The sequence below is a fragment of the Pseudorasbora parva genome, chromosome 13 (assembly GCF_024679245.1).
Source record: "Pseudorasbora parva isolate DD20220531a chromosome 13, ASM2467924v1, whole genome shotgun sequence".
Lineage (NCBI taxonomy): Eukaryota > Metazoa > Chordata > Actinopteri > Cypriniformes > Gobionidae > Pseudorasbora > Pseudorasbora parva.
In genome coordinates this window covers 16,436,692-16,579,197 of record NC_090184.1, presented here as the reverse complement: position 1 = coordinate 16,579,197, position 142,506 = coordinate 16,436,692, and the positions used below count along the sequence as shown (strand labels likewise).

General features: G+C 40.0%; 11 protein-coding genes across 11 annotated transcripts; 9 read left to right on the top strand and 2 right to left on the bottom strand.

Moving 5' to 3' along the window:
* Positions 1-19,540: 19,540 nt before the first annotated feature.
* slc7a4 (solute carrier family 7 member 4) lies at positions 19,541-34,516 on the top strand. The gene is made up of 5 exons (XM_067413304.1): positions 19,541-19,646; positions 21,935-23,013; positions 25,263-26,008; positions 27,742-27,850; positions 29,802-34,516. Exons 2-5 carry the CDS (start codon positions 22,032-22,034, stop codon positions 29,996-29,998), a joined length of 2,034 nt encoding a protein of 677 aa, XP_067269405.1. The 5' UTR covers positions 19,541-19,646; positions 21,935-22,031; the 3' UTR covers positions 29,999-34,516.
* A 23,339-nt stretch (positions 34,517-57,855) lies between these two features.
* Positions 57,856-65,162, bottom strand: LOC137038118 (uncharacterized). The gene is made up of 8 exons (XM_067412562.1): positions 65,029-65,162; positions 64,553-64,677; positions 62,182-62,244; positions 61,854-61,994; positions 61,705-61,754; positions 61,469-61,530; positions 59,037-59,163; positions 57,856-58,742 (listed from the first exon to the last, which is right to left on the bottom strand). The coding sequence occupies exons 2-8, from the start codon at positions 64,626-64,628 to the stop codon at positions 58,050-58,052; spliced, it is 1,212 nt and encodes a 403-aa protein (XP_067268663.1). The 5' UTR covers positions 64,629-64,677; positions 65,029-65,162; the 3' UTR covers positions 57,856-58,049.
* Positions 65,163-65,856: 694 nt separating this feature from the next.
* On the bottom strand, positions 65,857-77,181 carry ccdc157 (coiled-coil domain containing 157). The gene is made up of 9 exons (XM_067413303.1): positions 76,803-77,181; positions 76,019-76,181; positions 75,438-75,854; positions 74,860-75,073; positions 74,692-74,769; positions 71,859-72,031; positions 71,581-71,757; positions 71,318-71,480; positions 65,857-66,287 (listed from the first exon to the last, which is right to left on the bottom strand). Exons 1-9 carry the CDS (start codon positions 77,048-77,050, stop codon positions 65,935-65,937), a joined length of 1,986 nt encoding a protein of 661 aa, XP_067269404.1. The 5' UTR covers positions 77,051-77,181; the 3' UTR covers positions 65,857-65,934.
* On the top strand, positions 77,140-90,486 carry sf3a1 (splicing factor 3a, subunit 1). The gene is made up of 16 exons (XM_067413301.1): positions 77,140-77,274; positions 77,400-77,489; positions 78,552-78,661; positions 78,761-78,959; positions 79,113-79,370; positions 79,494-79,568; positions 80,390-80,540; positions 80,757-80,953; positions 85,245-85,362; positions 85,452-85,759; positions 86,987-87,226; positions 87,336-87,543; positions 89,343-89,503; positions 89,623-89,724; positions 89,850-89,921; positions 90,029-90,486. The coding sequence occupies exons 2-16, from the start codon at positions 77,442-77,444 to the stop codon at positions 90,128-90,130; spliced, it is 2,349 nt and encodes a 782-aa protein (XP_067269402.1). The 5' UTR covers positions 77,140-77,274; positions 77,400-77,441; the 3' UTR covers positions 90,131-90,486.
* A 494-nt stretch (positions 90,487-90,980) lies between these two features.
* Positions 90,981-100,328, top strand: pold2 (polymerase (DNA directed), delta 2, regulatory subunit). The gene is made up of 11 exons (XM_067412561.1): positions 90,981-91,145; positions 91,269-91,484; positions 91,566-91,687; positions 91,951-92,074; positions 92,155-92,269; positions 95,807-96,005; positions 97,589-97,669; positions 98,208-98,365; positions 98,450-98,577; positions 99,559-99,660; positions 99,760-100,328. Exons 2-11 carry the CDS (start codon positions 91,271-91,273, stop codon positions 99,918-99,920), a joined length of 1,404 nt encoding a protein of 467 aa, XP_067268662.1. The 5' UTR covers positions 90,981-91,145; positions 91,269-91,270; the 3' UTR covers positions 99,921-100,328.
* A 406-nt stretch (positions 100,329-100,734) lies between these two features.
* Positions 100,735-102,984, top strand: pqbp1 (polyglutamine binding protein 1). The gene is made up of 7 exons (XM_067412560.1): positions 100,735-100,825; positions 100,983-101,049; positions 101,147-101,258; positions 101,462-101,562; positions 101,648-101,881; positions 101,965-102,043; positions 102,621-102,984. Exons 2-7 carry the CDS (start codon positions 100,983-100,985, stop codon positions 102,793-102,795), a joined length of 768 nt encoding a protein of 255 aa, XP_067268661.1. The 5' UTR covers positions 100,735-100,825; the 3' UTR covers positions 102,796-102,984.
* Positions 102,985-105,925: 2,941 nt separating this feature from the next.
* Positions 105,926-108,596, top strand: LOC137039309 (protein FAM13A-like). The gene is made up of 8 exons (XM_067414662.1): positions 105,926-105,965; positions 106,842-106,964; positions 107,043-107,249; positions 107,356-107,533; positions 107,652-107,778; positions 107,947-108,005; positions 108,116-108,202; positions 108,372-108,596. The coding sequence occupies exons 1-8, from the start codon at positions 105,926-105,928 to the stop codon at positions 108,409-108,411; spliced, it is 861 nt and encodes a 286-aa protein (XP_067270763.1). The 3' UTR covers positions 108,412-108,596.
* A 3,677-nt stretch (positions 108,597-112,273) lies between these two features.
* LOC137039308 (protein FAM13A-like) lies at positions 112,274-115,168 on the top strand. Its single transcript, XM_067414661.1, has 8 exons — positions 112,274-112,279; positions 113,170-113,287; positions 113,366-113,572; positions 113,679-113,856; positions 113,975-114,101; positions 114,270-114,328; positions 114,439-114,525; positions 114,695-115,168. Exons 1-8 carry the CDS (start codon positions 112,274-112,276, stop codon positions 114,732-114,734), a joined length of 822 nt encoding a protein of 273 aa, XP_067270762.1. The 3' UTR covers positions 114,735-115,168.
* Positions 115,169-120,611: 5,443 nt separating this feature from the next.
* On the top strand, positions 120,612-122,782 carry LOC137039307 (protein FAM13A-like). Its single transcript, XM_067414660.1, has 8 exons — positions 120,612-120,671; positions 120,784-120,901; positions 120,980-121,186; positions 121,293-121,470; positions 121,589-121,715; positions 121,884-121,942; positions 122,053-122,139; positions 122,309-122,782. The coding sequence occupies exons 1-8, from the start codon at positions 120,612-120,614 to the stop codon at positions 122,346-122,348; spliced, it is 876 nt and encodes a 291-aa protein (XP_067270761.1). The 3' UTR covers positions 122,349-122,782.
* Positions 122,783-127,481: 4,699 nt separating this feature from the next.
* On the top strand, positions 127,482-128,863 carry LOC137038208 (protein FAM13A-like). Its single transcript, XM_067412669.1, has 6 exons — positions 127,482-127,516; positions 127,623-127,800; positions 127,919-128,045; positions 128,214-128,272; positions 128,383-128,469; positions 128,639-128,863. Exons 1-6 carry the CDS (start codon positions 127,489-127,491, stop codon positions 128,676-128,678), a joined length of 519 nt encoding a protein of 172 aa, XP_067268770.1. The 5' UTR covers positions 127,482-127,488; the 3' UTR covers positions 128,679-128,863.
* Positions 128,864-132,537: 3,674 nt separating this feature from the next.
* LOC137039306 (protein FAM13A-like) lies at positions 132,538-134,711 on the top strand. The gene is made up of 6 exons (XM_067414659.1): positions 132,538-132,543; positions 133,428-133,545; positions 133,624-133,830; positions 133,937-134,114; positions 134,233-134,359; positions 134,697-134,711. The coding sequence occupies exons 1-6, from the start codon at positions 132,538-132,540 to the stop codon at positions 134,709-134,711; spliced, it is 651 nt and encodes a 216-aa protein (XP_067270760.1).
* Positions 134,712-142,506: the final 7,795 nt, after the last annotated feature.

The window sequence follows — 142,506 nt, the reverse complement described above, 5'->3', positions numbered from 1 at the left end:
TGTCGTCGAAACGCTGTTATTTTCATCCCAGAGTCAAATCACCTTTGTTTGGCCTTTCCCACGGACGCTGTACTTAGAGATTAATGGTTACAATTTATGTTTAACTCGGTTCCCGAAAATTGTAATCAAAATTGACAAAATTTAGACTGTAAATGCATTTTTCACAGAGAGCAAGATTTAAATTTTAACCATTGATCCCTTACTCCCCCGTCCCTAGGAAGGCTGAACGAAGCGGACCTACAATCCGGATGAAAATTTCGTCGGCAATGCACGACCGGCACTCCAGCCTACTATTCCACAGCAATAAAAAATGGTCTCGCCCCCTTATTTAATACTTTTGGAGGAGGGGTTTATGTAAATATTGGGGCTAGTGATGTCAACAACCCTGGAGGAAAAGGCTGTCCCAAGGATTGTAACATTGACACAATGTTGAGTTTTGATCCAAGCCATCCTTTTGGTTGAGATTGACATTTCAATGTTTAAATTATGTTGGATCAGCATCGAAACTTTGATGAAAGTCAACAGCACATACGGTATGGATGGAGACAGTGACATTGAACTAACAGAGATTTGGCTTGGTTTAGGGATGGGCCTTCATGAGTTTGGCAAGTCTGTTGAAATGTTATAAGTAAAACATCTATTGTAGTTTGAAATTGTCCACTGATTGGTAAATGGCTATTTTGGTATAGCATGTATACTTCTCAGTATTTTAATTGATGCTTCTTCATTAGAGAAAACACTGGTGTTGAACCACCTGACATACATGGCTTCTCTTGTACAGTTTTTAAACAATGCTCCATCTACTTTATTATTTCTCTGTTTCTTTATTTTATCTGCTTGTTTTTTTGCATTTGATTTGTATTGTTACTGACTGTAATTTTAGAAATGTTTTCTACATTCTTAAAAATGCATCTTGCTTTATTAATGTTTATTGGGGAAATCCTGAATACAGTTATAACATAATTTAACAGATTTCTTGAAGTGCAAGAGACATGAACATGAGCAGGATTGTCACACTGCACCATAGACCGTAAAAAAACATGGACGACTCGACATCATCCGTTTCCGCTTGGCAGATTTGAAGCTTTCAGACGGCCTTGCACGGCGCTGACATCTTGGGACCGAGTCTGCGCAGTAGCGATTTCGGGACCGGAGTTGCGCAGTAGAGCGCAGGAAGTAGAGCAGGAAGTACAGTCGCGATATCAAAAGCCCGCCCACACTCTCGCAGATGCAGAACAATTAATAATGTTGGTGTGAAATAAACAGTTATGGAAATGTAGAAATAAAGCTAAAGCTCTAATCTGCTTCCAAAAATTTTGAAAATGGTCTGTTAGTGCCTCAGTGACAACTTCACTCAGAGAAGACGTCAGTCTCAGCTGTCAATCATGACGTCACACCCCCCGTTTTTATAGCATCAAATAACTAACTCAAACTAAACTTATTTTTAAAACGAACACCTGAAATGAAATCATCGTGATGATAACTGCCTTCAGTGACATAAACTAACTTTGGGGAAAAAATTTTGAAGTGTAATTTTATTATTTAGTTTGCCTCGCGTCCATTAGAAAACACAGAGGGGCGGCTATACTGGGACCGGTCACCGGGGGGCGATCGAGGCGCGAAAGCTTCAGTAAATGAGAGGGAGACTGCAGGCTTGCACTGCACACACAGCCCGTCGTCATCCATCGGTGCAATTACACATCCAGACCGCTAGTGGGTAGTGTCCACAGGCATGTTGATGGTAATCCCCAGTCTCAATTCAAGGCATAGCCGAAGAAGTGACTTGTTTACACCAAGGGGGTAATCTAGCGCTCGGAAAGCGTTCCACCCCTAGGGGCTGCCATTGCTAACCAAGCCATCACCTGCTGTTAGCATCCCATTGACTCCCATTCATTTTTGAGTCACTTTGACAGTGAATAACTTTACATCTGAGACGTTTAAAGACTCCATTTGTCCATTGTTTATTTCTAAAGAAACACGACAATGTATAAAAGGCTCCGTTACCTTGTATCTTACACTATCGCCCCGTAGAAGCTGTTTTTGTAAAAATAGGCTAACGATTGCGTCATAACCAACGCGACTGTGTCGCACAGTTGAGAAATCGTCAAGCTCAGTCTGAGCCTGCGCAGTTCGCTCAGCCATCAGGAAGTGAGTGCTCCTATACTGACATCACTTAACGCCGTAGAAGGCAATGGGATCCCTCCGTCCATTTCTTTTACTGTCTATGGTTTACACTGTGGCCATGTCCCAAACGCGTGATTTTTTCCCCCAAACCAGTTGAGCGCAAACCACGCCCCTTACGCCAAAAGCACGCCCCGCCGGAGTGACTCACGTCAATGACTCGATTTCATTGGTCAACTTTGTCACTTTGTCACCTGAGGAGAAAAGAAGTTTTGGCACGCTACTCCTCCGGCACCTCCTCACCCACAGATGAGGTGTCAAATCGACCAACTTATTGAGGAGAGGTGTGCTATGTCTTTTCTAAGCGATCGGACGAACGATCTTCGTTTTGGCGGGAAAAAAATCGTCCCCAAAAAGTCCCATAGACTTAACATTGGCAGTACTGTGTGAGATCATATATTCGGATCAGAAGGTCATAGAGACTCAAGGCTGGGCTCTTTTGACTCGGCCTATCAAGCAGACAATCAGTAGTGACATCACAACTTCATAGCCACACCCTAGCAACCATATTCAGCACCCCTAGCAACCGTTGTATATCAACATTAACAAGCCATATCTCATCACCAGTGCATTGTACACACACACACAGTTGGGCTCTTTTGACTCTGACAACTACTCTATGAATATCACCCCTTAAACTGTTTAAACACACCCTAACAACCATTTTGACCACCCTAGCAACCATACAAACACATGAATAAGCCATATCTCCGCTCCACAACATCGTACAGGCATGTTGCTTGGCTCTTTGCAGTCACTTGCAATTACCGGGCCCCGAGTTTTGTCACGGCAAGCACCACTCACAATTTCTTCAGGAATTGTACATTCACGCACATGCAGAGGCCATTAAGTCCACAAGACTGTGAAAAATATGAAACGGACATATATGTTTAAATATCTAAAGAAGGTATTTAAAAACAGTTTCAGGCAGGCCATGTGTGACAACCAATGCTACAAAGAAATAATAACCTTTGGTTATTTTCAGCAGCTCAGCCCTCATTTCAGCTGTTGTGGGCAGAAAGTTGATGGAGGTCATGTTGTAAGTTTGCACCACGGCTGCCTGGTGTTTGCATGGTTCACCACTATGACCAACTGGACATGTGCAGAGCTCCAACTCCATGTCCACTGTATAGGTATGCCCTGATGTGGAGGATTTCACCTGAAACTTCTTCTACTCAACCTAACGATGAAACAAAGATGTGACATTCAGGCAGCAAAAAGATCTTATAAATAATTTTATAATTATTTAAAACTTATACTTTACCTGAGAAATATCGGACGCTTTGATATTACTTTCTGTAGCAAGGAATCTTGATCGCTGGAATGCCTCCCAATGGCCAAGTGCAACGTCTGTCACACGTGCCTCATAGTACATCTCTAGTCAGGTAATAAAAATGTTGAATAATTGAGGGAGGTTGAACGCTTTTGTCTTTTGAAGTATTTTGTCTTTCAAAACACGCATTGCAGCCTCCACGTATTTGTTTGTTTGATTGCCACGTGTTGGCAAATCTCTCCTATGACTGAGAGCCCAACTCTCACGTCGACTATAAAGACCATGTAGATAGTTCAGGAACTTCTTGTATCTGTAGGGAGATAATAAATAAATAAATAAATAAATAAATAAATAAATAAATAAATAAATAAATAAATAAATAAATAAATAAATAAATAAATAAATAAAATAAATAAAATAAAAATCAATAAATACATCAAAATAAACCTCTGGGAGGGTGAACATACTAAAAGTACTAATAAAATCTAAGCTACCTCTTCTATTCTACTACTTCTAGTCTACTATTTCCTCTACCTGTTGGTCAAAGGGTTGTCCAGAGCTTGCTGGTAAAGCAATTCAACTGCACACATCTCCCTGGCATAACGCATGTCTTTTACTATGCTGAACAGTGTCTGCCTGTCCTTCATCTCAATGTTGTGTTCTTTGTTCCACAACCACCTCCACACAGCTTACAGAAGATGAAATATGCAGAGTAACTGTGTGGCTTCAGGAAATACCTTGGCTATTGCTCCCTTTTCTGCCTTGGAATCATCTGTTAGAAATACACAAGGGCCTGCCTCACCTCGCCCTCCAAAGGCATCCTTTGTCAGTAAGGACTTCAGGAGCTCCAATCCCTCACTTATTGTCCTCTCATCCTCCGACTGGGTTATAACTATTCCAAGAGGGAGTCCACCAGCACAAGTGTGTGTGAGAAGCAGAAACACCCAGCAGTTCTCCCGATCCATGTTTCCAGATGATTCCATATAACACATTTCTCCACTATTGGAAAGACTGTGTATTCGTTTCATCATCGGGGAACAAATAGCTACAAGTGGTGTTCTTGCTGAGGACATTTTAAGCTTGGAACAGCTGTCAGCATCCTGCATTGTAGGATTCTACCTGCCTTTCCAAAGCTTCTAGCATTCCTTCCCCACTTTGCTCTCCAAGCTCCTGCTTATTCACCTTCTGATACAATCTGCAAATTAAATTGATTGTTTTGACTACATACGACTGTCAAAGCTACTGATTTAGACCAAGTACATTTCACAAACCTGTAGCAAAGCTGAAGGTCTAGGCAAAGGGCACGGTTAGCTGAGACATATACATATTTGTTGCCATGCTCAGCCAACAGGTCACTTTTCAGTACTGCCAGAGCTGATGTAGTGCTGTGCCCAATCTCAAACAACTGAGTCAGGGTTTCAATTGCCTTGACCCCCACATCCCTTTGTGCCTTTGTGCCTCCGCAACAAAGATGTTATGGTTATGTACATTGTACAAACGCATAGAAGCTGGGTAGGTGGGTATATGGGGGATCATTTTGAGTTTATGTTTTATTTTATTCATTTTATAAATGATCATTTTCTGCACTTGAGTCCTCGCACCAGTTTTCCTTTGTGTTTGTGACGTGACACAACTTGTATGCATGTGTCTCTGACTGGTCTGTAACAAGACAGTCATTGAGGTAGAGTATCAGTGTTGGGCAGTAGCGTCGCTACAAGTACTGACGCTACTAGCTTAACTACATTTTTCAGTAGCGTGGTGGTGGCGTCGCTTTTTTCTCAATGAAATAGCTTTTCAGTAGCGAAGCTCTTCTGTTGATCAAGTAGTGCCGTAGCGTCCACACAAGCTAACGTTACATTTTCCCAAGCATTTCTGAGGATCAAGCTCAAATTGGAAACACAACTGATAAGAACGCGGATATACTTCAATTCCTACGTTCCTTTCTGCCTCACACAGACGCGCGTCTGCGCGAGCCTTTCAAAGTACTCCTTTGGCGGTGAGCGCGTAAAGACGTGATAGGCGCGTGCACATTCGCACTATCTAGTTGACGTTATTTTTTTCTCCCAGCGCTCACTTCGCTGTTGCACGCGCATCGTTCACGCGGTGACAAAAGAGAAACTGCAAAGTTTTAAAATCTATTGTGTCTCTTGAATAAACACCTCTTGTTAAAAGTATCGGGGTCCAGCCTGGCCACCTTTTGATATGAATGAATAAATGAATGAAACTTGTTTCATGTGTGTGGGAGATAGATCACACATATGGAGCTAGAAATATGACTAAATGATCTGAATTTGAATTGTATAAATCTGAATTATTGACAAGTGTAATCTAACAAAACTGAATATTATGTTGCATTTTACATAGTTCTGAATTTGAATTTTTTAAAATGTTGAATATAGAACCTTTGAAATTAAACACATCTGAAATGTTTTTATGTCGAAATTGTTTAGACATGTATTTTCAAACAGCAGATATTTTGTTCTGAATTAATCGACTGGAAATATTCAGTTTTTGAAAATACAGATTCAAGATTTCAGATGAAGAAGAAATTCAGATCATCAAATTCAATATTCTAAAATACAGATCATCAAATTCAATATTCTAAAATTCAGATCATCAAATTCAATATTCTAAAATTCAGATCATCAAATTCAATATTCTAAAATTCAGATCATCAAATTCAATGTTCTAAAATTCAGATCATCATATTCAATGTTCTAAAATTCAGATCGCAGAAATTCAGATCTTACAGAAAGTAGGCCAGAGGTCATCAGGGAAGAGTAAAGGATGTCAGAAAAATCCAACGGAGCACCATATCTGATCATTTCATTTACTATTTGTAATGGAATAAAGAGAAAAGATCAAACAACCCCTTTATACTTTTTTGTTTATTTTAGATTAATGCACAGAAAAAGAGATTTCGGCTAGATTTCTCATTTTTCGTGCGTGATTTACAAATCGCTGATTAGTGAAGAAAATCTAAGCGTTTGACGTCATCTGTCGTTCTCCAGAGTTGAATCCAAAATCGCCCCCATAAACCCTCACTATTCCCTACTTTAGTCCACTAATACAGTTAACTCGAACAAGTGAATGAATGTAGATGAATGAGTTTTCTTTTGGGGGTGGGGGGTGAAGTTGTTAACAATAATAATGGGAAATGCTCTAATGATGCGTGACCTATTTTTTAACAGTCTATGGCGTGACAGTCACAGATCACTGTAGCCCTCGGTTCAAACAAACGGCAGCGCTCATGACATGAACGAATCACCTCCGCTTTACAGCACGAGAGAAATCATGAATGAACACACAGGGCTGACTGTAAGGGCTCCACATTATCTTTGTCTGGGACAAATCAAAGAGGGTTTTACTTTCCCGACAGGACAAATAAAACATTAAAATAACCAGATAATATATTTATTATTATATTCAATGTAAACAGCGACTGATAATGGAGTGTATCTCTGGTAACAAAGTCGCGTTGAGGCTGGCGCTGCCTATCTCTTTGTGAGACATTCGTGGAGAAATCAAAACAAGTGAGCAAACGATTTCAAATAGCTACATTGCAATCGTGAATTGTGTAGCATAATTCACTATTAGGTACTTACATTTTAGACTCAAAAACCTTTTTTTTTCTATTTCAACGAATATAGTTCCAAAGGAACAACACTCAGCGCGGTGTTTTGAACTGAATGAATCAGCGTTTTGAACGAATCATTTGAATGAACGACTCAATGACTCACTCATTAAGACGATCACTTGCTGCCACCTATTGGCGGTTTAGTTTCATGTTTAAAAGTATCATTGCATTTTTTTATTTGTATATTCAAACATTTAGAACATCAATCTCATAACATTATTCATTGCTGTTTTATTTTTGCAGTTTAAATTAATTAATTTGATTGGTAAAAGCCCTAGTGTCTTACTAATATAACTGCATTTATTAATCAAATGTAAGAATTGAACATGAAATGCATACATTTAATAAGATTTAAAAAATGGCCTTTATAAAATGACATAACGCCCTGGGGTAAATATCACAAATATGCAGATTTAATTAGGCCTATGTAAAAGCTGATAGAACACTGATGAGAATATTACTACAAAATCAATATATTTATACCACCAAAAATCCCCCCCAATACACTGTACAGTACATACAATTGACTCTGTACTCTACCTGATAGGCAGGATTTTGAAACTTGTTTGCAGGTATTGAGGGTATAGGGGGCGATTTCAGATTCAGCCCAGGTCTGTTCAACAAAATAGTAGTCTTATAGCAGTAGAAGATACCGCTTCTTAAACTGTACTGGGCAGGTCCTAGATCAAGCAACTTTTCTGTGCAACTTAACCTGTTTCACAGAAAAAAATGTTTATCTGATATATAAAATATTAATCAGTACCCAACCTTATTTAATTGTGCGGTAAACCACACGAAAAATGAGAAATCTAGCCGAAATCTCTTTTTCTGTGCATTAATCTAAAATAAACAAAAAAGTATAAAGGGGTTGTTTGATCTTTTCTCTTTATTCCATTACAAATAGTAAATGAAATGATCAGATATGGTGCTCCGTTGGATTTTTCTGACATCCTTTACTCTTCCCTGATGACCTCTGGCCTACTTTCTGTAAGATCTGAATTTCTGCGATCTGAATTTTAGAACATTGAATTTGATGATCTGAATTTTAGAATATTGAATTTGATGATCTGAATTTTAGAATATTGAATTTGATGATCTGAATTTTAGAATATTGAATTTGATGATCTGAATTTTAGAATATTGAATTTGATGATCTGAATTTCTTCTTCATCTGAAATCTTGAATCTGTATTTTCAAAAACTGAATATTTCCAGTCGATTAATTCAGAACAAAATATCTGCTGTTTGAAAATACATGTCTAAACAATTTCGACACAAAAACATTTCAGATGTGTTTAATTTCAAAGGTTCTATATTCAACATTTTAAAAAATTCAAATTCAGAACTATGTAAAATGCAACATAATATTCAGTTTTGTTAGATTACACTTGTCAATAATTCAGATTTATACAATTCAAATTCAGATCATTTAGTCATATTTCTAGCTCCATACACACACACACACACACACACACACACACTCGATACCAGGGGCCTATTGCACAATACTAGGATAAGGGATTTCGCTGGGATATTTTGGTGATCCTGGCTCAATTTATCCGCTAATATACAGTTATCTTTCATTATCGTTATCGTTCTTGGCATGAGTTTGCCTGGAAAGGAGGATTATTAAAAAAAAATAATAATAATAATAAAAATAAAAACAGGCAAGCAGGTCGGCGGGAGGTCGGCGCCCCAGTGCCCTAAATAGTCGAGCCGCTGCTGATACTCAGCAAGAACCAATATTTTTTTTTTTTTTTTTTTTTTGAGGTGGCAAGAACAAGAACAAAGATCGTTCTGGACAGGACATCCCCTGCTTCACAAGAAAAGCAGGTGCCAAACATTTCCGTTTCTCCCAAGGGGGTAATCTAGCGCTCGGAAAGCGTTCCACCCCTAGGGGCTGCCATTGCTAACCAAGCCATCACCTGCTGTTAGCATCCCATTGACTCCCATTCATTTTTGAGTCACTTTGACAGTGAATAACTTTACATCTGAGACGTTTAAAGACTCCATTTGTCCATTGTTTATTTCTAAAGAAACACGACAATGCATAAAAGGCTCCGTTACCTTGTATCTTACACTATCGCCCCGTAGAAGCTGTTTTTGTAAAAATAGGCTAACGATTGCGTCATAACCAACGCGACTGTGTCGCACAGTTGAGAAATTACCGTATAGACCTGAGGAGACGCTCACAGGCAATCTTTTACTGTCTATGAGACAGTCGGGGGGACGTGGAGACATAAAGTCTGATAAAGTAAAGGGGGAAGAATGGGGAGAAGCCCATAGTGAGCCAAAAGCAACGGGAGAAAATATTTAAACAACGTGATTCAGATTTCCTTTTCCACAACTACTAGAAGACCTACAGCTGTCAGACAGGAGGCTCACGTCACATCTACGTCGTCAAGCTCAGTCTGAGCCTGCGGAGTTCGCTCAGCCATCAGGAAGTAAGTGCTCCTATACTGACATCACTTAACGCCGTAGAAGTCAATGGGATCGCTCGGTCCATTTCTTTTACTGTCTATGGTTTCTCCCAAGCCTGCAGTCTCCCTCTCATTTACTGAAGCTTTCGCGCCTCGATCGCCCCCCGGTGACCGGTCCCAGTATAGACGTCCCTCTGTGATTTCTAATGGACGCGAGGCAAACTAAATAATAAAATTACACTTCAAAAAATTTCCCCCAAAGTTAGTTTATGTCACTGAAGGCAGTTATCATCACGATGATTTCATTTCAGGTGTTCGTTTTAAAAATAAGTTTAGTTTGAGTTAGTTATTTGATGCTATAAAAACGGGGGGTGTGACGTCATGATTGATAGCTGAGACTGACGGCTTCTCTGAGTGAAGTTGTCACTGAGGCACTAACGGACTTTTTTCGAAATTTTTGGGAGCAGATTAGAGCTTTAGCTTTAATTTCTACATTTCCATAACTGTTTATTTCACACCAACATAATTAATTGTTCTGCATCTGCGAGAGTGTGGGCGGGCTTTTGATATCGCGACTGTACTTCCTGCTCTACTTCCTGCGCTCTACTGCGCAACTCCGGTCCCGAAATCGCTACTGCGCAGACTCGGTCCCAAGATGTCCGTGCCGTGCAAGGCAAGGGGGTAATCTAGCGCTCGGAAAGCGTTCCACCCCTAGGGGCTGCCATTGCTAACCAAGCCATCACCTGCTGTTAGCATCCCATTGACTCCCATTCATTTTTGAGTCACTTTGACAGTGAATAACTTTACATCTGAGGCGTTTAAAGACTCCATTTGTCCATTGTTTATTTCTAAAGAAACACGACAATGTATAAAAGGCTCCATTGCCTTGTATCTTACACTATCGCCCCGCAGAAGCTGTTTTTGTAAAAATAGGCTAACGATTGCGTCATAACCAACGCGACCCTGTCGCACAGTTGAGAAATTACCGTATAGACCTGAGGAGACGCTCACAGGCAATCTTTTACTGTCTATAAGGCAGTCGGGGGGACGTGGAGACATAAAGTCTGATAAAGTAAAGGGGGGAGAATGGAGCGAAGCCCATGAGCCAAAAGCAACGGGAGAATATATTTAAACAACGTGATTCAGCTTTCACTTTCCACATCTACTAGAAGACTCGCAGCTGTCAGACAGGAGGCTCACGTCACATCTACATCGTCAAGCTCAGTCTGAGCCTGCGCAGTTCGCTCAGCCATCAGGAAGTGAGTGCCCCTATGTTGACTTCATTCTTTCGCCGTAGACGTCAATGGGAACGCTCTGTCCATTTCTTTTACTGTCTATGGTGCAAGGCCGTCTGAAAGCTTCAAATATGGCAAGCGGAAACGGATGATGTCGAGTCGTCCATATTTTTTTTACGGTCTATGGTTTCTCCGCATTAACCCCACCTCCTTTAGTTTCTGTCCAGTCACACAATAGTTCTCGGACACTAACCCTCCAAAAAAAGTTCTGCTCAGATGATGTATCGAGAACAGGCTGCGAGAACTTCAAAACCAGGGCCAGCCCTGGGAGCGAGAACTTTTTTCTCTGTTCTTGCAGAGTATGTAATGGCCTTAACACATACATTTTGAGGACAAAATGTTCACTTGCTGCCTAAAATATTTTCCACCAACTAACAGGTGCCATGATGAAGAGATAATCAGTGTTATTCATATGAAGGTAAAATAATGCCATATAGAATTGCAAGTGTAGGGTAATATTTGTGAAAGTGTACATAAGATTGCAAGCGTAAATTAAATTGGCATGCGCAAGATACGTTTTGCAAAGGTGTAAATTGCCTCTCAAGAGTAAGAAAAAAACATTTGCAGCATTTTAGGAATTTTGGGTTTTCATGAGCTGTATGCCAAAATCATCAGTATTAAAACAATAAAAGACCTGAAATATTTCAGTTGGTGTGTAATGAATCTAAAATATATGAGTTTCATTTTTATCATTACATTATGGAAAATAATGAACTTTATCACAATTAAAGATAATTTTTTGAGAAGGACCTGTATATATATACAAATCAAATGCAAACTAACTAATTATGTCTGAATCAAAATCCAGCAAACAAGGAATATGCAGCCATGTTATGTTTATACGGTTTATATATAGGGATATACAGCCATCTAGAGGTTAAACGATGGTATTACAAATGATACATGGTGCATTATTTAGAGTTGCCCTTAAAATACATGTTAAAGGAAAACATATTTTTGTTATTATGAACTAATTTTAGCAAAATAATAATAATAATAATAATAATAATAATAATAATAATAATAATAATAATTTTGGAATCGCCCCTGATCAGTAGTCAGGTGATATTATGCATGCAGTGCAAACACTAGGTCTACTTTTAGCAGCATCAAGATTACAAACTTATATCTGGCAGGATGATAATGATGACGATGACGACGATGATGATGATACATGCACTTAATTCACATAAATTTTCTTTCTCAACACACCAGCTCAGAATTCAGGATGGAAACATATAAGTCTTAAAACTTAATGGTGCACAGATTATTAAGCAATTGTGCTTTATTTATTTATTTACATGTGTTTGTGCATTAAAAGTAAAATGAAGATAAAGATGTGTCCTGGCATTTGAGGTTTTTCTTGAACCAATCAGATAAGAGTAAATCCAGCAGCTCATTTGATTGGCTCCAGAAGAAGGTGGACCCGCCTTCCTCCTCCTCTGAATCTTGCCAAATCGCCAAATCCAGTAGTATATTCCCAAGGGGGTAATCTAGCGCTCGGAAAGCGTTCCACCCCTAGGGGCGGCCATTGCTAACCAAGCCATCACCTGCTGTTAGCATCCCATTGACTCCCATTCATTTTTGAGTCACTTTGACAGTGAATAACTTTACATCTGAGACGTTTAAAGACTCCATTTGTCCATTGTTTATTTCTAAAGAAACATGACAATGTATAAAAGGCTCCATTACCTTGTATCTTACACTATCGCCCCGCAGCAGCTGTTTTTGTAAAAATAGGCTAACGATTGCGTCATAACCAACGCGACCCTGTCGCACAGTTGAGAAATTACCGTATAGACCTGAAGAGACGCTCGCAGGCAATCTTTTACTGTCTATGAGACAATCGGGGGGACGTGGAGACATGTCCTGGAGACTAGTCTGATAAAGTCAAGGGGGAAGAATGGGGAGAAGCCCATAGTGAGCCAAAAGCAACGGGAGAAAATATTTAAACAACGTGATTCAGCTTTCGCTTTCCACATCTACTAGAAGACTCACAGCTGTCAGACAGGAGGCTCACGTCACATCTACGTCGTCAAGCTCAGTCTGAGCCTGCGCAGTTCGCTCAGCCATCAGGAAGTGAGTGCCCCTAGGTTGACTTCATTCTTTCGCCGTAGACGTCAATGGGAACGCTCCGTCCATTTCTTTTACTGTCTATGGTATATTCCTGCACAACCGGAGGCTGCAGTTTCCAGTTTCAGGACCGCAATTCTAGGACCCTCGTTTTTTGTGACAGCGCCACCTACAGAACTGGATGATATAGCGGTGTGCTGCAGTTTCAGGACCTCAGTTCCATGGTAGTTTAGTTAGTAGCCTACATAGTATCAAGATATTTAATCTCAGGAGTATATTTTATGTGATTTTTTTTATTCAAAATGCATCAGAGGTTAATTACAAAGTGTGTAATACCTGCTTTGAGTGACAATTTTAAATTTAAACACATTAATTTACACAAAATATAATTGAAAAATGTATATCAATCTTTAAAAAAAAGTTGAGTACCTTAAAAATCTTTTTTTCAAGTTTCTTGAATTATACTGTATATTGATTAACCTCCTTAAGTTTAACTAATTAGTTCATTATCAGGTAAAATAAAGATGGAATCAGTATATTTAGTCTCTAAATTACAGTCAGATATTTTTAAGGTTGTATAGAGGCAAGACAAGACTCAAGAATGATTGAAAATATATATATTTATGTCATTTTTGCAATAACAACAGCACCAAAAAGACCCCTTTTTTCATCAGATTCTTGGATTTCATCCAATTGAGACCATGGTGAGGCAAATATTGTAAACATTTCCTGAAAGTCATTATACTAATCCGGTGAACATGGTAATTTTGATATATGAGCCACGGCACAAAATGAACTGTAGATGATAACATAAATTTAATAAAAAACTGCACAATTTATTTAAAAAAAAAAAACAGCAAGTGTTACAGAGATGAATATACAAATTGTTATAATACCCTTCTATTTTGAAGCGCTCCATCAGAAGAAGACACCACCTCTTTCTAATGAAAGCCATGTCCATCTGAAAGATACTATATTAGCATATACTTGGCAAAAAAAAAAACACACAGAAAAAACAACAACAAAAAAACACTGAGGCTTTACCATTAACATGAAAATCCCGCTGTCATTTCCACAGTGATGGCGTGGCAATCCCTAAAAGCAACAAAAGGTAACATGCATGACAAAAGCCATTGCCATCTCGGTTACATTATGAAATCTACATGATAAGCAGAATGGAATATAATATTTGTTTGGAGTAGCTAAATATGCATTTATTAATCACTGCAATATTATGCCCAGTCTTTTCAGTCCAGCTCCAAGGATAACAAAAAAAATAATTGCAAGATTCATACAGAAATATTTTTTTTAATTAAAGGATTCATTTTAATCTTTTTAATCCTTCACAGCAAAAATATATCAGTACAGGCTATAAGAATGTAGCCAAAGTATAAATGGCTGAACTTGTCAAACATTATGCATCATTTAGACAGGCTAATATTGTAGTGCAACCAGGCAGTTAGAGCAGTTATGTAAGAATTTTATTCTTAACTATGGTAAAACAATGAGTATTCAGCAAGTTTCCCCACTAATACAGTAAGCTACAGGTAAATCACACACCCTTACACCAACATGCATTTGTCATCTTTTTAAGTTTAATAATGTGCTGGCTAGATGTATTATAGCCATTAAAAATCAAAAAGGATTTAATAAATCATGGCCACGCCACGATCAAGAACATCATAGTAATTAATAAAACTAGCACACAAATTCTTAATTTGTGTGAATTAATTCTTAATTCATAGTTAGCAGCTCACTCTAGTACATTTTGAATATAGGTACTTACAGTCTGATCAGTGTCCATCGTCCATCTTAAATTAGTGTTTTGGTGATTCAATTCGGTAGGTGGTGCTGTCACAAAAAACTAGGGTCCTAAAACTGGGGTCTTAGAACTGGGGTCCTAAAACTGCAGCCTCCAGTTGTGCAGGAATACCCTTCTCGCCAAATCTGTAAGCGCAGCTTAAAGAAAGATGGAACTGTACAAATTGGTTTATTTTCCACACATTTTCCACATTGGGTGTTTTACCACACACAGACATCAATCATCAGCATGTGAATCTCAACAATGGTGACATGCTTCATGCAGCAATGAGGCAACATAGTATTAAAAGGAGGGCTCCCAGTATGCATTGCAGCATGAAACATGTCACCATTGTGTGTCTAAGAACCATTTATAAAAAAAAATCACTTTGATCATAAATAAATCTAACTTTATTATGCTGTTCTCTAGTCTAGATCACCTGATCATTGGTTACAGCATTCTTTCCAACACATTATGTGTTTTGTTAAACACATGTACAAACCCCTACAATCCGCCAACACTCAGACTGCCCAACTAAAGGAAACACTCATAACCAAAATGGTAACCAAACATTTTCAATAAAAAAGTCTACATCTGCACCTTTTCATTCTTAATAAGAACTTCTGTTTCCAAAAGACACAAAATGTTGAATTGACTACAAAATATTTGTTACAGATTAGTTGCACCTCTCCAGAAAACAAATAATGTCACGTTGACTCCACTAAATATTTTTTTGTGTCACAGATAACTTATTTTCAGTTAACTGTTATTTACAAAAGTTGAGTCAACAAGAAAAAGCTAGTGGAAATTACTAAGAGTTTTTTTGTTGTACGATATTTTTACAGTGTGGACAACAAAACAAAATCAGTCTTCTCAACTTTTTTCAAGATGTGTTTTTTACAGTGCTCAGTCATTTAAAGAACTGCTGAAGAACTGAAGCACCAAGGTTTTGTGCTATATAGTGGTTGCCCTATGATCACGAGCCAAATAACTACTTTTAATGCTATATAGCACCATTCTTTTTAGAGTAATAGCAACAAACATCCTGAGCCAGGATACTGAGGTTTCTGTACACACCAACACTGTAAAAAAAAAAGAGGCTAATTTTGAATTTTTGCAGTACAATCGACATGGATGTTTAAGTTATTTCAACTTAAATTATGTTAAACTGACTTTAAAAAATGAGTTACATCTTGTTTAACTAATAAGAAAAAGTTTTAAATTTCTTATCTTATTCTGATGAGTTAAAACAATGTAAAAACATATGTTGTCATAACTTATTGAACATATCATTTTTTACAGTGAATAATCAAAATATGTTGCGAGCCACGGCACAAAGAAGGCCATTGTGGTCAAATCAAGTCAATAAAAATAAAAGCTGGTGACTTTGTAAAACTGACACATAGGTAATCACCTCTTGAGATACACTGACATATACACTGAGATACACAGATGACCCTGCTGGTATTATTGCATTTTATTGTCAATAATAATGTCAAGAATAACAATCCTAGACATACGCAGGTATCCAGTGGGGTGGGTGATAACAACAATACTCTTCATATTTGACAGGCATTTATTAACTAAGTAGTACATTTATTAACTACAATTATTGTGTGAAGACATTTTTTAAAAAAAGTATGCTACATACATGAATATTCATTAACTGCACTCTAAAAAATGCTGGGTTAAAAACAACCCAAGTTGGGTTGAAAATGGACAAAACCAGAAATTGGGTAGTTTGAACCCAGTGAATGGACCCATTCAAACAACCCAATTTCTGGGTTTGTCCATTTTCAACCCAAGCATTTTTGAGTGTGTTTTGCATTCTACTGCAATGCATTATTTTGTCCCTTTTTATTATTTTACTCTAAAAATAATGATACACATTTATATAAAGGAAAGGAAATGTAAGTATAGGCTATAAAAGTTGTTTATTTTTAGATATCTTTCTCTTAATTATGTCTACATACGCACTTAGAATTACCATATAAACTGTGCCTTTTATTTTGGTTGTTAAATTCCATGCAGCTTTACATTATTCAACATTTTTATTCTAAATATTTGAGTAATGCAGCCTGAGACTCTTTCAGTTTAGTGGAAAGCCTAACACTGTTGTAATTGTTTTTTCTTCTTCTTTAAATTCACTTCATAAAGAAATAAACAAAACAAAAAACTATAGCCAACAGGTTGCTCCAGAAGAGAGTACATGCATTTCAAACTCTCTGGAGTCTCCTAAAAGATATTACAAAATATTTGTGAGTAAACCTGTTTACTTGCTAATTTTGAATAAAGAAGCATAAAATATAGGCATTTGATATATGATCCCTAGTGTCTTTTTTTTCTTTCTTTCCTTTTTTTTTTTTTTTTTTTTTTTACCTTATAGGGACATAAACATGCAATTTAGTAGAATATAATTTTGCGGCAAAAAAAAAGTTTAAATGAATTATAATTAGAACGACAACATCAAACTTGCAAATATAGCTATTATTTTAATTTTAAAATATTTAACTAAAAAGCTACAATACACAGGGATTCAAATAACCTTTATATGAGATGTTGGGCGCATGTTAAGATTTTATATAAATAATTTGACTTTCCAACAATAAATTGGAAATATTGAAAGTGGTTTAATATATCATTACCAGTAATAGCTTCATGTCTGTAAACAGACAAAAGGGCATTAGATAAAAGGATGTTCTTAAAGGGATCCCATGGTGTTGAGACTTGTATGGCTTAATATAACATAAATGATGTCTCTTACTGAATTATGTAGTAGAAAACCCATGAAAGATCTACGTTATTTTAAAAAATCGATTTTATATTTGGACCATGGGCGGCGCCATTTTGTTTGCGTTCTAGGTTGATGACGTAGAATGGTTGAATGTGCACATGTATGTTTGAGTGCGTGAAGTCGGACAGCTGTTTGTAAATCGGCTGTACACTCGTTATTGCGGTGGAACGTGAGACTGAATGACTGCACTCGAACATGTCCACTATGGTGTCGGACAACACTACAAATGGCCGTCCCTTCAATTAATGCCCTATTTAAGGGTATAGGGTCGATTTCAGATTCAGCCCCTGTCGTGGAGACTGAGCAGCCCAACATCTCGATTGAAACAGAGCCTGTCGTGTACGCGCCCGCCGATCTGTTTGTGACTTGTGTAGGTGAGTTTGTGCGCACATGTATGTTTGAGTGTGTTTTAAAGGGTCATGAAACCCCAAAACACTTTTTTTGAGATGTAAACAGATATGTATAGGCTGCACATCATTGAAAACACTAAGGGTACTCATTAATGGTATGCATATGTGAAAATAGTTATTTTTGCATTTTTCAGAGCGATTTCTGTCTTCCGGTTTGAAAAGTTTAGTCGGAGCAACGTCACAAATGCTGACGTCGGCACGGCCTTTTCGGCCCAAGTATGGGCTGCTGGGCACATGCTGACGTCGACCGCTCCGAGCGATTCTCGATATATATTCATGACATGAAGCTCATTCAGTCCAATCCCTGCGCTGTAGTATGCATACAAGATAATTTAGTTAATATGCATGAGACAGTCACTTCTGTCAGGCTCGTCTTACATCATTATTATTGTAGAGATATGGTGGGGAAGTTTTGGAAGCAGCGTGCGGAAAAGTCACGGAGGAAAGCTAGGCGTTGTGCTGATACGAAATAACGTAAAGGGCGCGCGAGCGAGCTGTAACCGGCGCCGTCTGTGGAAGCCTTTGCTACAAAGGCTCGGTAAAGTAAAATTCACCTGAATCGCACGCCGAACCTGCAAGCGTTGACTATCTATGTCAGGAGTGCAAAATAACCAATCTGTAATCTGTAGGCCAATGAACAAAAGCCACGTCCTCTCCGTTTTATTTGTCGTCACAGCCATGCACTAAACCGCATGTGTTCGGGCTCTTAGTGAAACAGTGTGATGCATATTTGGACAAATATAGATTTAGCTGCCGAGTGATAGACAGCGCGGATCGTCACGGCAATGCACGGTCGAGACTAGCCTCAAACCCCTTCGCTTTTACACCGATCTAGAATTACACATCTCTTATCACATCGCATGTTGGGTGGTTCACGTTCTCTTATCAAGTCGGCGCGTTGTTCATCTTGCCAAACAGCGTGCATATTTGGACAAATATAGTTTTATCACGTTTGCAAAATATTTTGTCATGCAGAATAACATTTATTTTCATTTCTCACTGAATTATGCTGGTTTGAACTTTGAAGAGCTGAATGATTTGCGATCTCTGCTGCACGCCACTCATAGCTCTCTCATTCGCTGTACTCATCCCTCATTTAATCTCTCTGTGGTAAACAATGCCAACGTGAACCAAGAACATGTCTCAGAACCGCTCAGCACCTACTGACAGACACTCCCCTATTTATGCAAACATTCCCTCTTTCCACACAATACCATCCCACCTTTTCACAGTCGACCACTCCCCTTTTAACAAGCTTTTTCAAATCGAAGGTGTGAAAAAACACCGCTGCAGCAGGGGGGTTTCATGACCCTTTAAGTACAATTACAAAGGAATTCATTGGTTTTGTTTAACTCTGAAACAATTTTCGAGTTGCGTTGTGGTAAAAATAGCTATGGGTAATGCCAGCTGATTGAGGAGTTCAACCATTCTACGTCATCAACCTAGAACGCAAACAAAATGGCGCCGCCCATGGTCCAAATATAAAATCGATTTTTTACATAACGTAGCTCTTTCATGGGTTTTCTACTACATAATTCAGTAAGAGACATCATTTATGTTATATTAAGCCATACAAGTCTCAACACCAGGGGATCCCTTTAAGCAAAAAAAAAAAAAAAAAAAAAAAAACATTAATGAAGCGCTGTACCTTTAAGAGCGGAAACAGCTCCTGTTCGCTTCTCCACCCTCTGCTCTGTTCAATGACGCTTTACAACATCGCTCTCATCAAACACGACACGAATGAACGCAAGAAGCAACTACAGGTAAAAAGCCATAGCCATACTATCGTTTATCTATGAATGTGCATGTGTATGCTGTAATGCTTAGATGTGTCGTTAATGCGAAACAGAGAGCGGGGCAGTTTCTCACCTGTCTTCGTGACGATGCTTCAACACCTTGTGCTTTTAGCGATAAGGGAGGATGAAAACAGACAGCTGGCGTGGTATAGTTCAATAAAACGATAACAGCGCCGACAAAATATCGTAATGTGAGCTTATTTTAGCTTTTTAAAACATCACTACAGATAGACTCAAATACATGTTGGGTAACGGTAAAATTATTCGTGCTGCATTTTATGGAGAAAGGCGGTGCGTCAACATGGTGCATACAAACATATCAGTTTTTAAGTAAGGTGAGTAGTAAATGCACTGTACAATGGAGATTTCCAGATCAGGATGACAGAGATGACGTCATGATCCAGGGCTCGCTCCAGCAGTGGGTCCTTAGCGAATCACCATCTGCTATCTGCAGCATCATCTGTGTAAACTGTGGCCTGGTTACATTGGTTCATCTACACGTAACTGCATGATTTTTATTTTTTATTTTTTTGAAAACTTTATTTTACTTTTTTTCCTCATATAACAACCACAACGAATACAAGACGAATAAAAAACAACATACAAATAAATAAATGCAGGAAAAAAAAAAAAATATATATATATATATATATATATATATATATATATATATATATATATATATATATATATATATATAATTTTTTTTTTTTTTTTTTTTTTTTTTTTTTTTTTTTTTAAAAAGAGATACAATATTAAATGGTTAAATCAACTTTATCCAATCAAGCCATGTGGTACTATATTTATATAATTCAAAAAGGGTTTCCAGATCTTATAAAATAATTTACACCTGCCTCTCATTGAATATGTGATCTTCTCTAAAGGTACAAAGCTGCAGACCTCCGACAACCACAATCCAATTGGCACATCAGTGTCTGCTTTCCATTTCAAAGCAATACATTTTTTAGCTATTAGCAATGTTTGAGTAAACTTAATAGCTTGACTGTTGCGATGATTAGAGTTGGCAAAATTACCCAATAAACACACCTCTGGATCCATTGGGAAATCAATTCCATAAATCTGTGATATATACTTTTACATACTTGCACCCAAAAAACCTTCACTTTGGGGCACAACCAGGTAGAATGCAAAAATGTGCCTTCTTCTGCACCACATCTGAATCATAGAGGTGAAATACTGTTCTTAAATTTATGTAATCTAGATGGAGTGTAGTAAAGCTGGTGTAAAAAAATAATTTTATTATTTAATTTGATCCAAATGAATAGGTTTTATTTAGCATTAAATACTATTAAATATGGATTTCATAATATATAGTGTATCACATATCGCAATAAAAAAATGCAACAATATATCGTATAGTTCACCCAAAATGAAAATTTATGCAAAAAAAAAGAGAAAAAGTTTACAGTGGTTTAGAGTTAGTTTTAGAGTCCGTTTTAGAGTATGTAATAATCAAAGGCAGACAGCGTAGTATTTTTTTACTTTAAAAGTATCAAGTATAAGTATATGTATCTACTTAATCTGTTTTGTTTTGTTTTTTGGGGAAATTTTACGTCACTACATTCCAAAGTGTAATGTCTTACTTTTTACTGCACTGCATTTCATAAATCAAAGTTGTTTTTTAACCTTAAAGGCGCAATATGTACGATTTTTGGATTCAAATATCCAAAAAACACTAGAACAGTGTGTTACATATTTTGTTGACTTGTGTACTTGCATTATCCCAGATGTTTTCAAGAATGTTTAAATCCAGAAAAAAATAAGCAATTTTAACCAGGACACGGTTAAAGTCTGTGCGTTGCCTATCAATTAAATCATATCCTTGATTTCCGGTTTTATTTAGTAGAAACATGGAAACACCAAAGACACTTTGTGTTTTATTGGAAAGGTAAGCACCTGTTTGGATACATTCATTGACAGAAAACGAATAATTGTTATATAGCTCAACACAGTTAGTCTTATTGTTTAAATCTTGATTTACCACGAGTAACATGTTTTTACCATGCCTAATATCGATCTAGCTTACTGCAGTGTCGACTTTTAAAGAGTCTCATAGTAGCTGCTGAGCGAATGCACAGAGTAGCATTAAAACAGTTGAACAATGTTGTATCACACAGCTCTCTGTTGTGTACTGTCAGGTTTGTATGCAATAACATTTTGGAGTTGCTGGATGTTTTTTGACTGGTTTTCAGTATAGTAAAGATTTGATTTTATTCTGTTTATTTCCATTTCAGGTTTGTAGGGCCTGTTTGACTCTGAAAACTATGGACCTGGTGTGACCTTGGAGTATTTCATATCATCTCTTTTACCAACTCTTCGTGTTCTATCAAGATGGCGTCATGCGTTTCCGGCTGCTCTTCAGTGATGAGGTTCTGTCAGAAGCTGAACAGGTTAAAGACGTTGGAGGATGACGTGATGGCAACATCATTGAAACGTTGTCTGACCACAGTGGACCTCGCTCTGCTTGGTGTCGGTGGAATGGTGGGTTCTGGCCTGTATGTTCTCACAGGAACTGTTGCTAAAGACACCGCAGGACCAGCTGTAGTGGTGTCGTTCATCATAGCAGGAATAGCGTCCCTCATGGCAGCGCTGTGCTATGCTGAGTTTGGCGCCCGCGTACCAAAGACAGGCTCCGCCTACATGTTTACCTACGTCTCTGTTGGGGAGATCTGGGCCTTCCTGATTGGCTGGAATGTAATTTTGGAGTATATGATTGGTGGGGCGGCGGTAGCTCGTGCATGGAGTGGCTATCTGGACTCTATTTTCAATCACCGCATCCAGAACTTCACTGAAAGTCATGTGATGCGTTGGGACGTGCCCTTCATTACTCATTACCCAGACCTCTTAGCAGCGTCCATCCTCCTAGTTGCTTCCTTTTTCATCTCATTTGGTGTTCGTGTCTCATCTTGGCTCAACCATATCTTTTCAGCCATCAGTATGGTAGTCATTGCCTTTATCTTGGTGTTTGGCTTCGTACTGGCCGACCCAGCCAACTGGAGCGCTCGGGAGGGAGGCTTTGCCCCATTTGGATTTTCGGGTATTATGGCAGGAACTGCAACATGCTTCTATGCCTTTGTTGGCTTTGACGTGATAGCAGCTTCCAGTGAAGAAGCCAGTAACCCTCAAAAGGCTGTTCCTGCAGCGACCGCCATCTCATTGGGCCTGGCGGCCACAGCGTACGTCCTGGTGTCCACAGTTCTTACATTGATGGTTCCGTGGCATACACTCGACCCAAACTCAGCTCTGTCAGATGCGTTCTTCAGACGGGGATATAGCTGGGCCGGGTTCATCGTGGCTGTGGGTTCCATCTGCGGTTAGTATGAGTTAGTGGTTGACATACAGTTTTTCGATGTCCAGTGTTATATTTAGAGAACAGGGTGGTCTATGGCTGATTCAGTACAAATATACACAATTAAATTACGAAAAATCGTACAATTTATTCATTTATTTACTTAATAAACACTTATTTATGCAATATTTATTCATTAAAAAAAATGTAGGTAATATTGGCCAATCATATGAGCAAACTATTCAGTCACGTCTCGCACATTTTGTGGCGCTTTTAAGAATTTATTCAATAAATATGTTTCCATTCTGGTTTGTTTGCATGTCACCTTACTGATTAAAATAAAAAACCAAAAAATAAAAAAGTCCAGTGAAAGCTTTTAAAAATGTAAAAAAAAAAAATGTTAATGCAAATCGTATTCACATTCACAAGTGCAATAAAGAGACATTATTTCAAAATGATGTATTATTGGTTAATTATGTATTTGTAAATATTTTGGTTAATTACTTTATAATGTTACCATAGATTTCTGATCTGAAAACAGCCGAGCTCGTGGAGGCATGCAGTGGGCGGAGCTAATGAGTCACGAACACATACACACACACAGAGAATACATCACGTAATTTTCCCTGGATAACTTTCTATTCACTATATATTCATGTTCTTTACATTATATGCCAACAAAACAGACATTTGATGCAGTTTCACTCATCGCCTGCAGTTTCGACCAGGAACAAACAAACTGCATCCACTGTTTCCTTAATGCTGGGTTATTTGGGAAGCTGAACAAGGTTATCTTTCCTTCACAACCAAAAACACACTTCTTTAGCAACATTGTTGATTTCGTGGTCTATAAACCAAATTATATCGCTGCCGACAGCTTCCATAACCCAAATAAAACTTGTTGAAGGGTGCACTTTTGCTCTCGGTCTGGGGTGCGTTTCCCGAAACCATTGTTAGCCAACTATGGCCACAAGTTCCATCATTATCAGCATAGTTCAACAAGTTGATGTTTCCCAAAACTAAAGTTCCAACGAACATTCGCAAACAGCATCGCAAAGTTGTATGGTTGCAACGACAGCTCTTGATCTCTGGTTAGAAGCATAGTTTCTTATTTGCATGGCATGTGGATTCAATAAATCCTTATCTTGAGCAAAATAACCAAGCTGACATTCAGTAAAATCTGTATATTTTATTTATAATACTTACAAATGCATTCTACGTCTTTTAGATTGTCAAGAGATTTAATGCACAGTTTTTACGTGCATATGTGTAAGTGTTCTAGTACCGAAGAACGAGCCTATGATTGAATCTGGGAAGTAACTGAGAAAAATTAGAAATAGTCCTCAGATGCCTTGTCTGTAATTTACAGCAAAACATCTAGCATTAATCTAATCTCAAACAAATTTATCAAAATAACTTATTACTCCACCACGTGCGTGACATTAACCAATGTGGCTGAACGACCAATTTGCAACAGTACGGTTTTTTAGGAAAAAGTCACGAATAGCTAGTTGATTTCTTCAACGATGTATTGTAGTATTATGGTAATTCAGCAGATAGTTTACATCGTTTTACAGGAAACGCACCCCTGGTTGATGTGTGTACGTGCCCATACAAGGAATTCTGCCCTTTATGATGCCATACAGGGCCATACTCGAAAAATAAAACTTTACGAAACTTGTTCAAATCCTAAAGGAGTGTATTTGTCACAGAAATACTCCATCATACGTCCAACTTTTTAATTTATTTTTTATTTTCACCATGTTAAGCATGAGAACAGTGTAAATAATTCAGACTGCATGAAATGGCATAGACATCCCCTTTAAAATATATAGACATTGAAAATAGTTATTTTAAATTCTATTAATATTTATTTATTATTTATTAATTAATAAATATGAATGTTTTACTGTATTATGTATTAATATATATTAATGTTTTTACTGTATTTTTGATCATATGAATGCAGCCATGGTGAGCATAAGAGACTTTCAAGAACATAAAAAAGAATCGTACTGACCTCAGACTGTTAAACGTTAGTGTATATATATAGAGAGAGATCCATATGGATGTTCATATATGTTCACTTTGACATGCAAAATATATTTGTATTCTTTTTATGTAAGAAATTGTTTATTTATGAAGACATGACTGAACTTTATCTTTTAACTTTGTTGATATAGATGAAGTAATATAATTGTTATATTATAGTATATATAGTGGAGTTTATACTGTTCTTGTCTAATTAAAACTGTCAAATCTCTTTCATCTAGCCATGAACACTGTGTTGCTCAGCAACCTCTTCTCTCTCCCGCGGATTGTGTATGCCATGGCGGAGGATGGCCTCTTCTTCTCTGTCTTTTCTCGTGTCAACCCTGTAACCAAAGTCCCAGTGATCGCCATTCTTGTTTTTGGCAGCCTTATGGCGTTTCTCGCCCTCATCTTTGATCTAGAAGCACTGGTCCAGTTCCTCTCTATTGGCACTCTGCTTGCTTACACTTTTGTAGCGGCCAGCATCATTGTGCTCCGTTTTCAATCGGATAAAAGTACTGGGAGTTCAGGAGGAGGAGGTATGAAGACAGATGCTTCATCCCCACCTTCACTGAACCTGTCAGGGCAGCAGCTGGATCCATCTGCGGCATTGAATGAGACCCAGACCTTTGCACAGGACAGCGGAGAGCCGAAGGAGTATGAATCATTCTCTGATAAACTTCAGCTGGTGGAGAGGCAGAAGGCGGTGAAGGAGAGACGTGCTGCTGGGACGCTGAAGGCTCGCTGGGAGCCGTATCTGGGCCGTATACTGGGGGACTGTGAGCCAGGAGAGGTGGTGGCGTTCTCTGTGCTGGCTCTGATGGTCAGTGCTGTCTCTTTCTGTTCTGTGTTGGTGTTTGGGACTAACCAGCTGCATCTGCCTGTGTGGAGCTTCACTCTGCTGCTGGTCATCTTCGGTCTGGTTTTCCTGCTCAGTCTGGCTCTCATCTGGGTCCATGAACAGCAGCCAAATCACAAGACGTTTCAGGTGAGTTACAAATACTGCAGTAAATAGGTGAATAAACGTGTGGTTAGATAAAACCACAGATATCATACAGTTAAAGTTTTAGATTAGAATTTATATTTTATTCACTTATTGATCAGTGAAAATACATATGTTCTCTTTATGAATGTTTTCAATCAAGGTTTGGGTGATTAGACTTTTTATTGAATAGAAATCTCATATTTCATTAAAATATCTTAATTTGTGTTTAAAAGATGAATGAGACTGGTTTTGGTTGAACTATCACTTTAAGAAACAGTGGGAAAGAATGTATTGTACATTAATTGTACATTTTTAAACGATTAGTTGAATTTAGTTGATTACTGAAGCACATATGTTTATATGCACATTGCAGACAGAAATGTGTCTAATATTTGTCATAAGTTACATCTTGAGTGTCTTGCAGAATGTTAATAATTTTAACAAAATAAGAGGGGTCATAAAATTTGAAAACTATTTTATAATACAATAAGCTATTTCACATAACGTTTACATATTAGTTTACAAGACAAAATAATACCTGATTTTAAACAAATGACCCAGTTTAAAAGTTTGCATGCACGTGATTCTTAAAGGATTAGTTCACCTAAAAATGAAATTTCTTTCATTAATGACTCACCCCAATGTCGTTCCACACCTGTAAGACCTCTGTTCATCCTCGGAACACAGTTTAAGATATTTTAGATTTAGTCTGAGGCCTTTCTGTCCTTTGAATGTAAGTGTATGCACACTTGCTGTCCACGTCCAGAAGGTAATGAAAACATCATCAAAGTAGTCCATATGTGACATCAGTTGGTTAGTTAGACTCTTTTGAAGCGTCGACAATACATTTTGGTCCAAAAATAACAAAAAATACGACTTTATTAAACATCGTCTTCTCTTCCATGTTCCACAAATAAAGAATCAAATGGTCATGATTCAAGATTCGGATCCGTGTGTCAAACTGGCAAACTGCTGAAATCACGTGACATTGGCGATATGAATCACTAATCAATCTGCTGATTCGTGACCGTTTGATTCTTTATTTGAGGTTTGAAAACAAATGCGGAAGAGAAGACAATGCTGAATAAAGTCATATTTTTTGTTTGTGGGTGAATCATTAATGAAAGAAATTTTATTTTTGGGTGAACTAACCCTTTAACCCTGTGTGTTGTCTGGGTGATGTGTAGGCTATTTCTGTGAGTTTGAATCGGATCGTGTCAATAAATAATTTGAACTGCCTCAGAAAAACAGTCTAAACAATTCACTCATATAAATCAAAAATACTGATGGTTTTCTAGCCATCAGTTTACCGACTGAGTTAAGAACAGTCTCTCTTGAACTTGAATGTGTAATGAGTGAAAACCAATAAGTGCTGATACTAAAAGCATTTGTGAGTGAACTGAGGATACTGATATCTGGTATAAAATCATGCAAAAATTGTTTCAGCCTAGAGATGTAAATAGATTTTAGTATTGTTTAATGTAATTTAGATAAGTTCACTGTTTTAGGGGCTGATCTGGCTGCAACAAACTGAACTACAACACCTGAAATTACTCTAAATCCCTTATTATTAAAACCATAAAAAATAAAAATGAAATAAAAACATGTCAGTATGCCAGGACCCACATGATGACAGATGAATATAAAATGTATTTTTAAAGAATCACTTTTAAAGAGATTGAGAGTCATAGAAATAAGTCAGACATTCCATCACTAGTGTGTGTTTCATCATTCAGGTTCCTCTGGTGCCGTTTATTCCTGGCTTCAGCATCCTCCTGAATGTATTTCTCATGATGAAGTTAAGTCCGCTCACCTGGATCCGTTTCACCATATGGCTCGCAGCAGGTACTGGTTCATCACTTTTCACTTTTCCTTCACCACAGTATTGTAAATTATATAAAAATCTATTTAGTATTTACTGTACTAAAGTAAAGCAGCGAAGGAGATAAATAGGCTACATTTTATGAACTGACCGACTCAATATAGGAAAGCATTATCTCATAAAAGAAAGTTATTGAAAACATTAAATATATCATTGTCTTAAGGTGACAGTTTGCCCCAAAATTAATATACCCTCATATTGACTTCTGTAAAGTCTTTTATTTTTTGTGTGGAACACAAAAGGGATTTTAAACTGAATGTTTAACCTACTTTTTTTCTTATCATTAAAGAGAATGGCAGCCATTACAAGCCATGTTTCCATTACAGATTTGCTCAAAACATTTGCAATATTTTCTAAAGGTTGATAAAATACTATTGCAGCATTGCCAGTAACCGATGTTATGCGATAATTTTTTCCTCTGGCGATAAGTCATTCCAAAAATCATGGCAGTGGATGTTGGTAGGTTTACGTATAACCTAGCCTCCACACTAGACATTATTTTTAATCGAAGGAGACGTGTTAGGCATGTAATTTAAGCATTAATGCAAGGAAAGCTACTTATACTTATAGGCCACGTATGAGGTGTTTGTGAGTGTTTCTCCCTCCTATCTGCTTCAAGGTCTTGATCAATTGTTGCATTTCTTTGTTGTTTAAAATCCAGTATTTCCGTAATTATTTTGTCTTTTATGAGTTTAATAAATAACACTGTCTCATCTTCTGTCCAAACATACTTCACCATCTTTAAAGAATGATTGATTTAAACATACACCAGGTGACCTGAAAAGGTGAAACATTCCTTTTTCAGATTACCTGAAAAACCATGCGACCATGAAAACTTTGCCATATATTGACGTTTTTGCGACAGTGATGTGTTTCCATTTTGTGTATTTTCAATTTTCGCAATTTGATGGGAAATGGAAACGTGGCCACTGTCAAGCTCAAAAAAGACAAATATAGCACATTTATAGGGATAGTTTATCCAAAAATGAAAACTACCCCATGATTTACTCGCCCTCAAGCCATCCTAGGTGGATATGACATTGTTCAGTGGATGTGACATATCAGGCGAATACAATCAAAGTTATATAAAATTTATCCTAGCTTTATAGTGGCAGTGAATGGCCCAAAATGTAAAGGCCAAAAAAGTGCATCCATCCATTGTAAAAGTGCTCCACACACGGCTCTAGGGCTTAATAAAGGACTTCTGAAGTGAATCACTGGGTTTGTGTAAGAAAAATATTCATACTTAAAACTTTATAAAGTAAAATATCTAGCTCTCTCTAGACCACTTTTCATATTGAACTCACATTGTCTGGCAATTTACACCTAGGATGGCTAAATCATGGAGTAATTTACATTTTTTAGGTGAATTGTCCCTTTTAAAAAATGTTTTAAACCCATCCAATGCATTCATACCTTTGTGCAAGGAACATAAATTGTTAGTCACAGATTTGGAGAGTAAATGTTGACAGAATTTACAGTTTGAGTGAACTGTCCTATTAAATATTTTCTCACACTGACAGTTTGTTTGGAAATTGCTTGGAGCTAATAGCCTCAAGTTCAAACTATAAAATTTACACACTGTTACCTTGACAGGTGAATAAAAAAAACATTTTGTTTTAATGAGGAAACGAGTTATACATTGAAAATGTCATGTCTATAGATTTAGACGTGTTTTGTTTGTTTTTTAAAGCTAATAGCTAAATGTTGGCTGCTGTACCATGTGCAAGCTCTTATAGAAACAAGGCAGCTATTGTAGAGTCTCAGCATTCATCGGCTATAGACTCATCAGTGGGAAAAGAAGATCAGTCCAAATATGATTATCTTCAGCTCCTTTCAGCACTGCTACAAACCATTTAAGCCATTAAACCAGCCTGGCCACATAATCAAATCTGTCCTCTTGCTCTGTCACAGGTCTTCTGGTGTATTTCGGGTATGGCGTCTGGCACAGTAAGGAGGGTTTACGGGAACAGCAGGGGCAGGAAGTGGCAGCGCGCTACGTGGTCCTTCCCAGCGGCAGCCTGGTGGAGACAGTCCAGAACGTCCAGCCCGAGGGACACACACACAACACACACACACCAACCCTCGACAATCCACCTGCCAGCAGGTGATCTGATCATGCTGAGGTGTGTTTACTGTACACCTGCATGCCTGCCTGTTGTATTACTCTTGCTTTAGTTCTCTTATGTTTCACTTCCGTTTACTACCGCTGTCATCACCTCAAGATAAACCAAAATGGATTAAAGGAATGTCCTGAGCTCGATACAAGTAAAGCCCAGCATTTTTGGCATAATGTTTATTACAACAAATAAATTATTTTAACTCATACCTCTTTTTTTTTTTTAAAGAAAAGAAAAATAAGACACTTTAATGTTTGTGGATTGGCCCCATTCACTTCCTTTGTGAGTTTCTCACTATAACTCAGATCTTTGCTTTTTTTCTAAATTAGGGATAAATGTAAATAAAATTAACAGTATGCCACAAAGGCTGTAGATTAGCTTAACTTCTGAACATGAAATATTACTTCTAGTTATTCAAGGGATTGTTTTGTATGCAATCATTGTCCTTTTTCAGCATCCTAATCATAACTGTGGGCCATTTACGTTCTCTCTTTTATAATATATCCATTGTCTTAAGCTACTTTTAGCAATTATGCTGGCTTGTATGTAAATTATATATGAGAGTTAGCGAAGTGCACCATAATTCTGTGGCCCAACCGGATTCAGTATCTCCATTATCTTTTATGGTGTTTACATAAAGCCCAGTGGATCCACTTTTTTGCTGCTCGTTGAAAGCTGAAACCTTTAAGACAGACTACTGTTTATCATTCAAACACGGATGTAAGTTGATGCTTTAGTGTATTCTGAGGTAACTTTATTTATTTGTGTAGTCCAAACACTGAAACACATAAGTATGGTGGTACATTAATCTATAATGCAAGAGTCTGTGGCTTTTGAAAGGTAGTTTGGAGTGTAATCACTGGCAGATAACAGATATTTTTATGGTTTCTGCAGAGCTGTGGGAAATGGTGACAATCACTGGTTGGTAGACAGAAAATATGAGGTCCGTTTAAAGGTCTATGAATGTCTTAGCAAATGCTGTTAAGGGATCATGTGGATCTACTCAAATCTATTGCCCTTCCCCCATCATATCCCCCACACACACACACACACACACACACATTCTGATGGCCATAATTTGAATTAACCAGAAGGCAGGAACCATTAATGGATGACATGAATATACTCAAACCTTACTATATTTACACATACATTATTTTCGGGTGTCTGAGTCACAAACACACTCCTTGAACACACACTAACCTCAGTGGCTCTGGTTCCAACCCTTTTCTCTGTGTTTTGTTTTCCACCGCTTTTCTGCATCTCATTAATATTTATTTTTATAATGCAGTATAACTGTGTATTTATTTATTTATTTTCCAGTGTATACTCCAAACAAAATCATGTTTTAATAATGTTCACTATTCATGACGTTATGTTTTTCTGTTTTTCATATGTATGTTTGTATGAGCTGCTCCTGAGTAATAGTGGTTCCTCTGTCCTCTGACACTCCTTACTTGCCTTACCTTTGCAAACACACTTAACCCAGCGTTCACTAATCTTTATTCCCACACTCAGATCTGCACATATCATATGACACACACACACTAGACTGCCCTCATTCTCACACACACACTCACACAGTGTGGTGTGACAGAGCTGGGAAATTGACTTTGCATTGGTACCTTAGAAGTGACTGGTTGGTTTAGCATCTGAGTCAGTGGCGCACATTTTTTATTGTCCAGATTTGTTAATACTTAAATTAATTTCATACGCACACTTACTTGAATACACTTATTTTATGATAAACATGTTTCTAATATAAATAAAAAGTTACAGGGTAATACAACTCTCCTTATTTTAGAATGAAGAAAAAACTAATTAAAAGAATGAAGTTCTTGACAAGAAATAATATTTTAATCTATTATTTCATAGAACAAAAGTGATTTTATTAAAATACTATAAATATTTGAAAATATATTTGAGAAGGGTGTTTGCACTTTTAGTTCAGTTCTTTAGAGCCAAAAAAGTAGAGAAAATTATACATTTATTCCTTTTTAATACCAAACCTAAAGATACAAAAGAAAAGGCATGAGGATAAGGCCAGAACCTGATTGGACAGCTTTTATTCTGTTTTTGCGAACATGCAAAATAATGCTGTTTGCTAAATACGCTTGTTGTATGCGTGTACATATGGTGGTATTTTTACCAGTACATAACTCATAAACAGCTTATGAAATGTGTAAAGGAATGAAAACATGCAGGAATTCCTTCATTTCACTTTGAAATGAAGATCTGCTGTAAAGAGACAGGGTTCTGATGTCTGTACTGAACTCTAATGGCAAACGTAGCTCTTATGATGAATAGAAACAAGTATGCTTGAGCATTCTGTCTTTTTTAGGGTTGCATCTAATGACATCGCATCCTGTTTTTGGTTTCTTTTTCTTTGGTCTGAGTTATATTCATATTTCCGATGAATCGCACCATTGTTTGTTGGGAAACTGACCTAGACCCGCTGAAAATGTGTGCCTCTGTCCGCTCGTTCGGTGTGCACCAGGTTTCAGATGTCAATCAAATGAACTGCACTAACAGAACAATCGCACCAGAGTTCATTTAAATCAAACTAAACCTGCCAAGTGTGAACACATCCTTAAACATTTTCCTTCATCTTGAACACTTCTGTTTGTCGTTGACAAGCTCCATGTGTGCATTGGAAATTGAGCTTTACCTTTTATATTGACCATGTTAGAAAATAATATAATACTCAAAACTATATTGGCAAACTTACACACACACAGTTTTGAGAATTACTTGACCCCTGATCACCAATGTGCCCTTCAGAGCACTTCACCTTGAGTTTCTCAAAGTGGACTGTCCCTGTTAGTAGTAAAATTACATTTGCTTTGGAAAGGAACTTACAACTTAAATGACTAATAATCATTCATGCTTCTCCTTAAAGGGGTAGTTCACACAAAAATGAAAATTAACCCATTTATTATCTCACCCTCGAGTCATCCTAGGTGTACATGACATTCTTCTTTCAGATGAATTCAATCTGAGTTTTATAAAAAAAAATGTCCGGGCTCTTCCCAGCTTTATAATGCGATTTAAAGTCCATAAAAGTGCATCTATCCATCATATAACTGCTCCATAGGGCTCAGATGGGTTAATAAAGGCCTTCTGAAGCGAAGAGATTTTTGTTTAAGAAAAATAACCATATTTTAAACTTTACAAACTGTAAACTGTCGTATGCGCGTTTACGAGAGACTGGCGTTCAACCGTATGATGTCATTCGCTAGAATGCCAGTCTCTCGTGAACGCGTACGGCAGTTAGCGGAAGTTAGAGATTACAGTTTGTAAAGTTTTAAATAATTATCATTTTTGGGTGAACTATCCCTTTAACACTATAATATTGACAAACAAGCACAGAACAAAGAACAAACCTTTTCCTCTGCACAAGCATAATAAGAGTGCATTTTACACAGTGGATGGATACTGGCTGAACAGCAGATTTTGGAAAATATTCCATACAAAAGCAAGTAAGGGATATTCCGCTTCACAAGCCCCTGTAATCTCCCTCACCCCCTAGATTTACAGCGTTCCCGCCCTCACAGATTGACCCAGATTATCCCTGTAGAGAGAGTCGGTGTGTCTCAGATTATTATGATCACTCGGACAGCTATAGCTCTACACACATTCAGAAACATGATGTGTCATTCTACTTCCTGCTGTTTCTGTTTAATCATGCAAACTTCCTCACTGATATAAAGAATGTGACTGCTCCCTCTCGGCATCCCAAAATCTCATTATATATTCCTGTTTATGTCCTTTATACCATTTTTATCAATCGCATGATTAGGGTAAAAGGTCTAACACTTCACATTGTGGCTGGCCATCCACTTCTTCCGATAGAATATCCATATAAAACACTCCCTTTACTGAGTGCACTGGCTCTGATGTTTGTTTAGACGCTTTTAATGGAGTTTTATATTCTCAGTCCGTTTCCTACTTTTGCTCAACAGCTGTCTTGAATTTGTATCTAAAAGCTGCCAGTCTTCTCTGCTGTATAATCCACTTCATGTCTTTCTGGCAGCCAGATAAAGTTGCTTAATGAGGATTTGAAGACTAGATGAAGGCACAAGACCCAGTTCACAAGTAAACATTATATCTAAATGTTTGTATAGCACATGTAACCAATGGCCTTAATGATTCAGATACTGAAGCATTCCCAAAGTTTTACATACAGCTACTGTAGACTTGTAATTTTAGACTTGTATATACTGTCATTTTGTGGAATTTAAGATTATTGAATCAAAGGTGAAAATTATGAAGTTGGGAAGCTTGTTTTAAAGAAATTTTGGAGCACCTCTTTTTGTCTTAACCTCTTCCTGTATACCAGTTTGGTTTGTTCATGCCCTTCTCACTTGCACTCTCATCTCTCAAAAAGCACCACTTGTTATTAAGACATTTCCTCTTTGTTGTGTCATGAGCATATACCTCTGTCTTTGTAACTTTCTGTTATGAGAGATTGTATTATGTAGTGATGAATAAATGTTTTGAAGCATCATATGTTTCTGTTATTTATTGAATTTGTGGGGTGTTCTTCTATAATTATTATTGTTTATATTTTTTAAATTAGTATAGTATAATATATTAAATTGGGCATAACAAACACCATTTCTGGCAGTCTCATGTTAATTTTGAGTATCAATAGAGTAGTATTACTCCTTCATATCTCCAAAGAGTCTTTATAAAGTTTTATATTTATAAAAGACCGATATGCTGTACCGATTCTTTCCAAAAAAAATAGCCAAAGTCGTGAAGGTGTGCAGTGGGAGGAGCTAACGAACTATCCACCTCCTGGATATTTTTAGTTTTACTATACGTTCGTATTGTTTACATTATATGCATTGCCGGCAAAACGCAGACATTTGATGCAGTTTCACTCACCTCTTGTGGTTTCAACTCCTGACCGGGAACAAATACACTTGTGTTTTCCTTAACGCTGGGTTATTTGGGAAGCTGAACAATTATCTTTCCTTCACAACCTGAAACACACTTCTTTAGGTGACATTGTTGATTTTGTGGTCTAAAAACAAAATGACAGCGCTGCTGATGGCTTCCATAACCCGAACGAAGCTCATTGATGACGCTCTTGCTCTCGCTCTGGTTGATGTATGTACGCACATATCCGGAAGAAGTGCCCATACAAGCAATTCTGCCCTTTATTGAGTCATACAGGCCCATACTTGGGGGAAAAAAAACTTTCCAAGACTTGGAAAAGACTATTCAAATCCTGAAGGAGTGTACTTGTGTATATTTAACCTTTTTTTGTTGAAAATGTGGCCATGTTTAGCATGAGAATCCACTGCTCTTTAATTGTAAATAAGTCAGAATGCATGACATAGCATTAGATCCCCCCTTTAAGTGACAAAAATGATAGTATACTAAAAAAGGGGTGATGAATTGGGAAATCAACTTTCCCTTGAGCTTTTTATATAAAAGTTGATGGTAAGAATATCCTGTACATTTCAGAGCGAAAAACTTCCTTGTTAGTCAAATAAAAGCTTTTATAGACACCAGGCCCAGAAAACAATCACGTGTGCATCTATACGTCATCGAGAGACGAAACATGCCTCTACAGAATAATAAGCACGTTTAATTCAGTTGCCCCGCACACCAACTCATGGAGCTGTTCGGATCATGCTAGACAGCAGCAATAAACATGCAAAAGAAGATAGCAAGATATTGCACTATTCCTGGTTGTGGAAGAACACAGTCGCTGCATAAGCTTCCTTCAGATCCTAATATTAGGAATGTGTGATACTTCATTTATTTTTAATTAAGTTCCAGCTCACGTGGGGAAGACAATGTATGCGTGTTCGCTTCATTTCACTGTAGAATCGTTTGTAAGCCAGTCTCAGATGTTGGATTTGCAGACATATTGAGATTAAAACAACGCTGTGCCTTCTATGTTGGATATGACAGGAATGGTGCAACACACTTATGTGAGTAAAACGTGTTCCCTTTCGAAAGGGAACTCGCGCTGCGTCAGCTGACGCTACGGGGAACGCCTTCAGCGTGACAGGTGTCTGAAATCGCTATCAAATCACAATCCTACTGACCGTCGGCAGCTGGTGATGTCATCACCGTGCGACCAGGAAGTATAAAAAGGCACCGTGCCAACATGACAACATCCTTTCGTCTTCAGGGACTGTTTTGTCTGGTTCGCTGGAAAGTCAGAATGAAGTGCACACGCAAAGTGAAGGGAGCGTACAGGAAGTGCGCTGATCCGTGTCCCAGGTTTCTTACGCCTGAGGACACACACACCCTTTGTGTGCTCTGCCTGGGGGAAGAGCACGCGCGGGAGGTTCTCGAGGGGGCCTCCTGCGCGAACTGCGAGCGTTTTCCGTTGAGGACGCTCCGCTCTCGCCTGGCCTTCTTCTCGAGGGAAGAAGAGCTAGCATCTGGGAGCGGTCCCGCTCAAGCTGAGGCTGAGCGGCACCGTCTGTCCTGGGGCTCCCAGATGGACCTGGCTCATCGTCTGGAGAGTACAGTTCTCGCGGATGATCAGCCAGGTCGCGAGAGCAGGCTGACGGAGGAGGAGTCGGATGGAGACTCCTCCTCGTCGTCAGCCCATGCTCTTCCGGTCGATCAGAGGATGGCTGTGGATGAGGGGGAAAATGAAGCTGAGGCTGAATCCTCCCAGCCATCCTGCCCCGTGTATGGGGAGCTGTACGATGTGATGGGGCGCGCGGCGCTGAGACTTCAGCTGCCGTGGCAGAGAGCCAGGGGAGAGGCCGCCCGCCCTGACAGATTGGGCGATCGGTTTCTCCCCGACCATAGCCGCCCAGCTCCCGGGAGCCTTCCATTCCTCCCCGACCTTCACGAGCAGGTCGTGGGGGCATGGAAGAAACCCTACTCGGCGCGAATCCATCGGCATCAGCGGTTTAACTTCGCTGATGTCGAGGGATTGGCCGAGGCAGGGTATGTGTCAATGCCGCCCATCGATGAGACGTTCGCGAACTATCTCGCGTCCGGGCGGCCATCGACACTAAGAGCTCCAGCCCTGCCGTCTAAACCATTAAAGACGACCTCGCGTCTTAACGGCAGGGCATACACGTCGGCGGGTCAGGCGGTGGCGGCCTTGCACACAATGGCAGTGTTGCAGGCCTATCAGGCCGATCTGCTGAGGGACCTCGATCAGGGGGAGGGCCTACCCCCTGATGCGATGGCTGAGTTGCGCCGCACCACGGATCTCTCTCTCCGGGCGGCCAAACACACAGCAGTCGCCATCGGACGGTCGATGGCGGCTATGGTCGCCACGGAGAGGTATCTGTGGCTGAACCTGGCGGACATCGGGGGGAAAGAAAAGGCTTTTCTCCTTGATGCCCCGGTCTCGCCCTCTGAGCTTTTCGGCACCTCCGTCGAGGCGGTGGTGGGAAAGTTCAGAGAGGCGAGGGCGCGCTCAGCGGCATATAGAACGTGTATTCCGCTGAGGTCCGGGGCGGCACCCGGGCAGGAGGGTGTCCCTGGCCCTTCGAGGTCCGAGGATCATCGATTGGGCCAACGCAGCAGCGTAGCCTCTCGGGCGCCCCCTCCGTGGAGGAGTAGGACGCAGAAGAGGCGGGACACCCGCAACAGGAGGAGGGACATCGGGGAGAAGAGCCGCTTCCAGCGCCGGAAGCGGGGTGGTGAGTCTCCGCCCCCGAGGGCGCGGAAGTGATGTAAATGTGTCCGCTCCTTTGTTTTTCTGTTATGTTCTTTTCTCTCCCCGGGCGCGCTTCACACCAGGCCGCGCGGGCCGATGATGAGCGGATGTGAGACTCTGACGGCCTGCCAGGCCGGTGTGTGCTCTGCCCGCACACAGTGCATCGTCTCTGGGAATAGCGGGATTTCGCGGCCGCCTCCAAAAACGGCCTTGTTTGAGAATGAAGCGCCCCACCCTCAGGTTAGTGCGCCGAAGCATGCATGTTACATGAAGCGATGAGGCACTGAAGACAGCGGGTGAGTCCCCTTTTAGGGCAAACATTCTTCTTTTTAATGCCGTATGTTTGGACTCTATGCTTCCCTGAGGGATATTTTGTCTACAAAAGATGAAGAAAAGTGTAACAGTGGGCCTGTAGTTCCCCGGTAAAGGTGGCTAGAACGATGTTTTGTATAAACACAGTGTGTTTATGTAGGCTGTATGTTTGCTAGTGTAGCAACAGTAGTTTATAAGGCTGTTTCTCTTCTGGATATGTGTAATATGAGCAGTTGAGGCCACCGCACATGCCGCGGGCATGTAGCGGCGATATAAACTGACGTATGTTCTCCTGGCGAACGTTTTTAGCTGTAGCCACCTCTGGGTAGCGTTGGCACCTCTGCTAGTGAAATATCTAGATGAATTTGTGAGGTTAGGCTAGCGCATGAACTACAGTAAGGTCTGTCCCAGCCCTGTTTAGGGCCGTTGTGTGTGGGATTATCAGACCGATGCTAGTGCATCAAGTTGGCCTAGGCTGTTAATGGGATGACGGTGGCGTCTCGCGGTGGCATATCGCCCTGGCAGTTGCCCCGGGCTCCTGTCGGTAGTCCCGCAGGAGCTTTATATCCCTACCCGGCCTCCCCGCAGTAGGGTCGTCCGGCCAATGCCCACCCCCCTTCTGCATTTGGGGGTTATTATTAATGCATAAAGGTGTGTAGCAGAATGAATCGCGACTCAGCCAGTGGTCGTGGGGACGGGGTAGGCGTCTCTTCGCGGTGCGCAGTTAGACTGGTTTTGCTAGCCCCGCCCCCCAGAGCTAGTGCGGCCGCCACTTCTGGGCGCCCCCCCGGCTTGGTTCAGGAAATGGCCGGTTATGTGTGTGTGTGTTCAATATCTTTCACTTTTTGCTCTGTGTCTTCTGCTTCACCTTTTAGGCTCGGGTCGAGCTGTACTTCGCAACCATCTGAGAGCATCGGTTGGTAGGATGCTCCCCTGGAGTCGAAACACTGTCACGGCTGATGCCCTTGCGCGGACGGCGGACCGCTGGACGACCAGACGGCCGCCCTGGAGGCAGGTGGCGTAAGTTGTACTCCCCTCGCTTTAGAGGGTTCAAGGCGCTTTATGCTGAGTGCACTGCTGTGGGCATTGTGTTTTAGGTCCACGCTGGTAGGCGCTGCCTGAGAGACTGCGCCGTCGCAGAAGGCTGCTATGGGCCGCTGGGTCGGACCGACTATAGAAGGCTGGCTGGCGGGAGACGCCAGCCGAGGCAGTCCGGGCAGTTAAAGGGTCATGAAACCCTACAGCTAAATTTTTGAGATTTTAACAGAGGTATGTGTGTTGAACATCATTGAACATAATGTTAGCATCTGTTAGATTTAATTAAAAGGGGAATCTGGTCAATTTTTATGTTTTTCACCCTATTTTCGTCTTCCGGGTTTAAAAACTACATTGCGTCCACGTCACAGCTTGTGACGTACCATCGCTCTAATAGTGCTACGTGACGCATCGGTGTCTCATTATTATTAATGAGACTGAGTTTTCTTATCCTATGAGAAGACACCATCTCTTAATTATTCATGACAGCACGTGGTTCTTTCAAATGACAGAAGTGACAGTCTGCGTGTTCACGGAGTAGATGAGAGGAGTTTATGATGGGTCGTAAGTGTTTGTTTCCCTGGTGTAAAGATTCGGGTGTGTTGCATGGCTTTCCCCGCGATGCTGCCAGGGCTAGTCTCTGGCTGCGGGCGGTTGGTTGACCATCAACTAGCGACACCTCAAAGCTTTATGTGTGTAACAAATAGGGCTGAGGACCTGCACCGCTATCTGAACCATCTTCCCCTGGGGTTTCAGGAGGAGAAAAGTCCTCCACCTCAGCAGAGCCCTCTGTACTGCTTTAGTCTTCACTGTCGCTGTCCATCTTTATTATGGGTGTTCTGGGACGCGCGTAAGTTAGATCTCGGCTATATGTACATAACGGTTGTTGTTTTTTTCGATCATTTTTTTTTTTTCTTTAAAAAAATATGCATTTATACTGTGTATACAAACATAATTCTATATTTATAAATGACAATAATTGTGTATGCATTTCTATATTTTAAACAATTCCGATTAATCTAATATATGTAGCAAGGCATTCGGTTACTTTAAATGGTTAAACAGACGGTTGTCAGTGTATTTTATTGGAGTTTAATTTTGCCAGCTTTAAAAATCCTGCATTTCGTTACGTTTAACCCCATATTTTTGTTGAGATTTGGCATGGGCCACTGCTCTGCACTGATAGATGACAGTTGCTCGCCCCCCTCTTTCTTCCCCTGCCTCGCTCTGCCACACCCACCCCCTCCCCTCTTTTCACGGGCATGCACGCCCATTTAAGTAGCATTTTTCAAAAAGATTAGGAGGTGGATTTGAGCTGAAAGAGGGGGTTTCATGACCCTTTAACTCTGGGTCAGGTGGTAGGCCTCAGTAGGCCTCCCTGCGGGTGAGTTCCGACGTCGTGGCCCATGTGAGCGGGGAGGGTTCTCCCCAACGATGTCGGTTGCAGTAGAAACCTCGTCATAAGTAGGCCCCTAACGGCCTCCCTGGGGATGAGTCCCCAGGTAGTGACTGGATACCCAGTCCTCATCAGCCAGCAGACAGCCACTGTCAGCCCGACTTTAAGGGCTCGCTGAGTTTCAGCACGCCTCACATGGCGTCCCCTGAGGGGGTGACCTAGGGTTCCGACCAGTGGTTGACAGGATCTAGGCCGCTTGAGGCCGCCTGTAGGGTGAGCCCCGGTTCCCAGGTCTTGCAACAGTGTGCGCGGGTGCTAGCCAGGCGGCTAGCATAGTCTGCTATCAGGGACGGGCCGCTTCAGGCCGTCCTATGATCGTTTCCCGGCCCTGCGGGGTTTCCGGTGGGATTTGCCATCGGATAAGCACCGTATGTCACCAAGCTAATAGGGAACTGCCATTCGGCAATAGGCCTCTCCGGGCCGCCCTAAAAAGACCGGACTGTACGTAGGCATCAAACAGGCCTCCCTGGAGGCGAGCCCCGGGAACACAACAGCTCCCAACAGTTTGCACGTTGGCTGACAGGAAGTAGGCCGCTCTAGGCCGCCTGAGGGTGAGCCCCCGAGCTGGGACGCTCGGTAGGCCAGTGTATTATGCTGTCAGGCCTCTTTTGGCCTTTTTGGGAGGGATTCCCGGACCAGGTCTCGGTGACAAGCTAGCTATTAGCATGGGTGGCTTCTGGCGCTATAGCCTCATGAGCCCCCTGAGGAACCAGTAAAGCTACCTGCCTGCAGGCCGCCTGAGGGTGAGCCCCGAGCTGGGACGCTCGTTAGGCCAGTGTATTATGCTGTCAGGCCTCTTTGGGCCTTTTTGGGAGAGGATTCCCGGACCAAGGTCTCGGTGACACGCTAGCCATTAGCGTGGGTGGCTTCTGGCGTTATAGCCTCATGAGCCCCCTGAGGAACCAGTAAAGCCACCTTCCTGCGGCTTTTAACAGCAAACAGCTAACACTAACGGTGCTGGGTGGAGGCGCCTCATGGCCTCCCTGGAGGGGAAACGGTTCCTTGGAACAGGAACGTATAACTGGCTTTGGGCTGACAGCTAGCGGCTGCCCGCCGGTGGGTCCCGGCCTGCGCCGGTATAACTCAAGGGCGGGCTTATGCCCTAGCACAACGAGACTCCGTTTCTGCTGCGCAGTCCCTTCAGGACAGGGACTGGCTAGCCTACAGCATGGGTTACCTACCAAGCTGGCTTAAGAGCTCCCCTCATTGAGGGTCGTCTGCGAGCTTACGGCCGCTTGAGTCTGATCAGACGGGCAGGCCCCCCTCGGGGCCTCCCGGGTAGATCAGTCCATAGGCCTTTTTTAGGCCTCCTGAGCACCCCTGTAATAAATGTGCTCAATAGATCGTAGGATCGAGCAGAAGAGACTCCCCTCGATGGCAAGGGTAAGAAGCACTAAGCTGAGTACTGCTCTCCAGGATTCCCGTCTCCGAGTTCCGGTCTGAGGAGGACACTGCCACTTTGCAGTCCCTCAGTCTGGATGCTCATGAGTAGAGCGATGTCCGGAGGCTCTGTTTTGACAGACAGGGTTGGCCAAGCTGGGGTGTCCCACAGAAGTGATGCCAGGTGAGGCCTCCCTGTTGGCATTCGGTGAAGGGTTTTCCCGAATTAGTGACGGCTGGTGGCGCCCTCGGGTCCCCTAGCCACATTCCCTTAAGGGACTCCTTCCTTCGAAAGTAGTAGGTCCCAGGCCCTCGAGCAAGCCGAGAGTAGGAAACCTCAGTTAAAACTTGTTTAGGTTCTCTCTTAGGCATATAGCTTGGGCTATGACCGTAGGGAATGATGTCACTGGCAGCCTGTGTGGCTAGAGGGGGAGTGGTTCAGACTTTCCGCGAACACTCGTCCAGGCAGTTCTCACTGCCAGTAAGGGGCGTGCACTCCCCTCAGCATGGCGGCGTGGGTATATCGTTCCCCGTAGCGTCAGCTGACGCAGCGCGAGTTCCCTTTCGAAAGGGAACGTCCCCGGTTACGTATGTAACCTTAGTTCCCTGAGAACAGGGAACGAGACGCTGCGTCACATGGCCATGCTTCAAGGTGTGCCTGCCCACAGTCCCTTCAGACGAAGCGGATGTTGTCATGTTGGCACGGTGCCTTTTTATACTTCCTGGTCGCACGGTGATGACATCACCAGCTGCCGACGGTCAGTAGGATTGTGATTTGATAGCGATTTCAGACACCTGTCACGCTGAAGGCGTTCCCCGTAGCGTCAGCTGACGCAGCGTCTCGTTCCCTGTTCTCAGGGAACTAAGGTTACATACGTAACCGGGGACGTTTTTATAGGTGATAGTATTGCATTGTTATAGATCGTTTTGATTATATGTAGCGTTACATGTGTAACAGAACATACCTTTAGCACGCTGGACTCAGACATGTATGGGCCAGGGCTCGCAAAGCCCAACATCACGGGGCTGTGTGTTTTCCAGACGGGCTACCAAAATGGCCTGTGAATCTCAAATAGTGAAATAATATTCCTTTCTTGATCTGCGCTGTTCACACTCTCTTGACTTGACATTTGAAGGATGTGTGTGCGCGCGTTCATGCTTATAATCACCGATCAGGCCATGCAATACAAAAATAATATTCCAATCAATCACGGGTGGATAAGAAATAAATCATTGTGTTTTTTTGATAAAGACGTTTACGAGCTCTGTGAGAGAAAAATCATTCTGGTTGCCGCTTTCAAAATAATTCCTCCCTCATGTGAACTGACAGGGGAGCTTAAGCTCATTAAATATGCAAATCTTATCCAATCCTAGCCATGGGCGTTTACTTCCAAGTCTCCAGTTATATGCCCATCAAAACCCAGCGTTCAGGAGAGAGCCTCAAAACCAGTGTAGAAAATAGCCTATTACTTATTAGTTATGATGTTTTTGAATGTTAAAGAACACACAAATGTCATTAGTTGGCCTCAGACAACAGTATAAAAAATGTAAAAGGCCAGTTCATGACACCTTTTACATCAGGAATGACAGATAAATCGACCCAAAAGGAATGGATTATTAGAATTTGTGAGATGTCACATGGATTTTTTTTTCAATTAGCAGTTTAAACTAGATGACCTTGTCTTAACTAGGTTTAGACAGATAATTGGAGCTTTAACTTTTGCTGTGTTTGTCAAATGCTACATGAATGATGCAGCTTGACAACCAGGATCTACCCGGACTCCATAATATGACACCTATCATGCTCAGCTGCACAAGAGAATCCCATCAGTGCCAAAGAACAAAACACTGGGGTTAAATTTCTCTTTTACATGCTGAGTTTTTCAGCCCTATATCACAACATTGTTCTCTGTAGTAATGTGCAATACAGTGTGTATAGCTTGAGTTCACCATAGGCACCAACACAGGAAACAGTATGACAGAAAAATTGTGTGCCGTGGATTTATATATTACATACAGCACAGATAGACGGATGGACCTCTGTAGTGAAAAGAAAATGAGGCTTTACTCGAGCCTGAGAGCTACCATGACAACATACACAAGTCTTTTATAATGCATTCACATCTATTCAGTTTTCAAGGTCAAAATTATAGGTAACCCAAAGGTTGAATTTATCGACATTAAGTTTATACAGTCATTAACTAACATGAACTATTAAGCAACATATTTTTATATTTATTAACCTTTGGTAAAAACAACAAGCATAATAATGAAACAAAATCAATAAAAATGTTCATGTTCGTTCACATGCATTATGTAATGTTAATAGATTGTAATGTATTAGGAAAGGTTGAGATTAACCAATAACTATGGATAATACATTCTGTAGAAGTAAAGTTCATTGTTAGTTTGTGTTAACTAATATTAACCAATGAAAGTGTTTCTACTTTATGAATATGTAAAGGATAAAAATACACAATACCATTACACAATTACCATGATAGATTACAATAATCTGGGTGTTGACAGCCCAGTCTTTGTTGTCAATTCATGTTATTTTCACCCTTTTAAAGTTTTCCTTTGTCAAAACTGTCTTTGATAAAGTCAAATTTACATTTAGGCTTATGCAATAAATACATGTCAGGATACACACACTGGACAAGGTTAGGCTGAATACACAAGATGTTTATTGAACCACAGGGCAGGGAGTGGAGTGTGAATGGATAGATGAATATGGATCAGTTTTACGGAGATATGTGGAGAGAACGTGGTTCTCTGTGGATGCACAGAGACAACGGTGGAGGAACTCAGACAATGGTGAGAGACACGAATTAAACTCTGGACACAGGTAATCGCTGGAGAACAGGTAAATGGGTCTTTCCTAGTTTGAGGCGAGACGCTGACTGAGGGTGAGTGCTGGGATTATATGGGGAGCTGTGATGAGGTGACGAAATGCAGGTGTGACTGATTTGTACTCGGGTGACTGAACGTTGAGTGCAGGAGGTGAGAGAGTCTGGCAGATCTGTGACACTACCCCCCTCTCCAGGGGCCGTTGGAGCGGACTAAAGACCCCGACGTTGTGGTGGCCGGCCGCAGGGACGAGGAGCAGGTCAAGTAGGATGACTGTGATGGAACTTGGAGAGCAGCGAAGGATGGATTCTGTAGTGAGGAGGTAACACAAGCTTATACGGGACGGGGGTGACCTGTCTTGTCTTTTGACCTGGAAGGAACCAAGGATTCAGTTTCTTGCAGGGCAGCCGCAGACAGATGTCCCAGGTGGAGAGCCAGACGAGTTGTCCCGGATGGTAAGTGGGAGCCTCTTGGCGTCGTCTGTCCATGAACAGGGTGTGTCTGCGCACTGCCCGCTGAAGATGGTGGTGAGCCTCGTCCCAGACCCTCTTGCTTTCCCGGAACCAGTGAAGGGGGGATTCTGAAATCCACTACCACTTCAATATACCTGTAGATATTTATATCCTAATTAACTTTATTATCAAAACTTTAATCAATATTTACCTTCCTATATTATAATAATGATTCTATCCAGTTATGATATTGCTTTTAGTTTCTTGGTTTCTAAAGTGTATATTTGGTCTCAGAGGAGTGACTGAGGGTCTGGCCTAGAGATGTGTGATGTGTCACTAAACACTTGCAACAAGGTCATGTGTTTGGATTTTTGAAGTGTCACACTCCCCTAACATGTCAGGAGTGCAGTAACAGGGTTTGCTCACTTAGCCCGGCTTCCAGAGATGAAATATGGATTTGTCTTTCATTTATTTCATTATATTTTATTTCTTTTATATTTCCTTTTACTGAAACACTAAAGACTCAAGATGAATATTGCCTGTACTATTGTGTGTCCCTTTCACTGAAAGAAAGCACATGCTATCAGTATGTTTTGGTAAAAACTGGTTAGAACTGGAGCATAATCAGCTCCAACCTTGGAGAGACTGTATCTGTGTATGTGCGCAATATTCCTTGTTACAGATCAGAACGGTGCACAATGGGCACCCTAAGACATTGGTGGACTTGTTGTTCTGGGCAAGCTGGTGCCAGCTCCAGTTCTGGAAGGTCACTACGGGCCTAATTCTGGGGGAAAGCATCAACAAGTGACACGTCTATGGAAACGTACATCAGATTAACTGACATGATTGGAAATTTACCATGACTGTGCATTGTCTCTGAGCCAATCGGAACCATCCACATTGCAGTAGTGACGTGGATAAGACCTTGGAAACTATAACTATTGGGACAATTGTATGTATTAGATGGTGAGAGAGGGAGCGCGGCCTACGAACTCCTTGTGAGACTTGAAGCTGGCTTCTGCTTTTGAAACTGCAAACTATTCTTAAGTAAATTTTTCTTTTAATTAATTGCAATCCTGACTCTGTCTTCATTTCTTCACTACTGGTCCTGGGTCATATGCTGACCCTAACACCAGTGATTGATGGAGGGAACATCAGAAGGGTCACCGGACCAGGGAAACAGAGGGGGTTGAAAACCAAGGATACACTGGAAGGGCGTGAGACCGGTGGTGGTTTGACGGAGGGAGTTTTGAGCATATTCGGCCCAGGCGATGAACTGGTTCCAGGTGTTCTGGTGGCGCTGGCAAAAGGTCAGAAGGAACCGGTTGATCTCCTGCACCTTCCTCTTTCTCTGTCCATTGGCTTGGGGGTGATATCCGGACGTCAGACTAACCGTGGCCCCCAGGAGGTTAAAGAATGCCTTCCATACGCTGGAGGTAAACTGGGATCCGCGATCGGAGACGATGTCTTCTGGAATACCAAAGTTATGTAAAACTTGAGTGAACAATGCTTCGGCCATCTCCATCGCGGTGGGAAGTCCTTTGAGGGGAATTAATTTACATGCCTTGGAGAATCTATCAACTACGAGGAGAATACACATATTACCGTCAGAGGAAGGTAAGGTCAGTGATGAAGTCCACCACCAAGTGGGACCATGGTCATCGTGGAATCGGGAGAGGAAGGAGCTTGCCAGATGGTAGATGGCGGGGAACCTTGAAAACGGCACACAGTTGGCATCCTCGGACGAACCGTTTCACATCCCTTGCCATGCCAGGCCACCAGAACTGGTGTTGCACAAGCGAGAGAGTCTGGGCGGTCCCCGGGTGGCCAGTACCCACGGATGAGTGGACAGATTCCAGAAGGTTATTGCAGAGAATTGGAGGGACATAGCGTCGGTCGGCGGGGCACCCTGGCGGAGCAGGTTCAAGGCAAGTGGCCTCATCCAACTGACTGTCGAAATCCCACTGGATGGGATTGAGGAAGACACTGGAAGGAAGAATGGGCTCGGGAGTTTCAACTACATCGGAGGGAGCGTAGAGTCATGACAGCGCGTATATTCTTGGAGCCTGGACGATAGGAAATGTGGAAATTGAAACGCGTGAAGAACAAAGCCCACCGGGCTTGAAGGGGATTGAGTCGTTTAGCCTCTTTAAGGTACTGAAGATTCTTGTGGTTGGTGAGCACTACGAATAGGGTTGGGCATCGTTTTGATTTGAACGATTCTGATTCCGATTCTTACTTTCGATTCCGGTTCTTTTCGATTCTCGATTCCGATTCTTTGAGGGGTGGAGTCAAAACATGTCACATCGATATTCAATGCTATTTTCAATACAACGGGGGAAAAACGCTACATATACTGTCAATTAGATATTTTTTATATAATTTTTTTTTGTCTGTCTTTTGAAAGTGTAAGACTGAAAAAACTAGTATATGCCGAAATGTCTGAATGAAGAACAAGGACTCTCTGAGAAAATAAAGGAAATTAGCATCTGAGCTTATTCATAGAGTTAGAGTCTCTGTCCGAGACGACATCACACTGAGTGAATCATCTATGAATGACTCTAATTTACATGCCTTTCCTTTCACATGAAACTTCCCCCAAACTACTGCTCCCACAAACTTGAGATCACCTGAAATGCACCAGAAATCTCTTTGTTACAATGTCAATCCTCACAATGCAGTATTATATGTGTTTGATATCATTTGAAATGTCTCAGTGCGACTGGTACAAATATCTCAACTCCACAGAAGTTAACCAAAAGATAATCAATGTTTTAAGGGTTTAAAGATATCTTTCCTTGGTGTATGGTGGGTGTGGCTTTCAGCCATTTGGCCTTTGCATCAATACAAGTCTTGATCAATGCAAATTCCCATTGTGCACTCGTGTTTACATTTGAAAGAGTTTGTGCATTTGTTTCTGGGTATTTAAGGAAATGTTGCAAACAGCTCAGGGCTTGACACTTTAAACCGGTCAGCCCGTAATGCTGGATGTCTCTCAAGATAGCCAGCATTATGTAGTTTTCAGAAGTCAGGTATACATTTCATTCTTTACTTCAGAGTATTTGATGTTATATATGGATTACCTTTGAATTGACTATGTAATTGGCTTTATACATTTACCTGACTGTTAAATAAATTGTTACACTTTGATGAATTCTGACTTGCTCTGGAATTATTCAGGTTGGGTATAATTTCAACAAAGGGTTAAACGGAATAATTAAATGTGTACGTAAACTATTAAAAATGAATGACCAAATAACCAATTGGCATTCTAACCCAAATTCTAAATTATCATTAAATGGAGTCAGATAACGAGGAATTGGAATAAAATCCCCTTTTCCCCGCTGAAAAGACGAACGCGCAGCGAACTTCACCCGCCGATCGTTAGCCTTCATTGGGACGATTTGGGCGGCCTTACAAAATGGTGACCAGCCTCCGTGATGTTGCAACTCTCTTACGAGCAACGTCTTTTCAGCGAAGTATTCGATTTTAAAATCAACAAGAGGTTTGAACTTCTCTTTCTTCAGCTGTTCTGGTAAGTAAAATTCTTTTTGCCTTTTTAGAAATGCTTAGGGAAAAACAGACGCATCCCATATAGACACATTAATAGAATGGGTCGGAATACCCAATGTTAGACCGGAACCGCAATCCGGTGGGGTTTAAGAATTTAGATACAATCACATATCAGGGACATGATAGCGACAGCGCAGTAGAGGAATTAAAACTCGTGTTATGGATTTTAAAATATTTCTTTGTCGGCGTAGACCTACAACAACTAAACCTAAATTGGAAAAACATCTTCCAAACTATTTCTAAGCATTTGTAAACTAGAGCGTTTTTAAAATCAGCTAAATGCTTTCTCCGTTGTTTTATTAGCTGCAACAAACTAACACACGATGAGAACGAGCAAACAATAGAATTAAAAATCTAAGTTTGTAAACAATTGGAAGGCATTTGTGATTTGATAGATACGCACGTTGATGCATTTGTTTATGAAAAACAAAGTTGGGAAAAACAGGCTGATGCATATGCAACATGTAAAAATGAAGAGAACTTTTTGTTTGATCAAAATTGGCTACAGCTATTATTGCTACACATCTAAATTACTCGTGGCTACAAATGATTAAGAGGTGGTACGATTCAAATCTAAGATTGATACACAGAATGATAGTGATGTTGTTACTGTATTTTTGTTAAGAAACCTCATGATGTTTCTGAGTGGCTCAGCGAGCACACGGGGCGTACCACGCCCACTCGGAGAACAAAGACTTTCTCTCTATGTTCAATGGGAGCGTTTAGCCAAATAAGTAACACCTAAATCTATCACATTTTGTAAATTCAGTTAAAATTGCCACTGTGCTGCCAAGCAGATTAGTCTGTAAATAGACTAAATCAAGCAAATAGGCATTTGTAATCTAAAAAGAGATACAACGAATGTGCTTGCATCAGTCTTGAACCAGTCTTTCATATTCAAATGTATTGGCATGAAAATAAAATCCGAAACCTCACTCAAAACAGAATTCGAGCAGGAATTTGACTGCACTCAGCATGTGCTGCTAGTTCATTGGATGTTAACAGCAACAGAGTCGCTCATTGGCCTTAAGCCTGACTGTTGTCGTGCAATCAATGTACATGCCAGCCAGTTGTGACTGCAGGGCCGAATCAAAATCATTATCTTTAAGACACTTTGGTAAATATGTTGTTGCGTTCGATTTAATTTTGATTTACTCTGAAATTATTGATTTTAGTGCATTAGGATGTATTGTTACCGCAAATCTGTCAGGTTAGTAACGGACTGGAGTTCAGTTTTTGGGTGGAGCTTTGAGGCACGCCGACTGAGATTTTAGAGTTCCGCCTAACGCTTGGTATTAGTTCGTATGCATTTTCAAATTTGTAATTGTACTAAACACGTGCGCATTGAACACACGATAGTTGTTTGTGTTAATAAAAACACCTAGGCTATTTAAGTTTATTCTTTAAAACACAAGATTGCTTTACTGTAAGTGTATGAAACACTTAGGATAAAGGTTGTAGATGCTATATGCATTCTAGACCATGTATCTTGAGAAAAACTGAATAAATGTGGTTCTTTGTTGAATTTGTTTGTCTCCCAGGTGGAGCATAGGATTGCCATGTGGCTACAGTGTTATTCAATTGCATTAACCATGAAAATGCTATAACGTTTGTTGTGTTAATAACTCAGTGGATCATGTACATCCATGACACCACAAGACTACGCTCAGGTTAGTAACACGGACTAGAACACAGTTTTTCGGTGGAGCATAAAAGCACACCAGGCTGATGTTTTAGAGCTCCGACTAACACATTGGCGTTCAGATACGTAGACTTGGACTGCGGGTTGAAAGACTAAAGACGTCTTCCGTTTAGAACAATAACAAATTGTTAGACCAATCTAAATAGGGCAACCCTAATTCCTGATTGTTGTAATATTGCTCTAAATTACGTAGACGTGGAAAACCACGGCATGATTATAGAAAGTCACCATTAGAGATAGTAAGTTGGTCACTTGAATCTGTGGTGATGGTCATGGGCCTCTGATTGAAAGCAGTTTGCATTAATTACGAGAATTCAAACCCAAGGGGACTGAACAAAAATATCTTGGAATGATCAACGTGTAGCACGGGCGTCCAAGATATCAGTCGTATGGCCTCTACTGACGACCAAGACTGACGAGTTTGTGAATACTCATGTTATCGGAATCTTAGTTTACTGACTATAACTCAATATAAAAGATTTAACCTCTGTCTACTTGACCAAGACTGATAAGTTTGTGATTATGGGCCCGCATACTGGAAAGTGCGAAGACCCTGTGACTCTAAGAACCTAATGAATGATTTCAATAAAGTAAAGAGTTAAGCAGAATAATCAGACGTTTATTCATATTTGTAAAGTATTAGAAATAATTAAAACGTTTACATTATTGAGTCAGATGAAATATTGAGGTAATGCAAAAAGAAATGAATTGGATTTTAATCTTGTGTTGCATTGGGTTAATTCCCAGTGCCAAAAGGGAGGGGTTGTGCTGTTATCTTTTGCCTTTACAAGAACACAGCTATATGTGTGGCACTGATAATAGCAAACCAATTCACCCTTCACCACAGAAGTACCTCAATTTTTTTACAGGTCACAGAGACCTCAAATAATCAAATGTGTGTGCGACACCGTAAAACAAAATTCAAAGCAGACAACACCAAAACAGGTGAATCAATTTCTGCCCACAGATCTGACTGTAAGGAGAGCAACTGGAAATAAAGCCATGGGAACCAACCCATCAGAATTCATGACAATATGAGCGATAAAAGCTCTGATTAATTCAGAAAAATTCTCCAGCAGAACTGGGGTCTCTAATGCTCACAGCAGACTGTGAAGACTCGACTGTAAGAACAGTTTTAAGGTGTCACACACTTTATTAAAACAACAGCAACAATTCAGACCTGGCCGATGAAACTCTGTTTCATGTGACAGCTAGGATGAAAATTGCAACAGGCATAATAGTGCCATTCAAATAAGTCCACACCTGACTGAAGCTGTTGATAATGTCAGAATTAACTGTGATTCTCTGCATTATTTTTGTCTCAGGTTTACAACTGCAATTCCTTGTAGGATGGACACCAAGATGGGGCTAACACCCCCATCAGAGCCAGAACAATGGAATTGTCAGAACAACCTGGAATGATGGAGATGGGTGCGAATACACTTGATGGGGCCATTCACACTTCACAAAATGACCTCCCAGTGTAGCACTGGAACTAAATTTTGCAACACAGATTGTTATTGATAAGACTCCACCCATCTCCCAAAAACAAACACACACACAGACACACACACACTCACTCTCTCACAGTCTCTCAAAGTCTCTCTCTCTCACACACACACACACACTCACACTCACACGCACACGCACACACTCACGCACACACACACGCACACACTGTGACAAGGAATACACAATCTCCATTATTGTATGACTAAACATATTTAGATCTGCCTTAATTGCATTGGAAGATTCCTGAACACACACAGTGGTTATTATATATATATATGTATATCTTCATAATTGTGATTGAATATTGAATATTATTGATGATGTTATTATTATATGCATATCATCTATTTAAATATATAAACTGCACTGACTTTTTGCTACATTTCCTTAGGTAATCCAGACCAAGAATACTTAAATTCCGCTGTCACTTTATCACAGTGATAGTGAAGAATTAGGTGATTAAATACCACCCCACCAATTATGACCTTAAAAAAACACTTGAGAGAAGGTGTACCAATCGCACTGCTGACGTGAACCCACATTGTTTTTTATTTTTGTTTTCTTGCATTGTATGTTCTTATGCATTTCTCTATGGCTTTAAGTTCATCAGTGTTCAGTCGTTAAGTGGACATTAAGACTCTTTTCAGGTGTCAACTACGGAGAAGCCTTCCACCCATTGAAATCTACCCAGTGAACCACACCATTGGAGGTGTGAGGATTACACAAGGAGAGTCAGACTATCGGGAAGGTGCAGAAGCAGAAGCTTCCCCATGAAGAAGTGACACGTTAACTGAACATTCACCAAGGTCCGAGACTGACTCTATGAACATGCTGTGCTGAACCACAGGTAGAACACCTGAACACATTCACCCACCAGCTTAAACTCAAGCTACACACACCTGGTAAGACGGTGTCCTGCAGGTGAACAAAGAACCTTCCAAAGGGCTCTGCAGCTGCTAAGACAATTTCGTCATCTCAAGGATTGAACCAACGTCTAACCAACGTCTAACAGTGATCCCATAGGACCACCAGAGTTTGACCCATTGGGATCAAGAGGTGGAACTGTAAGACTGAAAAAACTAGTATATGCCGAAATGTCTGAATGAAGAACAAGGACTCTCTGAGAAAATAAAGGAAATTAGCATCTGAGCTTATTCATAGAGTTAGAGTCTCTGTCCGAGACGACATCACACTGAGTGAATCATCTATGAATGACTCTAATTTACATGCCTTTCCTTTCACATGAAACTTCCCCCAAACTACTGCTCCCACAAACTTGAGATCACCTGAAATGCACCAGAAATCTCTTTGTTACAATGTCAATCCTCACAATGCAGTATTATATGTGTTTGATATCATTTGAAATGTCTCAGTGCGACTGGTACAAATATCTCAACTCCACAGAAGTTAACCAAAAGATAATCAATGTTTTAAGGGTTTAAAGATATCTTTCCTTGGTGTATGGTGGGTGTGGCTTTCAGCCATTTGGCCTTTGCATCAATACAAGTCTTGATCAATGCAAATTCCCATTGTGCACTCGTGTTTACATTTGAAAGAGTTTGTGCATTTGTTTCTGGGTATTTAAGGAAATGTTGCAAACAGCTCAGGGCTTGACACTTTAAACCGGTCAGCCCGTAATGCTGGATGTCTCTCAAGATAGCCAGCATTATGTAGTTTTCAGAAGTCAGGTATACATTTCATTCTTTACTTCAGAGTATTTGATGTTATATATGGATTACCTTTGAATTGACTATGTAATTGGCTTTATACATTTACCTGACTGTTAAATAAATTGTTACACTTTGATGAATTCTGACTTGCTCTGGAATTATTCAGGTTGGGTATAATTTCAACAAAGGGTTAAACGGAATAATTAAATGTGTACGTAAACTATTAAAAATGAATGACCAAATAACCAATTGGCATTCTAACCCAAATTCTAAATTATCATTAAATGGAGTCAGATAACGAGGAATTGGAATAAAATCCCCTTTTCCCCGCTGAAAAGACGAACGCGCAGCGAACTTCACCCGCCGATCGTTAGCCTTCATTGGGACGATTTGGGCGGCCTTACAAAAGTCTAGGCAATCAAACATTTCTTCTGAAGAGATCACTTTATATGATAAAGCTTTTAAGCTTTTTCTCATATATAAACATTGATCAATTACTATTAAAATATCTCACAAACATTTGTAAACTCAATGTATTTTTTACAACGGGGTAATTGTGTTGCAATAGTTTACACACAGCACAAGTAAGCTTGATTTTGAATGGTAAATTGAATAAACAAAGATACATATTACAAAAAATAGCACAAATAAATACAATAGAATAAAATATATAAATGAAATAGACTGCTTTATTTTTTCAGGTAGGTCTAACATTCAGGTAAGAAACTGAATAAAAAAACACAAAGTGGCTAAATAAATTTAAAATAACATTGGATAATGTTTTTGCAAAAAATTAAATAGTTTCATATAAAACCATTAAAGTTAGACAAGTTGATCAGTCAAGAGCAGTGTGATCGTTTGTCTTTTTGTAGTTTGACTTTGAATAACAAATGACTGCGGTCCCTTTAAGAACTGCCGCACTCATTGATCCTGAACACTGTTCCTGTTACTCATTCTTAATTTCTTCCTGAATTGTTTAAGACTGTGTTTACATACTGTTCAAAATGTGCACTGAGAATTTGTTTGAGTGTATTTGACCAATAATAAGCTGTAAAAAGAAGCGAATATTTGCACTTGTATGTCAGGGGCGGCTTTATTACGGTAGGCTATGTGTGTGTGTGCGCTTCAGATGTGAGTTTGAAATCTGCGGGAATTCGTACAATTATGTGCAATCCCGCGCGAAATTCAGACCGATCACACACACTAACACTAACACGCTGTCGTAAGGAAAAGTCCAGCAGAACGCACGTCCGTCGTGTTCAGAGGTTAACCGGCTGAATGAGAATATGCGGCTGCGTGTCAACTCGCTGTCGGTCAGAGAAGGAGAGGAGAGGAGAGCAGCTGGGATCGATTGTGTAGGCTGAGCAGGCTATCGTATCTTTTCAGATATTTCAGTATCGATATTTTTGACAACACTAGTTGCACTGTGCCGACCCAGGCTTTTAAAAGTTAAATAAATCCACTTACCGGGCTTCCATGACTAAAAGAACAAGCGGGCGCGCAAGCACCGGAAATCAGGTGGCCATGGAAACCAAAACTTGCGCGCTTGGAACCGAAGATCGGAACCGAAAATACATTTTCTAAACGATTCCGATGGAATCAGTGAGCACTCATCAGTGTGCAGTGAGCAGGCTGTAGTCTTGAATAAACCATCGATAGAAATTCGAAAAACCTAGAAAGCATTGCAATTCCTTGACTTTCGTAGGACTGGGCCAGGAAGTAATAGCGGGAACCTTCTCCTCTTCCATCGAGACACCTTGGGCACTTGCATTATAACCCAGGAACTGTACAGAGGATTGGTGAAAGTTGCACTTCTCTGCCTTCAGATACAAGGAGTACTTGCAGAGTCGTTGGAGAACTTCGGAGACATGGCGACGATGTTCAGCCATATTACGAGAATAAATGAGGATGTCATTGATGTAAATGAGTATGAAGTGATGGAGAAAGTCTCGGAACACCTCATTAATGAAGTCTTGGAAGATGGACGGTGCGTTGACCAGGCCATAGAGCATCACGAGATATTCGTAGTGCCCCGAGGGAGTAATGAAAGCCGTCTTCCACTCGTTTCCTTCTCAGATACAAATTAGATTATAGGCACTGTGCAGGTCTAACTTAGAAAACACGGTGGCCCCATGCAGATGCTCCAGGGCAGCTGGAATGAGGGGAAGAGGATACCTAAACTTTTTTGGTTATCTTGTTAAGAGCTCGGTAATCGATGCATGGACGTAGACCACCATCTTTCTTAGCCACAAAAAAGAAGCTGGAAGCAGCAGGAGACGTGGAAGGTCGAATGTAGCCTTGTTTGAGAGCCTCAGCGATGTTCTCTTCCATGGCCTTCTGTTCAGGGATGGAGAGTGGGTATACATGACCGCGGGGTACTGGCTCACCTGGTTCCAGGTCGATGGCGCAGTCCCATGGTCGATGTGGTGTTAACTCTGAGGCCGCTTCGGGCAGAAGATGTCTGCATAGGGCTGGTAACAGGCGGGAATGTCGATGGACCGTTTCTCAAGGGGACTTTCAATCGTCGTTGAATTCACAGAAATAGACTTTGGAGAGGGACGAGAAGATCTTGGTAATTGAGGAAAACAGGAGGGGAAACAGTTGGAGCCCCACTTCAGAATGTCTCCGTTGCGCCAGGAGACCTTGGGATGATGTTGAGTGAACCAGGGGAGACCCAGGATGACCGCAGGCGTGGAGCCGTCCAAAAGCAGAGAAGAGAATATTTCTTTGTGCAGGCAACCTACTCGCAGGATGACTGATTTCACTTGACAGTTGACACAGCCACGGTTCAAGCAATCAATGTCACATTGGTAGACAGTGGAGAGAAAGTAATAGAGGGACTTATCACAGAACTCACCAAGAGAATTGGAGGACGGATGGAGCGCGCCTTGATATAATGATCATTTGTTCCACAATATAGACTGAGGTTCTGGGTCAGCCGTCGTGAAAGATCGATTTGCATACTCTCTGGTTCTTGCAGCGGCGTTCTCTTTGTCTGGAGGGGCTGGTGAGTAGACTGCAACGGAGATAACTCAGAATAACAACCTTGAGCGCGATGATCCACTCGAATGGATACTTGAATGAATTTCTCTAACCCCAGGGAATCATCGTAAATAGCAAGCTGAAGACGAAGGGCGGGATTGAGGCCTTGACAATACGTAGTGATCAGTGCTCTCTCATTCCATCCGACGTGCCTTGACCTAGATGGTATAATCGCACACCCACAAACGAATCACCCGGAACACGGCCAAACACTTCCTTGAAGTGGGAAACTCTGGAGGGAACTAGTGGCAGCACCAGTTTGAAACCAGATCGTCTCCGGCCATTGGAGCGGACAACTGAGAAATGATGAAGGAGATCTTTGACCGTTCCGTTGGGAAGAGTTGTGGCTGCACTTCGAGAGCGAGAGAGCACTGGAGGAGAAACCCGTTGCAGTCCTCCTCCAGACCAGAGAAGGGTGCTGGTTTGACCATGGGCCCGGCCATACAGACAGGTGAAGGGTTGGTGTTTGTTGTTGCCCTGGGTTCAGTCAACTCTCGCCGGAGAGTGTCTGCAGGTTCTTGAAATGGATCGCGGAGACCCGGATCCATCTTCGGTCTAGGTCTCACCTTCTGTCAGGATACACACACACTGGACAAGGTTAGGGTGAATACACAAGACGTTTATTGAACCACAGGGCAGGGAGTGGAGTGTGAATGGATAGATGAATATGGATCAGTTTTTTACGGAGATATGTGGAGATAATGGCAGGATACACAGAGACAACGGTGGAGGAACTCAGACAATGGTGAGAGACTTGAGACACGAAGGAAACTCTGGACACAGGTAATCGCTGGAGAACAGGTAAGTGGGTCTTTCCTAGTTTGAGGGGAGACGCTGACTGGGGGTGACTGCTGGGATTATATGGGGAGCTGTGATGAGGTGACGAGATGCAGGTGTGACTGATTAGTACTGATTAGTAGTGACTGTGAACGCTGAGTGCAGGAGGTGAGAGTCTGGCAGATCTGTGACACAAACAAGAAAGCACAAATCTAAGTGAAATACGTGGACATTGGGAAACAAGGAAAACCAACTGGATCAGCAGAGGTGATATTTTTTATGTTCTACAGAAGAAAGAATATCAGGCAGGTTTAGAACAACTAGAGGGTGAGTAAATGATGACAGAATTTTCATTTTAGAGTGAACTATCCCTTTAATGAGCAAAAAAACAAAAAAAGCTGTAGAAATGGTACAAGTTCCTTCTTTAAGTAATATTCTATATGCATGTTGCCAAGTCAATGGAGGGATGATTGTTTAAATAATTAATGTAGTAAATGCGTAATTTGTAATTGCAATGCACAAAGACTTGAATATACATCTTTTCTTTGACGGACATGCTATAACAGACACAAAGCTGATCTTTCATTGATGTGAAAATATTTTTTTTTGCCGCTATTAATGGACAAGGCTTCATATCACACAACATCGCCATCTAGAAAAAAAGGGCTTTCCCACATCCTTTGCTTTTTCCACTGCTTCTATTTGTACTTGGCGAGGCTCATTATCCACACAGACTACAGTCATTCTCTCCACTCTCAGCAGATGCTCCTCTAACGGCTGACTGGCACAGTATCCCTCTCTCTTAAAGCTGACAATGGAGTGCAGCAGTGTATCATTTAACACCACTCTCTGCTCTGTTCCATTGGGCTGTTTGATGGTTACATTGGCCGTGGCTCGGTTTTGAACGTTTTCACACCTGCAGCTTTTTCTGCACTCCTCGCATTTGATATGGAACACTTTGGTACTCGAGAGAGAGAGTGTGGCACCGCATGAACAGATATATTCAAAGGTCAATAATGCCTCAGTGACCAACCCTGAGATGACGGTCTCTTCAGGCTCCTGTAAACTTTCTTCTGGAGGAGTAAATGGCTCCAGCTTTGTGAGTTCGGTTGAACAGAGTACATTTCCTTTGCCAAAGTCACAGATGGAAAGACTTTTAAATGTATACCACTGACTGAGGCTTACAGTAAATCCATCTGCTAAACTCAAGTCAACTTTTGCAGTGTTATCATATAGGTTATAATGTGAGTAAGGCATCTCATCATCATTAGGAAGGATGTTGATTGCAGACTGACTCTCTAAGATCTTTCCAGTAACAGTAACCTTAAAATAAAATTACATCAATTATCCTTCAAAGAAAAGAAAAGAGCATATTACAATGATTTCTGAAGGATCATGTGACACTGAAGACTGGCGTAATGATGCTGAATAGCATTGCCATCCTGGAAAAATTTCATTTGAAAATGTAATTATATTCGTTTTTTTTTTTAAATTGTAATATTAATTTCTCAATATTACTGTTTTTACTGTCTTTTTTGATCAAATAAAAATCTTAATATTCCAAACTTTTGTAGTGGATAAACTAATTGATCAATCCAAAGAAAAAAATGTACCGACCTCTCTTAGGTAATTTGTGTTCTTTTTCACCTCTGCAAGAGTTAATGTAGGTTGCTCCTGACAACTGTTGAAGGACAAGCGTCTCTGATGACATAAACGCTGAGAGCTTTTACATTTTTTAAGAACCCTACAAGAAAAAGTTCAAAGATTGCATTCACATTCAGTATATTCTTCTCATTATTATATTACCGTTTTATTATTTTAAACATTTGCTCATTATTTCTGTAATTCAAATGCATTGACTATGCAAACACTTTTATTGGGTTTTTATTCACGTAAATGTTTTTTTTTTTTTTTTCCACATGCTAATAAACAAGTGTGGTTGTGCTTACATTTACCATATATGATGTGCACTGTGTTGATCAATGTTAGTGTAAATAAAAGCCTAAATTAAATTTTAAATCATATTAAGCAATTGTGTCTCTTCAGAAGACTTTATTAAACAGCTCATATGGATTTATTTGACGTAATCTTTATGAACGGTCAGAGTTTTGGGTGAACAGACTTTCAATGGAGGGACCAGAGTCTCACAGATTTCATATTAAATAAAATAATTTTTGTTTTGTTTTATAGATAAACAAAAGACGTGGACTAACATGAGTAAGTAACAGATGACAGAATTAGAAATTTTGATGAACTTTAACTGTCCCTTAAAGGTGCACTATGTAGTATTTTTGCAGCAAAATATCCAAAAAACACCAGGTCAGTGTTATATATTTTGTTCAGTTGAGTACTTACAGTATCCCAAATGTTTCCAACTATTTGTAAATCGTGAGAAAATTAGCTATTTTAACCAAGGAGCCGGGACATCTGAGTGAGTCGCCTGTTGATTGCGTCATATCAGTGTTACCCTCGGTTTTATTCTGCAGAAAAGCTTTACTCTTAGCAGTGTAAACAAGTGTCACAGCAGGCACTGAGTGAACGCACAGTAACGTCATAACATCATTTTAAACACACTTCAATGTATCTAATATGATAAACAGAACTGTGTTACCTCATACTCATGACAGGAAAAGCGGAAATAGCGCCCTAATAGCACAACCTACATGATGTGTCCCATCATAATAAAAGTCCTGTTGCTTGCGAGGTGTGTGTTGCGTAACAATCACTCTAGCGGCCTTGCTGAGCTCCTCAACACGCGTTCCTGCTCTGCTTAATACTACAGTAACGTTACTAATCGCATCCATTAACATGATTTCTGCCTATTTCCTGTCCTATCCCGATTTTTTCCCACCAGCTGTGAGGTGAAAACCACATGTCCCAAGATTCTGAGCTCAAATTTTGGCTTCATCAACCACACCTTTGTTTTGAATAGGCGACCTCTAGCGGATGGAAAAATTACATAGTGCAGCTTTAAGCATTGTGAAGTAAGGACTACAATGATGTCGTACACCAAAAGGCAAGCATTCACTGAATCTGCTGCAAGGGTATACAACCACTATGGCAGCATTCCGATCAAGATATAAAACAGATTGTAATAATTACTTTGATAATCAATTAATGACAATTAGTGTTGGGCGGTATGACCAAAAATCTGTAATTCTCTGTTTTTTTAAGATTCTGAGTTTCAAAGTATTTTTCTTTTCATAACTGGACCTTAATATATGTTTATAGTAGCTACTGTCAGGAGAACATAGAATAAAACAAATTGTACTGTCAAATTTCTTAAAGCTTTAAAATATAAACAATTAAATGTTTTTGTTTTCACTTTATCAACAAACAAAAAAAACTGTCCTTGCAGTAGAGCTGAGACATAACACAATTAGGAATTACACAAAAGAACAGAAAGTCAAAATGTTGACACACTACAGACCTTATTTTACTTAAAGGTAAGGTAAGGTCAAACTTACACGATCATAGAAATATATTATGTAGATTCCTCATTCGACCGATCAGCGAAAGCACTAACGGGTAATCTATATAGAAATCTATGATTGCGGCAGTTTGACCTTACCAGACGGAAGTAACGGGATAGGAACACTCGATGAGATTTGTCTGATATATGGTAAAAAAAAAAAAAAAAAATACTGTTTGGTTTCTCACAGAAACCGATTGGTTCGTGTCTTAAGCCATCAATGTGTCATCACGAGCAGTAGGGTTTTTGTGAATGTTGTCTAAGCATGTTTTTTTTTACTCTCAGAGTTGTTACCCGTTCACATGCATTATGACTGGCAGACTGCAATGGTTGGAGTTAAAAATATTAATTTGTGTTCTACTGAAGAAACAAACACACCTACGTCTTGGATGCACTGTGGTTAGCAGATAAACATCACATTTTCATTTTTGGGTGAACTATCCCTTTAAGTGGCTTTATACATACCCAGATCTGCATTAATACCAGTCTCAGTAATACTCCATTCTTTAACCAAGACATGCAGGTTACAGGAACTGACACTAACATCTGACAATACAATTTTTTGAAAGTTACCCACTGTTCAGTGCTGTGTAAAGGAAGAATTCTATATTCATCAAATTTCCCCCCATCTGTGTGATCCTAATGCAGAAAGAAAGCAATAAAGGGAGTCATATTTATTATGCCACTAATATTTTCAAATGCAATTTCGTGAAAAACTTTGTTACAACTAAAAGTATATTAATTTATTATTGTTACATTGTAGAAACGGTCTCAGATAATCTGAAATTGATTGAAGCCATGTTGCAAACTTACCTCAGCCAGAGGATAGCCATCAGAAGGATTCTGCAACACCATTGTTGTAACTAAGGAGGCAAAGTGTTATTTATTTTCACTATGAAAGGAGATTATATAAATCTTGTCTGTTTTAAAAATCACAGCTGATGGAAGAAGAAAAAACCTACAGTTTTGATGTATCGTAATGTTTCCTTTCACACTTGTCTGGCTAATTGTTGGAGCACTGACTGGACTTCCATGATCGGCTGAAGCAGTGACATTCAGATGTGAAGGAGTATGAGCTAAAATTGTCCTTGCATGCTCCCTCGCTGAGGGAAATTAGAAACAAAAACAGGAAAACTGATTGTTAGCACAATGATAACGCTGTAGACTTGACCCCTAATTGAGTTTTAAGTTACATGAATAGTTGAAATACCTAAAATAAAGTAAAATGTCAATTTACTGTAAAACCCAACCCTCCCAAATGACACCTATTCAACTTACAGTGTTTCTTACCAGATTTATTTTGTAATGGACTTTGGCAAGGGGATATGTTTTCTGATTCTGGGTCTGCTTCAGCTGGAGATATTTGGAGAAAAATAGAGGATGGAAACATTATAAACACCTTGACATGACGAAGAAGAAGAAGAAGAAGAAGAAGAAGAAGAAGAAGAAGAAGAAGAAGAAGAAGAAGAATTTCAGTGAGAAATTTAAGATGCAAGCACACCTACTTCATTATTGCAACTTTGGCCCCGCCCACTGGCATGTAAGTGAGATAATGAGGAGAGAAGAGCAATACAGGAATTCTACACTAAAAATACCATTACATTCCAAAGGATCCTAATGCTATGAATGTATATTTATTTTCAACAATATGAATGTCTCAATTGAGCATTATTTGTTTGTTTAGTACATTTCACTGTGGATACACTGTGGTGCAGGCTTTTGGAGCCAAGACTTTTACGATATGGACTTGACAGTTATGCCACAACATGTTATTAACTGTGTTAATTTGAATGCCTGATCTGTGAGTAATGATTTGTGCTATAATGCACATCACCATAACTTTTCATGCCACAATCTAAATACAGCTCTGGAAAAGAGACCACTTAACATGACCACCTTCAAACATGAGTGCACCCCAGAAAACATCTTAATAAAACAGTGCAGTTCATGACCCCTTCAAGCTTTGTTAGAGGAAATAAAAAGGTGCAATAAAGTGCAAAGTGCAACATGTTTTCGAGACAAAACTCTTCCTCAGTCTATCACATTTGCCACATGTCCTGAGAACCAGATTTTTGTTTTGTGAATTTAGTTTTAAGTTCATTACATTGTTTGGAGCATTTGAAACAACCCGAATAAAGACATTATTGAAAGAAGAAAAAAAGAAAAACTAAATTCACAATCAGGACCCATTTATTAAGACAAAAGAAATTAAAAGACAATTAGGCAAAAACAAAGTTTTTTTCATTCATGAATCATTTTTTCTAGGTTTCAAGCTTTTTTATACAAACTTTGTATAAAGATTATTCTCAACTATGTTCTGAACGATATAACAGAATGATTTGATATATAGCCTACCATTTTACTTTATGCAATGTGTAAAAATTGCAATTAATGCCAATCCCATTCTATGCAATGCATCTACACTGTATCTAATTGGCATAATAATTTGTTATTAAATTGAATTAAAGGATAATTGTAAAAAGGATAGTATTTCCATATTGCTTTATTGATTTTTTTCCTCCCTTTGTAGAACTTTGAGATTTTCTTTAAAATGTAAAGTACTTTATAAATAAAATGTATTATTATTATTAAGAGTACTAAATTTGAGCAGTCATTTAAGAGGGGGGGTCATTTAAAGGGGGCGCGTGACTAGAGCGAGAGAGGAAATGCACGCCCATAAACACTCCGCGCAGTGCTCCACATTATTCCTAAGGGTGACATCAAGCGACTTCAATGCTTCAGCACAGCATTCCGGGAAGGCAGCGCTGCATTTGAACTGATTTGAACGCAGAAATGACGGGAAGCTTCACAACATCGCTTCAGTCACTTCGCAAAAGTGGATCTCCACAGTTCACTGCTGTCAGGACTTCACCAAATCATACCAAAGAAGTGTGTTTTTGACGGAGCGGTCCCAGCGATAAAGGTTCGGTCCTGCTTTGGAAGCAGCCGGTGAGTAAAACTGCTTCAGATGTCTGTGCTGTTGGCTCGTCGCATGAGTAAACATCAGTAAACGACACGATCGCGTGCTTCGTCATTCAAATGCGCTAACGTTACTCAATTGTCGTTCTATGTATAATGTTACACTAGTCTGACGTGCAAAACCGTTTTGCTTGCTACTGCTAAGGTTTAGTCACATACAATAGTCCATAAACCGAATCATGTCCTCATAAACTGCAAGTAAAGACACACAAATGTTGACAGGCCACTAAATACAGTACATACCACAGAGACGGACGTCCTGCTGTTGCTGTTTCTCCTGTTCAATTTATTTCAGCCTCCAAATGATTCTGGATCATATATCTATTAGCTGAGATCGATAGCCATGGGTTTCTCCACGCTTGAGGACGTCACCACTTTGCGATACGCCTCCAGGCGCTCTGTTTTTTCCGGAAAGACTCGGTACAGCCCATATTTCTTTTCTAAATATAATAAAACTAAAGACTTTTCGGAGATATGAAGGATGCAATACTACTCTATAGGTACTCAAGATTGATGGAAACTGAGGTCCCCCCCCCCCCCCTTTAAAGACCAAGGAGAAGGAGTTGTCATGCCAAAGCCTTGAATGTGCTCTTTACATGACTGTGATGTGTAGGTCAGAGAAATTAGCTAAAATATAATGTCATCTACAAAGGAAAAAACTTCATTACCTTTTTAAACTTACCTTTGGACCTTTTATACAGACATCTGCTTCCTGACGATCGTTTGGTTTTAGATTGTTTAACAGGCTTTCTCTTCATTTTACCCTGATGGACTATGACTTCAGATCGTTAAAGAGAGGAGTCGAGTCTATAGGACCAATAAAATATTACACAACCCATTAATAAAGTGGCCATTTAAAATTGTACATTAAATTATACATTCAAACTAAAATAATGTGTATCCTCATACTAAACTGGCAGGGCTATATTTAAATATGTTTTGTGCAAATATGACAGTTAGGCCTACTGAAACAAACAAAAAAAAATATATTTTCATGTGTAGCACAATGAAACACTAACATAAAAACACTTGCAGGAAATAATAAGAAAAAAGTCAGATTTGCAACATCTGTAGATCACATACATTTAAGATAGTAAAGTAGCCACATGTTTTGACATGCAACAGGAAAATGTTTTGTGTTAGAAATTTTATACTCACGTCACGTGTCGCGCAGAATACACATACAACGAAAACTTGTTCTAACTTTACTGTTAAAAAGTCTAAACCATATTGTAAAAAAATGTCTAATAAATCAATACAAAGCAAAAGTGGTTTAAAATACTCATTCCCCCATCCACAAACACTAGTGCCTCAGAATCTAAACATGGTTTATTCACGCCTGACAATTTATATTTACACTTAAAGGCCCACTCACTGACTGATTTCCCCTGAAACGGCTCCAGCTGTTAGCAGCTCCTCCCCATTTTTGAAACAGCCAATAGCGTTTTGTTAATATACAGTTTGACTAGAGCCTTTCTGTTTGGAAAAGCCAGTTTCCTCTAACCGTTTATCATCAATTTTGATTTCAGTGAGCCTTTAATAGGGCTACTATCCAGCCACTCCCCTCCTCTTGGACCTTGACACCCATTCAAACACAAACAGTACAGAAAATATTACGCAAGTTGAGCAGTATGATTTTTACTTTCGTTTTTTTATCAACAATCACCTTTTAATAGTACAGTGACCACCTTAATGTGTTTTTTTATTTATTTAAGAAAAGAGCAAACTGGGAGCAGGAGTGCATTATGGAGAGACGAAAGGAATCATTGCTAGGAACCCATGTGTGTTTGTATCATGATTTTAAAAAACATTTCCATTTTTATTTGAAAGCTCTTGCATAAAAGGAAGTCATAGTACCCCCAAACAAATTTTATTTCTGGTTTGAAGAAACTGTCCATATAATTCAGGCTAACCTGTATGTGTGTGTTGATACCGACAAAACTTAAATAAATTAATTCAAATAAAGTTAGCCAGAATATTTGCCAAATGGTCAACGTCATACAAATAAGCCACACACAGAAGACATATTAAATGTCTTCAGACCTATCAGTCCATTAAGTGACATCACTTCCTCCTGCGACGTGTGCCCGCAGACCGGATGCGAGCAGCCTGACGAATGTTCATGTATCTTTCTTCCACATCTTGATGGAGAGAGAGGCAGAGAGTCTGATGATGAAGAATGGATGAGGGGGAGGTGGGAGAGGAGGTGCTAGAGATATCCAGGGGTCCCGTCGCTGCATCTTCTGTTCTCCTGTCCATCTCTATTATCCCGGAGTCTGAAGATCTTTGTTTTTCTTCTCTGTCCTTCAGTCTGGCTAGACTGTTGCTCAGGGAGGCGTTCTCCTGCTGCAGAACCCTGATCCTCAATGAGTTTGCCTTCAGCTGCTGCTCCATGTCACACATCACATCACCTGTAGCTGTGACACACAGGGAGAACCGGTTGTAAGTGGCAGGTTCATAAGAAATGTAACAACTCCAGAGTTTATACAGAATTTCAAATTAGGTTTTACATTCTTTTGAGGCAACATAAATGTGATCTAATAATTGGCCATAACTATCAAATAACAATACCAAAATGTGGAACATTTTATTGTCATAAAATACTTCTGACAAACATGCATCGCACAGACCTAAACATAACACAAGTTTTAAGCTATGTTTAAGCTGTTTAAATCACTGAAAAGTGTTGCAAAGTACACTCTAAAAAATGCTGGGTTAAAAACAACCCAAGTTGGGTTGAAAATGCACCGACCCAACAATTGAGTTGTTTTAACCCAATGGTTGAGTTGTTTTAACCCAGTGGTTGAGTTGTTTTAACCCAGTGGTTGGGTTAAATGTTGCTTAAGACAACCCAATTGCTGGGTAAGAACAACTCAACCATTGGGTTAAAACAACCCAATTGTTGGGTCGGTGCATTTTCAACCCAACTTGGGTTGTTTTTAACCCAGCATTTTTTATGAGTGTATATTCATTAATTAGTATACATTTTTTACTACTGTTTTGAATCACTAAAAAGAGCCAACTCTCTGGAGTCTTTCTTTGGGGAACTGGGGCACGCAATAGTCATGCTTTGAGCACTTACTCGGTACCACAGATTCAATAGTGGTGCCACTGAATGGTATAAAGTGCATCTGTGGCCACCTCCTTTTTCAGCAGCCTTGGTTCTGGAAGTATTTGTCCCATTAATTTTTCCCATAGGTATTTTAAAAAAAAGGCTTAAAGTAAAAGTAACATGTTCAAGTATAGTAACCCATACTTGGAATTTGTCCTCTGCATTTAACCCATCACAGTTAGTGCAGACAAATTAGGAGAAGTGAACACACACTGCAAACCGTGGACACACACACCAGGAGCAAAGGACAGCCATTTTGGCTTTAATAAACTACACACACACACACACACACGCACACAGAGACAGGTTTCCATATTTTATAGACATAATGGTTTTTATACTGTACATACCTTATATTCTATCCCCCTACACTAACCCTATCCAGCAACGTTTTGCATTTTTATATTTTCGAAAACCCTCAATATAGTTTGATTTATAAGCTGCCTTCCTCATGGGGACCAATGTGGCCATAAGGTCAAAATGTACTGTTCTTACTATCCTTGCGGGGAATATTGGTGGTCCCTATAACATAGTGAATACAGGTACAGAGACCAACTCTAGGAGTGGGTGATTTCGATTGGCGCAATGTACTGGTTGCGATTCTCTGATTAAGAGAAGATTTCTTTCTATTCTTTCAAAGGGTAATACGTTATCATTAAAAAGTAATACCTATGGAGAAAATCAATGGAATTTTTACTTCCAGTCCCAAAGTTGCTATGAGAATGCACTGACAAACCGCTAGAAGACCCTAATGTTATATTATTTAAAAAAAATACTTACTAAATTATTACCCTTAGTACAATTAGCATAGCACTTGTTTTTACACTTTGTGTGAGAAGCATCTAGCACTCTTTGCTAGTGTAAACAAGCATGCTATTTTTGCTTTTAATAATATTTGTGCCAAAAGTATCTACCACTACTTGCTCTCAGTGTAAATAGCCAATGACTTTTGAATAAGACATTGCTTCCCAACCCAAACTCACCATGAAATCAAGATAGACAATTCTTGTTTTTCTATGGAATATTGCAGTTTTTATTGTCTGTGCACAACTGCACATCATTTTTTTTTATTCATGTGCCCTTGTAATTTTCAATCAAAATAACTTCCCCTTCCACTTGCAATGACATCACTTCTCTGATGATAAGTTTACTGGCGTGAGGGCAGGACAACCTTTCAATCACATCAACAGCAAACCACAACGATCCAATCAATTCCTAATGGGCAAAATCAAGTCCTGTCCTACATTTGTTCTTGTTTAAGAAGCCGTTTCACCCAGATATACAGTGCCTTGTGAAAGTATTCGGCCCCCTTGAACTTTGTGACCGTTTGCCACATTTCAGGCTTCAAACATAAAGATATGAAACTGTATTTTTTTTGTGAAGAATCAACAACAAGTGGGACACAATCAAGAAGTGGAACGAAATTTATTGGATATTTCAAACTTTACGGAAAAATTGGGCGTGCAAAATTATTCGGCCCCCTTAAGTTAATACTTTGTAGCACCACCTTTTGCTGCGATTACAGCTGTAAGTCGCTTGGGGTATGTCTCTATCAGTTTTGCACATCGAGAGACTGAACATTTTTGCCCATTCCTCCTTGCAGAACAGCTCGAGCTCAGTGAGTTTGGATGGAGAGCGTTTGTGAACAGCAGTTTTCAGTTCTTTCCACAGATTCTCGATTGGTTTCAGGTCTGGACTTAGACTTGGCCGTTCTAACACCTGGATATGTTTATTGTTGAACCATTCCATTGTAGATTTTGCTCTATGTTTTGGATCATTGTCTTGTTGGAAGACAAATCTCCGTCCCAGTCTCAGGTTTATTGCAGACTCCATCAGGTTTTCTTCCAGAATGGTCCTGTATTTCGCTCCATCCATCTTCCCATCAATTTTAACCATATTCCCTGTCCCTGCTGAAGAAAAGCAGGCCCAAACCATGATACTGCCACCACCATGTTTGACATTGGGGATGGTGTGTTCAGGGTAATGAGCTGTGTTGCTTTTACGCCAAACATAACGTTTTGCATTGTTGCCAAAAAGTTCAATTTTGGTTTCATCTGACCAGAGCACCTTCCTCCACGTTTGGTGTGTCTCCCAGGTGGCTTGTGGCAAACTTTAAACGACACTTTTTATGGATTTCTTTAAAGGGTCATGAAACCCCCCTGCTGCAGCGGTGTTTTTTCACACCTTCGATTTGAAAAAGCTTGTTAAAAGGGGAGTGGTCGACTGTGAAAAGGTGGGATGGTATTGTGTGGAAAGAGGGAATGGTTTGCATAAATAGGGGAGTGTCATATAGGTGCATTAAGATTAGCGATACCAACAGCAGCAGTTACAGCGGTTCTGAGACATGTTCTTGGGTAACGTTGGCATTGTTTACCACAGTGAGATTAAATGAGGGATGAGTACAGCGAATGAGAGAGCTATGAGTGGCGTGCAGCAGAGATCGCAAATCATTCAGCTCTTCAAACCAGCATAATTCAGTGAGAAATGAAAATTAATGTTATTCTGCATGACGAAATATTTTGCAAACGTGATAAAACGATATTTGTCCAAATATGCACGCTGTTTGGCAAGATGAACAACGCGCCGACGTGATAAGAGAGCGTGAACCACCCAACATGCGATGCGACAGAGATGTGTAATTCTAGATCGGGGTAAAAGCGAAGGGGTTTGAGGTTTCATAGTCTCGACCGCGCATCTGAAGCAGAGCGACGCGCGCTGGGTTGCCGTGACGATCCGCGCTGTCTATCACTCGGCAGCTAAATCTATATTTGTCCAAATATGCAGCACACTGTTTCACTAAGAGCCCGAACACATGCGGTTTAGTGCATGGCTGTGACGACAAATAAAACGGAGAGGACGTGGCTTTTGTTCATTAGCCTACAGATTACAGATTGGTTATTTTGCACTCCTGACATAGATAGTCAACGCTTGCAGGTTCGGCGTGCGATTCCTCAGGTGAATTTTACTTTACCGAGCCTTTGTAGCAAACGCTTCCACAGACGGCGCCGGTTACTGCTCGCTCAGCGCCCTTTACGTTACTTCGTATCAGCACAACGCCTAGCTTTCCTCCGTGACTTTTCCGCACGCTGCTTCCAAAACTTCCCCACCATATCTCTACAATAATGATGTAAGACGAGCCTGACAGAAGCGACTGTCTCATGCATATTAACTAAATTATCTTGTATGCATACTACAGTGCAGGGATTGGACTGAATGAACTTTATGACATGAATATATATCGAGAATGGCTCGGAGCGGTCGACGTCAGCATGTGCCCAGCAGCCCATACTTGGGCCGAAAAGGCCGCGCCGACGTCAGCATTTGTGACGTTGCTCCGACTAAGCTTTTCAAACCGGAAGACAGAAATCGCTCTGAAAAATGCAAAAATAACTATTTTCACATATGAATACCATTAATAAGTACCCTTAGTGTTTTCAATGATGTGCAGCCTATACATATCTGTTTACATCTCAAAAAAAGTGTTTTGGGGTTTCATGACCCTTTAAGAAATGGTTTTCTTCTTGCCACTCTTCCATAAAGGCCAGATTTGTGCAGTATACGACTGATTGTTGTCCTATGGACAGAGTCTCCCACCTCAGCTGTAGATCTCTGCAGGTCATCCAGAGTGATCATGGGCCTCTTGGCTGCATCTCTGATAAGTCTTCTCCTTGTATGAGCTGAAAGTTTAGAGGGACAGCCAGGTCTTGGTAGATTTGCAGTGGTCTGATACTCCTTCAATTTCAATATTATCGCTTGCAGAGTGCTCCTTGGGATATTTAAAGCTTGGGAAATCTTTTTGTATCCAAACCTGGCTTTAATCTTCTCCACAACAGTATCTCGGACCTGCCTGGGGTGTTCCTTGTTCTTCATGATGCCCTCTGCGCTTTAAACAGACCTCTGAGACAGACAGTGCAGGTGCATTTTTACAGAGACTTGATTACACACAGGTGGATTCTCTTTATCATCATTAGTCATTAAGGTCAACATTGGATCATTCAGAGATCCTCACTGAACTTCTGGAGAGAGTTTGCTGCACTGAAAGTAAAGGGGCCGAATAATTTTGCACGCCCAATTTTTCCGTTTTTGATTTGTTAAAAAAGTTTGAAATATCCAATAAATTTCATTCCACTTCATGAGGGTGACCCACTTGTTGTTGATTCTTCACAAAAAATTACAGTTTCATATCTTTATGTTTGAATCCTGAAATGTGGCAAAAGTTTGAAAAGTTCAAGGGGGCGAATACTTTCGCAAGGCACTGTACATCACAATGGGGGACTATTGCAACTTCTGTTTCATGCAAACTTCAGGGTACAGGAGTTGTCAGAGCTCACTCACTCTGTGGTGCTGCTTGTGGATTAAGCTCTGGAAAGGCCACTAGCATCCGCTCTCTCTGGACAGCTTCTTCCAGCATCTCTTTCAGACGAGACATCCTCTCCTCCAGTTCTGTGATCTGTGTCTGCTGCCTTTGTTTCTCAATACACAGTGAACTACACCGGGACTGCAGAGACAAAAAACTCTCAGGTTTACTTTAACTGGTTTCGCCTAATGTAGTGAAGCTGATAAAGTTATATTAAATATTTAATTCAATGTGTTTTTACCTGTTGCTGTGCGAGTTGCTTCTGAAGTGTGTCTTTTTCTTGTTTGATCTGTGTGAGTTTGTTGGCGAGATCAGCTTTTTCATCCTCACATTCGTCCAGACTGCTATGTAGATCCTCAGTCTGCTGAACCAGCACATCCAGATGTTTCCGCAGAGCCGTCTGCTTCGCCTGAAGAGCCTGTGCACAAAACCCCATGTTTCATGATCTACTAGATCACCACATCCTCACAGAATATCATGTTATGACAAATGTATCATAGTAATCATACTGTAACACACCTCATGCTGTCGTTGCACACTATGGTTTTTGGCGCTTTCTTTGTCTAACAGTGTTTGTGTACTTCTAAGTTCCTCCTCCATGTCTTTCCTGTTCTCCTCCACCTCTTTTAGCATGGTCTCTAGTGAGCTATGCAGATGATGAACTTGCTCCTGTAGTGCAGCCTTCTCACATTCTATAGAAAAAATGTAACCCACTCATATCATCCCAAAATCAATCTGGTAGGCCTTACCACATTCCCTGATTCACGGTCGAGGGACCCCCAGGGACCACAAAGTAGTCCTGGGGGGCCCTCTTAAAATATAAGAGAAAATTTTACAGTAATAAAATATTCTATAAATGTATTTATTAAGGCTGTCAAGATCAATATATTAAAATGGTTAATGCAATATATATATTTTTTTGCATTTATAGAATTCGATTTTTAAAGAAATTAAGATTGATCACTAATTTTATACAATAGTCATAGTTTTTAACATTATGGAAGACCAAATCTACCTTCTGTTTCGTAAATTTTTTATTTTATTTATTTATTATAGGTCGTCTATTCTTCCTTATGACATATACATATGTTCAATAACAGTTTTCTCCTCTTTCCTCTTTGCTCACTAACTTTAAAGGAACACTCCACTTTTTTGATAATAGGCTCATTTTCCAAGTCCCTTAGAGTTAAACAGTTGAGTTTTACCGTTTTTGAATCCATTCAGCCAATCTCTTGATCTGGCGGTAGCACTTTTAGCATAGCTTAGCATACATCATTGAATCAGATTAGGCCATTAGCATCACGCAAAAAAATGACCAAAGACTTTATTTTTTCAAAGATAATATTTTTTAAATTTAAATCTTTACTATTCTGTAGTTACATCGTGTACTAAGACCAACGGAAAAAGAAAAGTTATGAATTTTTGACCGATTATAGATAGGAACTATTCTCTCATTCCTGCATAATAATCAGGGAACTTTGCTGCCGTACCATGGGCGCAGTGATATTACGCAGAAAAAATTATGCAACTTTTCATTTTCCGTTGGTCTTAGTACACGATGTAACTACAGAAGAGTCAAGTTATAAATCGGAAATATAGTGAGAGTCTTTGGTCATTTTTGAGCGCAATGCTAATGGTCTTATCAGATTCAATGATGTATGCTAAGCCAGTGGTTCCCAACCACATTTCTGGAGCCCCCCTAACACTGTAGATTTTGCATGTCTCCTCAATCAAACACACCTGATTCAGGTCATCAGCTCATTAGTAGTGACCCTGCGTCCCAATTCGCATACTATCCATCCTAAATAGTATTCGAAAATAGAATTAGTATGTCCCAAATCGTAGTATGTTGAAAAGAGTATTCCAAAGATTCCCGGATGGTTTACTTTTTCCGGTCCGAATTCGAAGTAAGGATTGATGGGCACTCTAACGGCTGATATTGCCCACAACCCATTGCGAGTTGGACGAGGATTCGATTAGAACTACAAACGTGGATAAAAAGCGTTAAAAAACTACAAGCATGACGGATGTGCGAGTTCGACGGTTAAGTAGAGAAGTTTAGATAAAGGGGTTTGAGTTACCAACTATCAATATTTAACCTGACAAAAATATATTTATTCAGTGTTGTCCACATTATATTTCACCTGCAGCAGCATTGTGAACTTTTGTAATGACACGTTTGGCCATTAACTTTTAAATGCATCTTTATATTTAAACTGCAAACACACAAGGAGAATCTCTGACCCACAAAGACATGGCAGATCAACGAGCGGCTACATTTCTCTCCGATACGGTAGGAGATTAATCTGCATGTGGAGGATTTGAACTGTGACGAATCTGACGATGATTGACAGGGCAGATAAACGGTGACGGGATGCACGTAACTAAGCGACAGAGTCTGTTAAAGATGGCGAAGTAGTATGTCCCGAAGCTTGCATACCTTTCAGCTACACACTCAAAAGTATATACCTTTTCTTCACAAAAAAAGTACATACTTTTAGGACGTAGGCGAATTGGGACGCAGCATGACTCAAAGACCTGAAATGGGTGTGTCAGTCAAAGGAGATATGCAAAATGTGTAGTGTTAGGGGGGCTCCAGGAATGTGGTTTGGAACCACTGTGCTAAGCTATGCTAAAAGTGCTACCGCCAGATACAGAAATCGGCTGAATGGATTCAAAAACGGTAATACTCAACTGTTTAATTCTAAGGGACTTGGAAAATGAGCCAATTTTCAAAAAAAGTGGAGTGTTCCTTTAAGGTACTACATGTCTAAAGATGCTTTTAATTTTTTTAGCTATAATAACTATAATATCAAACATTAATAGTTGGTATAGGGGAAAAATGTACTTGTATAAAATAAAATAAAAAATGTCATATATATATATAGGGGGGCTCCAGGAATGTGGTTGGGAACCACTGGCTTAGCATACATCATTGAATCTGATAAGACCATTAGCATTGCGCTCAAAAATGACCAAAGACTCTCACTATATTTCCTATTTATAACTTAGTCCCCAGACGTTTGCAGATTATTATAAAAAGAAGAGGGGATGCCACACAGTGGTAAACACGGCCTTATCCCAATTTAAAATTATAAATTTTCTCAGTTTAAAGATTTGATATGTCATCTATGTCGCATTCAGAATAAAATATTAAAATTTCCACATCATTGCATTCTGTTGTTATTCACAATTTGTGCAGTGTCCCAACTTTTTTGGAATCGGGTTTGTACTATTATACAGCTCAAAAAAAAGAAAATATTTTTAATGATTTTATTTCAGTTCCATTTTTGTGGACAATAGTGGTAGTAGATACAGCAGACCCGTAGCTTTATAATGATGTCTTCCTTACCAAGACTCTGTTTTGCTTCTGTCTGCAACTTCAGCTCTTCTGTGAGTTCAGAATTGTTGTCCTCTAATAACGTCACACCTGTGAATAACAATGATTTTTAATATTAACTGCATTCACTTTTAGATTATACGTTTCAGATATGAGTTATGGGGTTTTAAAGAATCTCACCTCTCTTTAACTCTTCCTTCTCCTCCCTTAGCCTCCTTAACGCTTCCTCTCCCTTGACCTTCACCTCCTGCATTCTGTGCTCACACTCCTCCTCCATCTTCCTCCTCTCCTCCTTCTCTCTTTTGACCGTCTCTGATAGCTGTTTTCTCAGCTTCTCTCGCTCCATCTCTGTCTCTTTCAGCTTCTTTTTCAGCGGCTCAACAGTTTCTCTCACCTCCAATTGAAAAGAATAGTTAAAAAATCTAATGAGGAAATACACTAACAGTCAAAAGTTTGGAATAATTAGGATTTTTCAATTGAAATTATAATTGAGCTGCAAATCAGCATATTGGAATGATTTCTGAAGGATCATATTGTGACACTGAAGACTGGAGTAATCACGCTATATATATTGGAATAGAAAACAGTTCTTTTAAATTATAATTAACAATATTACTATGTTTGATCAAATAAATGCAGTCTTGGCGAGCATTAAAGACTTCTTTCAAAAACATTAAAACAAATTAATATTACAAACCTTTGATTGGTAGTGTAATTAGGATTAAATGACAAAAGTGTGAATAGCCACAAGTTCTCACCTCCAGAACATGTTTCCCAACACGGCTCATATCCTTACGCTGCTCACTTGCCCATTGGGAAATGTCACATGCCGTCAGGCGGCCCAGCTGCTGTGTTTCCTCCACAGCTTCCAGGAAGCCCTGCATGGAGCAAGGCAAACCCAGAGACTGGCACAGAGACACTAGAGCATCACTGCTCTCCTTCATCACCGCCTGAACACAAGCACAGGCCTGACAGGGCACCAGGGCAGACTCTACTGTCTGACAGCTCACAGCTCTTCTGAGGTGGGAAGAAGAATCTGGGGTACTTAAGGTGGTTTTATTGGTGCTTGTTATGGAGGTGCTCTTTGTTTTATGCATATTAATAGTAGGAGTATTTGCTGCTGTTCTGGTAATGAATGAACTCTGTTGAGATGGATGCTGCTTTCCACTGGTGCTCTGAAAGAAGAGACACTTTATTAAATATTTTAGGTTGCACATTAACTGTCTGTTTTCTGTTAAATGTAATTGATTTGACTGTTTAATGATTCAGTTAATAAGTAAAGATAATTTCAGGTGTTGACCAAGTCTTCTGTGTGTTTTGTTTTTATCATCCTTCTCACCTCTTGTACGTGTATATTGTTGAGCTGGAGTAGATTGTTCCAGAAGCGTTTGACCACAGGACCGATGGAAACAGACGACTCATTTTGACCAGATGATAAAGCTCTCTGCTTCTCAAGCAACAGCTCAGCATGAACGTTAAAACTCTGCAGAAGAAGCATTAATCTGGGAAAAACACAATTACACATGATTTTGATTTTGAAAAAAAGATGGTTTACTCAAAATATAAAGTAGCAGCCCCAAATCAGCATATTAGAATGATTTCTGAAGGAACATAAGACACTGAAGGGGTAATGGCTGCTGAAAATGTAGCTATGCCATTATAGGAACATATATGTTAAATATATTAACAGAAAACAGTTATCTTAAAATGTAATGATATTTTGCAGTGTTACTGTTTTACTGTATTTTGATCAAATAAATGTATCTTCACTGCAAATAGTGCTTTTCTTATTTAGTAATTGTGTCTTGTTTCTTCTTTCTGGAAAATAAAATCAAAATGAAGTGAGTGTCTAGAAAACAAGAAAAAATGTCATGTCATTTTACGCAAGTAAATGTTGTTATAGTAAAAGCATTAGTTTTTTTTTTTTTTTTTTTTTTTTGCAGAGGTCAACATGAGAGAGTCTTACCGACCGTGAAGTATTATTTAGTGTTTCGTAATTATTTATTGATGAACGTTATAATGCAAATATTAACGTGTTATAACATAAAATATAATTTCTTTTTTTAATATAAAAAAAAAATTTAAAATGTTACACCCAGTTGAGTTTACAACAAGTTTACTACCTGTCAATCAGCAACTCTAGCAGGACTATGTGGGAGTGCTGACTGAATTCTTCCTCTCCATCCACATAATCATATTCTTCTAAAAGACTGACCAAATCCAGATTACATGACAGTTTATCGGGAAACTTCCATGATGGGAAACGGACGGGTCCAGTCTTAGAAAAAACATCCAGCACCGCTCCCTGCAAATCAATAAGATCTCTCCGAAGGCTGTCGATACAGTCCTGACGACCTAACAGATGGGTCATTGTTCAACAGACCAAAATCTGCTTTTGTTTCTTAATCGTTTTAGTTTCTGTAACAATAACATGTGCATTAGCTCTACACACAGCAGGTTTCCATGGTCGCGTGTAGGCGGAATCATTCCACGTAAACTACATTTACCACAACAACCCTCGGCCTTGCTACCGGAAGTAGTCGTTCATTTGTCGGCTTCTGTTGTGTGGCTGACTGGCTTTTGGCGCAACGAGAGGTTAGTGAAATTGTATAAAGATCTACATAGAAATTATAGTACTAAATTAATTTAAAAGCCTGTACCTCGACTTTCTTTAAAACAAACCACCTTTAGACTGACAACAACTGTTTATTTTTTCTCAGTGTGTTTGATTCGGCCAGAGAAGACCCTGTAGTTTCGCAGTCATGCCGCCTGGGCCTGTGCAGATCATGCAGCCGGAGCTAAATAACAAGGTATGAACCTATGATTTATTTCTTTTAGAGTCAGTACAGGGAAGATTAATCTCTTTTATATTCACTTACTAAAATATTTTTTCTTCATAATCATACAAACATGTTAATGGACCATAGTATTGCATGTTTATAGATTGTGGCTGCGTATGAAATCGCACAAGTTACTCTCCTGAGTCGGTGCTTATTTGAAGTAACTTAACGACCTCTCCTCCAGTAAACAAACGTCCCATATTATAGAATAATTTATTTGTAAGTAATACGTTTTTGTATCCCCCCATGTTCTTGTTACGTATTATCCTTTTTTTGTACATTATAGTAATGCAAAAATAAATAAATAAAAGTAAATCACTACCTGTGTGTATTAACGTAATTCGGACGTACTACATTACCCCAGGTTGTCATTATCATGTGATGTAAGTTACTTAGCACCACTGTCATTCACAAATCCTCTCCCGTGGCTTCATGGTACAGTAAAGTGTCCATCATATGCACACTTCAAAATCCTGGTGTATTAGGTCATCCAGGTACTTTTTGGCCTACACGTTTATGAGCACTGTGAATTTGGACATACTTATTTTACCACATTCTGTTTTTGCCTACTATATATTGTGCTCCGGTTATGTGTTCACTACTGTGTGTATGCGCACTTGGATTGGTGAAATGCAGAGCTCAAATTCCGAATATGGGACACCTCACTTGCATGTAGTAGGAGCATGTGATTTCAGATGCATTGAATGTTTAAGGAAATTTCCAGGGGAATGAACCAACTTCCTTTACTATATTACCACTGCTTGAGTCAAGTCAGAACTTTTAGTTCATATTAATATCTTCTACTTTTGCATAGTTCGGATAATATTGCATTAAAGTAGTCATGAAATCAAAGTTGACCATATTACGTTTTTCACAACAATATTTGGCATGTTTACATATGGTACTTCATAACTAAACTCTTTTTGGGCAGATTAAGAGTCAGCAATATTTTATTTGTGATGCAGTCTTTGCAGCCAAGGTGTTATGAAGGATCAGATCAGTGAAGTTATCAACAGTGTAATGTTTTAACAGCCCGAGGAGCAGAAAGAAGAGACTCCAGCCACAAAGCCCATTGTGGGAATCATCTATCCGCCTCCTGAAGTCCGGAACATTGTTGACAAGACTGCCAGCTTCGTGGCCAGGTTTGACATCATATCATTACAAGTCATATGATATCATATCAAGTTTCAATATTGTACATTTTGATAAATCAGTAATTAACCACTTTCTATTTCCCGAAGGAATGGACCTGAGTTCGAGGCCAGGATTCGGCAGAATGAGATCAACAACCCAAAATTCAATTTCCTCAACCCAAACGACCCTTACCATGCTTACTACCGCCACAAGGTCAATGAGTTCAAAGAGGGCAAAGCGCAGGAACCGTCTGCAGCGGTGCCGAAAGTCATGCAACAGCAAGCATCACAGCAGCTTCCTCAGAAGGTCAGGATCTTTTCATTGAATTTACATAACATATACCAGTAATTAATTCCATTTATTAAAATAATCAGTCAAGTCATAATCTAGGCAATCTGATTTAAAAGCCTTTCATAGCTGGATGTGTTATGAGAAACGTATGTGTTTGTGGTCATTTAGGTTCAAGCACAGGTGATCCATGAGACGGTGGTGCCCAAGGAGCCTCCACCTGAGTTTGAGTTCATTGCCGACCCTCCCTCCATTGCAGCCTTTGACCTGGATGTGGTGAAGCTGACCGCACAGTTTGTCGCCCGAAATGGCCGTCAGTTTCTCACGCAGCTGATGCAGAAGGAGCAGAGGAACTATCAGTTTGACTTCCTTCGACCACAGCACAGCTTGTTCAACTACTTTACAAAACTGGTGGAACAATACACAAAGGTACAGCTATATTCTGAGGACGAATCAGATTGAGGAGGCTAGTAAAAGCGGAGTTTTTTTGGGGAATCATGAAGTTATTCAAGTGTAACATTTAAATCCACTTAATTTATTGTCCTCTTGCAGGTTTTAATCCCGCCGAAAGGTCTTTTGCTGAAACTGAAGAAGGAAGCAGAGAATTCTCGTGAGGTCTTGGACCAGGTAATTGATGATGACAGTCATTCCAGATCACACATACCCCTATTCCACCAAAATGGTTCTGGTGCGGGTTCCCGTTCTCGAACCGTTCCACGCATTTCCACTGCAGAAAAGATGGTTCTGGGTTGGAAAGATTGGTTTAACTCTGGCCCTAAAATCTTGCAGGTCTCAAACAGAGCCCTTGGAGCGAGGGATGAAATCCCTTCAGGAAGAAATGCTGTTGCTGTCTATGGTGGTCTCATTGAGCAATGTAATAACCTCACACTATATTGCTCTTTATACCTAAATGCACTAAATCAGTCAAAAGTTTGGACACACTTTCCCATTCTCTTTAAAGTGTGTCTAAACTTTTTACTGATAGTCTATATAAAACTGTGTGTGTGTGAGAGAGCGAGTAAATCAATGGTTTCAGTTTCAATATATATGCGGGTACGCTTGAATCACTCCCCGGTACTGCAAACAGCAAAACAGAAGTGCTGCACTGCCTGCACAAATCACCGGAAAAAAGAAACTGCACACGTAGCAGCGTTATGTCACGGAAACACCAAGTCCATGGAAACACTCGCCTGGTCACCTGGCCAAGAACAGGCTCTGGCTCCAGAACGTGAACCATTCTGGTGGAAAAGGCTGTTAAAACATCTACATAATAATATAGAACCAAAATCGCTGAATATATAATGTCATATGTTATAAGTAGTTGTTTGTTACATTTAGTTAGTCCCAAAAACGTATCCAAAAAGTTCAGAGTTTTGAAACTCATAAGGTCACAAAAAAGGAGGACAGATCAAACCTGTAATATCAAAACATTTTCCCTAATATTTTAGGTCAGGTATCGTGTGGAGTGGGCCAAATTCCAGGAACGAGAGCGGAAGAAGGAAGAGGAGGAGCGAGAAAAGGAGAGGGTGGCTTATGCTCAGATTGACTGGCATGACTTTGTGGTTGTGGAGACGGTGGACTTCCAACCAAATGAGCAAGGTGAGCGTGTTAAGTTGACAACAATTCGCATGACCTTAGATATTGATGATTTGTATTTGCACAAACATACTATTGAATCAGAAGAAGACTTTTTTGTTATCTCGGAGCTGTGGTTCAATTAGCCAATTACAGACACAATCTTGCCTCTATTATATTCATGTTATTGTTTTGTTTTTTTAATCATCATCATTATTAAAACTATAATTCATATCACAGGTAATTTCCCTCCTCCCACTACTCCTGAGGAGCTGGGCGCTCGTATCCTGATCCAGGAGCGCTATGAGAAGTTTGGAGAGAGTGAGGAGGTGGAGATGGAGGTGGAGAGTGATGATGAAGAGGACGAGAGAAGAGGCAGGGAGGACGGACGCGCAGCTCAGCTAGACCAGGACACACAGTTGCAGGACATGGACGAGGTGAGACAACCAGGGTGATCTTACCAATGGGATGAGGAGAGTTTTGAAGAGAAGCACTTTCAAATTTACATTTACATTTACATTTAATCATTTAGCAGACGCTTTTATCCAAAGCGACTTACAAAAAAGGGGAGAGTAATAGAAGCAACGGAACAGACAAGGCCAAAAACCTGTAAGAGCTGTAAGAAATCTCAATTAATTAGCACAATACACAATTTTTTTTTTTTTTTTTTTTTTTTTTTTAAAAAGACAGACATCTACAACAAAAACTCACGTCCGCACAGTGCCGAACACTGGATTTTGATAGCTAAGATAGCTACAACCCATTAGGACTAAGGCTGTTGCCCCAGCTGTTGTCGTTAATGCAGATTCAGTGGCCCAATGGGTTGGTTTTGTATTCTAGCTAAACGCGCAGCAATAGCCATCTACAACAAAAACTCACGTACGCAATATACAGAACACTGGATTCTGATAGTTATGATTACTATGTAACATACCCGCCTGAAGGCGCAAATCCGGATGAGTGACATAGATATGATCCCGGAGTGTACGCTTTTGGTCGTTGCTGTGGTGATCAGTAAGTGCTATTCTGTATTGGTCAAGTGCAAATGGAAAAGATGTGTCTTAAGATGTTTTTTAAGAATGGCTACAGACTCGGCAGCACGAATTGAGATCGGCAGGTCATTCCACCAGGTAGGAACGGTCCAGGAAAATGTCCGTGAGAGCGATTTCATGCCTCTTTGGGATGGAACCACGAGGCGCCGCTCGTTCGCAGAACGCAAGCTTCTGGAGGGTGTGTAAGTCTGAGCAAGTGAATTTAGGTATATTGGTGCCGAGCCAGAGGTTGTTTTGTAGGCGATAACTAGTGCCTTGAATTTGATGCGAGCAGCCATTGGCAACCAGTGCAGTTTGATGAAGAGAGGCGTAACATGCGCTCTCTTCGGCTCATTAAAGACCACTCTCGCCGCTGCATTCTGGATCAGCTGCAAGGGTTTGATAGTGCATGCTGGAAGCCCAGCCAGAAGAGCATTACAATAATCCAGTCTGGAGAGAACAAGAGCTTGAACCAGGAGTTGTGCAGCCTGTTCTGATAGGAAGGGTCTAATCTTTCTAATGTTGTATAAAGCAAATCTGCAGGACCGGGCTGTTGCAGTAATGTGGTCAGTGAAGTTTAACTGGTCATCAATCACAACTCCAAGGTTTCTTGCTGTCCTTGATGGAGTTATGGTCGATGAACCAAGCTGAATGGAGAAATTTTGATGAAGTGCTGGGTTGGTTGAGAAAACAAGTAATTCTGTCTTTGCAAGATTGAGTTTAAGATGATGCTCTTTCATCCAGTCAGAAATGTCTGTCAGACAGGCAGCGATACGAACACTGACTGTAGGATCATCTGGTTGAAATGAGAAGTAGAGTTGAGTGTCATCCGCATAGCAGTGATAGGAGAAGCCGTGTTTCTGAATGACAGAACCTAATGATGACATGTAGATGGAGAAGAGAAGTGGTCCAAGGACTGAGCCCTGGGGAACCCCAGTAGCTAGATTATAAGACTTAGACACTTCACCTCTCCATGACACCCTGTAGGACCTACCAGAGAGGTAAGACCTGAACCACTGGAGAGCAGATCCTGAGATCCCCGTCCTCTTAAGTGTTGACAGGAGGATCTGGTGGTTAACTGTGTCAAAAGCAGCAGACAGATCCAGCAGAATGAGCACTGAGGATTTGGAAGCTGCTTTTGCCAGTCTCAGTGCCTCAGTTACCGAGAGCAAGGCCGTCTCAGTCGAATGACCGCTTTTGAAGCCGGATTGGTTGTTGTCTAGGAGGTTGTCCCTTTCAAGAAACTTAGAGAGTTGATTGAACACAACTCGCTCAAGGGTCTTTGCAATGAAAGGCAGAAGGGATACCGGTCGGTAGTTTTCTAAAAGTGCTGGATTCAGAGAGGGTTTCTTAAGCAGTGGGGTTACCCGAGCCTGCTTAAATGCTGTGGGAAAGGTTCCCGTGTGAAGAGAAGTGTTGACAATGTGAGTGAGTGCAGGAGTGATTGAAGAAGAAATAGCCTGAAGGAGGTGCGTGGGAATAGGATCAAGTGGACAGGTAGTAGGGTGATTGGAAAGGATGAGTTTAGAAATATCTGCCTCGGAGAGTGGAGAGAAGGATGGAAGCGTGTTCGTGTTAGTTGTTGAGATGTCCGTGTCAGTTAGTGATGAGGAGAACTGTTTGCTAATGAGAGCTGTTTTGTTGGTGAAAAATGATGCAAAGTCATCAGCTGTAAGAGTTGATGAAGGAGGGGGAGGAGGTGGACAAAGGAGAGAGGAGAATGTTTTAAAGAGTTGGCGAGAGTCAGAGCAATTGTTGATTTTGTTGTGGTAGTATGTTGTTTTAGCAGTGGAGACATTTGTAGAGAAAGAAGAGAGAAGAGACTGATAAAAGGCAAGGTCAGTATTGTTTTTAGATTTATGCCATTTCCTCTCTGCCGCCCTGAGTCCAGAGCGATGTTCACGGAGAACTTCAGACAGCCAGGGGGCAGATGGGGTGGGGCGGGCTGGTCTGGATGAAAGGGGGCAAAAACTGTCTAAGGAGGATGTTAGAGTGGAGCAAAGAGTGTCAGTAGCACTGTTAGTGTCCAGTGCTGAGAACTGAGCAGGTGGAGGGAGTGAAGATGAAACCATAGTGGATAGGCGAGAGGGAGAGAGTGAGCGTAGATTACGCCGAAAGGTAATCTGTGTAGGAGTATGTTTTGTATCTGGAGTCAGTATGAGGTTAAGAGTGATGAGAAAGTGGTCTGAGGTGTGTAATGGAGTAACTAAAGTGTTGTCTGTGGAGCAGTTGCGTGTGTAGACCAGGTCTAATTGGTTACCTGATCTGTGAGTAGCCGTAGTAGATACTAACTTAAGGTCAAATGAAGTCAGTAGAGTGCTGAAGTCTGCAGCTAGGTGTTTATCAAGATGGATGTTGAAGTCGCCAAGCAGAATCAGTGGAGTGCCATCCTCAGGGAAGCTAGAAAGTAACACATCCAACTCCTCCACAAAGTTACCGAGGTGACCTGGAGGACGATAGACCACTACCACATGGATTTTAACAGGGTGAGTAATAGTGATTGAGTGCGATTCAAATGAATTGGCCGGTAGAGACGGTAATGGATCAAATTTCCAATCATTTGAGATAAGCAAACCAGTACCCCCACCCCTCCCAATAGGCCGAGGAGTGTGTGAAAAAGTATAATTGCTTGAGAGTGCTGCAGGAGTGGCAGTGTCCTCTGGTTTGATCCAGGTCTCAGTTAGGGCCATGAGGCTAAGCTGAGAATGAGTCCCAATAGATGAAATAAAGTCTGCTTTGTTTACAGCCGACTGGCAATTCCAGAGACCAATTGGAATAAAGAGTAAAGTAGCAGAGGATGTTAGGATATAGCGCAAATTATTAGGATTACGGCGTCTCGTGCGTACGGAGCGTGATTTACGAGTGCTAGTAGTTATAGTTGAGATTTGAAAGCACATGGTGAAAAGGCCAGATAGGAATTAGAGCCGAACACAAATAGTGAAAAGGAAGATGATACTCAAGTGCCTTGCCGGGGTCCTTGCTCGGGCGGAGTTGCACTGGGAAGAGTTGAAGTCTTTACACTCGTCGGTCTTCACACAAGGAGGGCTTCACACTGCCGCTTCCGCTGCCGCGGACTATAACGCTATTTATACTCACTTGAGTATCGTTATTGAAAGCAGCTGGGAACGCCCCCAACAAACTCCCTTCCAACGTGGCAATGACCAAACAAATGCTAACTCAACAAATGCTAACTCCCACACACACCCAGAGAATATACCAAAACTAATAATACACACCTCAGCACTACACAGACACACTTATCCAACAACAAATGAACAAACAATCAAATGAGAAAAGTTACAAACACTTACAGAGTAGTTGTCTATCAGTCAATTGAATTGCTTCTCTCTAGCCAAAATGTTTCAAACACACAAGGCTTTTAATACCTCGCTGGCCACGCCCCCAACAAACTCCCTTCCAACGTGGCAATGACCAAACAAATGCTAACTCAACAAATGCTAACTCCCACACACACCCAGAGAATATACCAAAACTAATAATACACACCTCAGCACTACACAGACACACTTATCCAACAACAAATGAACAAACAATCAAATGAGAAAAGTTACAAACACTTACAGAGTAGTTGTCTATCAGTCAATTGAATTGCTTCTCTCAAATAATGGCATAGATGAGTTTGTAGAAATGGGTTTACTACTGTAGTAACTAGCATCTGCTCTTCTTCTCTCAATAGGGTTCTGATGATGATGATGATGGCATGAAAGCTCCTCTTCCACCTGATAACCCCATGCCACCACCTCTGCCCCCCACCCCAGACCAGGTCATCATCCGCAAAGACTATGACCCCAAGGGTAAGCGCATTTATAAAACACACTTTATCATTCTAAAGCGTCACACATTTCTTTGCATCCACTCACTTTCTATCTCATGTTCTCTTCAGCCTCTAAACATCTGCCTCCCATGGCCTCCTCTGACGAGTACCTCATCTCCCCCATCACGGGTGAGAAGATCCCAGCCAGTAAGATGCAGGAGCACATGCGCATCGGCCTGCTGGATCCCCGCTGGCTGGAGGAGCGTGACCGCAACATCCGAGAGCGGCGGATCGAAGAGGAGGTGTACGCTCCCGGCCTGGACATCGAGAGCAGCTTGAAGCAGCTGGCTGAGAGACGTACCGATATCTTTGGTGTGGAAGAAACAGCCATCGGTAAGAAGATCGGAGAGGAGGAGATACAGAAGCCTGAGGAAAAGGTAAGAAAGACAAAAAAAAATGGTGGACATGATTAAAGCCTCTGCATCGTCTCGTGCACAGTAATGTCTGCGCAGTTTTCAAAGTATACTTAACTATGGATGGTAGGGGTGTGACGAGATCTCGCGAGAATAAAATGTGAAAAGTGAAAAGCTGCTTCTCAATAGCGCCATGAAAACTCATGAAGATGGAATATGCACCACTACTTTTACATTACATTGTTGTTTTGAAATAAAGCAATTTAATTCTGTTAAATAACTATCGCTTCAATTGTAAACGGCATAGTTATTGACAGTGCTGCAGGAATATCAGTTCACTGATCACGAAAGTAAGATGAGATGGCTGACAAGAAAGACCATGTCGGAGGAGTCGTTGTCCAACGCTCTAAGCATCTGATAAATGTATTTTCTTGTAAAATGTGTGCTCAGCACTTGCACTCCCTATACACAGTATGTGAGATCACAAAGCGAAAGCTAAAGTAAATGCAAGCTCCATGATGTGCGCAAATTAGTCAACATACAATAGCCTGTCTCCAAATATCAAAGCTATCTTGGGCTGGGCTGTAAGCTCTGTTTGCACTTTGAATACTGGAAGAGTACTTTAATTATGGTTGTACTTACTGTTTGCACTTACTGTTTGTTTTTGTTATTTGTACGGGTTTGTATTTCTATGTTCAATTTGTGGAAAGAAGTTAGGACAGGGCTGTCCAAACTCGGTTCTGGAGGGCCGCTGTCCTGCAGAGTTTAGCACCAACTTGCCTCAACAAACCTGTTGGAAGTTTCTAGTATGCCTAATAAGATCTTGATTAGCTGGTTTAGCTGTGTTTCATTCTGGTTGGAGCTAAACTCTGCAGGACAGTGGCCCTCCAGGATTGGAAACCCCTGAATTAGGAGGTCACGCACAGCCTAAATCCGAAGTTCTGGAAGCTCATGTACAATAAGGTTCTATGCGCCATTAAAATTATGTCATGTGGACAGTTGCGGAAGAGGGGAAGTCTAAGTATGCTTTGGGCTTTAGAAAGGACTAAATAGTCTTAAAAATATCCATACATCATCTTCATGGTCAAAAATTACAGACATAGGAAATGCATAAATACAGAGCTATATATATATATATATATATATATATATATATATATATATATATATATATATATATATATATATATATATATATATATATATATAATATATATAGTTCATCAAACACCCCTTCCTCTTTCTCCACAGGTGACATGGGACGGTCACTCAGGCAGTATGGCTCGTACCCAGCAGGCGGCTCAGGCTAACATCACCCTGCAGGAGCAGATTGAAGCCATCCACAAAGCTAAAGGTCTGGTGCAAGAGGACGACACCAAGGAGAAGATCGGCCCTAGCAAGCCCAATGAGATTCCTCAGCCGCCCATGCAATCAGTAGCATCCAGTCTTCCCAAACCAACCCCACCAATCAACACCATCCCCAGACCCACTGTGAGTCTCAATCTGTTTCGGCATTCAAGAGTTTCAAAAGATCAGTTTGATTATCAAACACAAACATAAATTGGCTAGTCCTAACTAAAGGCTTTTGATTATATTCCAGATGGCGCCCCAAGTGCGGACCACCCTGCTCCCTGCTGTACCTGTGTTACCCAGACCTCCAGTGTCCCCTGTGGTACGTCTGGCCCCTGGACAAGTTTTGGCCCCCATGCCACCCATGCTGCATGCCCCACGCATTAATGTGGTGCCCATGCCACCCTCTGGACCCCATATTATGGCACCCAGACCTCCACCTATGGTGGTCCCTGCTGGTAAGTCTTTGAAATAACAGAACTATAATGCTTTGTAGCCTAGAAATCAAGACACACCCTAGCGGCAGCAAATCTAATCTGCTGCGAGTGTCATCTAGCAACTCTAAATACAGTTCTGAGCTCTGTACACATCGTGTACAGAGTCAGTGGGCGGGGCTTAACATAATGATGGCAGAGTTGCTTTTGCGTGCTACTAGTAAACACAGAAGCTGGCGAACAGCGTTCTTTCGAATCAACTTTGACCGCGAGTCTGGAAAACCTGGAGTTAAGCTTTTCTCTGAGAAAAGAACAAAGAACGGCACTGAAGTCATTCTTAAGAAGGGAAGATGTGTTTAGAGTTTTGCCGACCGGATACGGCGAAAGTTAAATCTATCAACTAGCTTCCGCTTCGCCTTCGTTGCTTTGGTTGGTTGTAGCGCTATCCAATTGCGTGCAGAGGGAGTTTGAAAGACAACCGTTTATCTGCCTCTCGGATTGAGCCCTGCCAATGGTGAGCTCCCATTGGGATCCCGTTGATGTGGGTCTGGCTATTCAGGCTAGCTTCTTTGTACATTGTTCTAAAATAAAATTTTAAGAGAAGTTTCACATAAATAATAATAGACTTTTATTATTGCGTTATTTATTATTTATTATTTAATGTCATTTTAATAATTAAGTTATAGATATGATATAGATAGTTGTCCTCCTCTGACAAATTACTTTGGAACCAAAAAAAATTGCATAGTGTATCTTCAAGTTCACTAAATGGCCAAATGTATTAGGACACCCCTCCAAATCATTCAATTCAGGTGTTTGAATCACTTCCATGGCCACAGGTGTATAAATTCAAGCATCTAGGCCTGCAGACGCTTCTACAAACATTTGTGAAAGAATGGGTCGCTCAGGAGCAGTGAGTTTAAGCCTGGTACTTGATAGGTTGCTATCTGTGCAATAAGTTCATTCATGAAATTCCCTCACTACTAAATATTCCACGGGCAACGAAGTGTTGTTATTACAAAGTTGAGGCAATTGGGAACAACAGCAAATCAGCCATGCAAAATCACAGAGTGGGGTCAATAGCTACAGATCTCTAAACTTCGTGTGGCCTTCAGATTAGCTCAAGAATGGTATGTAGAGAGCTTCATGGAATGGGTTTCCATAACCGAGTAGATGCATCCAAGTGGATAATCGCACTTCTCTTGCTGGTAATCTGGTTGACGAGTCTGGGTTTGGCGACTGCCAGGAGAACGGTACATGCCTCACTGCATTGTGCCCAGTGTAAAGTTTGGTGGAGGGAGGATTATGAAATGGGGTTGTTTTTCAGGGGTTGGGCTTGGCTCCTTAGTTCCAGTGAAAGGAACTCTTAATGCTTCAGCATACCAAGACATTTTGGACAGTTTCGTGCTCCCAAATTCGTGGGAACAGTTTGGGGATGGTCCCTTTCTGTTCCATAATGGTTGCGCCCAGTGCACAAAACAAGATCCATAAAGACATGGATGAGTAAGTTTTGTGTGGATGAACTTGACTGGCCTGCAGTCCTGACCTCAGCCCAATAGAACACCTTTAGGATGAATTAGAGCAGAGACTGCAAGCCAGGCCTTTTCGTCCAACATAAACCTTGTGAAAAGTCTTCCCAGAAGAGTTGAAGCTGTTATAGCTGTAAAGGGTGGGCCAACTCCATAATAAACCCAATGGGTTAAGAATGGGATGTCATTAAAGTTCATGTGCATGTAAATGCAAATGTTCCAAAACTTTTGGCAATATAGTGTGTATATTATTAATCATTTTGTTGTAATTAATAAGCTGTTTTTGTTTTTCAGCATTTGTACCCGCTCCCCCTGTGCCTCAACCTCCAAGCACCGTTTCCGCCCCCATGCCTCCTGCTCATCCTCCACCTCCTCACGAGGACGAGCCTTCCAGCAAGAAAATGAAGACAGAGGACAACCTGATTCCAGAAGAGGAGTTCCTGCGCAGGAACAAGGTACAGCGCTGCTGACACGTACTCTTTTGAGTGCACTTAGTAGAAGCAATGAATATTTTATAATTATTACATCAGGGTCATTTTTCAGTCTTTTTAATTTGATCTCTGCTCTCTTTTAGGGACCTGTTGCAGTCAAGGTGCAGGTGCCCAACATGCAGGACAAGACAGAATGGAAGCTGAGTGGCCAAGTGCTGAACTTCAACCTGCCTCTCACGGACCAGGTAAAGACTTTGCCTATCCAGTATCTGTATGTACCGACTCCATTTGAACACATTTTCAACCACTGACCTGTATTTTGTGCAAGTCATGAAAACCAGAGCTAATTTATTGCCATTATGTGCCTCAGGTGTCTGTCATCAAGGTTAAGATCCATGAAGCCACTGGTATGCCGGCAGGAAAGCAGAAGCTGCAGTATGAGGTATATTATTTCATTTTTGTTTTTTATTATTTAAATGCTTTATGACATTATTAAATATAAATGTGTTTACTTTGAAAACATATCTCATATTGTTTTTGATTCTCCAGGGTATTTTCATCAAAGATTCCAACTCTCTGGCCTATTACAACATGAACAATGGCTCCGTCATCCATCTGGCCCTTAAGGAGAGAGGAGGAAGGAAGAAGTAGATCGCTCGTGTTTTCGTCTCTGCCTGAATCTTTCTCATTTATTTTTGTGCTTATAATCCTGCTACATTTGTACACTTCACAGAACTCGTGCTGTGTAGAAAATCTGTAATGTAAAGTAATCAGTGTCTTGTGATGTTGTACGAACATGTATAACATTCAATGTATGAAAATAACAGAACCTTTAATATTGGTAATAGTCTTCTAGCAAACTGCTCATAGACTGTTTTTAGTTGCACTTCTTTTCATTGAAGTGATTGTTAAAGATCTGCAAATTTGATGTTCAGCTTTGAAACATCACATATTTCATACATAAAATGTATCTTAGGAACTTGTACCTAATAAATTTCAATAAGTAATGTTGTTAGTCATACTGTCTTCTTTCCCCTCATAAATGCTGGCAATGACTGACCTTTGTTATGTTATAGTATTTCTGGTGGGGATTAATAAAAAATGGTATGAAGTAATCATGAAATATTAAATATATTTAAGTGCTGTTGAATTGATTAATTACATTCAAAATAAGTTTTTGTTCACATAATGTCTGTGTAATGTGTATAGTTATGTATGTGTGTTTGTATATAAATAATGCAGTATATACATGCAAATATTTCGTAAATATATATACATGCACGTGTGTGTATTTATTTATACATTATCATAGACTGTAAAAAAGTATATTATACACAGTACACGCATACATTATGTAAACAATTTTTTTTATGTGAATAATCACGTTTTATCAATCTGACCGCACTATTAGCTGACATATTATTAGATGCATACAGTCCCATACATAAACGCTGTAGGTTATGTTTACTTCCGGCGGCTTTTATTTTGAAAGCGTGTCCTCACACATTCTCATAGCGGTCAGAGGTGAAATATTTAGCGGGAGATACCAAAAATCAACACAGAGGAGATCGATCAGATTTTGTTGTTTTTTTAATTCACTGTATCGTCGAATCAAACTACATTTGCAATATACTGTAGGAAACCAACGCAACAAATAAGAAATAAGGTAAGAAAGTGAAGCTATGGTGCTGTTAGCATACAGTAAGCTGACTCAGATTTTCACTTAATCATAATGCAATTATATTTTATTCACATACAATGACTCAGTCGCTAATTTTGCGTTCTTTAGTCATGTTCTCAGACGTGATCGTGCCAAAGGAGACGTTGTTGGCTCCTCCAGGCTCAGAGGAGCCCGTGTTTGAACGTCATCTGCCCTCATACAGCGGCTGCTCGGAGCGATTCCGCCTCGGCGAGCGCAGCTTCAGCCGCCAGTACGCGCACATCTACGCCACCAGACTCATGGAGATGCGAGACATCCTCACCCAGAGAGCCACGCAGAAATGGGGTGAGAAAACACACACGAACTCACTCACAGCCTCGTATTTTCCCCAAAGCGCTTCTGACCGTGAGTGAATGTGTGTGGCAGGTACCGTCGTGCCCATCAGGAAGCTGTGTGACCTGCAGATGAGTGAACAGTGTATCATAGTGGGCACCATATTCAAAAGCATGGAGCTGCAGCCCTCCATCCTGAAGGAGATCAGCGAGGAGGTTAAACACTGATGTTACAAACTGTTTTCTTTTCCCCTTCCTCAGTCCTTTCTCTTTTTAAAGATATAGTTCACTTTAAAATTATAATAAGCCCCTGATTTACTCACCCTCAAGACATCCTAGGTCTATATGACATTCTTCTTTCTGATGAACACCACCAGTCATATAAAAAAAACATCAGAAAGAAGAAAGTCATATACACCTAGGATGGCTTGAGGAGAAGTAAATCAACTACTCCTTTAACATGTCCTTTCTATCTTCAGCACAATGTGTTGCCCCAGCCACCTCGTACCAAATACATCACTCAATCTGATGAGCTTATTTTGGAGGATGAACTTCAGAGGATTAAACTGGAGGGAAACATTGACACCCCCAAGTTTGTAACAGGTGGGATACATGTAAAAAGATACACTTATCCGTCTCAAACTTCTCAATTTTCCCTCTTTGTAATGAAACTGTATTTTCAGGTAGTGTTATTGCCATCATGGGCGCAGAGAAGAATGATGGGAAATTCACAGTTGAAGACTTCTGCACGGCTGATCTTCCTCCACAGACACCCAGAAAGACACTTAGCTCAGACAGGTACAGACACACACCTGACCTGACTGACTGAGCAGTGGTAGGATTGCACCACGTTCTTAAGTTCTTTCTTAAATTGGAATGTTAAGTCCACACTATAGGCTTAGTAATTACTAGCTAGTCTGTAACTAATACTGCGTTCCAGGCAACCCGTAACCCATGTTTTTCCAACCTTCTACCCGTGAAAGTGCCCTGGAACGGCAGTGAAACACGTGACTTCCCACCCGTGAACTCGTACTAGATTGATGTTATGAGTTCACGTCACAGAGTCGCATAGCCTGTGAAACAACAATGGCAGCCTCTAGTTGCGGTGTGCATGACAAATAACGTAAAATAAAAGGTATAGGCTAACAGCTTCTTTTGCCTTATGTGCAGTTTTTTTCACCACCGTTTCCCTCAAATAAACAAGGAGTAAGAACCTTTGGTGATATAAATTATTGTAAATGAGCATAAGCCCCATATGGTCTGACCTGCTTTGTTTACAACTAGATATCGCAATTCCTTGCGCTCAGACAGTTTGGTGTGACTTTGCCTGGAACGCTACAAAATCGCCGTTGTTTGAAGTCGTAACTTATGGGCTCAAACACCTGCCTGGAAAGCAGCATAAATAACTCATTTGTTCTTGAGGCAGAACATAGCTAGCAGTGATGCGCGGGTTGATCCAAAATGAGCAGGTGCCTATGGTCACCCACGGGTACCCGCAGTTACGAGTCATCCAAAAAACGTTATGATATTCGGGTCGCAGTCGGTCGGGTCGTTTGAAATTAAGATGACGTGGGACAAAATGCCAGATTTCCCAAAAAGTTGAACTGAGCAATGCCATTGTACCATTTTAATAGGCAATACTTTTAAACGGATATAGCTCAGTAATGTCCAACACGATCACATGGTAATGCGTATCAATAGTACGAGTGTGCAATCTCGTGGAATGTATACGCCAAAATGAGTTTTTCCTTGCGTATTACATTCCAGGGCGGGATTTTTGTTGGGAAAGTCGGGGGAGAGTACACTTCGATTAGACTGGATAAACACATGCAGTATTTATTTATTTAATAATTTATTTGATAGGGACAGATACCACCAACATAGATCATTTAAACTAAACAATCTGATGTCTGTATCACAGTGTATATAGCCAAAGGCTAATTTGCAACACTTGTCCCTTATCACTATATATAACACTAGGCTATATCTTACAGCATTCAGAAAAAGAACAGTTTGCGACTTTGCGCTCCTATGGGCTTTCACATTTTTCCAAAAGTGGGCTTTCTCTCAGTTGACCTGCTAATGAGTTGTCCAAGCAGGGTCAAAACATAAACATCGCGTTTATCAATAATATGAATCTAGAGCTGAAATGGACAATGTTGAGCTGCCTCAAGAACTGCCTGCTCTCACCGCCGCACCACGTCAGGGCCTGAAACTTTTCTCCTCCACAGGCTGGATTAACAGATATTATGCCAAAGAACATTTACTACTTTTAAAAAATGCGGATCAGGAAGTGGGTCGGGTACAATATTTTCTTCTTTTTTTGTGGTCCAAGTTGCGGGCGCCGGGCGGTTTAGTTGAAAACGTTGGTCGGGTGCGGGGTGTTTATACATTGACCCGCGCATCACTGATAGCTAGTAGGCCGTAAGCTCTCCGTAAAATAATGCACAGTCACATAATATGACGTTTTCCTTCAATGATCCAATTGCAGCCTTCAAATAAGTGAGCAGAAGTTCAAATAACATGAATTTCAGTTTATCCTTCATTCAAACTACTTTTGCTTCACGTAACTAACGGTAAAGTAAGTTTCCATTAAAGGGGACATATCAATCAATCAATCAATAATTTATTTATATAGCGCCTTACGCCTCCAGAACAAACATCAAACGACAACATAAAGACAAATCCAACCAATCAAGACCAAGACTAAAAGTCAAAAGCTTGATTAAAAAAGTGTGTTTTCAGATGTGTTTTGAAAATACTCAGCACCGTGATGTTTCGGAGGTGCACAGGGAGTGCATTCCACAACTTTGGTCCTAGAACACTAAATGACCGGCCTCTAAACTTTTTATACCTGTATTTTGTGGTAACCAGAGAAATTTGATCAGAGGAACGGAGTGTCCTGGCTGGCTGATATATTTTTACTAGTTTTAGTGAGGTACACTGGGGCCAAACCATGGATGGCCTTAAACACAAACAACAGGATTTTATACTCCACCCTAAACTGCACTGGGAGCCAGTGAAGCGAGCGGAGGACAGGGGTGATGTGTGACCGTTTAGATGTGTTAGAGAGAAGACGTGCGGCTGCGTTTTGTACCAGTTTAAGGCGACTGAGAAGTGATGTATTTAGTACAGTGTAGAGGGCATTACAGTAGTCGATCCTCGAGCTGATGAAGGCATGAATTGCTTTTTCAAGGTCGGCTCTGGACAAAAAATATTTGACCTTACTAAGAAGTCTAAGCTGGTAAAAACTTGCCTTCACTACTGCACCAATCTGTTTATCATACTGCATGTTTTTGTCCAAAATAACACCCAGGTTACGTACAGACGGAGCACACTGAGGTGTCGTAGGTCCAAAGGTAAAAGCACTGCTGGATGAATCCAGGCTGAACAGGATGTACTCAGTCTTTTCTTCGTTTAAATGAAGGAAATTCTGGGAAAGCCACTGTTTGATGTCCCGAAGACAATTATAGAGAGGATCCAGTGCCGAACGATTACTCAGTATCACAGGAAGGTAGATCTGGAGGTCGTCGGCATAGAAATGAAAATGAACGTTGTGTCTGGAGATGAGTTGACCAAGTGGCAGAATGTAGAGAGAAAACAGAATAGGACCGAGAATGGAACCCTGTGGTAATCCAGATGACATAGGGGCAGCTGACATATGAATAACATAAGTGCTTTTATATATAAATAACATTCAGAAACATTCAGCATTTGAAACTAAATGAAGAAGGATCAATAAATACTGAAACAAAAAAAACATAAGAAATGACGAGTTGATTGTGACTGATTTTATTTGACATGCACGTAGCGGTGTGATGTTTTGGATGGGTTCGTGTTGAAGAGCCGCTAATAAAGCAATCCGTTTTCTCTCTTAAAATGTAAGCGTAAATGTCAGCATTATGTTAGCTTATACGTGTAAAGAATTGATGTCTGTCAAACAAGAGTTTATTGATGCAGTTCAGTCTGTCTGCTGTTTTAGTCCAACCGTTCATCTTGATCGGAGGCTTCCATAAATGTTTAGTTTATACATAGTTACGCTTCAACTAAGTTTAATGGTGCAAAGCGTTAACACTGTCATTAATGCATTAATGCTGTCAACTTCCACTGCTCCATGTCCTCTGCTCCATTTTTCAGATGCGCTCATAATTTCAAACTTACTGTATATCAATGTAAACTGTATGATGCTCATCATATGTTGTTTATAAAATATATCGATTGCATCATACAAACTCAATATAAAAATCAGTAAAAATATTTAAAGTATATTGGCCGACAACTGATCAGGTATATTGTTAAAGTACTGCACACGTAAACTTTCCTGTTTCGTTGTAGGTTTGTGCTTCTTGCCTCTGGTCTGGGATTGAACGGCAGCAGAGCAGACAGCATGATGGGATTGCAGCTTTTGGTCGACATGGTAACCGGTCAGCTTGGAGACCAGGGGGAGCAGAGCGGAGCCGCGTCCATCTCTAGAGTCATATTAGCTGGAAACATGTTGAGTCAAAGCACTCAGGACAGAGAATCAACAACCAAGGTGTGCAAATTAGACTTATGGTCCAAACTGTGAATTAAAATGTGTGTGAAGTGATGATAGAATATGCCAATGCTACGTTTACATTATGCTCCACTCTAGTTTAGCTTTTTATAGAAACAAAAACAACTGAATTCAGGTGGATGATCATAAGTCGCTTTAATTCCATCAGCTCATCTAGAACGAGCACTGGTCACGTGACGAGAAGACAAGCGTATGTTATGAGTGTGTGTTACGTGTTAGCAAAGCGCTCGCATTGAGCATGTGTTGCATGTTAGTGGACTAGACCGTGACGGAGGATTCAAACGCGATTTCAGTGCATTATTGCAGTTTGAAAGCGGCTTCCTGGGGCATGCAAATATCTTCCAATATGATTTATTTAGTTGTAACCATTCTCTTAGCTCTGTTAGCCTGGCTCTGCCCTCCTACGTACTTCCGCTCAATTTTCATTTTCCTTCAGTACAAATGAAATGTGCAAGAGTCTAGTAAGACCAGGCTATAGCTCTGTGTCATGCTTGAAGAAAAAATTGCTCTCTATTTGCACTTAGAATATTGAGGACTTTGATTATGGTTATTGTTTGCACTTAATACCTGTGATAAATTTGTGGGAATAAGTTCAGAGGTCAAAAGAAGTTCATGTGGCCTAAGATCTGAAGAGACAATCATAAAAGAGAGAAGCCAGTCAGTTGAGTTTTTGCCAACCTTTACAGTGCTTGTTGTCTTTTACTGTATGATAATTCATACTCAGAAAGTAGAACTGAAATGACATTCATTACAAGTTGATTAGTTAAAACATTTCAAAAGCACCTGCAAACTATTTTTCTAGTCATGTAATTCATCATTGAGGATTTCTTGTTAAAAATCTTGTGAACCCGATCTCGTGTGTCTCGTCTCGTGAGATTAGTCTCCTCACACCCCTAATATATTTACATTCCATGAGACTCTCAAAAATTGATTAAAAATATATATTTTTTAATCAAAAATAAAATACTTTTATTTCTTTGGAATGAGTGTCAATAACCAACTAGTTGGGATCATGACCATTTGACCAATTTATTTCTGATTAAGCTCTCTAAAATGTTGATTGTTTAAATTAATATATTTAATAGTATATTCATGCTTGTAGACTTATATATTTCCTTGCAGGGACAGTGAGATGGTGAATGTGTTTCGCTCGCAGCCAAGAGTCCCTAAGCACCTAGTCGTGATCACATTAATTTGGCTGCTTTAATTGTGAGAACCCCTCGAAAACGTCTATCATGCAAAAGAACAGATTCCTAAGATTATGTTTATAATAATAAAAATAATGTATTTCTATGCAGCGAGAGTAATAGGGAACACGTTATACTCAGCAATCAACAGTGACTGAATCTGCCAGCCCACCCAGAATCCGACGGCCAGGACAGAAATATGTCATACATCCATCATGTTTGTTTAAACTTTGGCCATGTTTATCATGAGAATCCAACTCTTTAACAATGTAAATGATTTAGAATGCATGAATTAGCATTAGACATCCCATTTATGCAGAATTCAGTGACATTTAGTGAATTAATCTTGTCATTTAAACTGTTTTCTATTTGAAGGCAAAGTATCTGACTAAGAAGACTCAGGCTGGGAGTGTGGAGGCTATCAGACTGCTGGACGAGCTTCTAGTTCAGCTAGTGGTGAGTGTTCCGCTCAAAATGTGGATTCTGGTGATGGACTAAAGGGCGGCAGTGGCTCAGTGGTTCATGTAGGTTGTCTACAAACCGAAAGGTTTGTGGTTCAATCCCCGGTTCCACCTGACCAAGTGTCGAGGTGTCCTTGAGCAAGACACCTAACCCCAGCTGCTCCCGATGAGCTGGATGGTGCCTTAAATGGCTGACATCGCCGTCGGTGTATGAATGGGTGAATGTGAGGCAAAAATGTAAAGCGCTTTGGATGGCCATAGGGTCTGTTAAAAGGCAGTCCATATATAAATGCAGTCCATTTACCATTTAAAGGCCAAATTTGTGACTTGCTGAAATGTATTCTCCGCTATTTAATCCATATATAAAATTTCAAGAACCAGGTCCTGTAGCTCTTAGCTGTTTTCTGATCTCATGGTGGGGTTAGACTAGTTGCTATCCATTTATTCAGTGTCTTTTAAATCTATCATTCTGTTAGGAACACGGGGGCTTTTACTTTAATTTCCAAGTGTATTATGTGATTTGTCCTTTTCAGGCCTCTGTACCTGTGGATGTCATGCCTGGACAGTATGACCCAACAAACTACACCCTCCCCCAGCAGCCTCTGCACCGCTGCATGTTCCCTCTGTCTGTGCCCTTCCCCACGCTGCAGTTGGTCAGTAACCCATACCAAGCCGTCGTAGATGGTGTGCGGTGAGTAACTGCCTTTCTTTTTACTCTGGATTAGTGGTATGGTTTGATGAACAGCACTTGACGGTGAATGTTTTGTGGTCTCAGGTTCTTGGGCACAGCAGGACAGAATGTCAGTGATATTGGGAAGTACAGTAGTATGGATGATCATCTGGAAATATTAGAAAGCACACTGAGACTCCGTCACCTGGCTCCCACCGCTCCGGACACACTGGGTCAGAACACACTTTTTTCTTTGATTATTTATATATTTGGAAAATAAATTTGGTCTGATTTTTAAAGGGGTTATCTGGGTTATGCAAGCTTAACAATTATTTATACTGCACATACAGTGGATTGAGTTGAAATTATTGTCTGTGGTGGTAATTGCACATATGCTGTATGAATACAAAGAAGTTAAAAATAACCCTGAATATTAATTTGAACGCGTTATATATATATAATTTTTTTATATATATACATATATATATAATTTTTTTTTTTACTTTCAAATTTCTGATATGAAGCCTAATGAGATATATTTGATGGAAAAATTAGATGAGAGGAAAAATTATATTTCAATGCTTTTGCATTTTTCTAGGTTTCTTCCCACTTCATTAATTTTGTCAACAGTTTTGCTTGCAAAAACATTTTTTGAGAGAACGCAAAAGCATTTGAATGCATTTTTACCCTTATATTCTTTCTCATTTTTCATTATAAGCTCCATAGTCTGCAGATATTAAATATTAATGCTGGGTAATCGATTAATTGTGATTAATCGCATCCAAAATAGAAGTTTGTGCTTGCATAATATATGTGTATGTACTGTGTATAATTATTAAATACACAAATGCATGTATATATGTAAGAAAAATGTTACATTTTTATATATAACATTTATATATAATTTATCTTATATAAATATATGCAGTATATACATGCAAATATTAAATATATACATGAAGGGCTGTGTATTTATATATACATAATAATTAAACACAGTACACACACATATTATGTAAGCAGAAACTTTATTTTGGATGTGATTAATCATAATTATTAATCGATAATTAATTGATTGCCCAGCATATACACATACACACACACACACACATATATATATATGTACCTTGATTTGCATTATATTCTTTTATATATTTTGTATATTGTACCATGTTAATGCTATATTTCTCTGACATGTTCTGTTGAATCTTTAGGTTGTTACCCGTTCTATCAGAAAGATCCCTTTATTCTGGAAGAATGCCCCCATGTGTACTTCTGCGGAAACGCACCCAGCTACCAATGTAAACGAGTCACAGGTGAATAGAAGACGATTTAATAGTATTAAGAACAGCACTTTGCAACGGGGTGTCCATGCTCTATCAATATCTTTGTTTGGTCATTTTTGTTGCTCTCAGGTCCTGAAGGACAAGATGTTCTCCTGCTAGCTATCCCAGAGTTCAGCAGCACACAGACAGCCTGTCTCGTGAACCTGCGCACCCTAGAGTGCGAGCCGGTCTGCTTCTCCTCGTTCTCCACGGAGGATGATGAGGACAATGAGATGAATATCAGCCATTAAACACTCACTTATCAACATATTACAATTATTCGCTTATTCCTGTTGTGTTGTTTGTTAATAAAGCTCCATCTTTTGTATGAAAACTCTCTTTTTCCTCTTTGAGTGTATATATGCTGTTGTATGGACCTTGTGTTTCTGAAGTTATTTGCCTCATGTACTTAAAATCACCATTATTCTATCCTTTTATTAATTTTATGCACCCTGCATGAAACGGTTATGATTATTTTGCATCGCTCCATACAAAGTCCTTAAGTGAACGTTTATATAAACATTTGTAGTATGACATCACCATGTTAACTTGTGCCTTCATTTTATCATTTAGAAACTAATTGGTTTTGGATAGTAGATTCCAGGAACACACTTGTGTGTCAGAAAATAGCTGGTTTATTATTTACTGAGGGGACTGTGCTGGAAATCTATATTAATGGGCAGATCTAATACTACGCAAATTGTTGGTGCATATTACAATTTTTTCACCGTAAGATATAAGATAAACATTAATAATGTGACCTTTAAAATGTCAACGTTTTTTTTTAATATAGGCTACTAACAAAAAACGTATTCCTCAAAAATCATAAGAATTGCTTTCAAATTTAATCCAGAGAGTTTTTGTTGCCATCTAGCGTTAAAAACAAACAAACACATTGAGTATTACGCATAGACTGTTACGTTTACACTCACTTTAAAAAAAAATGTTTAAACCCCATATTCTTTGTGTATTTCTATAAATAAATAAAACAGTATTCATGTTCAGATATGCGTTGCTTTTTTCCAGATAAGCGTTTAATTCTTTACATGACGTCACGGTACGCTTGTGCTACGTCATTGGTCTGCGACCGTGTCGCTTGTTTAGCTCTTTTCAATGAAACGTTAGACACATAACTACATTTTTGGACATCATAAAGGTAAATTATGCACTCGCCGTTATGTATTTCTTGCATGTGTAATATTCTGTTCTTTATTTGCCTACAAAATCGGCACGTGTCAGCCCAGTATCAGAAAATGCCAGTTTAATCGTGTCTCGTCAACACTGATCACTGAGATGATTTCCTCTGTCTTTAGATGCCTCTGCCTCCAGCTTTACTTGCACGCCTCGCTAAAAGAGGGATCGTAAAACAGTCTGACCAAGGTAAGATGTTTCATGCACATTTACATTTTACTGTGTAATCCATAAAACATACTGAATAATGAGTTAATGCTATCATTTGTTGTCTCTTAATCATCAGAAGCTGAAGAGGAGATCATCGCTGAAGACTATGACGATAACAACGTTGATTATGAGGCTACAAGGCTAGAAAATTTGCCAACGAATTGGTACAAAGTTTTTGACCCCTCTTGGTAAGTAGTTTATAAGCTTGTATTTTTCTCTGGTTAGCTGTATCATATAAAGACGTCATATTTGAATGTGAATTTGAATGACCTCTTTCATGATTTTTGAAGTTACTTAAGAATAGCTTGTTAATACTACGATGCATTTCCACATTGAAACTTATTTATTCATTGCATATTAAAAAAAGATCACCCACTTGTCTTGTGCTTAGCGGTCTTCCATACTACTGGAATGTGGAAACCGATTTAGTGTGCTGGCTGTCTCCTAATGACCCTTCTTCTGTCATCACCAAGGCGGCTAAGAAACAGAAAGGTAAAACATGGACATGCTAAAGTACACAAGGATTTTGTGCTGTTATTGAGATGTATGCTGAAAATGTTTGTGTTTTACTTCCCAGGTGATTCTGGACACGACAAAGGAGACGGCCACTATGAGAAGGCAGAGAGAGACCGGGAACGAGAGCGAGACAGGGAACGGGAGCGAGATCGGGAGCGGGACAGAGACAGGGATGACGGCCGGGACAGAGATAGAGACCGAGATAGGGATAGAGATCGAGACCGGGACAGAGACAGGGACCGTGACAGAAGGATGCGGAGAGATGACAGTGCTCCATATAACAAATCAAAGAGAGGTAATTTATGCATAATCTTCCTCAAGTATTAAATTCATAATTGAAAATGTTGCCTCAGTAAGCCTGAACAAACACCTTTTTAGGAGGACTAGGAGGAGGTCGGAAACAACAGCAGGAGGAAATGGATCCCATGGATCCCAGCGCCTATTCGGATGCTCCAAGGTAATGACCAGCTAGTTTAAAAGGAACACTATGGTTCTGGTTGAAATGGTATAATAACACTACTCTTACAGTCTCATTTTTCAATTTCCAAAAGTTAAAATCAGTTTTATGTTTATAATTTTTTTCTTCTTCATTTTAATCAAATGAAATGATGAAAAGCTGATGAAGTGACTCTCAGAGCAGCTTTGGAAATGTGTTGATATCCTTATATACCATAGAAAGACAGCAGATGCTGAAAACACTACTAGCGACACATGCTTGATCAAACTGTGCCACCCCCATTCACACAGAAACATGCAAAACAAGCAGACTTAGTCTTTTGCGGTTTAATAATCACAATCAAAATCATATAATTTTGCATTATACAGTAAATTCCATTTTATTTGAATGAATATATCTTTTCATTGTTCTACATCACATAAATCATAGAACCCTACATCGGAGACCTATTCAATTTGCTTAAATGTTTAGTCCACAATACAGTGCACTCAAATTGTGTTTACATGAAATCTAAAAATCGTTTGTTTGTGTAACAAAGAACATGTTCTTGATCAATATATGGTGCTGTTGCTTTTAGGGGCTTATGGTCCACCGGTCTTCCCAAACGTAATGAGGCAAAGACTGGAGCGGACACCACAGCAGCAGGACCCCTGTTCCAGCAGAGGCCGTACCCCAGTCCCGGAGCCGTCCTGAGAGCGAACGCGGAGAACACGAGGCGCTTGGAGGAAGATGATGATAGTGATGATGACTGAGCAGGAACAGTGTGTCTTTGAAGCCTTTATTGCCTTTTAAAAGGCTGAAGTCATTTCCTTTCTTACATTTAGGACAGATTTATTTGTAAATATACCATGTGTTGTATGTTATACATTTTATAAACAATTGTCATTTACAATAACATAGTGATGCCATTCCCTGCGAAATAAACATTTTGTTTAAAGGTGCGTTCAGTGGTTTGGTAAAAAATCTTTTTTTCATCTGAATGGTGTACACGCATGAAATGAAGACTGCATTGCAAAGAAAAATTGTCTTACTCTGCATTTTTGTTGTGGTTTCTAGTACAAATATCTAAACATTCTTGGATGCAAATTAGCTTATGCTATACTCTGTGCAATACATATCTTTCAGTTTCACTGTCCCTGTTCAAAGTCAAGAAATATTTACTTGAGAAGCAAAGCTATGAAGTTTTTTTTTCCTTTTGTATGAAGTTTTATTATTGAATTATTTTAAGCATACATTAATGTAATTTTTATATTTTCAGATATGAAGACTTTAAACTAAAATGTACTTCTCAAGTGTATCTTGATATAAGGTTATTTAGCCTACATATTTGTCCTGGAAACACGCACAAAAAAATACATTGTACGATGTTGAAATGCTCCATAGGAGAGATGCTCACGCTCATTGGCTGGCTGCAGTCTAGTAGCATAATATCATTCACTGATGCGAAAAGACAACGGCTGAATCAGTACCTCTCCGGCTGAAAAATCAGAAAAAGGTCTGGAGCCAGACAACAGAACACATCAGCATACACAACGTTGAAATATTATATGATAGAGAAATGCAAGAGTAGTGTTAAACAAAAAGGCCATAAGTAAACTAATATCTTTTAAAAAGACTGTCAATACAGCAGCTAAATCAAATAATGTTGAGTAAAATTAAGGTCAAAGCCTTCTTGCACTGAACATGCTGCATGGTTTCAACATCATCAGGGGCTGCAGTCATGAGTTCATTCATCTCATAAATCAGACACTTGCGATTCATCAACTGCTAATGCACTCGCATTCATGTAAAGTAGCCTAGTTACATGTAAAGTAGCCTAGCCTAGACATATTTTGGTGAGTAAAGGCCAAATGCACAGGATATAGTACCTTCAGTGCTCTGTAGATGGCGATATCGCTTCTTTATAGCAAAAACTGCTGCAGAAAAGGTTAGGTGCAATCTGGGTGCAATGCAAAATGTAATGTGTAATTGCATTACTCAACACAAATGTGCTGGAGTAAAAAGTACATTTACTTGTTCAAAAATCTAGTCAAGAAGAGAGTAAAAGTTGATCATATCTTTGACACTCAGTACAACTACAAAGTAGCCAAAAATATACTGAAGTACAGTAACTAATTACATTTACTCAAATACTTTACCCCTCACCTGGACAAGCATAACATGAAAAAAGTGTATGCAATTTGGTGCAGATGTTATTTATGGGCAAAAAGTGAGATTCAATCATACCTGTGAACTTTTGGGTAGCAAAATCCGGGATAGATTGGCGGGGTGGGTGGGGGGTGGGGTGGGAGGTTAAATCCTCACATAAACCCATAATAATAATAATACATTTTATTTGTACCTGTGCTCTTCTTACATGTAAAACAACGTATCAAGTGGGGAATATACATACATTGTTATTAGTTTGCACTGCATAAGTTAAGAATTCTATATAGATTATTCCTTCTTAAAGGTACTGAAGTTATTTACTCAAGAACAGAGCATATTTAGTGAGCAATTACTTCTGTTCTTTATATTGTCATTATAAGTGGATACTGTCACTTTAAGATCTTCCCCTGTCGCACACATAGACAGTAGGGTCGCACATGATGAAGTCGCAGTTACAAAACTTACAAAACGCGTGACTGTCCCCCATCTGCTCCTCTTCAGGAAATTAAATTCGCTGTCCCATTGATCACGGTATTTACACAGGGTTTGGGTTTGTTCTCTATCATCTCTATCGTTAGTTACGTCCATCATCCGTCTGTTTTGTTTTTCCCCGCGTTGTCACTCGTCGTCCTCTGACCTCACACACTATAACCAACCGCGACAACGGCCACCTGTTGTAGGCTACTGCAGAGGGCAGTTATCGCGAGGCTAGTTACAGAACTCAGATTGGAAATGTTTTTTTGTTTTTTTACTCCGGTATTATTATTTTTTAATAACGCAGGTTAAAATACGGGAGATTTACGGGAAAATACGAATACGGGAGGACGGCGGGGAAGAAGGGTAAAATACGGGACTTTCTCGGCTAAAACGGGATACTTGACAGGTTTGGATTCAATTCTAGCTTGTAAGGTATATATATATATATATATATATATATATATATATATATATATATATATATATATATATATATATATATATATAGGAGTCAGATCTTGAGCTGACAGATGATCGCGGAAGATTTGGTTTCAAAGTGAAATGTAAAAGCGCCTAATAAAGGGAGTTTGTCATTGTGTTGTGTTTTTTATTAAGAATAATAGGCTAATTTTAAACCGAAACTAAAATCTGCTTGGCCGCACAGAGGGCGCATTTACTGACGAGCTGTCAGCGCGCACTGGCGCGTTTTCAGTTCATATGGAAGCATAACTTTCATAGGAATTCATTGAAAGCACTCGCTTTGCATCCGCTCCCGTTATTAATGCCTGAGCGCGGCAGTGCGCATATGTTCCTTTCGGTTAGATAGAATTAGTGATTTAAAAGCCCCGTTATTACCGATGTGGTCACGTCACACCTTGATTAACCGGTGGGAAAATGTCCACACCGTCACATGTAGCCTACATTCGCGAGATAGCCTACATTTGAGAATGTTAAGAGCTACTTCTGTAGTTATTTTGGTGAAAGTAACTCAAAAGTAATACAGGAGTAATGTAGCCTCCATTACAATTCTGAGACAGTAGCCTATAATATTGTAATGTAAAGAATTACTTTTAAATAGCAGTAATAAGTAATCTATAATATATTACAGTTTGGAAGTAACTTGCACAACACTGGTAACGACGTCTTTAGTAGCCTACCTTTTATGACTTAATGTCTTATGAGAGGAAAATACATTGTCAATGGAGGCCTTTTTGAGCCATCGGATTTCAACAAAAATATCTTCATTGTGTTCCGAAAATGAACAAAGGTCGTACGGGAGTAGAACGACATGATGAGGGTAAGTAATTAATGACAGAATTTTAATTTTTGGGTGAACTATAACCCTTTAAAAGTTTCTTATTTACGTTTATGTATTTTGATGGTTGTTAACTCAACTAGACTCTTCCGCAGATTCCAAAGCGCTATATGACGTGGGTTGCTGCAGCAGGTAGCCTAGCTACATATAAACATTCAGCACTATACATCTCTGTTGGGTGTTTTGGCGATTGATGTAGTTGGCGAGTTTCTGCAGTTATTGAATATTCTTGAGTATTCATCTTCGGTGTTTGACTCCGGACTTTGACTATCGGCTTTGGATTGGCGACACATTTCGACTCTTGGTTTTTGACTCCCTTCTGTTTTTGACGCACGATTTTTGACGGTTTTGGGATTCCCGTTTTTGACACTTTTCTGGTTTTGACTCTCGGCTTCGGACACTGATTGGTTCACAGCGCGGCACTGAAAAAAAACAACGGACACTTTCACACTTTCATGAGCCTTTCATGAAAATGGGAGAGATCGGCATTTTATCAGTGTGTGTAAGTATGCAATATGATTTACAAATACTTACAGCCAGTAAAGAACTTTATAAATTTGTGTTTTGAAAATCCTAAACATTCCCATTATTATTTTTTGAGTTTTCATTGTTATATATTGAAATGGACAGATGACATGCTGTAAATTGGTGTTAGTGTAGCCTACATGGAGAAACGCTATATTCATTATAAAATGTATGTTTCCTGATACACTCTTTGTTACTGAAATGCATACTTGTTAGACAGCTTCATGTAACGTTAAACATATTATTTGTGCATTCTGTGCTGTAACGTTACAATATTTCCCAGTAGGCTAAACTGTCCTGAATTGTTTTATTTATTTATGAATTTTTGCCTAGTGCAGGTGGAAAGACAGAGAGCTGTGTTTGGTGTGCCCCTGATCGACCTGAGGAAGAGTGGACAGATGAGACAGGGTCTTCCTCTATTGCTCATGCGCATAGTGGAGTTTGTGGAGAAGCATGGTGAGTGCCGTGTGTTTCTCACTCTCAGTGTTGGTCGATGATCACATCTGTGCTGAGATAATGTGTGTTTGTGTTTAGGTCTCAGTGAGAGTGGGCTGTTCAGGGTTGGTGGAAAAGTGAAACGCTGCAATGAATTAAGGAAAAGTTTTGATCAAGGAGGATTTCCAGAGTTTGACAGTGGGGATATTCCTACTCCTGCCTCCTTATTGAAACTTTTCCTCAGGGAGTTGCCTGGTGGACTTATTCCAGAGCTACACATGACACAACTGCTGAAGGTGTTCAGGGGTAGGTGAAGCTGGGGCGTTGATGAGAGAACATTTTGGGTTCCTGCTGCACAACAAAATTGATTTATCAAATCGGACTAAATCTTCTTGAATTCTTTATCTTGCAGACTCAGAAGATGAAGAACTCAATCAGGCTGTGAGGACGATCCTGAACCGTCTTCCTGAGGAACATTTTAACGTCCTCTCCTACCTGCTGTTCTTCCTGGCCCGTGTGGCTGCTGAGAGTCATCTAAATCTTATGACATCCAAGAACTTGTCAATAGTTTTTGGACCCACCATCTTTCAGTAAGTGTTTGTATTTGTGTATTAATCTGATATATTCTGTACTTCAAAGCACATTACAATGTAACTCAGGGGCTGAGGTGTCCTATATAGTAATGTGACATGTGTTATCTGTGTGCAGTGTTCCTCTCTGCCCCACCATGGTTGAGGATCAGACTCTGTGTAACACTTTGACAGAGCACCTGCTCAACAACCTGAAACATTTGCTGCCAAACATTTACCCTCATGCATCCACCGGCAACACAGCAGTGAGTTTATACTGTGTTTTAAGTTTGTTTCAGATTATACTTGTATCTGTGTGTGACTGGGTTATGAATTTAATCAGAACATTGTTAAACTAATACTATTAGTCATTGCTAGTGTGTAAGAGTGTGTGAAAGATTTAAAATGCTTAGAAATGTGCTTGTGTGTTTGAGGAGGCAGGGGACTCGACGGATGAAGAGTGTGTCAAACAACCGCCACTCACAGAAATCCGGTACGTATGCTGAGAACACACACACTGGTCATAATGGATGCTGGTCATTATGGGTTTATCATAAATCATTATTACCATCCTTATGCTTGTTATGTGTATATATTTTCCAGATCGAAGCTACCTAAAATTGGAAAACTGCGGCGATTGAGAAAAAGATTAAGACGTTTTGTAAAAATAATGTGCTTCTGCACTGGCAGGTATGTGGCAGGATCTTTATAAAACATTTTTATGTATGAGTGAGAAAGAGAATGTTGTGATTTGTTTTCCTGTGAATGTGCCCAGGTACATTTAGTTATACGGGTAATGAATGTGTTGAGTGAACAAACATAATCGGTTTTCTTTCCTTTTCATTCCTTCACCACATAGTAGTAACAACACAGAGAGTGGAGAGGAAACCTGGACATAGGTGACCAGGACTGCAAGACACTGAGGTCGGTGAGGGTCATTCGAAGACAGTGAGGCCGGTGAAGGTCATGGCAAGACATTCAGGCTGTCACCGCAAGACACTGGGTCCAGAGAGGGTCACCAGATGACATTGGAGCGGGTGAGGGTCACAGCAAGACATTAGGGCTGGTGAGGGTCACCGGAAGACATTAGGGTCAGTGAGGGTCACTGGAAGACACTAGGGCTGGTGAGGGTCATTGCAAGGCACTGGGGTCAGTAAAGGTCACAGCACTTGGGCCAGTGAAGGTAACTGCAAGACACAAGGGCTAGTGATGGTCACTGAAAGACATTAGGGCTGGTGAGGGTCACTGCAAGACATTGGGGGCCAGTGAGAATCCCTGAAAGGCACTGGAGATGGTGATGGACGACAGCAGGTGTGATTATGAAGATACAGAGAAGACAGATGCTAGACTCTGAAGCTGATTTAAAGGGTTAGTTCACCCAAAAATGAAAATTATGTCATTAATTACTCACCCTCATGTCGTTGGACAGCTGTAACACCTTCGTTCATCTTCAGAACACAGATGAAGATATTTTTGTTGAAAGCTGATGGCTGAGAAAGGCTTCAAAAAGGCCTCCAATTGGGATTTAGTACATTTCGACTGACCCACTCACAAGACCCCTAAAAGGCACTAAACACTTTGTTACAAAGTCCATCTCACTACAGTGGCTGTACAATCATTTTACAATGCGACGAAAATAGTTATTGTGCGCACAAAAATCAAAATAACGATCTAATCCACCAAATTATTGACGTGAACTCGACGCATGCGCGAGAATATGACGCAGCTCTGCCGTTCGAATCATAGACAGTAAAAGAAATGGACTGAGCGATCCCATTGACGTCAACGGCGAAAAAATGAAGTCAACCTAGGGGCACTCACTTCCTGATGGCTGAGCGAACTGCGCAGGCTCAGACTGAGCTTGACGATGTAGATGTGACGTGAGCCTCCTGTCTGACAGCTGTAGGTCTTCTAGTAGTTGTGGAAAGTAAAATCTGAATCACGTTGTTTAAATATTTTCTCCCGTTGCTTTTGGCTCACTATGGGCTTCTCCCCATTCTCCCCCCTTGATTTTATCAGACTTTATGTCTCCACGTCCCCCCGACTGTCTCATAGACAGTAAAAGATTGCCTGCGAGCGTCTCCTCAGGTCTATACGGTAATTTCTCAACTGTGCGACAGAGTCGCGTTGGTTATGACGCAATCGTTAGCCTATTTTTACAAAAACAGGTTCTGCGGGGCGATAGTGTTAGATACAAGGTAACGGAGCCTTTTATGCATTGTCGTGTTTCTTTAGAAATAAACAATGGACAAATGGAGTCTTTAAACGTCTCAGATGTAAAGTTATTCACTGTCAAAGTGACTCAAAAATCAATGGGAGTCAACGGGATGCTAACAGCAGGTGATGCGCTATCGCGTGAGTTGATTTTGAGACAGTGAGTTGATTTTGAGCGTGAGTTTGATTTTTTTTTTTGCGCACAAAAACTGTTCTCGCCGCTCGGTACAATTATTGTACAGCCTCTGTAGTGAGATGGACTTTGTAACGAAGTCTTTAGTGCCTTTTATGGGTCTTGTGAGTGGGTCAGTCGAAATGTACTAAATCCCAATGGAGGCCTTTTTGAAGCCTTTCTCAGACATCAGCTTTCAACAAAAATATCTTCATTTGTGTTCTGAAGATGAACGAAGATGTTACAGGTGTCCAACGACATGAGGGTGAGCAATTAATGACATCATTTTCATTTTTTGGTGAACTAACCCTTTAATTCAAGCTTGTCATCTTCAGTTAATTAATAAATATTTTTTTCTTTGTACGCAGTGTTTTGTTTGTAGTTGTCCAGTCAAGTTGAATTTACAAAATGTCAACAACAAAAAAAGCCCAAATTCCACACTCCAAAGTTGAGCTGTTTACACTTACATTTACTTACACCAAAATAAACATACACCATAAAACACCCTAATATTAAAACATTTCTGAATATAATTATTTTTAAAAAATCACTTTTATTGGTGTTGTTAATTAACATTAACATGGAAATGCTTACACAGAAATAAATTCATTTAGGTTTGGAATGACATTAGGGTGAGTAAATGATCACATTTTTGGGTTGAACAATCATATTTTTCAAGAGTTAACACATAATTTAAGTAAGACACTGATATCTATCTTTCATGAGGCTATTACATTTCATTAAATCTATTTAAAAAAAGTTAATACAACTTTTAAAGAGGGAAAAAAAAGCTTTGCCCTTAATTCACGGGATCCAGACTTTAAAACAGTTTTATAGACTATAGTTTAACTGTAGGCCAGTTTCATTTAAATGTAAGATCATGGCAGTTACAGGGTAAAAAACATAGACTGTAAAAACCTTGCTCCTCATTATATGGCTATATGGTTTCTAAAACTATGTAAAACTTTAAACATATATAATAAACTATTATATTTGTAACTAAGTATAAAACATGTAAACACCTATAGAAAATACGAAAACAGCCTCTATAAAAGTGATTTATATTCTGCAATATTAATTATAGCAACATTTTTAATAAATGTTTCTTCCAAAACACCATATTTCTCTTCGCTCACAGCGTTATTCAACACAGAACCTGTAATGTTTCCATATCACACGATTGTATAAAACTAAATTCGGAGTCAAAGTGCCATATATAGAGCAGTATTTAAACGCAGCGTATACGTTCGTCAGCAGCTGCGCTGTGCGGATATTCGCCTTTTGCAGTTCCATGCGCTCAAATACTAATAAATAAATAGAAAAATAGCGACTAATATGGAGGGGAGGTCTCTCTGTCGTTTAATAGCACAACGGCAAGCGCGTCGAAGAACGGACGAGAGACGATGCGCGCGCTGCTGAGCCATAAACACTTGGGTGAAGATGACAGAATAAGACTAGGCCTACTGCACACCGTGGTTTTGATTTTTTTATATATATATATATAGTAATAAAGTAATTCAGTTCAGTTAGAGAACAGGCCGTTCAAATAAAAACTGAAGTTGTCTGCTATATCCGAACGAGCGTCGCAGCAGGAGTCAGATCTTGAGCTGACAGATGATCGCGGAAGATTTGGTTTCAAAGTGAAATGTAAAAGCGCCTAATAAAGGGAGTTTGTCATTGTGTTGTGTTTTTTATTAAGAATAATAGGCTAATTTTAAACCGAAACTAAAATCTGCTTGGCCGCACAGAGGGCGCATTTACTGACGAGCTGTCAGCGCGCACTGGCGCGTTTTCAGTTCATATGGAAGCATAACTTTCATAGGAATTCATTGAAAGCACTCGCTTTGCATCCGCTCCCGTTATTAATGCCTGAGCGCGGCAGTGCGCATATGTTCCTTTCGGTTAGATAGAATTAGTGATTTAAAAGCCCCGTTATTACCGATGTGGTCACGTCACACCTTGATTAACCGGTGGGAAAATGTCCACACTGTCACATGTAGCCTACATTCGCGAGGTAGCCTACATTTGAGAATGTTAAGAGCTACTTCTGTAGTTATTTTGGTGAAAGTAACTCAAAAGTAATACAGGAGTAATGTAGCCTCCATTACAATTCTGAGACAGTAGCCTATAATATTTTAATGTAAAGAATTACTTTTAAATAGCAGTAATAAGTAATCTATAATATATTACAGTTTGGAAGTAACTTGCACAACACTGGTAACGACGTCTTTAGTAGCCTACCTTTTATGACTTATGGTCTTATGAGAGGAAAATACATTGTCAATGGAGGCCTTTTTGAGCCATCGGATTTCAACAAAAATATCTTCATTGTGTTCCGAAAATGAACAAAGGTCGTACGGGAGTAGAACGACATGATGAGGGTAAGTAATTAATGACAGAATTTTAATTTTTGGGTGACCTATAACCCTTTAAAAGTTTCTTATTTACGTTTATGTATTTTGATGGTTGTTAACTCAACTAGACTCTTCCGCAGATTCCAAAGCGCTATATGACGTGGGTTGCTGCAGCAGGTAGCCTAGCTACATATAAACATTCAGCACTATACATCTCTGTTGGGTGTTTTGGCGATTGATGTAGTTGGCGAGTTTCTGCAGTTATTGAATATTCTTGAGTATTCATCTTCGGTGTTTGACTCCGGACTTTGACTATCGGCTTTGGATTGGCGACACATTTCGACTCTTGGTTTTTGACTCCCCTCTGTTTTTGACGCACGATTTTTGACGGTTTTGGGATTCCCGTTTTTGACACTTTTCTGGTTTTGACTCTCGGCTTCGGACACTGATTGGTTCACAGCGCGGCACTGAAAAAAAACAACGGACACTTTCACACTTTCATGAGCCTTTCATGAAAATGGGAGAGATCGGCATTTTATCAGTGTGTGTAAGTATGCAATATGATTTACAAATACTTACAGCCAGTAAAGATCGAACTTTATAAATTTGTGTTTTGAAATTCCTAAACATTGCCATTATTATTTTTTGAGTCTTGTTTTCATTGTTAAATATTGAAATGGACAGATGACATGCTGTAAATTGGTGTTAGTGTAGCCTACATGGAGAAACGCTATATTCATTATAAAATGTATGTTTCCTGATACACTCTTTGTTACTGAAATGCATACTTGTTAGACAGCTTCATGTAACGTTAAACATATTATTTGTGCATTCTGTGCTGTAACGTTACAATATTTCCCAGTAGGCTAAACTGTCCTGAATTGTTTTATTTATTTATGAATTTTTGCCTTGTGCAGGTGGAAAGACAGAGAGCTGTGTTTGGTGTGCCCCTGATCGACCTGAGGAAGAGTGGACAGATGAGACAGGGTCTTCCTCTATTGCTCATGCGCATAGTGGAGTTTGTGGAGAAGCATGGTGAGTGCCGTGTGTTTCTCACTCTCAGTGTTGGTCGATGATCACATCTGTGCTGAGATAATGTGTGTTTGTGTTTAGGTCTCAGTGAGAGTGGGCTGTTCAGGGTTGGTGGAAAAGTGAAACGCTGCAATGAATTAAGGAAAAGTTTTGATCAAGGAGGATTTCCAGAGTTTGACAGTGGGGATATTCCTACTCCTGCCTCCTTATTGAAACTTTTCCTCAGGGAGTTGCCTGGTGGACTTATTCCAGAGCTACACATGACACAACTGCTGAAGGTGTTCAGGGGTAGGTGAAGCTGGGGCGTTGATGAGAGAACATTTTGGGTTCCTGCTGCACAACAAAATTGATTTATCAAATCGGACTAAATCTTCTTGAATTCTTTATCTTGCAGACTCAGAAGATGAAGAACTCAATCAGGCTGTGAGGACGATCCTGAACCGTCTTCCTGAGGAACATTTTAACGTCCTCTCCTACCTGCTGTTCTTCCTGGCCCGTGTGGCTGCTGAGAGTCATCTAAATCTTATGACATCCAAGAACTTGTCAATAGTTTTTGGACCCACCATCTTTCAGTAAGTGTTTGTATTTGTGTATTAATCTGATATATTCTGTACTTCAAAGCACATTACAATGTAACTCAGGGGCTGAGGTGTCCTATATAGTAATGTGACGTGTGTTATCTGTGTGCAGTGTTCCTCTCTGCCCCACCATGGTTGAGGATCAGACTCTGTGTAACACTTTGACAGAGCACCTGCTCAACAACCTGAAACATTTGCTGCCAAACATTTACCCTCATGCATCCACCGGCAACACAGCAGTGAGTTTATACTGTGTTTTAAGTTTGTTTCAGATTATACTTGTATCTGTGTGTGACTGGGTTATGAATTTAATCAGAACATTGTTAAACTATTACTATTAGTCATTGCTAGTGTGTAAGAGTGTGTGAAAGATTTAAAATGCTTAGAAATGTGCTTGTGTGTTTGAGGAGGCAGGGGACTCGACGGATGAAGAGTGTGTCAAACAACCGCCACTCACAGAAATCCGGTACGTATGCTGAGAACACACACACTGGTCATAATGGATGCTGGTCATTATGGGTTTATCATAAATCATTATTACCATCCTTATGCTTGTTATGTGTATATATTTTCCAGATCGAAGCTACCTAAAATTGGAAAACTGCGGCGATTGAGAAAAAGATTAAGACGTTTTGTAAAAATAATGTGCTTCTGCACTGGCAGGTATGTGGCAGGATCTTTATAAAACATTTTTATGTATGAGTGAGAAAGAGAATGCTGTGATTTGTTTTCCTGTGAATGTGCCCAGGTACATTTAGTTATACGGGTAATGAATGTGTTGAGTGAACAAACATAATCGGTTTTCTTTCCTTTTCATTCCTTCACCACATAGTAGTAACAACACAGAGAGTGGAGAGGAAACCTGGACATAGGTGACCAGGACTGCAAGACACTGAGGTCGGTGAGGGTCATTCGAAGACAGTGAGGCCGGTGAAGGTCATGGCAAGACATTCAGGCTGTCACCGCAAGACACTGGGTCCAGAGAGGGTCACCAGATGACATTGGAGCGGGTGAGGGTCACAGCAAGACATTAGGGCTGGTGAGGGTCACCGGAAGACATTAGGGTCAGTGAGGGTCACTGGAAGACACTAGGGCTGGTGAGGGTCATTGCAAGGCACTGGGGTCAGTAAAGGTCACAGCACTTGGGCCAGTGAAGGTAACTGCAAGACACAAGGGCTAGTGACGGTCACTGAAAGACATTAGGGCTGGTGAGGGTCACTGCAAGACATTGGGGGCCAGTGAGAATCCCTGAAAGGCACTGGAGATGGTGATGGACGACAGCAGGTGTGATTATGAAGATACAGAGAAGACAGATGCTAGACTCTGAAGCTGATTTAAAGGGTTAGTTCACCCAAAAATGAAAATTATGTCATTAATTACTCACCCTCATGTCGTTGGACAGCTGTAACACCTTCGTTCATCTTCAGAACACAGATGAAGATATTTTTGTTGAAAGCTGATGGCTGAGAAAGGCTTCAAAAAGGCCTCCAATTGGGATTTAGTACATTTCGACTGACCCACTCACAAGACCCCTAAAAGGCACTAAACACTTTGTTACAAAGTCCATCTCACTACAGTGGCTGTACAATCATTTTACAATGCGACGAAAATAGTTATTGTGCGCACAAAAATCAAAATAACGATCTAATCCACCAAATTATTGACGTGAACTCGACGCATGCGCGAGAATATGACGCAGCTCTGCCGTTCGAATCATAGACAGTAAAAGAAATGGACTGAGCGATCCCATTGACGTCAACGGCGAAAAAATGAAGTCAACCTAGGGGCACTCACTTCCTGATGGCTGAGCGAACTGCGCAGGCTCAGACTGAGCTTGACGATGTAGATGTGACGTGAGCCTCCTGTCTGACAGCTGTAGGTCTTCTAGTAGTTGTGGAAAGTAAAATCTGAATCACGTTGTTTAAATATTTTCTCCCGTTGCTTTTGGCTCACTATGGGCTTCTCCCCATTCTCCCCCCTTGATTTTATCAGACTTTATGTCTCCACGTCCCCCCGACTGTCTCATAGACAGTAAAAGATTGCCTGCGAGCGTCTCCTCAGGTCTATGCGGTAATTTCTCAACTGTGCGACAGAGTCGCGTTGGTTATGACGCAATCGTTAGCCTATTTTTACAAAAACAGGTTCTGCGGGGCGATAGTGTTAGATACAAGGTAACGGAGCCTTTTATGCATTGTCGTGTTTCTTTAGAAATAAACAATGGACAAATGGAGTCTTTAAACGTCTCAGATGTAAAGTTATTCACTGTCAAAGTGACTCAAAAATCAATGGGAGTCAACGGGATGCTAACAGCAGGTGATGCGCTATCGCGTGAGTTGATTTTGAGACAGTGAGTTGATTTTGAGCGTGAGTTTGATTTTTTTTTTTGCGCACAAAAACTGTTCTCGCCGCTCGGTACAATTATTGTACAGCCGCTGTAGTGAGATGGACTTTGTAACGAAGTCTTTAGTGCCTTTTATGGATCTTGTGAGTGGGTCAGTCGAAATGTACTAAATCCCAATGGAGGCCTTTTTGAAGCCTTTCTCAGACATCAGCTTTCAACAAAAATATCTTCATTTGTGTTCTGAAGATGAACGAAGATGTTACAGGTGTCCAACGACATGAGGGTGAGCAATTAATGACATCATTTTCATTTTTTGGTGAACTAACCCTTTAATTCAAGCTTGTCATCTTCAGTTAATTAATAAACATTTTTTTCTTTGTACGCAGTGTTTTGTTTGTAGTTGTCCAGTCAAGTTGAATTTACAAAATGTCAACAACAAAAAAAGCCCAAATTCCACACTCCAAAGTTGAGCTGTTTACACTTACATTTACTTACACCAAAATAAACATACACCATAAAACACCCTAATATTAAAACATTTCTGAATATAATTATTTTTAAAAAATCACTTTTATTGGTGTTGTTAATTAACATTAACATGGAAATGCTTACACAGAAATAAATTCATTTAGCTTTGGAATGACATTAGGGTGAGTAAATGATCACATTTTTGGGTTGAACAATCATATTTTTCAAGAGTTAACACATAATTTAAGTAAGACACTGATATCTATCTTTCATGAGGCTATTACATTTCATTAAATCTATTTAAAAAAAGTTAATACAACTTTTAAAGAGGGAAAAAAAAGCTTTGCCCTTAATTCACGGGATCCAGACTTTAAAACAGTTTTATAGACTATAGTTTAACTGTAGGCCAGTTTCATTTAAATGTAAGATCATGGCAGTTACAGGGTAAAAAACATAGACTGTAAAAACCTTGCTCCTCATTATATGGCTATATGGTTTCTAAAACTATGTAAAACTTTAAACATATATAATAAACTATTATATTTGTAACTAAGTATAAAACATGTAAACACCTATAGAAAATACGAAAACAGCCTCTATAAAAGTGATTTATATTCTGCAATATTAATTTAAGTAATATAGCAACATTTTTTAATAAATGTTTCTTCCAAAACACCATATTTCTCTTCGCTCACAGCGTTATTCAACACAGAACCTGTAATGTTTCCATATCACACGATTGTATAAAACTAAATTCGGAGTCAAAGTGCCATATATAGAGCAGTATTTAAACGCAGCGTACGTTCGTCAGCAGCTGCGCTGTGCGGATATTGGCCTTTTGCAGTTCCATGCGCTCAAATACTAATAAATAAATAGAAAAATAGCGACTAATATGGAGGGGAGGTCTCTCTGTCGTTTAATAGCACAACGGCAAGCGCGTCGAAGAACGGACGAGAGACGATGCGCGCGCTGCTGAGCCATAAACACTTGGGTGAAGATGACAGAATAAGACTAGGCCTACTGCACACCGTGGTTTTGATTTTTTTTTTTTTTTTTTTTTTTTTGTAGTAATAAAGTAATTTAGTTCAGTTAGAGAACAGGCCGTTCAAATAAAAACTGAAGTTGTCTGCTATATCCGAACGAGCGTCGCAGCAGGAGTCAGATCTTGAGCTGACAGATGATCGCGGAAGATTTGGTTTCAAAGTGAAATGTAAAAGCGCCTAATAAAGGGAGTTTGTCATTGTGTTGTGTTTTTTATTAAGAATAATAGGCTAATTTTAAACCGAAACTAAAATCTGCTTGGCCGCACAGAGGGCGCATTTACTGACGAGCTGTCAGCGCGCACTGGCGCGTTTTCAGTTCATATGGAAGCATAATTTTCATAGGAATTCATTGAAAGCACTCGCTTTGCATCCGCTCCCGTTATTAATGCCTGAGCGCGGCAGTGCGCATATGTTCCTTTCGGTTAGATAGAATTAGTGATTTAAAAGCCCCGTTATTACCGATGTGGTCACGTCACACCTTGATTAACCGGTGGGAAAATGTCCACACTGTCACATGTAGCCTACATTCGCGAGGTAGCCTACATTTGAGAATGTTAAGAGCTACTTCTGTAGTTATTTTGGTGAAAGTAACTCAAAAGTAATACAGGAGTAATGTAGCCTCCATTACAATTCTGAGACAGTAGCCTATAATATTGTAATGTAAAGAATTACTTTTAAATAGCAGTAATAAGTAATCTATAATATATTACAGTTTGGAAGTAACTTGCACAACACTGGTAACGACGTCTTTAGTAGCCTACCTTTTATGACTTTTGGTCTTATGAGAGGAAAATACATTGTCAATGGAGGCCTTTTTGAGCCATCGGATTTCAACAAAAATATCTTCATTGTGTTCCGAAAATGAACAAAGGTCGTACGGGAGTAGAACGACATGATGAGGGTAAGTAATTAATGACAGAATTTTAATTTTTGGGTGAACTATAACCCTTTAAAAGTTTCTTATTTACGTTTATGTATTTTGATGGTTGTTAACTCAACTAGACTCTTCCGCAGATTCCAAAGCGCTATATGACGTGGGTTGCTGCAGCAGGTAGCCTAGCTACATATAAACATTCAGCACTATACATCTCTGTTGGGTGTTTTGGCGATTGATGTAGTTGGCGAGTTTCTGCAGTTATTGAATATTCTTGAGTATTCATCTTCGGTGTTTGACTCCGGACTTTGACTATCGGCTTTGGATTGGCGACACATTTCGACTCTTGGTTTTTGACTCCCCTCTGTTTTTGACGCACGATTTTTGACGGTTTTGGGATTCCCGTTTTTGACACTTTTCTGGTTTTGACTCTCGGCTTCGGACACTGATTGGTTCACAGCGCGGCACTGAAAAAAAACAACGGACACTTTCACACTTTCATGAGCCTTTCATGAAAATGGGAGAGATCGGCATTTTATCAGTGTGTGTAAGTATGCAATATGATTTACAAATACTTACAGCCAGTAAAGATCGAACTTTATAAATTTGTGTTTTGAAATTCCTAAACATTCCCATTATTATTTTTTGAGTCTTGTTTTCATTGTTAAATATTGAAATGGACAGATGACATGCTGTAAATTGGTGTTAGTGTAGCCTACATGGAGAAACGCTATATTCATTATAAAATGTATGTTTCCTGATACACTCTTTGTTACTGAAATGCATACTTGTTAGACAGCTTCAGGGACGTGCACAGGATTTTTGAGGGGCAGTTGCTCTGACCTAAAAAAGACCAAATATTCCTAACACTTTGTTAAGGGTTACTAGTTGGTTTGTAAACTGTCTATAAACATTATCTGGATGGTTATTATGAAGTTGCAACAGATGACTATAATACCTGTTAAATAGTTAATAAACAGTAACAGTAAAACATGTGGGTTGTCCTGATACTGTACTTCAAAATGCAACAGTGTAAAAATTGCCACACCGAATAAAGTAACTGTTCAAGATCCATTGGTAACTTATAAAAATAATATCATATTTGCATAAACTGTTACTACCATATATCCCGACACTAGCACATTAAGATAAGCTATGAAAAAAATCATGTTCCTCTGCCTCTTTCTAGTTAAATAATGTTTATAATAATAGTTAATGCTATTTTAACTATTCCAGGTTATTTATGCATAGCATAAAAATAGTTAGTATAGCATGCTATGCCACTTTCATCAAAATCTATTACAAAGCTATAGCAATTTTATGTCATTAAATACGATAAACAGTTATTCTGGAACAGATCTGCGTCTTCCTTATCCCGTTAAAAAAACATATTACAGTAAGTAACCATATTCCATCCGTTCGAAAACAAAGTTGCACTAACTGTTCGTTACAAGCAGCATTTGCCAGGCAGGTAACGTTAGCTAACATAAACATATTTTTGCTAGCCTACCTGCTGCAAAATTACACCATTTTTGTACAAATAAAGCTATTTTATATAGTGTAATTTATCACTTACCACTATCTTGTTTTTTCTCTTTTTTCTTTTCTGGCTTCCTAAAGCATAATTCCGCTTCATGATCGCCGAGGAGGTTTTGTATTTTGCCGGCAGCAGAGATTGCGTGGTTGGGTGGCTGTTGTCAGCGACGACTGAGAGGGCCCCTTTGAGGGGGATTCCGATAACAGTGTCATTGCACTTTACTGCGTTGACTATCAAAGGGGCGCTCAAGCAGTTTGTCGTTGCATTTTATTCTTAACCTGTCGCTGTCTTGAGGCCCCAGGCCAGCTCGGTGCCCCAAGCAATTGCTTGACTTTCACTTTCGGACGGGTACCCGAATATGGAAGTGAACGAGGCTTTGCGATTTTTTTTTCTATCTTGGCCTACGTGAAATTCTGCATCCATTGTACGATTTTTTTAATTTATTTTTTTCCACCTCGGAAGGGCAACGTGAGTCGAGAAGGGCATATGGGCAGTTGCCCGGGCAACCTGAGCAACCCCCCTGTGCACGTCCCTGGACAGCTTCATGTAACGTTAAACATATTATTTGTGCATTCTGTGCTGTAACGTTACAATATTTCCCAGTAGGCTAAACTGTCCTGAATTGTTTTATTTATTCATGAATTTTTGCCTTGTGCAGGTGGAAAGACAGAGAGCTGTGTTTGGTGTGCCCCTGATCGACCTGAGGAAGAGTGGACAGATGAGACAGGGTCTTCCTCTATTGCTCATGCGCATAGTGGAGTTTGTGGAGAAGCATGGTGAGTGCCGTGTGTTTCTCACTCTCAGTGTTGGTCGATGATCACATCTGTGCTGAGATAATGTGTGTTTGTGTTTAGGTCTCAGTGAGAGTGGGCTGTTCAGGGTTGGTGGAAAAGTGAAACGCTGCAATGAATTAAGGAAAAGTTTTGATCAAGGAGGATTTCCAGAGTTTGACAGTGGGGATATTCCTACTCCTGCCTCCTTATTGAAACTTTTCCTCAGGGAGTTGCCTGGTGGACTTATTCCAGAGCTACACATGACACAACTGCTGAAGGTGTTCAGGGGTAGGTGAAGCTGGGGCGTTGATGAGAGAACATTTTGGGTTCCTGCTGCACAACAAAATTGATTTATCAAATCGGACTAAATCTTCTTGAATTCTTTATCTTGCAGACTCAGAAGATGAAGAACTCAATCAGGCTGTGAGGACGATCCTGAACCGTCTTCCTGAGGAACATTTTAACGTCCTCTCCTACCTGCTGTTCTTCCTGGCCCGTGTGGCTGCTGAGAGTCATCTAAATCTTATGACATCCAAGAACTTGTCAATAGTTTTTGGACCCACCATCTTTCAGTAAGTGTTTGTATTTGTGTATTAATCTGATATATTCTGTACTTCAAAGCACATTACAATGTAACTCAGGGGCTGAGGTGTCCTATATAGTAATGTGACGTGTGTTATCTGTGTGCAGTGTTCCTCTCTGCCCCACCATGGTTGAGGATCAGACTCTGTGTAACACTTTGACAGAGCACCTGCTCAACAACCTGAAACATTTGCTGCCAAACATTTACCCTCATGCATCCACCGGCAACACAGCAGTGAGTTTATACTGTGTTTTAAGTTTGTTTCAGATTATACTTGTATCTGTGTGTGACTGGGTTATGAATTTAATCAGAACATTGTTAAACTATTACTATTAGTCATTGCTAGTGTGTAAGAGTGTGTGAAAGATTTAAAATGCTTAGAAATGTGCTTGTGTGTTTGAGGAGGCAGGGGACTCGACGGATGAAGAGTGTGTCAAACAACCGCCACTCACAGAAATCCGGTACGTATGCTGAGAACACACACACTGGTCATAATGGATGCTGGTCATTATGGGTTTATCATAAATCATTATTACCATCCTTATGCTTGTTATGTGTATATATTTTCCAGATCGAAGCTACCTAAAATTGGAAAACTGCGGCGATTGAGAAAAAGATTAAGACGTTTTGTAAAAATAATGTGCTTCTGCACTGGCAGGTATGTGGCAGGATCTTTATAAAACATTTTTATGTATGAGTGAGAAAGAGAATGCTGTGATTTGTTTTCCTGTGAATGTGCCCAGGTACATTTAGTTATACGGGTAATGAATGTGTTGAGTGAACAAACATAATCGGTTTTCTTTCCTTTTCATTCCTTCACCACATAGTAGTAACAACACAGAGAGTGGAGAGGAAACCTGGACATAGGTGACCAGGACTGCAAGACACTGAGGTCGGTGAGGGTCATTCGAAGACAGTGAGGCCGGTGAAGGTCATGGCAAGACATTCAGGCTGTCACCGCAAGACACTGGGTCCAGAGAGGGTCACCAGATGACATTGGAGCGGGTGAGGGTCACAGCAAGACATTAGGGCTGGTGAGGGTCACCGGAAGACATTAGGGTCAGTGAGGGTCACTGGAAGACACTAGGGCTGGTGAGGGTCATTGCAAGGCACTGGGGTCAGTAAAGGTCACAGCACTTGGGCCAGTGAAGGTAACTGCAAGACACAAGGGCTAGTGACGGTCACTGAAAGACATTAGGGCTGGTGAGGGTCACTGCAAGACATTGGGGGCCAGTGAGAATCCCTGAAAGGCACTGGAGATGGTGATGGACGACAGCAGGTGTGATTATGAAGATACAGAGAAGACAGATGCTAGACTCTGAAGCTGATTTAAAGGGTTAGTTCACCCAAAAATGAAAATTATGTCATTAATTACTCACCCTCATGTCGTTGGACAGCTGTAACACCTTCGTTCATCTTCAGAACACAGATGAAGATATTTTTGTTGAAAGCTGATGGCTGAGAAAGGCTTCAAAAAGGCCTCCAATTGGGATTTAGTACATTTCGACTGACCCACTCACAAGACCCCTAAAAGGCACTAAACACTTTGTTACAAAGTCCATCTCACTACAGTGGCTGTACAATCATTTTACAATGCGACGAAAATAGTTATTGTGCGCACAAAAATCAAAATAACGATCTAATCCACCAAATTATTGACGTGAACTCGACGCATGCGCGAGAATATGACGCAGCTCTGCCGTTCGAATCATAGACAGTAAAAGAAATGGACTGAGCGATCCCATTGACGTCAACGGCGAAAAAATGAAGTCAACCTAGGGGCACTCACTTCCTGATGGCTGAGCGAACTGCGCAGGCTCAGACTGAGCTTGACGATGTAGATGTGACGTGAGCCTCCTGTCTGACAGCTGTAGGTCTTCTAGTAGTTGTGGAAAGTAAAATCTGAATCACGTTGTTTAAATATTTTCTCCCGTTGCTTTTGGCTCACTATGGGCTTCTCCCCATTCTCCCCCCTTGATTTTATCAGACTTTATGTCTCCACGTCCCCCCGACTGTCTCATAGACAGTAAAAGATTGCCTGCGAGCGTCTCCTCAGGTCTATGCGGTAATTTCTCAACTGTGCGACAGAGTCGCGTTGGTTATGACGCAATCGTTAGCCTATTTTTACAAAAACAGGTTCTGCGGGGCGATAGTGTTAGATACAAGGTAACGGAGCCTTTTATGCATTGTCGTGTTTCTTTAGAAATAAACAATGGACAAATGGAGTCTTTAAACGTCTCAGATGTAAAGTTATTCACTGTCAAAGTGACTCAAAAATCAATGGGAGTCAACGGGATGCTAACAGCAGGTGATGCGCTATCGCGTGAGTTGATTTTGAGACAGTGAGTTGATTTTGAGCGTGAGTTTGATTTTTTTTTTTGCGCACAAAAACTGTTCTCGCCGCTCGGTACAATTATTGTACAGCCGCTGTAGTGAGATGGACTTTGTAACGAAGTCTTTAGTGCCTTTTATGGATCTTGTGAGTGGGTCAGTCGAAATGTACTAAATCCCAATGGAGGCCTTTTTGAAGCCTTTCTCAGACATCAGCTTTCAACAAAAATATCTTCATTTGTGTTCTGAAGATGAACGAAGATGTTACAGGTGTCCAACGACATGAGGGTGAGCAATTAATGACATCATTTTCATTTTTTGGTGAACTAACCCTTTAATTCAAGCTTGTCATCTTCAGTTAATTAATAAACATTTTTTTCTTTGTACGCAGTGTTTTGTTTGTAGTTGTCCAGTCAAGTTGAATTTACAAAATGTCAACAACAAAAAAAGCCCAAATTCCACACTCCAAAGTTGAGCTGTTTACACTTACATTTACTTACACCAAAATAAACATACACCATAAAACACCCTAATATTAAAACATTTCTGAATATAATTATTTTTAAAAAATCACTTTTATTGGTGTTGTTAATTAACATTAACATGGAAATGCTTACACAGAAATAAATTCATTTAGCTTTGGAATGACATTAGGGTGAGTAAATGATCACATTTTTGGGTTGAACAATCATATTTTTCAAGAGTTAACACATAATTTAAGTAAGACACTGATATCTATCTTTCATGAGGCTATTACATTTCATTAAATCTATTTAAAAAAAGTTAATACAACTTTTAAAGAGGGAAAAAAAAGCTTTGCCCTTAATTCACGGGATCCAGACTTTAAAACAGTTTTATAGACTATAGTTTAACTGTAGGCCAGTTTCATTTAAATGTAAGATCATGGCAGTTACAGGGTAAAAAACATAGACTGTAAAAACCTTGCTCCTCATTATATGGCTATATGGTTTCTAAAACTATGTAAAACTTTAAACATATATAATAAACTATTATATTTGTAACTAAGTATAAAACATGTAAACACCTATAGAAAATACGAAAACAGCCTCTATAAAAGTGATTTATATTCTGCAATATTAATTTAAGTAATATAGCAACATTTTTTAATAAATGTTTCTTCCAAAACACCATATTTCTCTTCGCTCACAGCGTTATTCAACACAGAACCTGTAATGTTTCCATATCACACGATTGTATAAAACTAAATTCGGAGTCAAAGTGCCATATATAGAGCAGTATTTAAACGCAGCGTACGTTCGTCAGCAGCTGCGCTGTGCGGATATTGGCCTTTTGCAGTTCCATGCGCTCAAATACTAATAAATAAATAGAAAAATAGCGACTAATATGGAGGGGAGGTCTCTCTGTCGTTTAATAGCACAACGGCAAGCGCGTCGAAGAACGGACGAGAGACGATGCGCGCGCTGCTGAGCCATAAACACTTGGGTGAAGATGACAGAATAAGACTAGGCCTACTGCACACCGTGGTTTTGATTTTTTTTTTTTTTTTTTTTTTTTTGTAGTAATAAAGTAATTTAGTTCAGTTAGAGAACAGGCCGTTCAAATAAAAACTGAAGTTGTCTGCTATATCCGAACGAGCGTCGCAGCAGGAGTCAGATCTTGAGCTGACAGATGATCGCGGAAGATTTGGTTTCAAAGTGAAATGTAAAAGCGCCTAATAAAGGGAGTTTGTCATTGTGTTGTGTTTTTTATTAAGAATAATAGGCTAATTTTAAACCGAAACTAAAATCTGCTTGGCCGCACAGAGGGCGCATTTACTGACGAGCTGTCAGCGCGCACTGGCGCGTTTTCAGTTCATATGGAAGCATAATTTTCATAGGAATTCATTGAAAGCACTCGCTTTGCATCCGCTCCCGTTATTAATGCCTGAGCGCGGCAGTGCGCATATGTTCCTTTCGGTTAGATAGAATTAGTGATTTAAAAGCCCCGTTATTACCGATGTGGTCACGTCACACCTTGATTAACCGGTGGGAAAATGTCCACACTGTCACATGTAGCCTACATTCGCGAGGTAGCCTACATTTGAGAATGTTAAGAGCTACTTCTGTAGTTATTTTGGTGAAAGTAACTCAAAAGTAATACAGGAGTAATGTAGCCTCCATTACAATTCTGAGACAGTAGCCTATAATATTGTAATGTAAAGAATTACTTTTAAATAGCAGTAATAAGTAATCTATAATATATTACAGTTTGGAAGTAACTTGCACAACACTGGTAACGACGTCTTTAGTAGCCTACCTTTTATGACTTATGGTCTTATGAGAGGAAAATACATTGTCAATGGAGGCCTTTTTGAGCCATCGGATTTCAACAAAAATATCTTCATTGTGTTCCGAAAATGAACAAAGGTCGTACGGGAGTAGAACGACATGATGAGGGTAAGTAATTAATGACAGAATTTTAATTTTTGGGTGAACTATAACCCTTTAAAAGTTTCTTATTTACGTTTATGTATTTTGATGGTTGTTAACTCAACTAGACTCTTCCGCAGATTCCAAAGCGCTATATGACGTGGGTTGCTGCAGCAGGTAGCCTAGCTACATATAAACATTCAGCACTATACATCTCTGTTGGGTGTTTTGGCGATTGATGTAGTTGGCGAGTTTCTGCAGTTATTGAATATTCTTGAGTATTCATCTTCGGTGTTTGACTCCGGACTTTGACTATCGGCTTTGGATTGGCGACACATTTCGACTCTTGGTTTTTGACTCCCCTCTGTTTTTGACGCACGATTTTTGACGGTTTTGGGATTCCCGTTTTTGACACTTTTCTGGTTTTGACTCTCGGCTTCGGACACTGATTGGTTCACAGCGCGGCACTGAAAAAAAACAACGGACACTAGCTTCACACTTTCATGAGCCTTTCATGAAAATGGGAGAGATCGGCATTTTATCAGTGTGTGTAAGTATGCAAAATGATTTACAAATACTTACAGCCAGTAAATAACTTTATAAATTTGTGTTTTGAAAATCCTAAACATTCCCATTATTATTTTTTGAGTTTGCATTGTTATATATTGAAATGGACAGATGACATGCTGTAAATTGGTGTTAGTGTAGCCTACATGGAGAAACGCTATATTCATTATAAAATGTATGTTTCCTGATACACTCTTTGTTACTGAAATGCATACTTGTTAGACAGCTTCATGTAACGTTAAACATATTATTTGTGCATTCTGTGCTGTAACGTTACAATATTTCCCAGTAGGCTAAACTGTCCTGAATTGTTTTATTTATTTATGAATTTTTGCCTTGTGCAGGTGGAAAGACAGAGAGCTGTGTTTGGTGTGCCCCTGATCGACCTGAGGAAGAGTGGACAGATGAGACAGGGTCTTCCTCTATTGCTCATGCGCATAGTGGAGTTTGTGGAGAAGCATGGTGAGTGCCGTGTGTTTCTCACTCTCAGTGTTGGTCAATGATCACATCTGTGCTGAGATAATGTGTGTTTGTGTTTAGGTCTCAGTGAGAGTGGGCTGTTCAGGGTTGGTGGAAAAGTGAAACGCTGCAATGAATTAAGGAAAAGTTTTGATCAAGGAGGATTTCCAGAGTTTGACAGTGGGGATATTCCTACTCCTGCCTCCCTATTGAAACTTTTCCTCAGGGAGTTGCCTGGTGGACTTATTCCAGAGCTACACATGACACAACTGCTGAAGGTGTTCAGGGGTAGGTGAAGCTGGGGCGTTGATGAGAGAACATTTTGGGTTCCTGCTGCACAACAAAATTGATTTATCAAATCGGACTAAATCTTCTTGAATTCTTTATCTTGCAGACTCAGAAGATGAAGAACTCAATCAGGCTGTGAGGACGATCCTGAACCGTCTTCCTGAGGAACATTTTAACGTCCTCTCCTACCTGCTGTTCTTCCTGGCCCGTGTGGCTGCTGAGAGTCATCTAAATCTTATGACATCCAAGAACTTGTCAATAGTTTTTGGACCCACCATCTTTCAGTAAGTGTTTGTATTTGTGTATTAATCTGATATATTCTGTACTTCAAAGCACATTACAATGTAACTCAGGGGCTGAGGTGTCCTATATAGTAATGTGACGTGTGTTATCTGTGTGCAGTGTTCCTCTCTGCCCCACCATGGTTGAGGATCAGACTCTGTGTAACACTTTGACAGAGCACCTGCTCAACAACCTGAAACATTTGCTGCCAAACATTTACCCTCATGCATCCACCGGCAACACAGCAGTGAGTTTATACTGTGTTTTAAGTTTGTTTCAGATTATACTTGTATCTGTGTGTGACTGGGTTATGAATTTAATCAGAACATTGTTAAACTATTACTATTAGTCATTGCTAGTGTGTAAGAGTGTGTGAAAGATTTAAAATGCTTAGAAATGTGCTTGTGTGTTTGAGGAGGCAGGGGACTCGACGGATGAAGAGTGTGTCAAACAACCGCCACTCACAGAAATCCGGTACGTATGCTGAGAACACACACACTGGTCATAATGGATGCTGGTCATTATGGGTTTATCATAAATCATTATTACCATCCTTATGCTTGTTATGTGTATATATTTTCCAGATCGAAGCTACCTAAAATTGGAAAACTGCGGCGATTGAGAAAAAGATTAAGACGTTTTGTAAAAATAATGTGCTTCTGCACTGGCAGGTATGTGGCAGGATCTTTATAAAACATTTTTATGTATGAGTGAGAAAGAGAATGTTGTGATTTGTTTTCCTGTGAATGTGCCCAGGTACATTTAGTTATACGGGTAATGAATGTGTTGAGTGAACAAACATAATCGGTTTTCTTTCCTTTTCATTCCTTCACCACATAGTAGTAACAACACAGAGAGTGGAGAGGAAACCTGGACATAGGTGACCAGGACTGCAAGACACTGAGGTCGGTGAGGGTCATTCGAAGACAGTGAGGCCGGTGAAGGTCATGGCAAGACATTCAGGCTGTCACCGCAAGACACTGGGTCCAGAGAGGGTCACCAGATGACATTGGAGCGGGTGAGGGTCACAGCAAGACATTAGGGCTGGTGAGGGTCACCGGAAGACATTAGGGTCAGTGAGGGTCACTGGAAGACACTAGGGCTGGTGAGGGTCATTGCAAGGCACTGGGGTCAGTAAAGGTCACAGCACTTGGGCCAGTGAAGGTAACTGCAAGACACAAGGGCTAGTGATGGTCACTGAAAGACATTAGGGCTGGTGAGGGTCACTGCAAGACATTGGGGGCCAGTGAGAATCCCTGAAAGGCACTGGAGATGGTGATGGACGACAGCAGGTGTGATTATGAAGATACAGAGAAGACAGATGCTAGACTCTGAAGCTGATTTAAAGGGTTAGTTCACCCAAAAATGAAAATTATGTCATTAATTACTCACCCTCATGTCGTTGGACAGCTGTAACACCTTCGTTCATCTTCAGAACACAGATGAAGATATTTTTGTTGAAAGCTGATGGCTGAGAAAGGCTTCAAAAAGGCCTCCAATTGGGATTTAGTACATTTCGACTGACCCACTCACAAGACCCCTAAAAGGCACTAAACACTTCGTTACAAAGTCCATCTCACTACAGTGGCTGTACAATCATTTTACAATGCGACGAAAATAGTTATTGTGCGCACAAAAATCAAAATAACGATCTAATCCACCAAATTATTGACGTGAACTCGACGCATGCGCGAGAATATGACGCAGCTCTGCCGTTCGAATCATAGACAGTAAAAGAAATGGACTGAGCGATCCCATTGACGTCAACGGCGAAAAAATGAAGTCAACCTAGGGGCACTCACTTCCTGATGGCTGAGCGAACTGCGCAGGCTCAGACTGAGCTTGACGATGTAGATGTGACGTGAGCCTCCTGTCTGACAGCTGTAGGTCTTCTAGTAGTTGTGGAAAGTAAAATCTGAATCACGTTGTTTAAATATTTTCTCCCGTTGCTTTTGGCTCACTATGGGCTTCTCCCCATTCTCCCCCCTTGATTTTATCAGACTTTATGTCTCCACGTCCCCCCGACTGTCTCATAGACAGTAAAAGATTGCCTGCGAGCGTCTCCTCAGGTCTATACGGTAATTTCTCAACTGTGCGACAGAGTCGCGTTGGTTATGACGCAATCGTTAGCCTATTTTTACAAAAACAGGTTCTGCGGGGCGATAGTGTTAGATACAAGGTAACGGAGCCTTTTATGCATTGTCGTGTTTCTTTAGAAATAAACAATGGACAAATGGAGTCTTTAAACGTCTCAGATGTAAAGTTATTCACTGTCAAAGTGACTCAAAAATCAATGGGAGTCAACGGGATGCTAACAGCAGGTGATGCGCTATCGCGTGAGTTGATTTTGAGACAGTGAGTTGATTTTGTGAGTTGATTTTGAGCGTGAGTTTGATTTTTTTTTTTGCGCACAAAAACTGTTCTCGCCGCTCGGTACAATTATTGTACAGCCACTGTAGTGAGATGGACTTTGTAACGAAGTCTTTAGTGCCTTTTATGGGTCTTGTGAGTGGGTCAGTCGAAATGTACTAAATCCCAATGGAGGCCTTTTTGAAGCCTTTCTCAGACATCAGCTTTCAACAAAAATATCTTCATTTGTGTTCTGAAGATGAACGAAGATGTTACAGGTGTCCAACGACATGAGGGTGAGCAATTAATGACATCATTTTCATTTTTTGGTGAACTAACCCTTTAATTCAAGCTTGTCATCTTCAGTTAATTAATAAATATTTTTTTCTTTGTACGCAGTGTTTTGTTTGTAGTTGTCCAGTCAAGTTGAATTTACAAAATGTCAACAACAAAAAAAGCCCAAATTCCACACTCCAAAGTTGAGCTGTTTACACTTACATTTACTTACACCAAAATAAACATACACCATAAAACACCCTAATATTAAAACATTTCTGAATATAATTATTTTTAAAAAATCACTTTTATTGGTGTTGTTAATTAACATTAACATGGAAATGCTTACACAGAAATAAATTCATTTAGGTTTGGAATGACATTAGGGTGAGTAAATGATCACATTTTTGGGTTGAACAATCATATTTTTCAAGAGTTAACACATAATTTAAGTAAGACACTGATATCTCTTTCATGAGGCTATTACATTTCATTAAATCTATTTAAAAAAAGTTAATACAACTTTTAAAGAGGGAAAAAAAAGCTTTGCCCTTAATTCACGGGATCCAGACTTTAAAACAGTTTTATAGACTATAGTTTAACTGTAGGCCAGTTTCATTTAAATGTAAGATCATGGCAGTTACAGGGTAAAAAACATAGACTGTAAAAACCTTGCTCCTCATTATATGGCTATATAGTTTCTAAAACTATGTAAAACTTTAAACATATATAATAAACTATTATATTTGTAACTAAGTATAAAACATGTAAACACCTATAGAAAATACGAAAACAGCCTCTATAAAAGTGATTTATATTCTGCAATATTAATTATAGCAACATTTTTAATAAATGTTTCTTCCAAAACACCATATTTCTCTTCGCTCACAGCGTTATTCAACACAGAACCTGTAATGTTTCCATATCACACGATTGTATAAAACTAAATTCGGAGTCAAAGTGCCATATATAGAGCAGTATTTAAACGCAGCGTATACGTTCGTCAGCAGCTGCGCTGTGCGGATATTCGCCTTTTGCAGTTCCATGCGCTCAAATACTAATAAATAAAAAATAGAAAAATAGCGACTAATATGGAGGGGAGGTCTCTCTGTCGTTTAATAGCACAACGGCAAGCGCGTCGAAGAACGGACGAGAGACGATGCGCGCGCTGCTGAGCCATAAACACTTGGGTGAAGATGACAGAATAAGACTAGGCCTACTGCACACCGTGGTTTTGATTTTTTTTTTTTTTTTATAGTAATAAAGTAATTTAGTTCAGTTAGAGAACAGGCCGTTCAAATAAAAACTGAAGTTGTCTGCTATCGAACGAGCGTCGCAGCAGGAGTCAGATCTTGAGCTGACAGATGATCGCGGAAGATTTGGTTTCAAAGTGAAATGTAAAAGCGCCTAATAAAGGGAGTTTGTCATTGTGTTGTGTTTTTTATTAAGAATAATAGGCTAATTTTAAACCGAAACTAAAATCTGCTTGGCCGCACAGAGGGCGCATTTACTGACGAGCTGTCAGCGCGCACTGGCGCGTTTTCAGTTCATATGGAAGCATAACTTTCATAGGAATTCATTGAAAGCACTCGCTTTGCATCCGCTCCCGTTATTAATGCCTGAGCGCGGCAGTGCGCATATGTTCCTTTCGGTTAGATAGAATTAGTGATTTAAAAGCCCCGTTATTACCGATGTGGTCACGTCACACCTTGATTAACCGGTGGGAAAATGTCCACACCGTCACATGTAGCCTACATTCGCGAGATAGCCTACATTTGAGAATGTTAAGAGCTACTTCTGTAGTTATTTTGGTGAAAGTAACTCAAAAGTAATACAGCCTCCATTACAATTCTGAGACAGTAGCCTATAATATTGTAATGTAAAGAATTACTTTTAAATAGCAGTAATAAGTAATCCATAATATATTACAGTTTGGAAGTAACTTGCACAACACTGGTAACGACGTCTTTAGTAGCCTACCTTTTATGACTTATGGTCTTATGAGAGGAAAATACATTGTCAATGGAGGCCTTTTTGAGCCATCGGATTTCAACAAAAATATCTTCATTGTGTTCCGAAAATGAACAAAGGTCGTACGGGAGTAGAACGACATGATGAGGGTAAGTAATTAATGACAGAATTTTAATTTTTGGGTGAACTATAACCCTTTAAAAGTTTCTTATTTACGTTTATGTATTTTGATGGTTGTTAACTCAACTAGACTCTTCCGCAGATTCCAAAGCGCTATATGACGTGGGTTGCTGCAGCAGGTAGCCTAGCTACATATAAACATTCAGCACTATACATCTCTGTTGGGTGTTTTGGCGATTGATGTAGTTGGCGAGTTTCTGCAGTTATTGAATATTCTTGAGTATTCATCTTCGGTGTTTGACTCCGGACTTTGACTATCGGCTTTGGATTGGCGACACATTTCGACTCTTGGTTTTTGACTCCCTTCTGTTTTTGACGCACGATTTTTGACGGTTTTGGGATTCCCGTTTTTGACACTTTTCTGGTTTTGACTCTCGGCTTCGGACACTGATTGGTTCACAGCGCGGCACTGAAAAAAAACAACGGACACTAGCTTCACACTTTCATGAGCCTTTCATGAAAATGGGAGAGATCGGCATTTTATCAGTGTGTGTAAGTATGCAAAATGATTTACAAATACTTACAGCCAGTAAATAACTTTATAAATTTGTGTTTTGAAAATCCTAAACATTCCCATTATTATTTTTTGAGTTTGCATTGTTATATATTGAAATGGACAGATGACATGCTGTAAATTGGTGTTAGTGTAGCCTACATGGAGAAACGCTATATTCATTATAAAATGTATGTTTCCTGATACACTCTTTGTTACTGAAATGCATACTTGTTAGACAGCTTCATGTAACGTTAAACATATTATTTGTGCATTCTGTGCTGTAACGTTACAATATTTCCCAGTAGGCTAAACTGTCCTGAATTGTTTTATTTATTTATGAATTTTTGCCTTGTGCAGGTGGAAAGACAGAGAGCTGTGTTTGGTGTGCCCCTGATCGACCTGAGGAAGAGTGGACAGATGAGACAGGGTCTTCCTCTATTGCTCATGCGCATAGTGGAGTTTGTGGAGAAGCATGGTGAGTGCCGTGTGTTTCTCACTCTCAGTGTTGGTCAATGATCACATCTGTGCTGAGATAATGTGTGTTTGTGTTTAGGTCTCAGTGAGAGTGGGCTGTTCAGGGTTGGTGGAAAAGTGAAACGCTGCAATGAATTAAGGAAAAGTTTTGATCAAGGAGGATTTCCAGAGTTTGACAGTGGGGATATTCCTACTCCTGCCTCCTTATTGAAACTTTTCCTCAGGGAGTTGCCTGGTGGACTTATTCCAGAGCTACACATGACACAACTGCTGAAGGTGTTCAGGGGTAGGTGAAGCTGGGGCGTTGATGAGAGAACATTTTGGGTTCCTGCTGCACAACAAAATTGATTTATCAAATCGGACTAAATCTTCTTGAATTCTTTATCTTGCAGACTCAGAAGATGAAGAACTCAATCAGGCTGTGAGGACGATCCTGAACCGTCTTCCCGAGGAACATTTTAACGTCCTCTCCTACCTGCTGTTCTTCCTGGCCCGTGTGGCTGCTGAGAGTCATCTAAATCTTATGACATCCAAGAACTTGTCAATAGTTTTTGGACCCACCATCTTTCAGTAAGTGTTTGTATTTGTGTATTAATCTGATATATTCTGTACTTCAAAGCACATTACAATGTAACTCAGGGGCTGAGGTGTCCTATATAGTAATGTGACGTGTGTTATCTGTGTGCAGTGTTCCTCTCTGCCCCACCATGGTTGAGGATCAGACTCTGTGTAACACTTTGACAGAGCACCTGCTCAACAACCTGAAACATTTGCTGCCAAACATTTACCCTCCTGCATCCACCGGCAACACAGCAGTGAGTTTATACTGTGTTTTAAGTTTGTTTCAGATTATACTTGTATCTGTGTGTGACTGGGTTATGAATTTAATCAGAACATTGTTAAACTATTACTATTAGTCATTGCTAGTGTGTAAGAGTGTGTGAAAGATTTAAAATGCTTAGAAATGTGCTTGTGTGTTTGAGGAGGCAGGGGACTCGACGGATGAAGAGTGTGTCAAACAACCGCCACTCACAGAAATCCGGTACGTATGCTGAGAACACACACACTGGTCATAATGGATGCTGGTCATTATGGGTTTATCATAAATCATTATTAACATCCTTATGCTTGTTATGTGTATATATTTTCCAGATCGAAGCTACCTAAAATTGGAAAACTGCGGCGATTGAGAAAAAGATTTAGACGTTTTGTAAAAATAATGTGCTTCTGCACTGGCAGGTATGTGGCAGGATCTTTATAAAACATTTTTATGTATGAGTGAGAAAGAGAATGTTGTGATTTGTTTTCCTGTGAATGTGCCCAGGTACATTTAGTTATACGGGTAATGAATGTGTTGAGTGAACAAACATAATCGGTTTTCTTTCCTTTTCATTCCTTCACCACATAGTAGTAACAACACAGAGAGTGGAGAGGAAACCTGGACATAGGTGACCAGGACTGCAAGACACTGAGGTCGGTGAGGGTCATTCGAAGACAGTGAGGCCGGTGAAGGTCATGGCAAGACATTCAGGCTGTCACCGCAAGACACTGGGTCCAGAGAGGGTCACCAGATGACATTGGAGCGGGTGAGGGTCACAGCAAGACATTAGGGCTGGTGAGGGTCACCGGAAGACATTAGGGTCAGTGAGGGTCACTGGAAGACACTAGGGCTGGTGAGGGTCATTGCAAGGCACTGGGGTCAGTAAAGGTCACAGCACTTGGGCCAGTGAAGGTAACTGCAAGACACAAGGGCTAGTGACGGTCACTGAAAGACATTAGGGCTGGTGAGGGTCACTGCAAGACATTGGGGGCCAGTGAGAATCCCTGAAAGGCACTGGAGATGGTGATGGACGACAGCAGGTGTGATTATGAAGATACAGAGAAGACAGATGCTAGACTCTGAAGCTGATTTAAAGGGTTAGTTCACCCAAAAATGAAAATTATGTCATTAATTACTCACCCTCATGTCGTTGGACAGCTGTAACACCTTCGTTCATCTTCAGAACACAGATGAAGATATTTTTGTTGAAAGCTGATGGCTGAGAAAGGCTTCAAAAAGGCCTCCAATTGGGATTTAGTACATTTCGACTGACCCACTCACAAGACCCCTAAAAGGCACTAAACACTTCGTTACAAAGTCCATCTCACTACAGTGGCTGTACAATCATTTTACAATGCGACGAAAATAGTTATTGTGCGCACAAAAATCAAAATAACGATCTAATCCACCAAATTATTGACGTGAACTCGACGCATGCGCGAGAATATGACGCAGCTCTGCCGTTCGAATCATAGACAGTAAAAGAAATGGACTGAGCGATCCCATTGACGTCAACGGCGAAAAAATGAAGTCAACCTAGGGGCACTCACTTCCTGATGGCTGAGCGAACTGCGCAGGCTCAGACTGAGCTTGACGATGTAGATGTGACGTGAGCCTCCTGTCTGACAGCTGTAGGTCTTCTAGTAGTTGTGGAAAGTAAAATCTGAATCACGTTGTTTAAATATTTTCTCCCGTTGCTTTTGGCTCACTATGGGCTTCTCCCCATTCTCCCCCCTTGATTTTATCAGACTTTATGTCTCCACGTCCCCCCGACTGTCTCATAGACAGTAAAAGATTGCCTGCGAGCGTCTCCTCAGGTCTATACGGTAATTTCTCAACTGTGCGACAGAGTCGCGTTGGTTATGACGCAATCGTTAGCCTATTTTTACAAAAACAGGTTCTGCGGGGCGATAGTGTTAGATACAAGGTAACGGAGCCTTTTATGCATTGTCGTGTTTCTTTAGAAATAAACAATGGACAAATGGAGTCTTTAAACGTCTCAGATGTAAAGTTATTCACTGTCAAAGTGACTCAAAAATCAATGGGAGTCAACGGGATGCTAACAGCAGGTGATGCGCTATCGCGTGAGTTGATTTTGAGACAGTGAGTTGATTTTGTGAGTTGATTTTGAGCGTGAGTTTGATTTTTTTTTTTGCGCACAAAAACTGTTCTCGCCGCTCGGTACAATTATTGTACAGCCACTGTAGTGAGATGGACTTTGTAACAAAGTCTTTAGTGCCTTTTATGGGTCTTGTGAGTGGGTCAGTCGAAATGTACTAAATCCCAATGGAGGCCTTTTTGAAGCCTTTCTCAGACATCAGCTTTCAACAAAAATATCTTCATTTGTGTTCTGAAGATGAACGAAGGTGTTACAGGTGTCCAACGACATGAGGGTGAGCAATTAATGACATCATTTTCATTTTTTGGTGAACTAACCCTTTAATTCAAGCTTGTCATCTTCAGTTAATTAATAAATATTTTTTTCTTTGTACGCAGTGTTTTGTTTGTAGTTGTCCAGTCAAGTTGAATTTACAAAATGTCAACAACAAAAAAAGCCCAAATTCCACACTCCAAAGTTGAGCTGTTTACACTTACATTTACTTACACCAAAATAAACATACACCATAAAACACCCTAATATTAAAACATTTCTGAATATAATTATTTTTAAAAAATCACTTTTATTGGTGTTGTTAATTAACATTAACATGGAAATGCTTACACAGAAATAAATTCATTTAGGTTTGGAATGACATTAGGGTGAGTAAATGATCACATTTTTGGGTTGAACAATCATATTTTTCAAGAGTTAACACATAATTTAAGTAAGACACTGATATCTATCTTTCATGAGGCGATTACATTTCATTAAATCTATTTAAAAAAAGTTAATACAACTTTTAAAGAGGGAAAAAAAAAGCTTTGCCCTTAATTCACGGGATCCAGACTTTAAAACAGTTTTATAGACTATAGTTTAACTGTAGGCCAGTTTCATTTAAATGTAAGATCATGGCAGTTACAGGGTAAAAAACATAGACTGTAAAAACCTTGCTCCTCATTATATGGCTATATGGTTTCTAAAACTATGTAAAACTTTAAACATATATAATAAACTATTATATTTGTAACTAAGTATAAAACATGTAAACACCTATAGAAAATACGAAAACAGCCTCTATAAAAGTGATTTATATTCTGCAATATTAATTATAGCAACATTTTTAATAAATGTTTCTTCCAAAACACCATATTTCTCTTCGCTCACAGCGTTATTCAACACAGAACCTGTAATGTTTCCATATCACACGATTGTATAAAACTAAATTCGGAGTCAAAGTGCCATATATAGAGCAGTATTTAAACGCAGCGTACGTTCGTCAGCAGCTGCGCTGTGCGGATATTCGCCTTTTGCAGTTCCATGCGCTCAAATACTAATAAATAAATAGAAAAATAGCGACTAATATGGAGGGGAGGTCTCTCTGTCGTTTAATAGCACAACGGCAAGCGCGTCGAAGAACGGACGAGAGACGATGCGCGCGCTGCTGAGCCATAAACACTTGAGTGAAGATGACAGAATAAGACTAGGCCTACTGCACACCGTGGTTTTGATTATTTATTTTTTTATATAGTAATAAAGTAATTTAGTTCAGTTAGAGAACAGGCCGTTCAAATAAAAACTGAAGTTGTCTGCTATATCCGAACGAGCGTCGCAGCAGGAGTCAGATCTTGAGCTGACAGCTGATCGCGGAAGATTTGGTTTCAAAGTGAAATGTAAAAGCGCCTAATAAAGGGAGTTTGTCATTGTGTTGTGTTTTTTATTAAGAATAATAGGCTAATTTTAAACCGAAACTAAAATCTGCTTGGCCGCACAGAGGGCGCATTTACTGACGAGCTGTCAGCGCGCACTGGCGCGTTTTCAGTTCATATGGAAGCATAACTTTCAATTCATTGAAAGCACTCGCTTTGCATCCGCTCCCGTTATTAATGCCTGAGCGCGGCAGTGCGCATATGTTCCTTTCGGTTAGATAGAATTAGTGATTTAAAAGCCCCGTTATTACCGATGTGGTCACGTCACACCTTGATTAACCGGTGGGAAAATGTCCACACCGTCACATGTAGCCTACATTCGCGAGATAGCCTACATTTGAGAATGTTAAGAGCTACTTCTGTAGTTATTTTGGTGAAAGTAACTCAAAAGTAATACAGGAGTAATGTAGCCTCCATTACAATTCTGAGACAGTAGCCTATAATATTGTAATGTAAAGAATTACTTTTAAATAGCAGTAATAAGTAATCTATAATATATTACAGTTTGGAAGTAACTTGCACAACACTGGTAACGACGTCTTTAGTAGCCTACCTTTTATGACTTAATGTCTTATGAGAGGAAAATACATTGTCAATGGAGGCCTTTTTGAGCCATCGGATTTCAACAAAAATATCTTCATTGTGTTCCGAAAATGAACAAAGGTCGTACGGGAGTAGAACGACATGATGAGGGTAAGTAATTAATGACAGAATTTTAATTTTTGGGTGAACTATAACCCTTTAAAAGTTTCTTATTTACGTTTATGTATTTTGATGGTTGTTAACTCAACTAGACTCTTCCGCAGATTCCAAAGCGCTATATGACGTGGGTTGCTGCAGCAGGTAGCCTAGCTACATATAAACATTCAGCACTATACATCTCTGTTGGGTGTTTTGGCGATTGATGTAGTTGGCGAGTTTCTGCAGTTATTGAATATTCTTGAGTATTCATCTTCGGTGTTTGACTCCGGACTTTGACTATCGGCTTTGGATTGGCGACACATTTCGACTCTTGGTTTTTGACTCCCTTCTGTTTTTGACGCACGATTTTTGACGGTTTTGGGATTCCCGTTTTTGACACTTTTCTGGTTTTGACTCTCGGCTTCGGACACTGATTGGTTCACAGCGCGGCACTGAAAAAAAACAACGGACACTTTCACACTTTCATGAGCCTTTCATGAAAATGGGAGAGATCGGCATTTTATCAGTGTGTGTAAGTACACTCTTAAAAATGATGTGTTAAAAATGAACACAGAATTTGTGTTAAAGGATTCGTAACACATTTTGTGTTACTACAGACACATGATGTGTAAATAGTGTTCAACTGTTTACACAATTACTGTGTAAAACCCATTTAGTAGTATGTTTACATTAAAGGCATCTTTTCTGTTGCAAATAGTCAATGGGTGTTGGCAACTTTAACTATTGGATTTATTTATCACGTTGCAAACGTGAATATCGCATTTTAACGGGGGAAAACAACTAGGACTGCCGGAATGACATTGCTGCGCTGCCTACGCGTGCGCGGTGGCTTCCGTTTCCAGCAAAGAATCGGAGCCGGCCAGCCGTCAGTTTGTCAGTCTCCCTCAGGTGAGTGAATTTAATTAAACGCGTAAAATAGTGCATATTTCTCCACATAACATGAGAAAGATTTGTGTTAATTGTCTAGGAAATATAATTTGTTTGTTTTAACTGTTATTATGCCGTTTCCATGTTCCCACACACCGAATGTTTGTGTGTTAGGCCAGCGGGCTCTCACGTTTTGCAAAGGTGTTTATAGGTAACGTTACTGTTTTTAAAAAGACTTAAAGGTTAATGCATGGTTCAAGTTTAAACTTGTAATAGTCCCTTTTGGCTTTTACCAAATACTATGTGTTAGTTTAAACGACGTTGTGGCGACGTGTGTTGTGTAATGTTATATATTTTTAAAGTCTATGGTTGTGTAACGTTAGTTTAAAAACGCGCCACTTTGTGCCAGCAGCTTGTCACTGACTAAGTTATTTAAAGTTGTATGGATTACGGGATGAAAACATTTAACATTTACGTTTTTTCGTTGGTTTAAATTATGACTCATATGATTACAGCATTATAATATGGTGTTGTTTTTATTATTATATATTTTAACTAGGTAATGGAAGACCAGGATCCAGTCACATCATATTACGTTACACTTGGTAAGTTAATACTTGTTAAACAGAGCTGCTGAGCACTTTACACAAAGGTTGTTTTATAATTTGTTAATATTAATATTTCATTGTTTCTGTTTTTCTGTTTTATTCACTGCATGTGGACATTGAATTTTCCAAGATGACCGGTGGGAAAGAAGACAGACCGGAGAAAGCTGATAATCAGCAGGATGGTAAGGATTTATTTTATTTCTGTGGCATGTGCACACATTTCTAAATGTGGTAATGGGACAATGACATGTACATTGTAACACTCAATTCATAAATTAAAAGTAATAATTTCAAATAGACACTGTTAATCCTCATTCATCATCATCATCATCATCATCATCATCATCCACATACTATATTGGAACTGGTGCCAGTATGCATTATGTTAGCTTTTAATAAAGTTTCAATATTGCATGAAACATTTTCTGATGCTTTTCATTGTTTCATTGTTGTAGGCTGGTACCAGTGTGACGTCTCTGCTTACAGAAGGCATAAAAGGATCGCCAATGTCAACTCAGCCGCAGCTGGTTTCCATCGGCTCTACAGGACATTAAAGGGTTCGTTCACCCAAAAATGAAAATTGTCATTAATGACTCACTCTAATGTCGTTTCAGACCCATAAGACCTGCGTTCATCTTCGGAGCACGGTTTAAGATATTTTATATTTAGTCTGAGCGCTTTCTGTATCTCCATTTAACACGTATGTATGGTATACTGTTCCTTTCCTGAAGGACCAGAAAGCTAATAAAAACATCATCAAAGTAGTCCATGTGTGACATCTGTGGGTTTTTTAGAATCTCTTGAAGCATCCAAAATAAATTTTGGTCCAAAAATAACAAACACTACGAAAACTACTAATCAGCATTGTCTTCTTTTCCGTGTTTGTTTTAAATCAACCGACTAGATCCCTTAGCAGTGACGCTGCTGATGTGTTTTTGGGTGCGCAAAAGCTTCGTTTATAGTCTGAGGGAGTCTGCGCAGTCGCGAACGCGGATTAAAAACAAACACAGAAGAGATGACAATGCTGAATAAAGTCGTAGCTTTTGTTATTTTGGGACCAAAATCTATTTTCGATGCTTCAAAAATTCTAACTAATCCACAGATGTCACACATGGACTACTTTGATGATGTTTTTTTTCCCCTTTCTGGAAAGGAACAGTATACTGTGCATATGTTTTCAATGGAGAGACAGAACCTCTCGGATTAAATCTAAAATATCTTAAACTGTGTGTGAAGATGAACGAAGGTCTTACGGGTGTGGAACGACATTAGGGTGAGGAGTTAATGACATCGTTTTCATTTTTGGGTGAACTAACCCTTTAAGACGGTATGTAATTGTGGCAAATAATTATTATTTTGCTCTTCCACTTGATGTACAAAGCCTCACTTGTGCTCTAGACAAACTTTTCAAATTCTATTGACTGTGTAATCTTCAATATCTATGCCAACTGTCTTCAGTTTATAATGTATGTGACCTGCCTTTGTCCCAGTCCACTTGCAAACGATCAAATGCTATAGAATTAATTGCCAAATTGTAGCGTTGTGCCTAATTTAAACAGGTGATGTATAACTGTCAAAAGTGCTTGGAAAATAGTTTTGTCAATACAAAACTTGATTTGACATTTAAAGGGTTACTTCACCGCTTTTTCATATTAAACTGTTATTTCCTTAACTAAGACGAGTTGACACACACCTCTCTCGTCTCAGTGCGTGCACTTAATCTCTCTGACGCGCGGTGACGATCTGATAGCATTTAGCTTAGCCCACTAAGCCCAGTTCATTCAATATGGTACCAAACAGGGAGGATGTGAGGGAGGATTTTTCGAGTCGAAGTACTCTCAGAAGTGCTATTCCACCATACATTATAGTTCTCCTTTTTAATCCGCTTAGAAAAGCGCCACGTTTTATTTTGTGTCACCATACTAGGTCGTTCAGCTATTAGTGTAACTGTATTTAAATAGGGAAAACGTGTTTGGTTGCTTCTAACTTGATCTCTGTTTGGTACCATAGTGAATGAACTGGGCTTAGTGGGCTAAGCTAAATGTTATCAGATCGTCAACACGCGTCAGAGAGATTAAGTGCACGCACTGAGACGAGAGAGGTGTGTGTCAACTCGTCTTAGTTAAGGAAATAACTGTTTAATATGAAAAAGCGGTGA

Excerpts from the sequence above, each read along its gene's own strand:
- slc7a4 (XM_067413304.1), top strand. The coding sequence starts at position 22,032 with ATGGCGTCATGCGTTTCCGGCTGCTCTTCAGTGATGAGGTTCTGTCAG. Across the intron at positions 23,014-25,262 it reads GGCTGTGGGTTCCATCTGCG|CCATGAACACTGTGTTGCTC; the intron begins GTTAGTATGAGT and ends TCTTTCATCTAG. Across the intron at positions 27,851-29,801 it reads CACCATATGGCTCGCAGCAG|GTCTTCTGGTGTATTTCGGG; the intron begins GTACTGGTTCAT and ends GCTCTGTCACAG.
- LOC137038118 (XM_067412562.1), bottom strand. The coding sequence starts at position 64,628 with ATGAAGAGAAAGCCTGTTAAACAATCTAAAACCAAACGATCGTCAGGA. Across the intron at positions 61,995-62,181 it reads TCCATTACAAAATAAATCTG|CGAGGGAGCATGCAAGGACA; the intron begins GTAAGAAACACT and ends AATTTCCCTCAG. Across the intron at positions 58,743-59,036 it reads ACACAAATTACCTAAGAGAG|GTTACTGTTACTGGAAAGAT; the intron begins GTCGGTACATTT and ends TTTTATTTTAAG.
- ccdc157 (XM_067413303.1), bottom strand. The coding sequence starts at position 77,050 with ATGACCCATCTGTTAGGTCGTCAGGACTGTATCGACAGCCTTCGGAGA. Across the intron at positions 71,481-71,580 it reads AGCAACTCGCACAGCAACAG|TCCCGGTGTAGTTCACTGTG; the intron begins GTAAAAACACAT and ends TTGTCTCTGCAG. Across the intron at positions 66,288-71,317 it reads TCCACAAGCAGCACCACAGA|CTACAGGTGATGTGATGTGT; the intron begins GTGAGTGAGCTC and ends TGTGTGTCACAG.
- sf3a1 (XM_067413301.1), top strand. The coding sequence starts at position 77,442 with ATGCCGCCTGGGCCTGTGCAGATCATGCAGCCGGAGCTAAATAACAAG. Across the intron at positions 78,662-78,760 it reads ACTGCCAGCTTCGTGGCCAG|GAATGGACCTGAGTTCGAGG; the intron begins GTTTGACATCAT and ends TATTTCCCGAAG. Across the intron at positions 89,922-90,028 it reads AGCAGAAGCTGCAGTATGAG|GGTATTTTCATCAAAGATTC; the intron begins GTATATTATTTC and ends TTGATTCTCCAG.
- pold2 (XM_067412561.1), top strand. The coding sequence starts at position 91,271 with ATGTTCTCAGACGTGATCGTGCCAAAGGAGACGTTGTTGGCTCCTCCA. Across the intron at positions 97,670-98,207 it reads AGCTTCTAGTTCAGCTAGTG|GCCTCTGTACCTGTGGATGT; the intron begins GTGAGTGTTCCG and ends TGTCCTTTTCAG. Across the intron at positions 99,661-99,759 it reads CCAATGTAAACGAGTCACAG|GTCCTGAAGGACAAGATGTT; the intron begins GTGAATAGAAGA and ends TGTTGCTCTCAG.
- pqbp1 (XM_067412560.1), top strand. The coding sequence starts at position 100,983 with ATGCCTCTGCCTCCAGCTTTACTTGCACGCCTCGCTAAAAGAGGGATC. Across the intron at positions 101,050-101,146 it reads CGTAAAACAGTCTGACCAAG|AAGCTGAAGAGGAGATCATC; the intron begins GTAAGATGTTTC and ends CTTAATCATCAG. Across the intron at positions 101,563-101,647 it reads GGCGGCTAAGAAACAGAAAG|GTGATTCTGGACACGACAAA; the intron begins GTAAAACATGGA and ends TTTACTTCCCAG.
- LOC137039309 (XM_067414662.1), top strand. The coding sequence starts at position 105,926 with ATGAACAAAGGTCGTACGGGAGTAGAACGACATGATGAGG. Across the intron at positions 106,965-107,042 it reads GGAGTTTGTGGAGAAGCATG|GTCTCAGTGAGAGTGGGCTG; the intron begins GTGAGTGCCGTG and ends GTTTGTGTTTAG. Across the intron at positions 107,250-107,355 it reads ACTGCTGAAGGTGTTCAGGG|ACTCAGAAGATGAAGAACTC; the intron begins GTAGGTGAAGCT and ends TTTATCTTGCAG.
- LOC137039308 (XM_067414661.1), top strand. Across the intron at positions 113,573-113,678 it reads ACTGCTGAAGGTGTTCAGGG|ACTCAGAAGATGAAGAACTC; the intron begins GTAGGTGAAGCT and ends TTTATCTTGCAG. Across the intron at positions 113,857-113,974 it reads TTTGGACCCACCATCTTTCA|TGTTCCTCTCTGCCCCACCA; the intron begins GTAAGTGTTTGT and ends ATCTGTGTGCAG.
- LOC137039307 (XM_067414660.1), top strand. The coding sequence starts at position 120,612 with ATGGGCAGTTGCCCGGGCAACCTGAGCAACCCCCCTGTGCACGTCCCT. Across the intron at positions 121,187-121,292 it reads ACTGCTGAAGGTGTTCAGGG|ACTCAGAAGATGAAGAACTC; the intron begins GTAGGTGAAGCT and ends TTTATCTTGCAG. Across the intron at positions 121,943-122,052 it reads CCGCCACTCACAGAAATCCG|ATCGAAGCTACCTAAAATTG; the intron begins GTACGTATGCTG and ends TATATTTTCCAG.
- LOC137038208 (XM_067412669.1), top strand. The coding sequence starts at position 127,489 with ATGACACAACTGCTGAAGGTGTTCAGGG. Across the intron at positions 127,801-127,918 it reads TTTGGACCCACCATCTTTCA|TGTTCCTCTCTGCCCCACCA; the intron begins GTAAGTGTTTGT and ends ATCTGTGTGCAG. Across the intron at positions 128,046-128,213 it reads CATCCACCGGCAACACAGCA|GAGGCAGGGGACTCGACGGA; the intron begins GTGAGTTTATAC and ends TGTGTGTTTGAG.
- LOC137039306 (XM_067414659.1), top strand. Across the intron at positions 133,546-133,623 it reads GGAGTTTGTGGAGAAGCATG|GTCTCAGTGAGAGTGGGCTG; the intron begins GTGAGTGCCGTG and ends GTTTGTGTTTAG. Across the intron at positions 134,115-134,232 it reads TTTGGACCCACCATCTTTCA|TGTTCCTCTCTGCCCCACCA; the intron begins GTAAGTGTTTGT and ends ATCTGTGTGCAG.